This window comes from Dipodomys spectabilis, unplaced genomic scaffold (assembly GCF_019054845.1).
Source record: "Dipodomys spectabilis isolate Male_0828 unplaced genomic scaffold, ASM1905484v1 ptg000010l, whole genome shotgun sequence".
NCBI classification, from domain to species: domain Eukaryota; kingdom Metazoa; phylum Chordata; class Mammalia; order Rodentia; family Heteromyidae; genus Dipodomys; species Dipodomys spectabilis.
The window spans coordinates 4,320,587-4,444,715 of NW_024870687.1; the positions used below are offsets into that span (position 1 = coordinate 4,320,587).

Consider the following 124,129-nt stretch of genomic DNA (forward strand, 5'->3'; position numbering starts at 1 on the left):
GAATAGTATTGGTTTCATGCTTTATAAACCATTCATTAAAATCAATCAACATCCTAGGATCATTGCATATAATTTTAGACTAGAATGATGCCCGCAGAAACTTCTCATTTAATCATAAGTTTGCTCACATCCCATAGTTATTTCCATGCATAGGAACGACTCTCTTGGGAAGTTCCCCCATTGGTAGGTATCAGGACCAGGATTCAAAATCAGGGCTTATGATGACATACAGGCCTGTGGCTTCCCCAATAGTCTGCTAGCCGCGGCCAATGCAAAGTGAAGTACCCTTTGTAGCCATGTAATTTGGATCCAAGTTGGTCATCATGCAATGGAAGAAAATGTAAAAAATCCATCCTGTAGCTATTTTTCTGTGTGGGTTTTTTTTTACTCCTGCAAGGCTTCAGGGCCTAGGATCACAGGGTCGACTATGGGCCTGTAGCAGCTCACCAGCCTAAAGTGATCAAAGCTGAGGCAGGGTTGCCATGAAGTGAGTTCAAATCCTTTGATTAGCAAAAAAAAAAAAAAAAAAAAAAAAAAAACCTAAAAACTAATAAAGCACCCTAGTTCAGAATTTGCACCATTTTTCTGCCACAGCTCAGATTCCAACCCAGGTCTAGGTAACACTATAGCACTGTGGGGAAGGGGAAGCTTACCATCCTTGAAGACTACAAGGTCAGGCCTGCTCCCAGGGACTAAATTGAAGCCCCAGCACTGGCAAAAATCATATGCCTATCTATTTTAAACATAGGATCTCTAGTCACATACATTTGTTCAGTACAATTATTCTTTTTATTGTGTGTCTTAGTCATGGATGCATTTTTTTTATTGAGCATGATGACAGATATAACTGTGCTAGCATGGATGACAATCTATTCCCATGTCTATAGAGTTGCTTAAGCCTTCTCCATCCTAGCTGAGACCCAGAACTCTCACAGACAGGAAACAGGTGGACGGATTGGATTCTCACACCTGCATTCCTATTTTGGCAGTGTTGGGATTTGAACTCAGAGCCTAGCAGGCTCAATTGGAGAAAGGGTCAAGGTGAGGACACCATGATGTGAGCATCTAAGGAACTAGGCTGTTCCCAGGACCTGAGATTGAGCCCTGGGGGTAGGGCAGGTGGAGAGCACAATAGTCATCCATTCATAAGCTGAAGATAGTGTGCATATTTGTTTAGAGTCGGAGAGATGGCGACCTGTGATGGAATCCACTCTACCTTGTGAGTATTGATTCTTGGATCTTTCCCGATGCCTCCATTTCATGACTGTGATGATTATGATCACGCTTCATCAATTCTTCATTAAAAATAATCGATACCTCAGGAATCTTGCCTATCATTTCCCACTCACATCCTGCAAGAACTACTCATTCAAGGATGAGATTGATCACATTCCACAACTCTTCCTAGATCTGGAAACAAGTATCTCAGGATCTCACGCCAATCCCTCAATGTAGGGGAGATGACCGGGATTCGACCTCTGGGCCTTTTTGCCTGGATGGCCTGGGGCTTCCCCAACAGCTGCAGGCCTTCAGCCACTCCAGGTAACCTTCACTCTATAGGTCGCCGGGTTCAGATGCACCATGGTCACCGTACAAAGGAAAATGAACGTAAAAGCACCAGGTGGAACTTCCCACCACATTTTTTGCCCTCACAGCTTTCTTTTTTCCTGCAAGCCCTGGGGTCCTAGGATTCGAGGATGGGCTGTAGGTCCAGAGGCCACAGCATAGGATGGTCAGAGGTAAGGCATATATATATATATATATATATATATATATATATATATATATATATACATATGTATATATATATATATATATATATATGAATTGTGTGTATATATACACACACACATACACACACACACACGAATGAAGCATCCTAGTGCAGAATTCGCACCATTTTACTGCCAGAGCTGAGATTTGAACTCAGGTCTGGGTAACTCTGTTGCACTGTTGGGGAAGGGGAAGCTAACCATCTTTGGAGACTACAAGGTCAGAACTGGTCCCAGGGCCTGAATTGAAGCCCTAGCACTGCCAAAAATCATATGCCCAACTATTTTACACATCGGGTCTCTATTTACATACATGTGTGGAATGCATCATAGTTTTTTTAATTGTGTATCTTAGCCAGGGATGCATTTTGTATTTTATTGAGTATGATGACAGATATAACTGTGCTGACATGGATGACAACCTATTCCCATGTCCATGGAGTTGCCTATGTCTTCTCCATGCCAGCTGAAACTAAGGACTTTCACAGGACAGGAAAACAGGTGGACCTATAGGTTTTCATATCAGGATTCTGCTTTTGGCAGTGTTGGGATTTGAACTGAGAGCCTAGCAGGCCCAATTGGTGAAAGAGTCAAGGTGAGGACACCAGCATGTGAGCAATTGAGGAGCTAGGCCATTCCTAGGACCTGACAATGAGCCCCAGGGAGGGCCAGGATAGGCATAAATTCATACTTGAAACATAGGATCTGTATTGACATATATGTGTGGGAAGCATCTTGCATTCGGTGCATTTCTTCTCCTTAATTTGTGTCTAATTCATGATGGTATTGTGAATTTTACTGAGTATGGTGACAGATACAACTGTACTGATATGGATGACAACCTGTTCCCATGGTTATAGGATTGCCTATGCTTTCATTCTCCATCCTAGCTGAGACCCAGGGCTTCCACATTAGAGGAAATCAGGCACAATAACTGGCTTCTGACATCAGGATGAATCTTTTGTCAGGTCTGGGATTTGAACTCAGATCTGGGTAACCCCGTTGCACTGTGGGGGAAGGGGAAGCTCATTATCCCTGAAGACTAGAATATCAGTCCTGGTCCAGGGGCTGATTTGAAGCCCCAGCACTGGACAAAATAACAAGCCTACCTCTTTTAAACATAGGATCTCTATTTACATACAGGTGTGGTATGCATCTTGCTTTTAATTTTGAGTCTGATTCATGGATGTATTTTGTATTTTATTGAGTATGGTGGCAGGTATATCTGTGCTGCTATGGATGACAACCTATTCCCATGGCTATAGAGCTGCCTATATAGCATTCTCCATCCTCGATGAGGCCCAGGACCTTCACAGGACAGAAAATCATGTGGATCCATTGGTTTCTCACATCAGGATGAATCTCTTGGCTCTGCTGGGGTTTGAACTCAGAGCTTAGCAAGCAGAATTGGGGAATGGGTCAAGGTGAGCACACCAGCCTGTGAGCCACTAAGGTGCTAGGCCGTTCACAGGACCTGAGCTCATGCCCCGCAGGCATCAATATACTCATGAATTCATAATTTAAAGACAGGAGCTATATTTCCATACATGGGTGGGCGGCATCTTGCATTCAGTGTACTCATTCTCTTGATTTCGTGTCTTATTCATGGATGCAATATGTATTTTACTAAGTGTGATAACAGTTATAACTATCCTGACATGGCTAGCAACCAATTCCCACGAGTATAGAGTTGCCTATATGACATACTCCATTCTAGTTGAGACCCAGGACTTTCATAGCATAGGAAAACAGGTGCAACCATTGGCTTCTCATATCAGGAAGAATCTTTTGGGAGTGCTGGGATTTGAACTCAAGGCCTAGCAGGCTCAAGTGGTGGATGAGTCATGGTGAGCACACCAGCACATGAGCCACTAAGCATCTAGGTCTTTCCTGGGACCTGAGATCAAGCCCCGTTGGGCACTATAGTAGTCATAAATTCAGAATTTAAACAGAGGATCTCTAGTTCCATACATGGGTGGGCGGCATCTTGGGTTTGGTGTAGTCATTGTCTTTATCTGGTGTCTTACTCATTGATGTATTGTGTATTTTCTTGAGTATAGGATGACAGATATAACTGTGGTGAACTGGATAACAAGCTATTCTCATTAGTATAGAGTTGCCTATGCATTTTCCATCCTAGCTGCGACCCAGAACTTGCACAGCACAGAAGAACAGGTGCACCGAATGGTTTCTCACATCAGGGTGAATTTTTGGAAGTGCTGTGATTCGAACTCGGGGCCTAGGAGGCCCAACTGCTCAATGGGTACACATGAACAAACCAGCTTGTGAGCCACTAAGGAGCTGGGCTGTTCCCAGGAGCTGAGATCAAGCCCCAGGGAGGCCACAAGAGTCCTCAATGCATCATTGAATCATGGGATGTATATTAACATCCGTGTGTGGACTGCCTCATGAATTGAGCGTAGTTATCCTCTCTATGTTGCATGCCATTCATGGATGTATTATGTATGTTCTTGAGTATATATGACAGGTGTAACTGGGCTGACATGGATGACAACCTTTTCCCATGGCCACAGGGTGGCCTATGCATTCTCCATCCTAGCTGAAACCCAGGACTCACACAGGAAAGGAAAACAGGTGCAACGTCTGGCTTCTGACAGGATGAATATTTTGGCACTGCTGGGATCTGAACTTAGCACCTAGCAGGCCCAATAGGCAAATGGGTAAGCACACCAGCCTGTGAGCCACTAAGGAGCTAAGCCATTCCCAGGACCTGAGATCGAGTCCCAGGGGTAAGGCAGGGGAAGCACAATAGTCATCCATTCATAAGCTGAAGGTAGTAAGCAAATAAGTACCTATCTGTATAGAGTAGGAGAGATGGTGACCTATGATGGAATCCAATCTACCCTGTGACTACAGATTCTTGGATCTTCCCCAATGCCTCTATTTAATGACTGTGATGATTATGGTCACACTTCATCAATTCTTCACTAAAAATAATCGATACCCCATGAGTCTTGACTATCATTTCCTACTCGAATCTTCAGGAACTACTCATTCAAGGAAGAGATTGATCACATTTCACGGCTCTTCCTAGGTCAGGAATTGAGTATCTCAGGAACTCCTGCCATTCCCTCAATGTAGGATGGCTGACCAGGATTCGACATCGGGGCCTCCGTTGCCTGGTCGTCCTGTGGCTCCCCCGATAGCCAGCAGGCCTTCAGCCACACCAGGTCACCTTCAATCTGCAGTCCACCGGGTTCGGTCTCACCATGGTCAACATTCAAATGAAAATAAACCTAAAAGCGCCAGGTGGAACTTCCCGCCGCTTTTTTCTCCTCCAGCTTTTTATTTTTTCCTACAAACCCTGGGGTCCTAGGATCCGAGACTGGGCTGTGGGTCCAGAGGCTGCAACCTAGGATGATCAGACTTGAGGCAGAGTTGCCACAACTTGAGTTCAAGCCCCAAGTCTGGCAAAAAAATATTAAAAAATTGAAAAATGATGAATGAAGCACCCTAGCTAAGAATTTTACTGCCAGAGCTGGGATGTGAATTCAGGTCTGGGGAATTCTGTTGCACTGTGGAGGAAGGAGAAGCTCATTATCGTTGAAGACTACAAAGTCAGGCCTGGTCCCAGGGCCTGAATTGAAGCCCAAGCTCAGGCAAAAATCATATGCCCACCTATGTTACACATAGGATCTCTATTCACATACATGTGTGGAATGCATCATGTTTTCAGTGTAGTTATTCTTTTTATTGTGTGCCTTATTCAGGGATGCATTTTGTATTTTATTGCATATGATGACAGATATAACTGTGCTGACATGGATGGCAACCTATTCCCATATTTATAGAGTTTCCTACACCTTCTCCATCCTAGCTGAGACTCAGGACATTCTCCGGACAGGAAAACAGGTGGATCAATGGGCTTCTCACATCAGGATTCATGTTTTGGCAGTGTTCGGATTTGAACTGAGAGCCTAGCAGGCCCAATTGGCAAAAGAGTCAAGGTGAGGGCACCGGCCTGTGAGTAACTAAGGAGCTAAGTAATAAACAGGCATAAATTCATAATTGAAACATAGGATATGTATTGACATATATGTGTGGATAGCATCTTACGTTCGGTGCAATCCTTCTCCTTATTTTGTGTCTAATACATGGAGGTATTGTGTTTTTTACTGAGTATGGTGACAGGTATAACTCTGCTGACATGTATGATGACCTGTTCCCATGGTTATAGGGTTGCCTATGCTTTCATTCTCCATCCTAGCTGAGACCCAGGACTTCCATAGGAGAGGAAAACAGGGGTAAAGACTGGCTTCTGACATCAGGATGAATCTTTTGTCAGGCTTGGGATTTGAACTCAGATCTGGGTAACCCCGTTGCACTGTGAGGGAAGGGGAAGCTCATCATCCCTGAAGACTAGAATGTGAGGCCTGGTCCAGGGCCTGATTTGAAGCCCCAGCAGTGGACAAAATATGAAGCCTACCTCTTTTAAACATACGATCTTTATTTATATACAGGTGTGGTATGCATCTTGCTTTCAATGTAGTTATTTTTTAATTTTGAGTTTTATTCATGGATGTATTTTGTATTTTATTGAGTATGGTGGCATGTATATCTGTGCTGCCATGGATGACAACCTATTCCCATGGCTATGGAATTGCTTATATAGCATTCTCCATCCTTGATGAGGCCCAGGACTTTCACAGTACAGGAAAACAGCTGTAAGGATTAGTTTCTCACATCAGGATGAACCTTTTGGCATTGCTGGGAGTTGAACTCCAGGCCTAGCAGGCCTATCTTTCTAATGGGTCCATGTGAGCATACCATCTTTTGAGCTATTAAGTATCTAGGCCCTACCCAGGACCTGATATTGAGCTCCGGGGTGGGGTTTGTGCACCATATTCATCCATTCAAAAGCTGAAGCTAATATGCTAATAAATACCTACTTGTATAGAGAAGATGTGGCAAGCTTTGTTGGAATTCTATCTGCCATGTGACTACCAATTCTTGGATCTTTCCCAATGCCTCGATTTCCTGAATGTAATTATTATTGTCACATTTCGTGAAGTCTTAATGAAAAATAATTGTTGTGCCAGAGGTCTTGCCTATCATTCCCTATGTGAATCATGCATGAACTTCTCAACTCTTTCCTAGGCCTGAATTCAAGCACCAGCCCGAAAAATGTAACATTTATAGACATTTTAAATATATGATTTATATTTACATCTATATATTCAGTCTGTATCGTGTTTGTTGGAGTGATATATTATTATTGATTGATTGAATTAACCTTTATTTTATGGACTGTGAGTACACCTATATCATTTATTACATTTATTCCAATCTATTCCGTAACATGTAGCTTTGCACACATATTATGTACACCATACCTGACACCCAGCATTTACACAGAAATGGAAAACAGGTGTCTCACTTGGAATCTTACTCCGAGATGAAATTTTTGGCAATGCTGGTACCTGAACTGAGGGCCAAGAAGTCCCAATTCATGAATGGGTGAGTGTCAGCATGGCAGCCTCTAGCCCATTCAGCTGCCAAATGGATCCCAGGACCTAGGATGGAGCCACAGGTTTGGCCAAAATAGCAGTACCTTTCTATGCAGATGAGGGTATACAGATAAATATATATCTAGATATTTTGATACTGCCAGTGATGTCTATGTGGAATTAAATGACATATACTATGTTCATACAGATTCTCAGGTCTTTAGTGAGGACTCCATTTAATGAATAGTATTCTTTTAATGCATAATAAACTGTGAATTAAAATCAATCTGTGTTCTGTGATTATTGGGTCTAAATTTATACTAGACTGATTGATGAACTACTCATCCAACCATGACAATGATCACATTTCTCTGGTGTTCCTACTGACAGTCAATAGTTTCTTAGGCTCTCCAGCCCTTTGTAAGTAGCATGACTGGGATTCAAACTCAGGGCCTAGGTGTGCAGGTTGGCCTATGGCTTAGCTGACAGCCTGCCAGCCTTCAGCAATGCCAGATGACCTACAGGTTGCAGCAGTGTTATTTGGACCCAGGATGGTCACCATGCAAGGAAGGAAAACCAAGAAACTGCCATCTGTGGGTGGTTCCTGTTTTTTTTGGTGCCATTTTTATTTTGTTTTCCTGTCAGCCCCCGAGGCCTAGTATCCCAGGATGGGCTGTGTGTCCAGAGGCTGCACCATCCCAGCCTAGGGTGATGTTAGCTGAGGCAGAGTTGCCATGATATCAGTTCAAGCCTCATGCTGAGCAAAAAATAAAAATAAAAAAATAAATAAATAATTTAAAAATATTTAAAATAGCCTGGCACCGGCTATGGTTCACGCCTGTAACCTTAGCAATTCAGGACGCTGAGATCTGAACATCACAGTTCAAAGCCCTCGGGCAGGAAAGTCTGTGAGACACTTATCTCCAATAAACCACTAGAAAACCAGAAGTGGTGCTGTGGCTCAAGCATTATAGCGCTTGCCTTGAGATGAAGAGCACAAGGACAGCTCTCAAGGCCAGAGTTCAAGTCCCATGATATATATATATATATACATACATACATACATACATACATACATACATACATATATGCATACATACAATACTAATGAAGCTCCCTGGCTTGGAATTCGTGCCCTTTTTTTCTGCCAGGCCTGGGAATTGAACTCAGAGTCTGGGTAACTCTAATTCACTGGGGGTGGTGGGGATGGGGAAACTCACCCTCTTGGAAGACAAGCAATTCAGGCCTGTTCCCTAAGCCTGAATTCAATCCCCAGCCCTGTTAATGTAATATTCATCCACATTTGAAATAATGATTAATATCTACATACTTATGTTTATTGTAATTTTCTTTGAGTGTATTTACTTTATTTTTTGTATTATTCATTCATTATTTTATTGACTATTATTACACTTATAACATGTATTAAATTGATTACATCTCAATAGAACTGTAGAGATTTGCATATGTATTATATATCTTACTTCAGACCCAAGACATTCATTGAAATACTATAGTAGATCATCCCATGCTTACAAAAACAGAAAGAATACATCAACCAAATTAATTTATCCCTAGGCATCCCAATGGCTCACATTTGTAATCCCAACTACTCAGGAGGTGAGAACTAGAAGACGAAGTTTCAAAGCCAATCCAGGCAGAAAAGCCTGAGAGATGACATCTCCAATTAACTGGCAAAAAGCCAGTATACAGGTATGGCTGAAGTGGTAGAAAATCAGCTACAAACAACCAAGCCAAGAAAGAGCAAGCTGAGTTCAAGTGCGGGGAGAGGGGGGTAGGGAGATAAAGGGGAGAGAAATCCTCCAAAAACAGAGAACAAAAAACAGTACACAAATCCCACCTAATTTATGGTACCAACAAACTGAAAAAAAATCAAGCTTGTGCATTTGTATGATTTTACATGAGCACATATGTTCTTAGGTACACTTCAAAGCTATGTTTTTAATAATGTGTATATATAAATTAATAATGTATATATATATAAATAAACTAAGAAACTAGCCAATGAAAAAATACTTCTGAATTAGTCCCTTAACCATGGCACTAATGGAGACTCTTACCTCCAATAAATTATTTGTACAAAAGTATGTTTGAAGTTTCTTTCTTTAGAATCAATCTTAAAATGTTTGTTCACGCACCAGGCGTCAGTGGCTCACACCTAAAATCCTAGTTACTCAGGAGACTGAGATCTGAGGATGGCGGTTCAAGGCAAGCCTGGGTAGGAAAGTCCAGGAGACTCTTACTTCCAATAAACCTCTAGAAAACCAGAAGTGGCAATGTGGCTCACGCTGTAAAGTTCTCGCAAAGAGCTGAAGAGCGCAGGGATAATGCCAATCCCAGAGTTCAAGCCCCACCACCGACAAAAAAAAAAAAAAAAAAAAAAAAAAGGAAAGAAGTTTGTTCATACAAAATTGTAACATTCTAAGCTTTAGGAAACTTTTCTTCCAGGGTCTTATGTTCTTTAGGCAACTATTCCACTGCTGAGCTACATCTTAGTACCAATGTTTTTGTTTTTCATTTTATAATCCAGTTTCTTCCCAAAATGCTTACAAGTACTTACTGTCCTCACAGAAGTGAGTGTTTATTCAGAAACTCAACCTTTGGTGGTATGAGGACTCCCCTAGTCTATTTCGTGGTAGGCACTGAGGAAAACTCACAGGACACAATTGCAGACATTTTATAATTATAAAAATAACTCTAAATAGAAATAACATCAACTGCCGGGCATGGGTGGCTCATGCCTATAATCCTAGCTACTCAGGAGGCTGAGATTTGAGGAAGGCGACTCAAGGCCAGCCAGGGAGGAAAGTCTGAGACTCTTACCTCCAATAAACCTCTGGAAAACTGGAAGTGGGTGCTGTGGCTCAAGTGCTTGAGATCTTGCCTTGAGCTGAAGAGCACAGGGACAGCACCCAAGCCCAGAGTTCAAGCCCCACGACCGACAAAAAAAAGAAAAAGAAAAAAGAAGAAATAACATCAACTGTCCCAACCTTCTAGGGAGAAATGATATCCTCATTTTCATTCTCACTCTTTATGGCAGATGGTCAAAAACACCAATGTGCTATGCTGAAATGTAAAAGTTTAAACTTCTTTTTTGAAAAACTCTCATTTTATAAAATCAAAATGTTTCAAATAAAGGCAAAGTGAACTTTAAAAAAATATTAAAAATGCTAATGAATCCCCTTGGCTTGGAATGTGCGATTTTTTGTCTGCAAGGCCTTGGATTTGAACTTAGGGACTGGGTAACTATGTTGCACTGTGGGGGAAGAGGAAGCTCAGTATGCTTGAAGACCAGAAATTCAGGCCTGTTTCCTAGGCCTGAATTCATGCCCCAGTCATACACCTTATATATATTTTAAAAATAGGATTGAACTTCCATAGAGATGTTCAGTCTATATCATGTTTGGTGTGGTTATTCATTGTATTTGTTGTTTTGTTCATTTATTTACCCTTTATTTTACCGACTGTGAGGACACCTAAACATACTATCACATAGCAGCGAGATTTGTAGACTTGTTCTCCATCACGCCTGACACCCAGAACTCTCCCAGAAAAGGAAAACAGGTGTCACACTTGGCTCTTCTTACTCCAGGATGAAATTCTTGGCAGGCACTGAGATCAAGCCCCAGAGGTGGCCAAAATAGCCATAAATGGATAGGCAGGTGGTAGTATGCCAATAAATGCGTATTAGTAGAGAGTGACAAAGCCATGTATCTAGTATTCAATGATATTTACTATGTTCCTATGAAGTTTTAGGCATTTAGAGAGCCTAGATATTATAGAGGAAGAACATACAAACATCCAAGAAAAGTCCAAGAAATATGATAGATCTATTCAACATTTGGAAGACACCATCAGAAGGCCTAATCTGAGAATAATGGGTGTAGAGGAGCACCTAGAAACAGAAGTTAATGTTCAAGGAAATTTATTTAACAGGATCCTAGCAGAGAACTTCCCAAACATGCAAAAGGATAATCCTATTCAGATACAAGAAGCTTTTAGAACTCCAAATAGACCAGACCAGAACAGGACAACCCAGCATCACATTATAATTCTCACAGGAACAATTCAGACCAAGGAAAAGAACTTAAAGCTGTCAAAGAGAAAAGATCAATCACCTATAAAGGGAAACCAGTTAGAATCACCTCAGATTTCTCAGCAGTGACAATCAAAACAAGAAGAGCCTGGAATGATGTATGCCATGCCATTAAGACAAACAACAATCAATCAAGAAAACTGTACACAGCTAAACTCTCCTTCATAAATGAAGGTCAAATAAAAACCTTCCATAGCAAAGAAAAACTGAAAAACTATATCTCCACCAAACAAGCCCTACAAAAGATTCTTAAAGATGTCTTACACATAGAAAACCAACAAGACCTCAAAAAAGGCCAAGAAACCGTATCCAAACTGAAAATGCAAGAACCATAGAAAGAATCCCACTGCCACAGCCCCCAAGAAGGTGGATAAAATAGCAGGAACTCCCAAATACTTCTCAGTTCTATCTCAACATTAACGGACTTAACTCTCCAAATAAGAGACATAGACTGTCTAGTTGGATTAAAAAGCAAGAACCTTCTATCTGCTGCCTTCAGTAGTCACATCTTGCCCATAAAAACAAACACAATTTCAATGTGAAAGGCTGGAACAAAATCTACCAAGCAAACGGTCCCCATAAACAGGCACGAGTTGCAATCCTAATATCAGATAAAATAGAACCTCAAACTAGCTGCAATGCTTGATAAGAAATGTACGCATTTTCCTGCCCATGAAATTGTAACCCCTCTGTACAGTATGTTCACAAAAATAAAATAAAATATAAAAAAATAAATAAATAAAAATATAAAAAAAATAGACCTCAAACTAAAATTATTTACAAAGGATAAAGATGGTCGCTACATACTAATTAAGGGAGCTCTCTTTCAGGAGGATATTACAATTCTAAATATCTATTCACCAAACAACGGAGCACTCAAATTTATCCAAGAAACCCAACTTTCCCTCAAATCCCACATAGATCCAAAGACATTAATTGTTGGGGACTTTAACACACCACTATTCCCACTAGATAGATCAACTTGGCAAAAACTCAACAAAGAACCTGCATATCTGAACAACTGCATAGATCAACTAGTTTTAACAGACATCTATCGAAGATTTCACCCAGCAGCATCAGAATACACGTTTTTCTCAGCAGCATATGGAATATTTTCCAAAATAGACCACATTTTAGGCCACAAAGCAAACTTGTCCAAATTCAGATACATTGAAGTTATACCTTGCATTCTCTCAGACCACAAGGGATTAAAAGTAGGAGTCAATACCAAAAGCCACTAAAGAAAGTCGTGTAACACATGGAGGCTGAACAACACACTGCTGAATCATGAGTGCATCATGGAAGAGATTAGAAATGAAATTCAAATGTTCATGATATTCAACAAAAATGAGCACACAAATTACCAGCTCCTCTGGGACACAGCAAAGGCAGTAGTCAGAGGCAGGTTTATAGCTCTGAGTTCCTACATCAACAAATTGGAGAGATCTTAAACCACCAATTTAATGAGACATCTGAGCCTCCTTGAAAAAGAGCAGTAGGATAAACCCCTACCCAATGGACAGAAAGAAATAATTAAAATTTAATCCGAAATAAATGAATTAGAATCCAAAAAAAGCCATAGAAAGAATCAACAAAACATTGGTTCTTCGAAAAAATTAACAAAATTGACAGACCCTTAGCAAATCTTATCAGAAAAAGAAAAGAACACACCCAAATAAATAAACTCAGAGATGAGAATGGAAACATCACCAGAGAAACAACCAAGATTCAGAATACTATAAGGAAATACTTCTCAAAACTTTATGCTAATAAGATTGAGAACTTGGCAGAAATGGACCTTTTCCTAGCAAATACTGACATTCCAAAACTAAACCAACGTAAGTTAAATCACCTTAACAGGCCCATATCAAGCATTGAAATATAAACAATAATAAGAGATCTCCCATCTAAGAAAAGTCCAGGTCCAGATGGTTTCACTGCGGAATTCTACAAGGTCTTCAAAGCAGAGCTCACACTAATAACCCTCCAACTCTTCAATAAATTGAAAGAGAAAGTTCACTACCGAACTCATTCTGTGAAGTCATCATAACTCTCATCCCAAAACCAGGCAGGGTCTTATCAAAGAAAGAGAACCATAGACCTATTTCTTGGATGAACATTCATGAAAAACTTCTCAACAAAATTTTGGCCAATCGACTTCAACAATTCATCCAAAAAATCATACACCAAGATCAAACAGGATTCATTTCAGGGATGCAAAGCTGGTTCAATATACGCAAATCAATTAGTATAATTCATCACATCAACAGGAGCAGGGATAAGAACCACATGGTTATCTCAATAGATGCAGAAAAAACATTTGACAAGATCCAACACCCCTTTATGATGAAGGTTCTGGAAAAATTAGGAATCCATGGAACATTCCTCAATACAATAAAGACTGTATATGACAAACCAACAGCCAGCATTCTAATTAATGGTGAAAAACTGAAACTATTTCCTCTTAACTCAGGAACGAGACAAGGACGTCCACTCTCTCCACTTCTCTTCAATCTAGTATTAGAATGCCTAGCTACAAATAAGACTAAATGCAAACATAAAGGGGATCCAAATAGGGAAAGAAGAAGTAAAACTCTCCCTGTTTGCACATGACATGATCTTGTATTTAAAGAATCCCACAGACCCCACTCTCAAATTACTCAAGCTGATTCAAAATTTTGGCAAAGTAGCAGGGTATAAAATTAACCCTCAAAAATGGCTTTTCTGTATGCCAACAATGAGAAAAGTGGGGCTGAAATTAGGAAAGCAACTCCATTCGTATTAGCCCCACAAAAAATAAAATACCTAGAAATTAACTTAACCAAAGAAGTGAAGGACATCTATGATGAAAACTTTGAAAACCTGAAAAAGGAAATCAAAACAGAACTTAGGAAGTGGCAAAAACTTCCATGCTCCTGGATTTGAAAGATCAAGATCGTGAAAATGGCCATACTTCCGAGAGCTATCTCCAAATGCAATGCCTATCAATATTCCAACCTCATTCTTCAAGGAATTAGAAGAGGCAATCCAAAAATATATATGGTACAGTAAAAGACCCCGAATAGCAAAAACAATCCTCAACAGAAAGAACAGGACTGGAGGAATATCAATACCAAATTTCAAACTCTACTACAAAGCCATATTAATCAAAACAGCATTGTACTGGCACAAGAACAGACCTCAGGACCAATGGAACTGAATTGAAAACCCAGAAATGAACATACAGACCTATAGCCAACTAATCTTCGATAACAGAGCTCAAAAAATAGAATGGAAGAAAGACAGCCTCTTCAGTATATGGTGCTGGCAAAATTGGTTAACTATTTGTAGAAAATGAAAGCTAGATTCTTATATATCATTTTGCACCAGAATAAACTCCAAATGGATCAAAGACCTCGGAGTCAAAGTAGACAATCTGAAAACATTACTGGATGGAATAGGAGAAACCCTAGGTCTCCTTGGCACAGGGCGAAATTTTCTTAATAGAGACCCAGAAACACCACAAATCAAAGAAAGGTTGAACAAATGGGATTGCACAAAATTGCAGAGCTTCTGCATGGCCAAGCACATAGCTAGCACGATTCATAAACCCCACAGATTGGCAAAAGATCTTCACTAGCCATACAATGGATAAGGGCCTCATATCTAAAATATACCTGGAACTCAAAAAATTAAATCCCCCAATAACAAATCTCCAAAGAAACAACTGCACAATAAATACGTGGGCTAAAGACTTACAGAGAAACTTCTCTGAAGAGAAAAGGATTGCCAATAGACACATGAAGAAATGCTCAACCTCTCTAGCCATAAAAGAAATGCAAATCAAAACAACATAGAGATACAACCTCACCCCAGTTAGAATGGCAATAATCAAGAACTCTAATAACAACAGATGCTCGAGGGGATGTGGAGAGAAGTGAACATTACTACATTGTTGGTGGGAGTGTAAACTTGTTCAGCCACTTTGGAAAGCAATATGGAGGTTCCTTAAAAGACTCCACAAAGAGCTCCCCTATTTCCCAGCAATCCCACTTTTGGGCATTTACCCAAATGATCACAAACAAGACCACACTAAAGCTACCAGCACGACTATGTTTATTATTGCAGCATTATTTACCATAATTAAGATATGGAACCAACCCAGATGCCTCTCAGTAGAGGACTGGATCAAGAAAATGTAGTATATATACACAATGGAATTCTATGCCTCCATCCGAAAGAATGACATTACTCCATTTGTTAGGAAATGGAAAGGCTTGGAAAAAATTATATTCAGTGTACTTGTTAGATTGTTAGTTAAATAAATGAAATTATTGTTAATATGAATTTTAATGCAATTTCAGGGAACTCTCCTGTCTCTGACCTCGTAACACTTGTATTTTGGGATTTGTCTCTGGACATCTAGGATTTAGCAGGACTCAAAATAAACCAAGATCTTGCCCATGTAGTTGTAATTCCTTTGTGTGGTATTCTCACAGTTATAAAAAAAAAATAAAATAAGCAGAGAGTATTTGAATTCTACTATTAAGGTTTAATGATAGATCTCTACTGATCTTTTTCTTAAGTGTGTTGGAGAAACCAAAGCAGAAATTAACTTGGACTTTTGTGGTGGATGTAAATGTCTTAACTACCATTTCTGGTAGTAGGTACCATTAAATTTCAATTAGCCATCACAGGCTCAAGCCTGTAATCCTAGTTACTCAGGAGGCTGAGATCTGAGGATCGTTATTCAAAGCCAGCTCGGATAAGAAAATCCATGGGACTTGAACTCCAGTTGACTGCCAAAAAGACTAGAAGTGGAGATGTGTCTCAAGTGGTAGAGTGCTAGCCTTGAGGGACAAAGCCCAGGTTCTGAGTTCAAGCCTAGATACTGACCACCAATTAACAAATTCAGAGGTTCCACTGTGAGTGCTATATTCTTTTAGAGACTGAAGTATTTTTTTTTTCGCATAGTCTTTCAAACATCAGCATCTCTAATGGAGAATCATTCTAGATCCTTCTTTTCCACTTGAATAATTGTTATTCTCCAGGAGTAGAGTGGCCAAGAGGCTTGCAGATCAAGAGCTCAGACATTAAATTGGCTAAAAAGAGATCAAATTAAAATGTATTCCTTGGTTGCAAATACCACATTTTTGGTATGTGTTTGCTAGCTCTGGCACTTGAACTGAGGACCTGGGTGCTGTTCCTGAGCTTTTGTGTCCAAGACTATTGCTCTACCACTTGAATCACAACTCTACTTTGGGCTTATTTGTGGTTAATTGGAGATAAAAGTCTCACAGACATTCTGGACCTGGGTGGCTTCAAACTAGAACACTGAGTAGCCAGGATTACAGGTATATGCCACCAGCATCTGGCTCAAATACCACCTATAATGTTAAAAGTCAAGGATATCTGTTAACATCTATCTCTGACAGATGTACAATGTTTTACTCCTCACTGAATGAATGTTCCTTTGAACAGTATTGCATCAAATGGAGCGGACTCAAGTTAGGTCTTGAAGACCAACAATCTGGTTTGTTGGAAGTGGCCTTGTTTATCTACACCTTTGTTTTATCATTGGAAGACAAAATAGGTACTGGTAACTTACTAGCATTTGCTTATGTGCCTTAAACAACTTTGGATTTAGTAAGTACTCTGTGTGTGTGTGTGTGTGTGTGTGTGTGTGTGTGTGTGTGTGTGTGTGTGTGTGTGGTATGTGCTGGGTACTGGGGCTTGAACTTATGGCTTTTGCATTCTTGCTTGGCTGATTTTTCCTACAGTAAGTAGTTTTTCTCAACAGATTTAAATTAACTTAAGTTATCAAGAAATGCTGACATACTGCTTTAGAATATTATTCTCATTTAGTCTTGAATTCCTGACAATGTCACAAGCTTGGTAAAGAAGAAAAATATACTGTTAGAATCAAAGATGACATATATCATATTGATAAACAAAAGCAAAAACAGACAATTGTCATATTTATTAGTATTTTAGTGAAAATAGTAGGATGGGATATTGTTCATTTTAGTATTTTTAATTTTCATGTGCCAGTACTGGGGCTAGAATGCATGGCCTGAGCACTATCTCTTAACTTTTGCCTTCAAGGCTGATACTCTACCACTTGTGCCATAGCTCCAATTCTGTTTTTGCTGGTTTATTGGAGATGAGTCTCACAGAGTTTTCAGGCTGGGCTGGATTTTAACCACAATCCTCAGATATCAATATTCCTAGTAGCCAGGATTACAGGTGTTTGACCATGTTATTATATTTTTTAACTCTGTACATGCTTAAAATTAGACTCAAAGACTATGGGTGGAAGAACTTAAAGCCATGAATTGATGGGAAGAAATAAAGTAGGTTGTTATATGCAAGGAAGAAAAATGGAGGAAAGAGGAAACAAAATTGATAAAAATCCTGTGCTGGATAGCACAAAGACAAATTTTCCTACTTCAATATTTTATAATAAGCAGGTTCCTGAAGCCATGAATATAATTATCTTGGCTGGAATTCCTGTGCTAGAGTAAACAGAAATTTGAGCACATCAACATATTATTTAATCAAACAGAGTGGGTGGCAGTGTGAAGGCGAAATTAAAATGTTCACTAAGATAATGTGAAACTGGCACTGGTGGCTCACACCTGTCATCCTAACTACTCAGGAGGCTGAGGTATGAGGAACCTAGTTTGAAGCCAGCACAGGCAGGAAAGGCCAAGAGACTCTATCCCTAATTAACCAGCGAAAAGCCAGACGTGTATATGTAGCTCAAGTGATGGAGCACTAGTTGGATCAAAAAGCCAAGCAAAAGAAGGAGGCCCTAAGTTCAAGCTTGAGTACTGGTAACAACAACAACAACAAAAGACAATGTGTGAAAAGCTTCAATAGGGATAGAGTAAAGAAAGACAAACACTCATATATACATAAGTATATACATATACACACAGATATGTATATATACATATATGCAAAATTGTTTTTTTGAGCACCAATTTAATCAGAAGAAAATGAAACAAAAATAAGCTTAGGAAAATGAAATTATATTACCGAAGAAAATATACACATTTGCATCAATCTGTTGAATTTTAACAATTTTTTGTGTATGCCACTACTGGGGCTTGAACTCCAAGCCTAAGCATTCTCCCTTAGCTTAGTGCTCAAGGCTAGCACTCTGCCACTTGAGCCACAGCTCCATTTTCAGATTTTTACTGATTAATTGGAGATAAAAGTCTCATGGACTTTCCTACCTGGTCTAGTTTTGAACCTTGATCTGCAGATCTCAGCCTGCTGAGTAGCTGGGATTAGAAGTCTAAATCACTGGTGTCCAGGTGAGTCTTCTTGCTAAGTTGGAGCCTGGGGTCATTGGAAATAGCATTAAGACCTTGGCGCAGGAAGAAGCCAGGATGAGGAGTCCCTGTGTCTCTACATGCCAGAAATAAGGGCACAGGTATCTGGGGGATATCAGGAAGGCAAGTTAGCAAGCTAAGTGCTACCAGTACAAAGTTAGGAAGTACCAAAAGAAAATAAATATACTGTACTCCAAATTCAGAGCTTCTTATTCTTGCTTGGCTTTTTCACTGAAGGCTGATGCTCTACCAATTGAACCACAGCTCTACTTCCCTTTTTCATTTTTTGCTGGTTCACTGGAGATAGGAATTTCACAGACTTTCTAGCCTTGGCTGGCTTTGAACAAGAGTCCTCAGACCTTAGCCTCCTGAGTAGTTAGTATTACAAGTATGAGAACTTGGTAGTTTTCTTTCTTTTCCTTCCTTCCTTCTTTCTTCTTTCTCCTTCCTTCTCCTTCCTTCCTTCCTTCACTCTCCTTCCTTCCTTCCTTCCCTCTCTCCCTCCCTTCCTCCTTCCCTTCTTTCTTTCTTTCTTCCCTCCTTCCTTACTTCCTTCCTTCCTTCCTTCCCCTTCCTTCCTTCCCCTTCCTCCCTCCCTCCCTTCCCCTCTCTCTTGCTTGCTTGCTTGCTTTTACCTATATCTTTTTAATATATTGCTCTTTCTGTCTCTCTCTGTCTCTCTGTCTCTGTCTCTCTCTTTATCCCTGTCATGAAGCTTGAACTCAGGGCCTGGGCACAGCCCCAAGCTCATTTCCTCAAGGCTAGTGCTCTACCACTTTGAGCCAGATAGCCACTTAAGTGATTAATTGAACATAAGATTTTATGGACTTTCTTGCCTGAGTTTGAACCACGATCCTCAGATCTCAAACCCTCTGAGTAGCTAGGGATTACAGTTGCTAGCCACTGGTGCCAGTTTTTTTCTCTAATTTTTTATTTCACTTTTCAAGCTTTCATAATGAACTAAGTTGTGTCATTCTCCTTTCTTTTAAAAAAATTATAAACATTTCTGTCCCTTGCAATATCTAATGATATCATTCTTTTCCACAATAATTGGACCTATATTCTTGCACAAGATGGTTCCTTATTTTTAACTCTTACACAAATAATTTTGTTTGTCTACCCCTTCCTATAGCATATAGGAACACTAGTTCCTTTCCCATAGTTATGACCAGTTGTACGAATAATGTATTCTATTACATATAGAATATGTACAATGTCAGATATGTATCTGGCATTGCAAAAAATGGTACTTGGTATTGAATTGGGGACTTTGTTATACCCAAGCCAGTGGTGAGAAATGACACATAAACCGTGCCCACAACCCAAACCTGCCAAGTCAGACAGAATAATTCCATGGAAAGTTGTTAGATAACTGAAACTCCAAACCAGAAATGACAACAAATTTCAGATGAGCAAAGTTCAGAACAAAGAGCACACAAATTATACAAATGAAAGGCAATTAGAGGCATCAAAAAGTAAGTGATATTATAACAAAGGCTCTGCATGATAGTAAGGGGATGGAACCTCACACACTGAGATCAACCAGGAGAATGATGATAAGAACATTTAATGAGAGAAAAAAGAAGGTATGTATAAACACTTCAGTGAAATCCAAGAGAAGATAAATAAATACCTAATTGAATCCAAAGGGAATATAAATGAATAACTAAATGAGCTGAAAAAAGGATACAAATGGGGGCTGGGAATGTGGCTTAGTGGTAGAGTGCTTGCCTAGCATGCATGAGGCCCTGGGTTCGATTCCTCAGCACTACATAAGTAGGAAAAGCTGGAAGTGGTGCTATGGCTCAAGTGGAAGAACACTAGTCTTGAGCTGAAGATCTGAGGGACAGCGCCCAGACCCAGAGTTCAAGCCCCACAACTGACAAAAAAAGGGGCAAATAAACCCATAAATAAATGCAAAGAAGATGCAAATTAAGAGCACAAGAAACAAGAAAGATATGACAAATAATTTTACTAAAGTTGGAATTATTGAAAAATCAAACTGAAATCCTGAATATGAAAACTCTACATGACAAATAAAAAGAAAGTTGAGCTGGGCACTGAGCATCATGCCTGTCATCCGAACTACTCAAGAGGTTGAGAACTGAGAATCACAGGACAGATGGCTGGCAGAGATTCTTATCTCCAATTAACCACCCAAAAGCTAGAAGTAGATGTGTGGTTCAAGGGGTAGAGCTCCAGCCTTTAGTGGAAAGCAAGATTTCAAGGCCCTAAGTTCAAGTTTCAGTACCATAGCAAGGGCTGGGAGAGACTGGGGGAACCCCTATTCCTGGGCTGCAAGGTCCCCACATAATCTCCTCTAGTTCTAGGTCCTAGAGTCTGAGCCTCAGGCCACAGTGGGGGTCTAAGGCCTCAGGGCACCCTCAGCACCCCCTCCCCCCAGCAGTCTCTGGCCCACTTCCTCCTGGACTATTTTTGAGCCTCAGATCCCCAGGCCAATACCCTGTTATGGAACCCCCTCATCTTCAAGCTTTTATGGTTCCAGACTGGAGTGCAAATACCCCAGGCCCCCCCTACCACCTGCTACCCACACAGCACCAGGTCCTGGGGGAGCCCCAGCTGAGGCCCCCACTTCTGTACCCACCAGCTGTCTAGCCAAGGCCTGCAAAGCTTTTCCCGTGAGCTCTTCTCACAGTGACTAAAACAGAGAAATGTGAAGACCATGGATTTTGAGAAGTGAAGAACATGCCTAAGTGTTTAATATGCAAATAATGTTTGTATGTTAATAGATGCAAACACATGTATTGGAAGACTACAATCTAAAAAACCACTGTAATTCACAACATGGTCAGAAGTACAGAGAGTACAGAGCAGAATCAGTGCCATCCTCAGTGAACAAAGCAGGGCCTCGAGTGTCAGCAGGGGTGAAAGAGAACACCTTGGGCATGAACACTTCACAACAGACCACAAGTGTGGATAAGAGTTGCAACTCATGACTGAAGACTGACTGAGTGTCATGGGTATTTGCATAAGGCCATGAGTTCACGATTGGCCTAAGGCTTTCCAGACCTCTGTGGCTGGCAGAGTCCCATCACATGACCTTTGCCACCACTGCACTGTTACCAGCCACTGAGGTATTTTACTTTAATGCATTTTTTACTGTTATTTTAAAGGTGATGTACAGGTGGGCTTACAGTCACATAAGTCCAGTAATGAGTCCATTTCTTTTTGGACAATGTCCCCCCTTCCCTCACTCTCTCTCAGTTTTTCCTCCCATGCCCAACCACAAGCTGTAGAGTTTATTTTCCACAGTGTCCAGTGAACACCACGGCTGCGTTTGTTTCTCCTTTGTCCCTCCATTTCTATGTCCCTGCATGCCCTCCAAAAGACAGATACATGGACAAGAAAAAATAAAACCAAAACAGCAATGAGAAAAAACCTCTTGTTTCATTTTTCTGGAGTTCCTTTGGATAAATATCATTTTGTATGATCAGAGGTGCATAGGCATAGTGCCTTTGTGTTCCTCTCCTAAGATATCCTCCTTTGGTCTTACTGTGTGTGATTGCCTAGAGATGTGTCTAATTTATCATGTCCTAGTGAATTGTGTTTTTTTTTAAAACATCCAGTGTGTTTACTTACAGATTTATAGGCACATTCTAGCTCCCACAAATGAGGGTAACCACACAGCCTATGTTTCTTTGTATTAGTTTCTCTTCAGATGTATAAATCTTTTGCCTTTCACTTCATTTGATTTTTTTGTGAGAATCTTGAGGTGACTGAATAACTCTCCTTGGTGGCAGGATCTCCACTGGAATATGGCTTCCTTGTTGTGGATTGAGACAAACCAAGCATCCTCGTGCTAGGCAGGTTTCTTAAGTGCAGCTGCACAGGGTGGCAGTGACCTCAGAATCTGTCACTCTATGCGGTATCAGGTAGGGTCAGGTCATTAGGCAGTGAGACCATGTCACGGATGCCTTTGACACAAATCTCTGTGCTTCAGCCATGCATCAGTTAACGTGACTTGAAACATGGCCCAGAATCTCCAAGACCTGCTTGTGTCAGAAATCCCCGTTGTTGAACTTGGGTCATTTCAGATCACACAAATGCCACGCCTTGGTCCTCCTGAAACTGGCTACCACTGCAGGACTGTGCACAGATGGCACCTTGAATGTGTGGGTCCTATTCCTGCCACTGCAAGTATAATCGAGTTCTTTCCTCTGCTGTAGTTGCTTTCTGGACTTCCAGGACCACCCCTCTTAAGTGAGGCCAACACTGGCCTTTCTCCTTTGTCAGCCCCATGTTCCACTGTGTGAACTCAGGCCCCAAATGGCAGCAGTAGGGTGCTGATTCTTGAGCACTGTTCTTTTGGAAGCCAGGAGGAAAAAAAAGAATTATGACACATTAAGATTTTATCATTTTTAAGCGCAGACAGAATGTTTATTTCCTGTTTAAATTAGTCTTCACTTACTATATTTTCACTTATTAGGAACAGAAAATATATCGTAACTTGTACATAGCAAAAGCAAAATGGGTGCAATCATTCAAATATTAAAATTGTAATCAAATATGTACAACAGATAAATAAACGTATATCTCTAAGAGTTATCTTATACAAAAAAAGCTAGCACAAAAATGCACACATTTATTGCCCAAAGTCACAAGTTCACTTCCAATTCTACTGTGGCCAATCCATCTCAGTCACAACTTGAAGCTTCATGACACTGCACAGGCTTAGATAGACAAATATTTTTTAAAATAGGCAAGGTTCATAGGAAATAGCCAAATGGATATGAAGAACTTTCTAAACATTGGAAATAATATGCAAGAAATTAATTAATAGGAAGAAAACATATCAAATGGGTCCTAAAGAGTATCTGACATTATACTGATGTAGTCTAAGGAAAACAGACAGGTGAGTATTTGACCTTTTTATAAAAAGAAGCAATGACAGTAACCAACAATGCAAAACCTGTCATAACTGCTCATAACAACTCTGGAGAAACTAAGTGAACAAAGATTTGGGCTTTAATAGGTACAATATTTCTATTTTCCAGTTGGTATTTTATACAATTTTGAATTTAAATTTAAAGCATAAGAGGACACCTCTTATGCTTTAAATTTAAATTCAAAATTGTATTCAGACTTATTTGCAATAACTAGTATATGTCTGAATGATGATTTTAAATATTCACATTTCTCTCCCCATTCAATGATAGATTTATCTCTTCTTTCAATCAGAATATTTTGGATGATTATTGAAGTAATTATTGGCTTGATAAGAAATGTACTCATTATCTTGCCCAAGTAATTGTAACCCCTCTATATGGTATTTTCACAATAGAAAAAGAAAAAGAAAAGTTAAGAAAAGAAAATCATTATTCATAGAATTATACAAATGCTTGAGGAAAAATTATGTCAATATCATTTTTTTGAATCTTAAATGTAAGAAAGGTTCCAAATCTGGATATATCATTAGAACATAAATATGTACCATTCTAAAAGCAATGCTGAAAGTGGTAAAATATTTTTCCCAGCATAAACACTATTTAATGAAAATAGTAAATATTTTCAAAGTAACCTAATTGCTATAGCAGTTCCAACTTCAGCTCCAACTACTTCAGTCAAAAATAAACAGATATTTAGGTGCAGAAAGCACCTGAGTTATGAGCTTTTTGGTGGGGAGTGGGGGAGTGCTGGTACTGGGGCTTGAACTTAGGGTCTCATATTCTCACTTAGCTGTTATATTCATGATGAAGCTCTGCCACTTGAGCTACACCTGGATAATCTGAGATAAGAGTCTCAAGGACTTTCCTGCCCAGGCTGGCTTTGAACCTCCCTCCTCAAATCTCAGCCTCCTGAGTAGCTGATAGTACAGGTATGAACATCAGCACCCAGCTTTTTAATTCATTCTTTAAGGATCAGATATTCCAATGATAAGAAACATTTTTAAATAAACAAGTCCTAGAATAAAGAATGAAGTGTATTTTCTAGAATATTGTACAAATATAAATTTCTTTTGCTCACTTGGCCAGTTTTTCCTCTCATCATCATTATGGGCACAGAGTCTTAGAATACAGCTAGACACAGCACCCCCCCCCCCCCAGGACAATTCAAGGGACCGCGTCTCTAAGGTGTCACGTAGTTACGAATGCTAGAAACTTGAGACAAATTTTGTGGAAGATAAATAACTAAAACATCGTGTTCACTTAACATGTTCCAAATGTTGTAAGGCAGAGTTTTAATCCTGCCAATCTGGGTGGCAATTGCTCACCTGTCATCTCTCTTAACTATTCAGGGGGTTGACATGTGAGGATTTAGATTTGAAGCCAGCCTGAACAAGAAAGTCTGTGAAACTATCAAAATCCCAGAAGTGGAGGTGTGGCTCAACTGGTAGAGCACCAGTCTTGAGGGAAAAAGCTAAGAAGAGATAGTGGCTAGGCCCTGAGTTCAAGCCCTAGTACACAGAAACACACAGACACACAGACACACATGAGTCTCAACTGGCCTCTCCCACACACACCATTTTTAATCTTTCCAAAGTTCTATGAGAAATCACAATGAGTGTCTTCATGTTGAGAATGAAGGAGTCTAGATACAGAATAATTCATGCTTCAGGCTGAGGAATTAAAAAGTGGCAGATCAAGGTTAGACTTAAGCATTACTTTGCATTGTCAACTATCTTTAAACCAACCAATAGAACCAATAACTCAGAGTGATTAATTTTATTTCAAGAAGCCAGAGAACTGTAAAATAACCTGCTCAAGGTTATTTAGAAGATTAAGTGTCAGTGCAAGGGTTTAAACCTGAGTCAGGTTGACTACAAAGCCACCTTCCTCCTGCTTTGCTGCTTTATATCAGAGTTGAGACCAAATTCCGTACCATACATTGGCATCTGGAACTTTGTAGAGTCTTGACATGTGGTCATGGGTCCTTTGAAGGTGCTGATTCAGTCACTGGAGTTGGGGAAAAGAAAAATCCACAGAAACTCACACGAAGCAGGAACTGATGGTTCACATCTGTAATCCCAGCTACTCAGGAAGCTGAGATCTGAGGTTTGTGGTTCAAAGTCAGCTCAGTTAGGAAAGTCCATGAGACTCTTATTTTCAATTAACCAGCAGAAAGCTAGAAGTAGAGCTGTGGCTCAAATGGTAGAGTACTAGTCTTAAGCTGAAGAGCTGAGGGACAGCTCCCAGGACCAGAGTTCAGGGTCCATGACCACCACCACCAACAACAACAAAGTCAAACTAGATATATCAATGGTAATAAAAAACGTATATAATATTAGAATCTTTAAGAACTAGTAATATAACTTATGTAACATAATAATATATAATATAAAATGTAATATTAGAGTTTCTAAGAATTACATGAATTTTAAGAAATACATTTGAATACATACATACAACTAGAATATTGTCACATAGAAACAGGCTTTTAATCAATTTACCATTATAGGATTAGCAACCAGCAGAAAAGCCAGAAGTGGAGCTGTGGCTCAAGTGGTAGAGCACCAGACATGAGGGAAAAAAATCTTAGGGACAGTGCACAGGCCCTAATACTAGCACATTCAAAAATAGCAGCAACAACAAAAACCAAAGAAAAAGCATAATGTGAATAATGTTATACATATACACTATATTAAAAGGTTATATACACTATAATATATACTATTATATGTATATATATAATATATATATACTATTATTAAATATATATACTATTATTAAAATATATATATATTTTATATATATACTATTATTAAAATAAGGTTATGTATACTATATTATTTTAAAAAGTAGCCAAGTTTGGTAATGCATGTCTATAATCCCTGCACTCTGGACGCAGGAGGATTAAGAGATCAAGGCAGTCTGGGCTGTATTACAAGACCCTGTCACGAAAAGAAAACCCAAAACTAAAAGCACTAAAACTAAGCCAAAACCAAAACAAGATATCATTCTTCCATTATTATTATTATTATTATTATTATTCCTGAATGCTATTACATATAGAAGTCTGCTTCCTTTTTTTGCCAATCCTTGGGCTTGAACTCGGTCTGGACATTTTGTTTCTTTCCTTCTTTTAAATACATTTTTTGTAAAAATACTGTACAGAGGGGTTACAGTTTCAGAAGCAAGGTATTGAGCATTGTTACCTCCTCCTTTGATTTTCTTCTACCATCCCTTCCCTCCCCATCTCCCCAACTACACTCTCTCCCTCCCCCCTTCCCCGCCTAAATTGTAAACTTCATTTTTCAACATAGTGTTTTGTACATCTCATTGTTACAATGGGTCAAACTGTATACCTATTTAAGAATTTTGCTTTTTCCCTTCCCCTCCCCAAGCTAGAGAAGTGTATATATAAGATGCAGGGAACCACGTCAAGTACAGTGAAAATGGGTTATACCATGGGGGAGGAACATACAAAGAAACAAAAAAAATCACATGTTTCTTTGGGCCTGGCTTACTTCACTTAATATAATTTTTCCAAGTCTTTTCATTTCCTAACAAATGTGGCAATGTCATTCTTTCTGATGGAGGCATAGAATTCCATTGTGTATATATACCACATTTTCTTGATTCATTCATCTACTGAGGGGAATCTGGGTTGGTTCCATATCTTAGCTATGGTAAATAATGCTGCAATAATAAATATAGTCGTGCTGATAGCTTTAGTGTGGTCTTGTTTGTGAATATTTGTGTAAATGCCCCAAAGTGGGATGGCTGGGTCTTAGTGGAACACTATGTGGAGTCTTTTGAGGAATCTCCATATTGTTTTCCAAAGTGGTTGAACACTCCCACCAACAATGAAGTAAGGTTCCCTTCTGTCCTTATTTGCAATAACTAGTATATTTCTGAGTCAAGCAGAAAAGGTCAGGTAAGTTGATGTTAGGGAAATGAACCCTAAAATATGTATTCAAATGTATTATTCTTACATGTGATTATCTCTAACACATTTACAAGATTATTTCTTTGTTGCTTTGTATGTCCCTCCCCCACAGTATAACCCCTGCTTTCACTGTATTTGATGCTGGTATAATTTGTGGAGGGGAAGGGAAAAAACAAATTGGTTAAATAGGGATACAGGTGGACCCATTGCAACAATGAGATGTATAAGTCGTTATGTCGAAAACGAGCTTTACAACTTTTGGAGGGGGAGAGGAGGATTTGGTGGGGGGGGCGGGGGAAGGATGGGAAGGGATGGGGAGGGGAAACAAAGGAGGAGGCTACAATGCTTGATAAGAAAGGTACTCATTATCTCACCCATGTAATTGTAACCCCTCTGTACAGTATCTTTACAATAAAATAAAAAATGGAAAAAAATCACATAGTACATTATAAATTCGTTAGGAACAATAGCAAGAAAGAAAGAAAAAACGTGTCCCTATCTTGGGGTTCATTTCGCTTAGACTCCACATACAGCTTCCCTATGACCTGGCAATCCCACTTTTGGGTATTTACCCAAATGATCACAAACAAGACCATTCTAATGCTACCAGAACAAATATGTTTATTGCAGCTAAGATATGGAACCAACCCAGATGCCCCTCAGTAGATGAATGGATCAAGAAAATGTGGTATAAATATATAATGAAATTCTATGCCTCAATCAGAAAGTTATGAAATGGAAACTCTTGGAAAAAACTATATTAAGTGAATTCAGCCAGGCCCAAAGAAACATAATAGGTCCCATGGTTTCCCTTATTTGCAATAACTAGTACATGTATAGGATAAGCAGAAAAGGTCAAAAGCTCTGTACATAGGACAGATAAGATGATGTCAAGCAAAATGGACACTTTCTGAGCTTCTTTTGCTCAAGGTGATCACTCTATCACTTGAGCCACAGTGCCATTTTTGACTTTTTTGAGTAGTTAATTGGAGATAAGAGTCTCAAAGAGTTAACTGCCTAGACAGGCTGTAAATCATGATTCCCAGATCTCAGCCTCCTGAGTAGCTAGGATTACAGGCATGAGTCATCTGCACCCAGCTGATTATTCCTTTAAAACGATACCTGAGAGAGTGTGGATACTCCACATGCACATGCAAGTTTTAGAATTGTTTAATTGGGAATGTGGAATGGGAATGGGAAGAAAATTTTTGGAATTATTAGAAATGTGTTTCTTCCAATGGATCTTTCTCCCCCCTCCTCTCCTCTTTCTCTCTTTCTCTCTCCCTCCCTCCCTCCCTTCCTTCCTCCTCCCTCTCTCTCATTCCTTCCTTCCTTCTTCCTTCCTTCCCTCCTTCCTTCATCCCTGCCTTCCTTTCTTTTTTTCTTCCTTCCTTCCTTTCTTTCTTCCTTCCTTTCTTTCTTTCTTTCTTTCTTTCTTTCTTTCCTTCTTTCTTTCTTTCTTTCTTTCTTTCTTTCTTTCTTTCTTTCTTTCTTTCTTTCTTTCTTTCTTTCTTTCTTTCTTTCTTTCTTTCTTTCTTTCTTCCTTCCTTCCTTCCTTTCTTTCTTTCTTTCTTTCTTTCCTTCTTTCTTTCCTTCTTTCTTTCTTTCTTTCTTTCTTTCTTTCTTTCTCTCTCTCTTTCTTTCTTCCTTTCTTTCTTTCGTTCTTTCTCTCTCTCTGTGCCTCTGCCTCTGTCTCTCTGTCCCTCTCTCTCCTCTCTCTCTCTCTCTTTCTCTTTCTTTTTGCAAGTCCTGAGGCTTGAACTCAGGGTCTGAGCACTGCCCCTGAGCATCTTTTGCTCAAGGCTCTACCACGTGAGCCACAGTGTTACTTCCAGCTTTTTCTGTGTATGTGGTACTGAGCCATTGAACCGAGGGTTTCACGCATGCTAGGCAAGCACACTACCACTGAGCCACATTCCCAGCCCTCTTTGCTTTCTTTTTTTTTTTTTTGGTGAGTGGACAGCCCTTTTTCACTTTTTCAAAAAGGCCACAGAGATGAAATGCTGGAAGTATTAGAGAAATTATTAGAGAAAATGCTGGGTAGAAAGAGTGCTCCAAATGGGAAGTGCTTTGATGAACCCCATGACCTTTCTGGGTTACTAAGGAAATTCTTGTAGCAGGTTTTTTTTTTTGCTTCCCCACCCCCGCCCATCAGTGAAATAGTCAGCAAATGAAGCAATGTATCTGAGCATGCTCAAGTGCTAGGAAAACAAATCTGCTGTTTAAAGGACTTCTCTAATAAGAAGCAGAAGACAGGTGACAGAGCTGGGTTGTGTTCTGTTCCCTTGGGGAAAATTCTTTGGTGATGAACTTTTCCAAGAGCCCAGGGCTGATAAACTTCTCACCTCAGGAGCTCCTGCCAAGCCTGTGGACATTAAAAACCAGACACAGAGCAGAGACCAATCCCACTGGCTCAGCCAGGTCTACCCTCCTTTAGCGATGGGGAAAAGACTGCAGGGCAACAAATACAGATCCAGTGTGATTTAGGGACTTTTTAAACACTTTTAAGTCTAAAGAACTGGTGACTATTCCTGAAGAAATAACCCCAACTTCTTTCATGATATGAAATTACTATAATTTAAAAAACCGCACCATTTTCCCTACTGAGGAATCAATATTATTTCAATTAGTTTAAATATGTCTTTATTCTGGCAAAAAAAAAAAAACCCTCAATGTCAATAAAATGTGACATGCTAGGTGGGAAAGTTGAAATATAGAAATAAAAATGTAAGTAAAACTACTACAGTCTGACTACAGGGTACATGAATGCAGGGCTTCCAAGATGTATTAATTTACCATTCCCTTGTAAGTCTCTACTCTACTAAAATTGCTGCCATCTGTTTTTATGGGTACAGTTAGTGCTAGAGTTTGGGTTTGGAGTCATTTAGTTTGCTTTTTTTTCTCCCACTACCCTCCTAGCTTTGCATATCAAGAAAATCCAATTAGGTTAATGTAGAGAGTTGCCTGTTTGAGAAAGTTTATGATGCTCAACCATTAAGGAGTATGTCTTATATGAGATTCATCTAACCACAGCCCAAGTTCTCTAAGCAACAAAAGAAACGACTGATGAAATTCAAGGAAGATTCTGGAAGGATGACTCAATGGATTGTTAAAGCTATTAAGTGATTCACTATTGTAGTTAGGAGGTAACTCTTCCCTTCAAAGTTCATGGATACCATGGAACAAGTTCAGGTTTTATACAAACAAGAGGTTCTATTTGCTCTGGAATAAAAGATCTTATATCTCAAGTCCTAGAAAAGAATGGTGTGAAACATGCTTTCAGGAAAAACAACAACAAAAAAGACACCATGCTTCTGTTTAGCCATGCTGTGAATAAATTAAAGGTTTTATACCATTGGTAAAAAGAGTTTTAACCAAGTTGTTTATTTTAGAGACTGGAAATTTGATGATGCGGGAGGTGGAGAGCATGATGTGACTCATCCTGTCTGGCGTTTATTTCTTCCTCTGATTCTTTTTACTCTCTCTCCTACTCAGCATCTTATAAATTGAAAAAATTCTTATTTGTATTGCAGTGGTTCTTATTTTTTAATCTCTGTATAAAAATTTGAGCATCTTTCTTGCTTTGACCATTGAAAGAAATAAGAGTTCCATTTCTGTCTGCTTTGCTTAACTTTTCTTTTCTACTTTTGTGTAGGACTTTTGTTTGCAAGAGAGCTATAGCTTTGGGTCATTTTAACTACTTTATACCTACAAGTGATCCCTAGATACCTATGTATCTTAATGCTCAGACATTTACTTATAGTTTGATAGTTTTAAAATATGTAATTATATTAAGGAGAGAAATATCAAGTACTAAATTTTTGTTTTTGCTTTAGTTTTTTTTAAATAGTAGCCAAAGTTAAATGTATTGAAAAGGGATGGGGGTAGAAAAGTAGTGTCATGGCTTGTTTATCTAGAAATATTATTTACATTAAACTCCCTTTCCTGTGAATAAAACAAGAAAAGAAAATGCAGGAGAGGTCAAGTTCAAAGTGAAGTTGGGTTGCTTTCATATTTGTCTTTTGTTTTTGTTATTATTTCTTAATTAGAGAAGTAACATAATTGCAGCAACACCTTGACAAGCGTTCCCTTAAGTCACACAATTCCTAAGACCCACGAACCTCTCTTTCTTCCCTCTGCCCCACCAGTCCCTCCCTCTCTCCTCCTTCCTCCCTCTCTCTTTGTCTCTCCTGGTACAATGGCTTGGGTATAGTCTCTTCGCTTTTTCACTCATGGCTGGCACTCTAACACTTGAATCACAGTTCTACTCCCTGTTTTTTGTGGTTAATTATCAAGAATGTCATAGACTTTGATGCCTGGGCTAACTTTGAACTTTGATTTTCACAATCTCAAACTCCTGAGTAGCTAGGATGATTGGCTTGAGTCACCAGGGTCCAGCTAGATTTATATATTTATGTATTTATGTATGTATTTATTTATTGGAATTCCATACAATTTTATCTGAACCCTAGTTATGGAACTCAAATATTAGGATTGTGGTAAATTGGGTCTGAGGTAGTGCTTTCTCCCCTTATATCCACAGAATTTATGTCTGTATTATGCGTTTTGAATATTTGATGTCCTGAATGCTAAGATGGTCATTCCTATAGTTCTAAGATCTCGGTCTTCAGGCTCTGTCTCAGAATCCAGGCTACCATCTCTAGTTTAGGCTTTAGAATTTTATATAAATATAATTTTAATCAAGAATAGTTAATACTGTATCTTTTTCCATTTATTGTTTTATTTTTTGTGCTGGTACTGTAGCATGAACTCAGAGTTTTATCACTCAAGCCTAGCACTCTATCACTTGAGGCACATCTTTACTTCCAAATATTTTGGTAGGGAATTAGAGATAAGAGTCTCATGGACTTTCCTATCAGGGATGGCTTTGAAATGGGATCCTTGGATTTCAGTCTCTTGAGTAGCTAGGATTACAGGCATGAGTCACCGAGGCCTGGCCTTATTATTTATTTTTATTATGAGGGGACCTTTTTTAAAAAAGTTACAAAAAAGTTTCAATTCAACATGGCTGTTCATTAGTTCAATGCATCTAGATCAACATCATCTAGTACTGTATTCTTTTGTCCTCAATTATTTAATTTGCAGAATATGACATTGCAAAGGAAAGTCGACTGAAACTGGACATGCAATTCATGGAGGCACTTCCTGTGGCTGAGATATAAATAGGAGAACATCTTTTGTGAACCACTGTGATAGCTTGCACACTTCAAAGCCACTTTCTTTGAGAAAGCTTGGTGATGAAAGTTCTAAACAAAACTGAGGCCAAACGGCCTGGGGCAAGCTGAATTAGGGAACAAGGATTTTAGGGGTTTCATTAAAAGTAAAATTGCAAGCCGGGCGCTGGTGGCTCATGCCTGTAATCCTAGCTACTCAGGAGGCTGAGATCTGAGGATCACGGTTCAAAGCCATCCCGGGCAGGAAAGACTGTAGGACTCTTATCTCCAATAAACCACCAGAAAACCAGAAGTGGCGCTGTAGCTCAAGTGGTAGAGTGCTCACCTTGAGCTGAAGAGCTGAAGGACAGCACCCAGGCCCAAAGTTCAAGCCCCACAATGGACAAAAAAAAAAGTAAAATTGCAGTTGCAGTGCTTGCCCTAATGAAGGTGTTAAAGAAAGCTTAGCCATTATCACTATATTTTTATATTTTATTTATTGCTTCTGTTTTATATTATAGACATTTATATTTTGCTTTACATATAATCAGAGGCTTACTATTGTTCAATTTTTCATGATCGGCTCTAATGTCATATTGACAGGAATCATTTTATCTAAAGGAAAGGGAAGAGAATGCATGTCTTTTCTACCCCCCACTCTGTCCTGCTGCCTGCCAGTCCTGGTGTGTGGTCCCTGAGCATTTTTCCTTCTTCTTATTTCTCTCCTCTCCTCTCCCCCTGCTCTCTCTTTCTTTTTGTTTCTTTCTTCCTTGCCAGTCCTGGGGCTTAATGCTGGACACTATCCCTGAGCTTCTTTTGCTCAAGGATAGTGCTCCACCACTTGAGCCACAGCGCCACTTCCAGCTTTTTCTGTGTATGTGGTACTGAGGAATCAAACCCAGAGCTTCCTGCAGGCTAAGCGAGCACTCTACCACTTAAGCACCAGCTCCACTTCTGGATATTTAGTGGTTAATTGGACATAAGTTTCTCTGACTTGTCTGCCTAGGTGGACCTGTGATCCTCAGATCTCAGCCTTCTGAGTAGCAAGGATTACAAGCATGAGCCATAAGTACCCAGCTAACGTAAAGAATTTAAACCATTAATTAATTATGAAGAACAAATCATAAGGTTATCTCTATATGATAATAGTGCGACCGTGACACTTCCCTTCCCTTCCCTTCTTTATTTTCTCTTCATTTCCCCTCCTTTCTTTTCCCTTCTTCTTTTCCCGCCTCTCCCTGACTCTGATCTCCACAGTAAAACAACATGACCACCTAGTGCCTTCTCATACAAGCAGCATATTTACAGTGAACCACAGACTGCATCTTTCTAAAAGATTTATTTTAGCCAAGCATCCACGGTTCAACCCTGTAATCTGACTACTCAGGAAGCTGAGATCTAAGGATTAAGTTTCCAATGCCAACCCTGGTGGGAAAAATCCATGAGACTCATATCCAACAAGCCACCAAAATGGTGAAAATAGATGTGTAACTTAAATGATAGAGTGCCAGACTTGAGCACAAATCTAAGAACATGAAGCCCTGATTTCAAGCCCCAGTACTGAAACAAAAGTATCTTTCAGTTAAGACTGATTTATTTCTATATATATATATAATAGATTATTATATTTCTTTATAATTACAAAATATTTATAGTTTATTTTGCAGTATATTTATCATAGATTATATCTATATTATATTAAATATTATATCTGTAGTAATTATATTCTTATGTATCTATATTATATTATTAATTACATTATGGATTGTATCTATAATATCAATATTATATCTATATATGTCATAGGTTATATCTATGATATATAATAGTATATAACATATACTATATATTATACATGATAAATAACATTATATAATCTATATCAGATTATATCTATAATATATAATTTATATCATAGCTTATATATGGCATAAAATAATATAGATTTTATCTATGATATTTAATATATTATAGATTATCATAGATTATATCTATGATATATTATAGTATAATTGTGTATACATAGTATATACTATAATATATATAATATATAACATGAGAGAGCTTTTTTGCAAAGATAATACTTTTTGTTATTTAAAGCTTCAGTGTTTCAAAAAATCATGTGTTTCTTGGGGCTGGGAAGGTGGCTCAGTGGTAGAGTGCTTGCCTTGCCTGCCTGAGGCCCTGGGTTCGATTCTTCAGTACCACATAAGCAAAAAGAAAAAAAAACAGAAGTGGTGCTGTGGCTCAAGTGGTAGAGCGCTAGCCTTGAACTGAAGAGCTGAGGGACAGCGCCCAGGCCCAGAATTCAGGCCCATTACAGGACCCCAAAAAAAAGAAAAATCATGTGCTTCTTTAACTACAGGCATATAGTAATAATAATAATATTTAATTTTGTAATGAAAACCTGGTGAGGTGAGAATTGGGAGTCAGTGGAATGCTTTACATTGTTCTTAGGAATGGAAGTTGCAACATCATTAAGTTCTAGAAACATGGTTCTCACTATTGGCCAAAGGGAAAATGCGTGTAAGATGTTCACTAAAAATATCTACAAGAATGTTTATAGAGCACTATTCAGAACAGCTAGGAATTAAGTACCACCCAAATATCAATTACATTACAATGGATGAGTAGAACAATTACATAAATGAATAGTACACTGCAATCAGATTATATAAACCACCACAACACACAGCAATATAGGTGATCTCAGAAATTTAACTTTGAACAAAACAAGGGCTGATGATGTAGTGATGTTTATATATGACTAAAAAACTGACCAAGCTCTTTTATTGGGACCTTATGCCTATAATCCTACCAACTCAAGAGGCTGAGGTCTGAGGATGTGTGTGAAGCCAGTCTGGGAAGAAAAGTCCATGAAACTTTTTTTTCTGATTGTTTGCTTTTTTTCTGCCTAGTCCTGGGGCTTAAACTCTAGTCACTTCACATTTTTTTTCTGTGATTAATTGGAACTAAGGGTCTCACAGACTTTGCTGCCTGGGGCTGGCTTTGAACCATGAGCCTCAAAGCCTCCTGAGTACCTACCATGTACTTGGCTCCGTAAAACTTATCTTAAGTACTATAAAAGTCAGAAATGGAGCTATGACATGGCAATCAATGAAAAGAAAACAATAAAGAAGGAGAATTTTCTTACAATGAGACTTTAGCCAGAAGCTGGTGGTTTATACCTGTAATCCTAGCTAATTAGGAGGCTGAGCTCAGGATGGCAGTTCAAAGCCTGGACAGTGTTAGGCCCTGAGTTCAAGCCACATGAATGACAAAAAGAAAGAAAGGAAGAAAGACAGAAAGAAAGAAAAAGAAAGAAAGAAAGCGAAAGGAAGAAAGAAAGAAAGAAAGAAAGAGGTCAACTATAATAATATAATTATAATCTTTTCCAGTTGAATATGTTATGAAGGTGTTTAAATAGTTAATAACCATGTAAAGATGGGAGCACTATTCTAAGTAGAAATTGTTTACTTTTCTGTGTCTTAACCAGTTTGTGTTTTAAAGATCTACACCACTGACATAATCTACTGTGTGTCACAAGAAGTTATCTTACATGCAATTAACAAGGTTGAATGGTATAAAGGAGAGAAAATCATACTGCAATGAGAGTGGGTTCCTTAAGTATACACCACGACACTGGGCCTGGCTGGAAATGCCTTGGGTAGGAAAGTAAAGTGGTAAGTGATCACAGATGAAAGAGACCTTAGAAACTGACAAATTGGATGGATACCCTGTGCAAAACTACCTAAAGATTAAATAAGATGAAAATAAAACAATAAGAAAGGAATACCAACCATCCTTTTGGCAAGTGAGAATGCCAAGACTGAATAATATTAGGGTTATGTTTGCTAGTAAAACAATGGAGTTTCAAGTTTAGTTTCTTGTGATGTATTAATGTGAATATATTTCTGGACCTGGATTGTTTGTTTTGGCCCTATATAGAAGCACATATTTATTTAGAGAGGTATCAAATAAAACACTTAGGGTGATCAGAGCTCATTAGCAATAAGCTCTCAAATGGACTCAGGAAAATTAAAACGTCTGCATCATTTCTATCAATTTTCTCAAATTGTTTAAAATAACCAATTTAAAAAAGATAATATATTGTAAGAAGCAAAATGAATATAATAAAGATCAACTGTGTGTGTGTGTGTGTATATGTGTGTGGGGGTGTAGGGGGTGGGTGGGTGCGCGCACGCGTGCGTGCATGCCTGGGGCTTGAACCTCAGAGGTCTAGGTGCTGTCCTTGAGCTTTCCACCCCATCTTAAGTCTACTGCACCATCACTTGAGCCTGAACTCCATTTCTGGCTTTTTGTTGATTAATTAGAGATGAGTCTCCTGGACTTTTCCCGCCTAAGCTATATGTGAACTACAATTCTTAGATTTCAACCTCCTAGTTAGAATTATAGGTGTGAACCACCTGCACCTAGCTAAAATCAATTATTTTAATTAAACTTGTGCTTTCCATTTGAAACTAATGTACAGCAAGTATATATATATATTTCAGACAAATGAAATAAATAGCATCAGAAAATAGGAGAATGGGAGAACCAGCTGAACATTCAATAAGGGTCTAATATCCAGAAATGAAGGGTTTATGAAATTATAAGTCAAAGAATTGATAACCCAATAAATAAATGGGCAAAAGAACTAAATACAGATTTCTTAAGAAGAGAAGTAAAAAAGGTCAACATCAGGAAATGCTCAACATCTCTGGTCATGAAGTAAATGCAAATCAGAAAAAGTGAGACTCCATTTCACCCCAGTGAGAATGGTCATCATCAAAATTACAAACAACAAATGCTGGTGAGGATGCATTATTTGTGAGAATATAAACTGGTGTAGAAATTATGGAAGGCAGTTTAGGGATTTTGTTTTTTTGGGGGATCCAGTAGTGGGGCCTGAACTCTGGGCCTGGATGCTATCCCTCAGCTCTTCAGCTCAAGGCTAATGCTCTACCACTTGAGCCACAGCGCCACTTCCGGTTTTTTTCTTTTTGCTTATGTGGTGCTGAGGAATCGAACCCAGGGCCTCAGGCTTGTAAGGCAAGTGTTCTAACACTGAGCCACCTTCCCAGCCCCAGTTTAGGGATTCTTAAAACAACCAACATAGGATTATCCAGCCATACCATTCTTGGGAATCTATTCAAATGTTTACAAGTCATGATATGGTAAAGATATTTGCACACCCATGTTCATTGTTGCACTTTTCACTGTAGCCAAGTTAGAAATCAGCCTAGATGCCTTCAAATGGATCAAGAAAATGTGGTATAGATCCACAATGGAATTTAACTCATCCATCAGGAAGAATATTATTGTATCATTTTAAGGAAATGGACGGACAAAATCATGTTAAGAGAAGTAGGTCTAGACCAGAGATACAAGGAACATGTTTTCTTTCACATATGGACGTTAGATTTAAAGTATACACATTTGTGAAAACACATACAGGGTCATATGCATTTCTATACAAGCTGAATAATTACAGTATAGCATATACATGGGAGGATTGCAGTGGTGTAACTCATTTGAGTAATTTTTACAATTTAAGAAAATAAATATCAGGAAGATGGAACATGTGTTGTTGGTGAGGAGTGGTGGCAGGATGAAGTCAAGGGAAAGGAGCAAAGGCATGGAGAAAGGAAGAGTGGATAAATACAATCATTATACTCAATGTACATATTTTAAAAGGAGCAAGGTAGATTGAGGTGATATATGAGATTGAAAGAAATGTGATCCCAGCAGTGGCAGAAGCTGGGCAATAAAAATTAAAATGCTTGCTACAGTAAATTTCAAATCTTGCCTGGTAATTAATGTCTGATAGGAAAATATAGCATATGCCTAGAGACTGAATTTACATTTCAATCTTCCATGCCTAACTAGTTAACATATGTGTGTCTGGGCATGTAAACACACGTGTGTGTGTGTGTGTGTGTGTGTGTGTGTGTGGTGTGCGTGCGCGCATGCTAGTACTGATGCTGAAATGGAGGCTCTGTGTACTATCCCTAAGCTCAAAGCCAGAGATCTACCAATTGCAGATTTTTCATGGTTAGTTGTACTTATGAGTTTTACAGGAATTTTCTGGACAGTCTGGTTTCATACTCTGAGCCTAACATCTCAACCTCCTGATGAGGTAGGATTATAGGTATGTGTAACCAGTGTGGAGCTTTAGTAGTCCTTGATATTGACTTATTGACCAAATTTGTTGTGCTTGTTGCTAGTTACCAAACCATAATCTAAATCCACATGGATCCAATGGATGATACTACTTTCCCCTGTTCCCTTTAGACAATTATTAACACACTATCACAGAAATCAGCTTTCACTGACATGAGCATGTGCCATAGGGAGGTCATATCTGGAAAAGATCCTCTGATTTAGAACAGAGAGAATCTGCATAGTCTTAAGTGCTCATAGTGTGGACCAGCCCAGATGCCACAAGAGAGTATACATTGACCTTCTGCGTTGTCAGGCGTGGATGCTGAGGAGAGTACATTGGTGAAGCTGGTGGAGTGAGGGGTGAGTCTGAGGCCTAGCTTCCACTTAGATATGATAAGCCATTGCTACCATGTCTAGAGGACATAAAGGGTCCACTCAATGGCCCAAAGATGTTGGATACTCCCAGGTATGGCTCTGCCACCAGCATAGGGTACAACTTGACTTTGCACTTGCTAGCTATAGTCCCAACAAGTCCTCATACATTCATATATGCAAGGAGAGCCTTTAGGCTGGATCTTCCCTTTCTTAGACAAAATGAATCCTTTGTTTTCTTCATCTTGGCTCCAAAGATTTCTTCCATTTCTCCCTCCTCAGTTGGTCTTCCTTCCAGCCCAAGGATGTCATTCCAGTCCCAGTGCTTCCACTTCAGCATGTATAGGTGTGTAGGGTTGCACAGTTAGAGCCTGGTAGTCCAGCCTCTAGTCTAGTCCTGGGGGCATGGGATCATATCCAGGCAGCCACAGATTCCAGTAGGACTACCTGCTAAGTGGAAAGTGACAATTTTCTGTGGTGGCCAAGGGGGTACCCACCTAGCAACCAGCACAGGGCTGCATAGCAGGTAATCATTCACAAGCAGCTTGAATTAGAGGACAATCTGGTTCAGGATGTCACAATATCAACACAGGACGGTGAGGTATTGGACACAACTTTTCCCTTTATGCTGTAAGAAAAACAATTCATCTTATAACTCTCTAGTAAAAAAAAAAAAAGAAGAAGAAGTACTTTCTTCCATATTATTCTCCACGCTTCCCAGGTAACCCTGGGGACTATCAGGTGATTGCCACCATGTAAGAGCAGTGTTTAAGGGCTGCAAACTTAGACTTCTTCCATCATCCAGCTAGCCTCTCCTCTTCCCACATTCAGAAAGGATTCTACCCATGTCCGCTCTCATTGCTGAAGTTAGGCACACTTCATTTATAGGCAAAGTAAGAGTCGCTATCAAAACACAGTCTCCAAGGGTAGTTTGGAACATCCACATCCTAAATTGTCCTGAAATCTCCACAGTAGACATGTTTTTGCTGCTAACATTTTTGTGCCTGAGCTAGGGATTAAACTCAGGCCCTGAATGCTCCTGAGCTTTTTTTTGTTCAGGGATTACACCCTATCTCTTAAGTCACAGCTCCAGAATTCTGGTGGTTAATTTGAGATAGGAGTGTGGTGGACATTACTGCATAGGCTGGTTTCCAACTGTAGTCTGTATAGCCTAAGTAGCTAGGATTAGAGGCATAAGCTACCAGTGCCTGGCTGTTGCTACTGTTTTTATGTTACCCATAGTGAGGTCTCAAATAACAATTAACAACTGAGTCCACCATCACTTTTCTTGGTTTCCAAACCCTTGAGAGAGATGACCTCTAATGGAACTTCTTCCTCCATCCCATTTAAGTTTGAAGCTAACCTGTTAAGGCCACAATTCTGACATAAGACCATTTCTCTCATGTGTTCCTAGCCTGCTGTCAGAATGGCTTCTCCCAGAACAAACCTATGCAGACTAGAGAAGCCTCCTGTGATATTGTTTGGGGACATTTATTCATACAATTCTAAGGATTCATGATTCCAGTCACAGAAAAAGTAAAAAAAATCCAAAAGAAGGTGACATTATAATGAATCTTGATAAATAAATACCACCAGGGTATTGAGTACTGCCTCAAAAAATGGCATGAGAATTTCATCCTTTTGGTATTAGAACAGGGTTTGAAGTCTTTGGAGTTGCAAATTTCTAACACCTTTTGGTTCATGTGTTATGTATTACATAACTCTGATAATAGAAAGGGTGTTAGAGTGGAGTGTTTGTCATTATCTATTATATCACACACACACACACACACACACACACACACACATCTTTCAGTTCCTTTGGTTATCAAAAGATATTCATTCCATTCCTTTATGTTCTTTGTATTTTCTCAGAAATTTCAGGTAAGTGTTCTTTAGAGCTGAGACTCTACATGATTTATATTGTTCTTGGCATCCTGAATAGCTTCCGGGTTTCAGGAAGGACCAAGTGGGCTCAGAAAGACCAGGGGTTGGAAGATGAGAGATGACAGGAGCTGTTATATGTTCATGTGTGCTGATATTTTCAGAGAAGGTGAATGAAGAACCAGCCCATTGCTGATAGGAAGTGCTGCCATCAGAGTTTTTTTTTTCTTTTACTCAATGGAAAAGTTGAGAAATCATCTCTCAAATGAGGGAAGTGTCTCATGAGTCAGCTAAATGTGGACAGGTGGTGGCCAGATTCAGAGGGTTTGTGATCTGGTGAGGTAATAAGACCTCTCTCTACACAGCATCTGAAATCACTACCTGTGAATTTAAATCCACTACAAAAGTCACGAGAGCCTCAGTCTCTAGCTCACCTGCTCAGCAAGCTGCAGTGAATGGAAACCCTTCAACTGTGAGAACAGTGCTCTGCCCCTAATAGCCCCACCTAGACAACTCCTGCTACTTTCCTTAGCCCTGTCCCTCTCTGACTTGCCTAACCAACAGGAGCCACTTTAATGAGGCTCTGTTCCCTTCCTTCCAGAATGCTTCGTTTTTACCAGGGCTTTACTCCTCTCAATGTCCACCCCCTGTGTGACTTTAGCAAGGCTTCACTCTTTTTCCTATCTTGTAAAATTCAAGATGTACTCATATCATGCTACTCAACTGTTTTGTGGTTAATGTTAATTTCTTTCTTTTTCCCTTCTTTTTTAAAAAAAATATAATGTCATAACTCGTAGACACATTTGTTTACACCAAAATTGATGAGCTTCTCTGTGGTTTGAATTTAAAACCATTTCCTTTTTTTAACTTTGGCCTGTAGAGCCAGTTATCTCAGAACTGCCTCAAAACAATTTACTTTGGACCTTCCTAGTCAGGCAGTAGGGTCAGATCAGTTTGGTAGATTTTAGGCTCACATCACCACTACTGTTGATAAAAGTTTTTCCTTTTAACAAACAGCAAAATTAATAATTATGTCCTTTAACACAGGTTTACATTAGTTACATTAAATGAAAAAGCAAATAATTTTAGACCATGATAACAATTTTTATCCATTACAATGAAAGTACTTTAAACATGTTTACACACACACACACACACTTTTGCACAAAAATTTTAAGGCATAATTATTTTTTAAAAAATGAAAATCGGGCATAAGTTCTTCAGAATTCTAGTGGCAAAATACATTTTGCCCATTTTATGATCAAACCATGGGCTAGAAAAATGGGCAACACCAAACAAAGTAAAAGTCAAACCTTTAAAACAATTTTAATGATAAGACACACTATCATATTAATTGACCTTTAAGTACTTGTTAAAAGTGTGGGGTTGTATAAAAACCAACCACATGGCCAAGATGGCAAAAAACATGTCAGGATGGTAAGAAAACTTGGTGGAACATTAAGTAAGTAAGCAAAGAGGAAGCAGGCAAACAGGAAGCAGACAAATAGGAATCAGACAAATATATAAACAAAAAGGCAGACAGATCACACAGTAACACAATGTGGATGTACTTGAGGAGAGAGAGAAAGTTATAGATAAGAGAATTTAAGCCAGGATGGCTTGCTTTGAGAAGGAATCTAGAGGAGGTTCCCTGAGACCCCGTCTGCACTTCACCTCTCAAGGACACAAGCAGAGAGGCAAGCAGAAAGAGAGAGAGAGAGAGAGAGAGAGAGAGAGAGAGAGAGAGAGAGAGAGAGAGGGAGGGAGGGAGGGAGAGAGGGAGAGGGAGAGGGAGAGGGAGAGGGACGGAGGGAGGGAGGGAGAGAGGGAGAGGGAGAGGGAGAGGGAGAGGGAGAGGGAGAGGGAGAGGGAGAGGGAGAGGGAAAAGAAGAGAACACATAGTGGATTTCCTTCCATTTTCTCATGCACTCATGGAAATTACATACAGAGAGAGAAACACAAAATCCCGAACATTAAATATACAGGATGGAACTCTGTAATTCCCAATTACCTATTGTAAAGAAAGGGAAATTACAATTTAATCGAAAATTAGATCATTTTGCAAGGATTCCAAAAAAATTAGTTCTTACACATTCCTTGTTTGTTATCTTGATGTGTTTGTGACTAGTTGGGTCATCTGGTTTGCATTAGGATGAAAACACTATATTGTTCTTAAAATCCAAGGGAAAATTACAAGTGTGCAAATGAAAGAGGTATATGTATATTTAGATTAACCTTTATTTTCTTAGTTTTCAAACAATGTCATGGTCCCAAATAATAATGGATTTTGCACATATAAAAAATTGTGTTGATATATTTCTTTTTTAAAATGTATTTCTTATGAACAGATAAGACGTGTTAAGTGAAATGAACCCCAAGATAGGGACACAGGTTATTTTCCCCCTTACTATTGTTTCTAACATATTTATAATGTACCATGTGATTTTTTTGTTTCTTTGTATGTTCCTTTCCTATGGTATTACCCCTATTTTCACTGTATTTGATGTCAGTGCCCTGTATCTTGTATATACACTTCTCTAATTTGGGGAGGGGAAGGGAAAAAGCAAAATGCTTAAATAGTGATTCAGGTTGACCCATTGTAACAATGAGATGTACAAGACACTATGTAGAAAAACGAACTTAACAATTTAGGGGGGGAGGGAGGAGGAGTGTAGTTGTAGAGGTGGGAGGGAATGGATGGTAGGGGAAAAACAAAGGAGGAGGCAACAATGCTTGATAAGAAATGTACTCATTACTTTGCTTATGTATCTGTAACACCTATATACAGTATTTTTACAGTAGAAATGTATTAAAATGTATTTCTTAAAAATAGAAATATTTTTAAGTTCTTATGCACATTTCCAATTAGGCAGTTCAGATGATGTAGATATGAAATTTTGTTAGTTAGAATTTTGTGTATATGTGTGGTGGTCATTGGGTTTGAAGTTTGGCCCTGGGTGGTGTCCTCTGTCCCCACCCCCAATTTTTGCTTTTCAAGGTTAGCACCTTCCCACTTGAGTTACATCTTCCAGCTTTTTGGTTTTCAGTTGGAGATAAGAGTCTCTCTCTTTCCTGCCTGAGCTGGTTTTAAACCATGATCCTCAGATCTCAGCCACTTGAGTAAGTTACCACTTAAATTTATTGTTTTCCTTTTATTAACATATATTTTTATTGTAAAGATACAGTACAGAGGGATTACAGATACATGAGTAAGGTAATGACTACATTTCCTATGGAGCATTTTTACCCCTTCCATTGTTTTTCCCCTACCATCCCTTCCCTCAGACCTTCCTAACTCTTCCATCCCCTCCCCCACCTCCAAAGTTGTAAAGTTCGTTTTCAACATAGTGTCTTGTACATCTCATTGTTACAATGGGTTAACCTGTATCCTTATTTAAGCATTTTGTTTTTTTTCCCTTCCCCTACCCAAATTAGAAAAATGTATATATAAGATGCAGGACACCAGAATCAATAGAGTGAAAACAGGGGTTATACCATGGGGGAAGAACATACAAAAGAAATAAAAAAAATCATAAAGTACATTATAAATATGTTTAAAACCATGGCAAGAAAGAAAACACCACGTGTGTACTCTCGGGGTTCATTTTGCTTAACATCATCTTATATGGTCATATGTACATAGCTTTGGACTTCTTCTGCTTGTCCTAGATATATACCAGCTATTGCAAATAACAGAAAACATAGGACCTATGTTCCTTAGCGCCTGGCTTACTTCACTTAATACATTTTTTCCAAGTCTTTCTATTTCCTAACAAATGGGGCAATATCAGTATTTCTGATGGAGGCATAGAATTCCATTATATGTAGATTTATATATGCATGTATATCACATTGTCTTAATCGATTCATCTACTGAGGGGAAACTGGGTTGGTTCCATATCTTAGCTATGGTGAATAATGCTGCAATAAGCATAGTTGTGCTGGTAGCTTTAGCCACTTACATTTAAATCAGGTGATCTACTGAGTTTTCCCTTTTCTCTTTTGTGAAAATACACCTACCCAACAGCAAAGGTAAAAGAACAAGTTAAAAGTTGTTCTGATACCCCCAACCCAAAGAAGATACATGATATAATTATTTAAATGCTAAGATAAAAAATTTGGCGTTGTTGAAAGACTGAGTTTCTTTAGTCACATTTTGGGAAAAGTGAATCAAATATTCAAAGTATTCCTAAAGAGAATAAAGTAGACCTGTTTTTTAAATAAGGAGTAATGAGAAGGAGAATAGTTTTTGTGTCATTACTGTAGCCTATTTGAAAGAGTTGGAAGGTACAGATGATCAGGTATATTTTCTGCGTAGCAATCACTTAATTCTAAAATTCTTAGTTTTCCACTGCATTTTCAGTTTGTTCTCAACAGGTGGTTTATTTGAAACATACACCTTGGTACTAGGTGTTTCTGTACTTATTTTACTTTTATGAAAGTAATTTTAGGTTTTCTAAAGCCAGAAAAGCTAATAATGATGTCATTCTCTGATATCCTTCACCAAGATCTCTACATTTCATTATATTTGTTTAATATGCTATCAGTATATTTATATGCTATAAAGTTTGGTTTTGCTTTTGGTTTTTGTGCTGGAATTGGGGTTTGAAGTCAATACATTGGTCTGTCACAAATGACAGTCATTAATGGATCATGCCTGTAATTCTGGCTACTAGGAGGCTGAGATCTAAGGATCAAGGTTCAAAGCCAGCCTGGGTAGGAAACATTATGATACTCTTGTCTTCATGACTAAAAGGTGAAGTGTTGTTCAAGTGTCAGAGCACTGGCCTTGAGCAAAGAAGCTAAAGGGTAGCACCTAAAGGATAGTTCCCAAGTCCTGGGTTTAAGTACCTCTACAAACACACAAACCACACACACACACACACACACACACACACACACACACACACACACACACACAATTTTCTTTCTCCCCAAAGCATGTGGTTCTTTGTGTGTGGGGAGGGGTTCTTTTTTATGTGACCCTGAAATACACTTTGTTTTCTTTTTCATTTAGTTGGTGATTTTTGCACAGGGAGAGCAGATTATTGGTGTTACTTAAGTCCTGGGTGCCAGTGATTCCGCTGGATGACTGAGGTCTGACTTAGTGAGCAATGGGGCACCAGGAAAACTCTACGAAGCAAATGGATGGAAACATGGGAAGATATGCATTCAGGTAATTCTTAAGTCTATCTTCTTCCTCCCAATTGTCTTTCTCTCTCTGTGGGGTGAGTTCTTTTTCTTACCAGGTAAACCTGAACATTGTATGGTTTTGTGTGTATACCCATATGCGAATAAGGGTTTTGTAAAATGTCAGCCATCACAAACTTGCTCTTTTTTCTTCTCTTACTATTAGTGAGTTTGTTGACAGCTTTCATTGTTCTGAGAAAAATGGAATGTTCTAGATATTTTCATGGGATATTTATAGAATTAGGTCCGAATTTATTGTGTTTTTGCTCTAGTGAATTGAGAAACATCTATGTGAATTTATAGGTAGCCTATAGTTAACTTATTTCTACAGTATGGATGAATTTTTGGATACGATATCTTTATGGAAAACCAAAGACATCTTTAAGTACTTTATCTAAATGAGGCAGAAATTGAGAGCACTTCAAATTTTTCAGTTTTAATCAGAATCTTGTACTTATTTGGCATAAAATATTTTTTAAGTGCTGCAATCAATTAATTTCATTTGTAGGAAAAATGACAAAAAGGAATGTCCCTTAGATATAGTGTAAGTTTTTCCTTTTGATTAATTAAGAACATTATGTTTAATTTCAACTAAGGTATTCATACCAAGATATGAGATTCACTTTCTGCCAATAATTAGATTAAATTAGTAGGAAAACTCCTCTGTTTGCAGTAAAAATTGCAATATGATATATAAAAAGTGTGTGGTCAACACATTTGTGTCGTTATGTAGTTATAGAATTTTAATAAATTTCTTCAAGCACAAGGAAAAGTTTAAGACATGTTAGAGTTTTACACACAGCAAAGAAAATACCAGGTTGTTTTCAACAAATGTTTTCATTTTTCAATTTGTGTGTGTGTGTGTGTGTGTGTGTGTGTGTGTGTGTGTGTGTGTGTTGGTACTTGGTCTTCAATTTAGGGTATTGTGCCATACCAATTTCCAGGGTTTTTTTCTATATGAGTATCATAGACATTGCTGCTTGAAATCCCTTTGAATCTAGAGCCTCAGATCTCAGACTCCTATGTAGCTGGGATTACAGGTGTAAGCCACCAGCATTCTGAGTGATGTTTTTGTCATGTTGTGTGGCAAGTTACCAGAAATTTAATGTTTGCTCACTGAATACCAACTATTGTAGGCTACAAGTTTGAGCTAGTAGTTTGGGTGTGGCTTTTTTGTAGCAGTTGCTCAGTTTCTAGCAGGAGGCCACCAGGCTATAGTCTCTCATAAAATGTGTGGACCTCTTCCAAACTTAAAGGATGCCTGGTAGGTTTTAGATCCTCTAGCTGTAAGATTATGGTTTCTGCTGTCTGGACACCTATCATACAGCCACTGTTGTCAGCTCCCAGGTACCCCCATACTTCCTTGACAAACATACCCTCCTTACTGTTTCATTCACTCTGTGTTACTGACTTCTAGAAAGGCCTTAATTTGCACTCACTCCTTGGAAGTAACTCATAAGCACCTCTTGTGGGAACTAATTACATCTGTAGACTTTAAATTTGTTATCTACCAGAGCATATTGTGGGGTTAGCAGAAAATAAAAGACTTCCCAAGCATCTGGGTTTTTGTGCATTGACTTCGGTAGATTATTAGCTATTCATTATTAACTATTTATTAATCTAAGTGTCCTCAATTTCAAACACTGGAAATATTGAGTTGTTGTTTGATTTTAGCTTATCAAGTGTGCAGTTTAAGAAAATGAAAGATAATTCTTTCGGTGGAGTAGAAAATAATTTGCGCTACAGTGAATGAAAGGTAGTTAGGAGTGAAACAAATAGATTCAAGAGCATTGGCAGTGGCTTCAGAGATGGGACAGAAATAAACAGGTTAGACATATTTTTTAAAGAGAACATGTGGGAATGTAGCTTAGTGGTACAGTGCTTGCCTAGCATGCATGAAGCCCAGGGTTCGATTACTCAGTACCATATAAAGAGAAAAAGCCGGAAGTGGTGTTGTGGCTTAAATGGGAGGGTGCTAGCCTTGAGAAAAAAGAAGCTCAGTGATAGTGCCCAGGCCCTTAGTTTATGCCCCAGGACTGCCAAAAAATAAAAAGAGAGAACATGTCAATAATAGATGAGGGAGGGATACAGAGGCCAAATTCATCACTGAATTTTTCTCCTCTATTTCAAAATCAAGACATCATTCTCAGAGAAACAATGGGGCAAAAAGATGATCCAGAAAGAACATACCTTATGAAGTAATACTAGAATTTTTTAGTGCAACTGTCCTGTAGAGATAATTCATTAAGTATAATTGTGTCATTTTTTCTTTTTTTTATTGTGAAAATACTGTACAGAGGGGTTACAATTACATGGTAAAGATAATGAGTACATTTCTTATCAAGCATTGTAGCCTCCTCCTTTCCCTTCCTATCCCTTCCCATCCTCCCCCCTGCCCCCTCCACCGGTTCCTCCACCCCCCTCTTCCCCACCAAAGTTGTAAAATTCATTTTTCTACATAACGACTTATACATCTCATTGTGTCTTGCAATAGCACAAGAGCTCATTGTAATAGCCCATTGTTATCTAGAGATTTTGTTTGGGTGCCGGTCCTGAAACTTGATCAGAACTCAGTTGTTATTCCTATTTTTCTTCCTCAAGGCTACTACTCTATTACTTAAGCCAAGGTTCCACTTGTGACTTTTTGGTGTTTAAATGAAGATAAGAGTGTCATGGACTTTTCCTGGTTCACCTGGCTTCAAAATATGATCCTCAAATATCAGCATTCTGAGGAGCTAGGATTACAACTGTGACTCACTAGACCCAGAGAAGCAATTTTTTTGAGTGAACGGAATTAAGAATACAGATCATCCAGGAAGATTCACTCTCAGTACTAAATAAATCATCATGACCAATTTCCATGAATACACACACATACACCACACACACACACACACACACACACACACACACACACACACACACACTCACACACACACACACACACACACACACACACACACACGGAACTCAGTGGTCTGTATCATCTTTCCCCAAAAGAATAGTGCCTTCTTAAGTGGCAAAGTATGGTGTCACAGGCCCATAATCCCAGCTACTGAGAGGCAGAGGTATAGGAGGATTGGGTTCTGAGGCTGGCTTGAGTGAAGCTAGCACAAGACTCTATCTGAAAAGCAAACTGTAAAAAAAAAAAAAGGTTGGAGCCTTAGAGGGCTCCAGTGGTAAAATATCGCCCTAGTAAGTGAACGGCCCTCAGTTTTATCCTCAGTTCTATGGAAAAGACAATAAAGTATAGCATCTCAGTCCATTTTGTCATGATTTAACAAAATCCTGAAGCTGTATACTTCATACGGAAAAAGAGGTCTATTTCACTCACAGTAGTGGTGGCTGGAAATTTTAAATAGCATAGTAGTGCATGGGACAAGGCCTCTAGGTGCATCACATCATAAACGATTTTGGAATCATGGCATGTTCTAGAATGAGAGTGAGTAAGGGCTTCTAGAATGAGAGTGAGTAAGGGCTTAGGGTGTTTTTTTTAATGTTTATTTTATTTTATTTTATTTGTGAACATACTGTACAGAGGGGTTACAATTACATGGGCAGGATAATGCATACATTTCTTACCAAGCATTGCAGCCTCCTCCTTTGTTTACCCTTCACATCCCTTCCCAGCCTCCCCCCGACCTAATCCTCCCCCCCCACCCCCCCACCCCCACACCGACCTTGTAAAGCTCGTTTTCAACATGACAACTTGTACTTCTCATTGTTGCAACAGGTCCACCTGTATCCTTAAATGACTTGTTTTTCCCCATCTCCTCCACAAGTTATAGTGACATCAAATATAGTGAAAGCAGGGGTTATACTGTGGGGGAGGGACATACAAAGCAACAAAGAAATAATCTTATAAATGCGTTAGAAACACATGCATGAAAGAAAAAAACATTAAAATATATATCTAAGGGTTCATTTTCCTAACATCACATTGTCTGACCTTTTCCGCTTGACTCATACACATACTAGATATTGCAAATAAGGGAAACCAAGGGACCTATGTTTCTTTGGGCCTGGCTTACTTCACTTAATATAATTTTTTCCAAGTTTTTCCATTTCTTAGGGTGTTTTTTTACAACTGCGAACAGTGATCATGTTAGTCCCTTGAGAGTTAATGAGATAGCATTAATCCATTTATGACAGAATCCTCTATTAAAGGTTCCACCTCCTGACACTGCTACATTGAGAAGTTAAACTTCAGTGTGAGCTTTGATGGTGACAGGCCATTAACAGGCTTCTGGCAGAGACAGGTGAGACCATTGGAAGCCGAGGACATTCATACAACTAGGAACCTTGGACTGCTGCTTGGATCTCATTGATTCTGGTATTTGCTATATTTGGGACCATATCACAGCCAGGATCCATCGAGTCCATGTCTGTTCCATGTGCCAGCTTCAGTTATGCTGACTGACACAAACTGCTGGACAATAGGGAGGACAAGATGGAGATGGGCACGAAAATGGAGGTTTGGCATTCTTCGTGACACTTAATTAACATTACTTGATTTATGTAGAAAAAAATCATTAGAAAGCTGAATGTCTACATAGAGCCATGTAATAACTACTGTATGACCCAGAAAGATACCTTGTAGAGCAGTCTGTTTACACATAATGCAGACATACCTCTGAACACAAAAGATAAAAAAAAAAACAAGTTCTGGCCTACAAAATTAATTTTCATTAAATATATGGTTATGGACCAGTACTAGGTCTTAAACTTATGGGCCATCGTCTTACTTCCACACTTCCAACTGGGATCTATACCTGTCTTTAATATTTTATTAATTTTGTCAAGGATAGATCTAAACACTGACCCTAATTTTTGTCTAAAATAAATTTTGAAAGTTTTCCAGTGAGTGAAGTGTTCTATTTCACTTCGTCATTCTATTATCTTCAAGTTTCTAGTGTTTCTTGGAAATTAAAGACAGGCTCTCGGTAGCATTTAAAAGGAAATCTTTTTTGCCTAGTCCCGGTCTATAATCCTAGATTCTTAGGAAGCTGAGATGAGGAGAATGTTGCCTTAAAGCAAAGGCAGAGAATTCCATGACATATCATCTCCAAAATTGTGTATTTTTTACATATATAATATTATATGATATATTTAATATGTAATATATTTGTGAAATATATACATACCATGTATGTATATATATACTGTGTGTGTGTGTGTGTGTGTGTGTGTAGAGCACGTGGGCAGCAAAGATGGCGCTGAGAGGGAGGAGAGTGGGCAGAGCCCGATTTACTGTAGAGCACATGGGCAGCAAAGATGGTGCTGAGAGGGAGGTGAATAGGCAGAGCCCAATTTGCTTTATGTTCAGTGTGTAAACAGACCATGGAAGCTTAGGTGCATGATAGGGTGTGGCCTTGACAATGATTGGTTTCTCTTCCTTTCCTGCCATGCCACCCACTCTTTTTTGCTTTAAAAATGGCTTGCTCTGTGTTAATAAACGAGTTTTCCTGCTTGACGACTCCCCGCTGCGTCTGATTGTCTCCCCGGCTGAGGGAGGCTGGGGAATGGGTCTGTGGCCGGCCGCACTTACCTTTCCTCGGACCCTGTCCATCTTTCGTGGGATGGACGGACGAAGACCCGACATCTGGTGCCCAACGTGGGGCACGAAAGGAAAAGATACCGGCCGAGGCTAAGTGGTCTCTCAGGGTAAGTGAAAACCTTAGTATGGGTAATACTATCTCACAGAAGAAGGAGGAGGAGGCAACATTAGGCTTAGAAGGAGTAAAGGAGGATTAGGACTTGGGAAGTGAGAAAGAAAAGGAATGGGTCAAATTCAACAGAGAACGCACTGAAACATACACAGTGGAAGTCAAAACAAGGGTGAAGGTTACCCCCTCTGATTCAGGTGCCCCTGATGGTCCTAGGCCCCCTCCCTATTCCCCTGATTGGAGAGGAGGTACGTGACCTGCAAGAGGGACCTGCAAGACTCGGACCCCTACCGACCTTCCATGGAGGGGCCGAGGGCTGGGGAAGTAACCTACTCGGAGGCCGACCCTGGAAGTAAAGGGCCACCGGAAAGCCTGGACCCTAGGCCACAGAATTCACTTCTCTAAGCGTATCCGGTCACTCTGGCACCAGGAGCTTATAGGTCCTTGGAATGGTATCCATGGGAAGCTAAGGATCTTAAAGAGCTCTGTAAGGCGGTGGCGGAGTACTGCCCAAATTCTCCTTGGGCTCAAACCCTATTACAGGACATTGCTTTTCACCCATGTGTCCCTAGGCTGGATGTGGCCAAAGCTGTCCTTACTAGTTCTCAGTTTATTAAATGGTGTGCTTTCTTTAAGGGGGAATGCAGAGTGAAAGCAGAGAATAACCCGTGATACCTATTATTTATGCCATGTTAACAGAAACGGGGGAAGGGTACTACACTGGTTGTCCAACAGGCCACAATACCTGGCCCATACTGTGACCAGGTGAGGCAGGCAGGACTTGCTGCTTGGTACAAACTGGATGATTGGACTACTGAGTCCCCCATAGCAGGAGTGAGACAAAAACCGGGTGAGCCTCTAGCTGAGTTTGTAGACCAACTCTAACAGAGTATTAACCACAAGCTGCCAGCAGGAAACCTCCGAGATCAGTTTATAAAGCTGCTAGTCTGGGAAGGGATGAATGCAGACCACCACATGGCCTGCAAGGGATTGAGAGAGAGTTCCCTGAGCAGGTGGGTGGTGGCCTCACAGGATGTGGTAATGCAACAGGACCAGTCCCAATCATTAGCTTTAGCTTTACAGGTTCAGACATCTGCTATGACTGAGGCTATTACCCAGGCACTGGAAGCCCAGGGCCGAGGAACTCTAGGACCAATGGGGAGAGGGACTTGTTTTAAATGTGGGCAGGAGAGGCACTTTAAGAGGGACTATTCACAACAATCCCTCCGACAACCGGCCTGGGTGGTCCAAACCGCTCCCTACACCCTCCCCCAGGTGCAGGAAGGGGTACCATTGGAAAAAGGATTATTGATCCAAATTTTTTGTAAATGGGAAGCGTTTAAACTAGGGGAGGGGCATCCTCCAGCCCCGTTAACTCAAGGAGGAACCCCCTCTGCTGTGAGGCCCAGGCAGCCTCGTGGCTGGGTGACTGAGGTCCATTGGACCGTCCCCCTGGTAGAAGGAATCCACCCTAAAATGAGTATTCTCATAGGCAGAAAGAGGTTTCACTGTTTAATTGACACGGGGGCAGATCAAACCATACTCAGGGAGGAGGAAGTACCCTTGGACTTTAAGCTTGCACATGGGCCCCCGATATTGGGGGGTAGGGGGCAACTCCCAGTCCAAAGAGACAGTCGCCCTTATGAAATGGACTAGCCCAGATGGAGAACAGGGAAAAATATGCCCTTTAGTGGCAAAAAACCTCACTGCCAATTTACTAGGGCAAGACACGCTAAGACAAATGGAAGTCGTGGTCACTACAGACCATTGAGCAGCCTATGATGATATCCTGGATGGAGAAGAAGCACAAAGGCTTAAACAGGATCTAGAGGGAGTTAAGGAAAAGGATTTTTTAAACTTTCATAATTACAGAGAAGAACATTGGGGACCCGCTCGGTGCACCCCCAATCCTAAAGGCCACTGTCCCCAGAAGCCCAGAAGCCCTATCTGGGTGGAGCAGTGGCCATTGACCAAACCTAAACTTGTAGCCCTCCATGTTTTTACTGATGGAGGTAAAGCAGGCTCTGCATATGCAGCATTTGAGGAGCAACAAAAGACCCCGAGCCAACAAAGATTTCAACCTTGTCAAGGGTCAGCACAATATAAAAAAATGCAGGCCATAATTATGGCTCTTCAGGACATTCAAAAACCCTTTAATTTGTATTTTGATAGCCTATATATGATTAACTTGCTTCCTCATATTCCCCAGGCACATAGTAAGCTGGATGAAAACAATATTTCCCCTCTTATGGTTATCCTTAAAGGCCTATTAGAAGGGCGGGAGCCCCTATTCATATTCAGCACTTGAGAGGGCATTCAAAACTTCCTGGGTTTTTATCCCTAGGCAATAATTGGGCAGACCAGTTAGCGACTTGCATGCAAGTATTAATGTTACAAGAGGCTACCTGTTTGCATGATTTAACCCACATTAATTGGAGAGGTGTTCAGCATAGATCTCCTCAGATTCCTGTAAAGGACCTCAAAAGGATATTACATACCTGTAAAACATGCCAGCCCTTCTTAAAAGTACCCCCATTACAACCACCAGGGGTAAATCCCAGAGGCCTTAAACCTAACATCCTCTGGCAAATGGATGTTACTCATCTCCAAGCTTTAGGCAAGTTTAAATATATCTTTGTCTCTATAGATTCTACTCAGGAGCATGGTGGGCGACATCATATACAGGAGAAAGAACCAAACATTCATAAGCACATTTTCTTCAATGCTTTGCCACCTTGGGTCTACCAGCACAAGTTAAAACCCATAATGGACCCTGTTTTGTTAGTAAAGCAATGTCAGAGTTTTTTGACAAATGGCACATTAAATATTACAGGAATTCCTTATAATCCCCAAGGCCAAGCAATTATAGAAAGAAATCACCAATGTCTTAAGGAGCAATTATTAAAACAAAAAGGGGGAGTTAGCCCCCATATACAGTTACAGATAGTTTTGCTTACCGTTAACATTTTAAATTTTTCAAAAGGGGCAACTGAATCCAGATTACGGAAGCAATGGGGACAACTAAACTCTAAGCCCCAAGTGAAAGTCAGGTGGAAGGACCCCCTGACACAAAAATGGAGAAGACCTGACCCCCTAGTTACTATGGGCAGGGGATTTGGATTCATTTTTCCCATAGGGGAGACAGCCCCATTTGGATCCCTGCCAGGAACCTTAAGTTTTTACCAATCTCCTCTATACAGTAGGATGCCTAAGGATAAGCTAACCAACAAGGAAAGAAAAATGGCTATGGTGGCCGAGGCTTGTGTTTAAAAGAGAAAAGCCAGAAAGATAACTACTAACCATCCCCAAGGGCAACCAGCCCTTGAGAAGCTCTTGTGTTCTCTAACAATTGCAGTTGTTGATACTCCAGCTGTTGGTTGTCCTGACCCTCCCAGTCTTGGCAGTGGCCCTATGGAATCTGCATCAACCTCAATGGGTGACCTGGGCAATGATCAGCACTGGCAATGCAGAAATCATCAATAGCACCACAAGAGAAGCTGTCCCTTCGACCTGGTGGCCTGACCTTCATTTTGATCACCACCCTATGTCATTATGTATTGACTGTTTAATATTTCTGTAGGAGCCAATTATTTTAATGTTACCTGCTGTAATTGTTCTTTTACTAATTGCTCGTATAGCAGCATTATTGAATCCATACTTATTGCTAAACAACCACTTTTTGTTATGCTTCCAGTTTAGGTCTTTTTCAACCCCACAGGCAAATAGCTGGATTAGAACAAGCCCCCCCTCTGGACTCTGAAGTGGCAAAGACTGCTATCCCATCCTTGACTAATGTAAAAGGACTGCTAATGACATTTTTTGGCCTGGTAATGCTTTTGCTGATGGTTTTTCTATGACTTCCTTGCAAAACTCTTATGAGCTTAGCCAGCCAGTTACATAAGATCAAGCTCCAAGTGAATAAATTTCCCCGAGAGGAATCGCAGCCAGAGATGGATAAGAGGGGGTGTCAGTCTGACCAACCTAAGACAGGGCCTTCAGCTTCGCTTTGAAGAAGTTCCCAATGATGGGTAAGGCAGACAAGGTGGTCCACCCAACCTAAGACAGGTGGGTTCGCTTCTTTAAACAAAGACTGGGGAGATGTTGGGAGCCTTTGGGAGCTGACAGTAAAGCTCAAAGGTCATTTTGACCCCTGTGCTGGCTTAAAGGTACGTACAAGGAACTGTCTTACTTAAAAGACACCAGTTGCCCAGGATTGCTTTGCTATGTCTGCAGAATTTGTTTTAAATTTTCCTTGTTTTTCTGGACTATAGTAGAATGGCCTGAGTGTGGGGTCCCACGAGGATGCACCATGCCGCATGTGTGGAACTCCCAATACCCAAGCTGCTCCCATATTCTGAAGAGGATGACCTTACGAGATACTGACTTTTATATATGCCCAGGAATTAATTGAACTGCTTCGGACATTTCTGTGGTGGGACTGTTTATTACTGTGCTAGGTGGGGATGTGAGGTAACTGGGATGGGCCCTTAGATCATGCACAAGGGCCCTCCCTATCCTTATCTGGCAAATCTCGCCCCCCAGACTTGCCTTGAACCCCCTGCATAGCCAATGCTATCCTTACCAATGTAATCCTGTTAAAATAACCTTTACAGTGGAGGGGAAAGGATAACTAACTGGGAGGTGGGTCTGCATTAAAACAAAAAAGGGGGAATCTGTAGAGCACATGGGCAGCAAAGATGGCGCTTGAGAGGGAGTTGAGTGGGCAGAGTCCTATTTGCTTTATGTTCAGTGTGTAAACAGCCCGTGGAAGCTTAGGTGCATGATAGGGTGTGACCTTGACAGTGACTTGTTCCTCTTCCTCCCCTGCCATGCCACCCACTCTTTTTCTGCTTTAAAATGGCTTGCTCTGTGTTAATAAATGAGTTTTCCTGCTTGACAACTCCCTGCTGCATCTGATTGTCTCCAGGGCTGAGGGAGGATGAGGAACGGGTGAGAGGCCGCACTTACCTTTCCTCGGACTCCGTCCCTCTTTCGCGGGACAGATGAAGATCCGACATATATATATGTGCATGTGTGTGTGTTTGTGTGTATGTGTGTGTATACCTCACAAATTAAGCCAGGTTCAGTAACTGAAAGATTCAATAAGTAAACTTGAAAAAAACGAAGAACTGAAAGATTTCCTCCCATATCCATCCTTTCTTTAAATATTATGTGGGTTGTAGTCTAAAAAGGTAAATCTTCCACCAAAAAGGAAAACCTTATTTTTGATACATCCTAGACCTTTTTTCTCCAATATTTAAAGTACTAAAACACCTACCTGGACAATGGGTATTGTCCATGTCATCCAAAATGATGAATGATTGTTAGATGAACTGTCCAAGTCTGTAGATAAGGATTCAAGCTGGAATTCCCCAGTGTGAAATTGAATTGAAGACCTGGGTACTGTTGTTTTATTATGGAAGGGCTCTGAACCCTTTCTCTTGAAAAAACTTTCTTTGTAATCTGTGAATGTTATTTTTATTCCTGCACACAGCATCATATTCTGCAAATAGTGGTAGGTATACTGCTAGCAACTCTCCTCCAATCCTGTCTCTTATTTGAGATAGAATTTGTGATCTTATTGTCCAACTATCCAAAGGGAAGGACTTTGTCCTCTTACCAGCATCTCCCATTGTTCCTCAGGAAGAAAGAGGAACTAAACTAAACCATAGATTCATGGTGTGTGATCATACTGGAACAGGAGTTCTTCTGCAGGAAGCAGAGGAGAATGGAAGGAAGAGTGGCACTTCTCTTCAGTATTGTTGGTTTGTCATCATAGGACAATTGAAATTCCAATGACAAGCAGGAAGTCAGGTTTTCCATTGTAGAGGAACAGGAAAGGTGTAACTTTCTACATGAGATGGGCGTACTGGAACAATTGTAGGCATTGACTTAATTTTGCTGCTGGCATTCTAGTTTAAGTCATTTTTAATAAAAAAAAAAATAGATGGCCATGATTTCATTGAATGTCCTGTCCACTATTGATTTGTGGGTATCAAGCAGGCTGTAACTCATGTCACACATGAGTGCAAGAATAATAGGGTTCAGCTCATTACATAGTGGTTCATCAGGATATAAGAAATATTCCTCGACTTGGTTGAGCTAGACTCCATTATTTGTTCTATACTCTGCCTATGCTTTGAGTCTGCAGTTTACAGTTTCAAGATGATATTTTGTCCTTTTGGAGACAGGTGAAGGGAGCAATATACGTGACCTCCAAGACAATTATCTGTATCTGGCTAAAATTCATATATTCAAATGGGAAATTTGCCATCTCCATAAAATACAAAAGATGACTCCCAAGCACCAGATGTCTACTTTGCAGCCATTGTGGTTTTCATGCAGGAATATTTTGGGGGGGGGGGTCCAATCGTGGGGTCTGAACTCTGGACCTGGGCTCTGTTCCTCAACTCTTCAGCTAAAGGCTAGCACTCTACCACTTGAGTCACAGTGCCACTTCCGGCTTTTTTTTCTGCTTATGTGGTGATGAGAATTGAACCCAGGGCCTCATGCATGCAAAGCAAGCGCTCTACCACTGAGCCACATTCCCAGCCCTGCAGGAATATTTTATAGGGACAAAATCAAGGTACCAAATATGTCCTTAAGCAACCACCCTTGGGTAATCCTTGTGCTTATGCCAAAGTCATTGACCTTCACATTTCATTTGTCATCCAACAGGATGCTATTGGGTTTAAGGTCTCAGTGTGCATGTCTATTTTTGTTAAAGTAATGCACAGTACACACAGTCTGTTTGAACAACCTAATTATTGAATAGGAGGTATAATTTTCACATTTATCTCAGGAGGTCTCTGGGTGGCCAGTTCCATTACCAAGTATTGGTGCTCATCCTTCTCCCTCACCTGGTACGACCTGATCATGTGTCTGTGATGGAAAGTCTTAATAATATCCACCTCAATTTTGATCTGACAATTGTTGAACTCTCCCTTCACTACCATCTTGAGGTTTATGAGGTGGTGCTAGGTCAAATTTACATTTGGATAGCTACATAGCAAATGATCTCCTTCATACTGCATTGTTCAGTGAAAACCTCTTCCGTCCATAGCCAATGATTGCATTCACACTGTATTAGTCAATGAAAATCTCATCCTGCCATAGCCAATGATCTTCTTCATAATGTATTGCTCAATTAAGGTCTCCTCCTCTAAAGAGTTTGAGGATAATTCACTGTGTTCTCTCATCTTTCTGCTAGGATGGCAAAGAGTAAATCTACCTAAACTTGGCTAAGAAAATAAAAACCCCAGAGCAATAACCAAAAGGAAATACCCAAACCCAAACAACACAAAGTTCCCACTGCCCCCAAAAATACGCGTGCGCGCGCACACACACACACACACACACAAACACACACAATTGTCAACGTAGCACTGAGTCAAGCAGGTCACCAGGAACTTCCAGCACTGTAATAGATTGCAGAGACTGTTCACAATGGCTGCAATAGATCAATCACAGCTTGGCATGAGCCAACTGGCTCTTTTGGTCTTGAGCCTGGAGGACTACTGCCAAGGTTTCCACAGGGATGCGAGGGTAGAATAGGATGCCACTGCTGCTGCCATGGCAGTGTTGCAAGAAGTACAAGGGAATCAGCCAATGCCTTCTGTCCTTGGTGGCTGCCAGGTCCTAGTGTTTGCTCCCAGGGGGACATCAGCCAGTCGACTTTGTCCTTGAGTACAACCCATTTTCTTAGGCCTGATCCTGCTAGATCCCTGGCCATATGCAAGAACCAAACATATACCCACCAGTGGCTTCCATTCACCACATGTGTAGGTTTTGGAGCTTGCTCCAACACTCAAATAACAAAGTAGATTCCTATGTATTTCTAGGAGAAAGGGGTGCATGACAGTGTCCAACTGGGAAACTTTCACTAAAGTGGATCCAGATATTTTTGAAGGTAGGTAGTATTAGCCTCCTATAAAATGACTATTGCCAAGATGAATCCTCTGTAGAAATAAGTTTTTCCTTTTCAGTATTTACTAATACAATACATCCATGTATTAATGACAACACATTACAACTTTAATATAAATTAAGCATGTTTTCTATTCAACTCAGTGAATTTTGACAACTATTTAAATATGTAATGCTAAGAATCCTCTTATACATCAATAAACTGGCACTTTTTTCATTTACATTAAAATGCAAAGAAACTAAGACCAAGAACGTTTTTGGCTTAGGTGGGTCATGGAAGCTGCTGTTTTCTTACTTATAAATTAAATCCAGTAGGATGCTACATGGCATTCATAATCTGAAAAGCTGCTCTAACTTTTGGCTTTTAAAAACCTCTTCAATTTACTCAAGATATTCAAGGACTTTTTTTTATACCTGGAGTGACTGGTATAAAAAAAAATAGTGGTATCGTTTCAGAATCTTCTGATAATGTAGCAAAATTCCCTATTCCATACAGCACCATGGAGTGGGTTACTAACATCTATAGGAGTGAGAGAAAAGAGAGCATCATCATACCCCATGATAGTTTCTTATCAGATAGTTTACAGCAGAAACCTTGAAATCCATAAGTTATTGTGTTGATATGTTCAAAGTGAAGGACAAGGGATGGAGTAGGGGCTTATGTGGTTGAACCCCTTCCTAGCAAATTGGGGGTCCTCAGCTTGAATTCTCCGACTGCCAAATCCATCAGTCTTTCCTACAGCTAGAGAAAGAGTACATCCTTTAGAGAAAGAGATATATCTGGGTGTTTCAATGCCATTGTGATGCTATAACAAAACTCCAGGTCCCAATAGCTTAGAGCAAGGTATTTGTAGTAAACAGACATTCTGAAGGACAAGATCTAGAACCTAGAAAATTCAAGATACAGAGAGGTCAGCTTCACCAGGTTTAATGTGCTCACTTTTTGCTGCGTACTCATATGGTAGAAAGGCTAGAAACTTATTTTAAAGAAAACAATATAGTTGACAGACTTCTTTCCACCATCCAGATGAAGTTTAATTTGTTTCAGATCTCTATTTTTTTCTTCTCTCATGGTCCTCCTCCTCCTCCTGTTTATTTGTTGTGCTTTTTTTAGCTGACTGGTCTTGAACATTTGAACCACCAAAGAAATGGAAGTTTGGATTCCAAGAACGTACCAACAAAATCATCTGCTGCTACTTCTATTTTGGAAGTAAACCGCTTACCTGCCCCAAACCCTGTGCTTTATTGTCCTTCGTGTATTATGTTTTTAAATTTTTGGTCTGTTTCCAATTTTGCAGGAGATTTATCAAGGACCCTTCACAGATAATAGGCAAATATTCTACCACTCAGTTACAAATTCCTTGCATAGATTTTATTTCTTCATTGGTTGACTTCATGTTAAACCAACTTACTGAATAGTTCTTGGTGTATACCTGTAAACATGTTTGAATTTTTATGTAGACTACAATGTCATCTTGCTCACAAATTACAGTGTTTTCTTTCCATTGTGATCTTCTTCTTCTTCTTCTTCTTCTTCTTCTTCTTCTTCTTCTTCTTCTTCTTCTTCTTCTTCTTCTTCTTCTTCTTCTTCTTCTTCTTCTTCTTCTTCTTCTTCTTCTTCTTCTTCTTCGTTAAAACATCAAATGTGTCTTCGAATTCCATCACTGAAAACAAATTTATCTCTTGATTGCATCAGAAATACCTCAGCTAATTTTTAAAAAACAGTGTGTTTGTTTGATAGATATTCTACATAAGCTAAAGCTATTTTCCTTCAGTTTCAGAGTTTTCAGAAATATTAAAATATTAAATACTTTTGTGTCATCATCTGTTCAGATGAATATATGGGATTTCTTTGTTACTCAGTATGATAAATTGCATTAGGTTTTCTAAATTTTAACTATGTAAGTAGGGTTGCAGCTTGGTGTTAGAATAACATGATTACCATGTGTAAATCCAGTGTTAAATCTTCAGGAAAACACACGCATAGGAAAGAGGGAAAAAGGATAAATGTAAACGGTCCTTCATTTCTGATACATATTTTCTTTTGTTTAGGATTTTTTGCCTTTCTCTTCATGAATAAAATTACTATAAATACATTCTCATTTTGTCATGGGGATTATAAAGTTAATTAGGAGGTGTTTCTTCTTTTTAAAAATTTCTGCAGTAGTCAAATAAGAGATATATAGTATATGTATGAGTCAAGCGGAAAAGGTCAGATAATGTGATGTTAGGAAAACGAACCCTTAAATATGTATTTTAATGTTTTTTTTCTCTCATGCATGTGTTTCTAATGCATTTATAAGATTATTTCTTTGTTGCTTGTATGTCCCTCCCCCACAGTATAACCCCCGCTTTCACTATATTTGATGTCACTATAACTTGTGGAGGAGATGGGGACAAACAAGTCGTTTAAGGATTCAGGTGGACCTGTTGCAACAATGAGAAGTACAAAATGTCATGTCAAAAATGAGCTTTACAATGTCGGTGTGGTGGGGAAAGGGGAGAAGGATTGGGTAGGGGGGAGGGGGGAGGCTGGGAAGGGAGGTGAAGGGTAAACAAAGGAGTAGGCTGCAATGCTTGGTAAGAAATGTATGCATTATCTTGCCCATGTAATTGTAACCCCTCTGTACAGTATGTTCTCAAATAAAATAAAATTAAATTAAAAAAAATAAAAAATAAAAATTTCTGCAGTAGTCAAATAAGAGATATATTGGGTGAGGTGGCATATACCAATTATTCCAGCTATTCAGGAGGTAAAAACAGGAGGATCACAAGTAGAAGACTAACCTGAGCTAAGCATGGCCTATCCTCACAAAAAATAAATAAAAAGAAAAAAAAACAAAAAAGAAATGAAAACTACCAACCAAACAAATTAAAAAACACCATATGAATAAAAAGGCTCGAGACATACTCAAGTAGTAAAAAACTTGTTTACAATGGGCAATTTTCCGGGTTTGACACCTAACAATAAGGAAAAAAAGAAGGTATTTTCTTTGACACAATTGCCCATGAAATATTTGGTTGGAGTTGTTTATTCTCCCTTTCATCTTTTTCCTTTCCCTTTCTTTTATTTTTGAGACATACTTTTGGTATAACCTATATAACAACTTTCAATCCTCCAATTTAGCCTCCTAAGAGTTGAGATTACATGCATATGTTATCACACCTGGCCTTTTTGGTATTTTTTACAATAAATTGTGTTGGCATAAGTTTAGTATACAGAAAAGTTCAAATGTAGTAAACATTTTGTATGTCCCCTCATTCTCCTACTGTTAATGGAATGTACCAGCAGTATGTAACCACTGGATGTTTATAAAATAAAAAAGCAACATTGGTCTTCTGTTGTTAAATAAATTGCAACCTTTACTTCATTTTGCCAATTTTTGTAACACTTTTTTGTCCTTTTCTAGTATCCACTACTTTGCTTTTGCCTCTGGCTTTCTCCTTTCTTCATGTTACCTAATCAGCAATTCCATTAATGAGGAAAATTAAAAGTAGGTTAAAAATCACCACTTGCCAGGCACCAGTGGCTCATTGTTTGTAATCATAGGCATTTAGGAAGCTGAGATCTGAGGATCACTGTACAAAGCCAGAATGAGCAAGACAGTGGAAAACTCATGATAAAAAATGGCATTTAAAAGATAACCCAAAGGCTTGGAATGTGGCTTAGAGGTAGTGTGCTTGCCTAACATTTATGAAGGCTTGAGTTTGATTCCACAGTGCCACTTAAACAGAAAAAGCTGGAAGTAATGCCGTGGCTTAAGTGGTTGTCACAGATGTGCAGGCAAAGGAACATAAAACAGGGCTGGTGGGAATGTGAACTTGTTGAACCACACTAAAAAACAAACAAACAAACAAACAAACTAGGACTACCCTGTGGTCCAGAATACCAGTTTGGGGCATTTACCCAAAGGACTACAAATCAGGATAAAGGAAGGCCACCCATATAACAGTTTATTGTCAAGGTATAGATATAGCACAAATGCCTTCAATAAATGAATGGATCAAGAAAATACGGTATATATACACAGAGGATTTTTACTCTTAGATTAGATTTTTACATCATTTGTAAAGTAGTGGATAGACCTGGAAAAATTTTTGTGAAGTCAGGATGCATGTTTTCTCTCACATGTGGAAGATAGGTCCACTTTTTAAATATACAAGTAAACACATAAATGTTTTGTGCACATGTACATAAACATATTGCACAAAGTACAGTAAATGTAAGAAAGACTTTAAATGTTGTAATTAATTGGAAAAACTAACAGTACAATAAAATGAGTATGAAGAAACTGAAAATTCAAAAGTGGGGAGCAGGTGAATGAAGTCATATTTTTCAATGCATATCCAATGAAACTAGGAAAATTGAAGGGAAGGAATTGAGTTTCAGGGATGGGGATGATGAGAAAAGTGTCATTGATCGGGATTCAATGCACTTATAAATAAATATGTAATTACTATAATAATGCCTGAGCTTCCCACTTATGATTTCCATATTCACACTTCTGGGAAGCCATCCTCCTTCCAAACCACCAGGAACCACCTCATCTTACTTAGAAAGGGTACCACTTTACAGTCTCTGTGAACCAAGGAATTGTAAGAAGATCAAATTAATGCTGTCCATATATCCCAAGCCATCAATATAAGGCCAGACACCATGAAACAATTACAAGAAGTGGCAGGGGAAACACCATGGCTCCTAGAACACAGGTCCAAACTTTCTAAGTAAAGATCCAGAATTACAACAAATCAAAGAAAGACTAGATAAATAGTATTGGATGAAACTTAAACGTTTCTGCCTGGTAAAGGACATAACAAGCTAAATAGAAAACCCACTGAATGGGAGAAGAATTTTATGAGCTTTGCATCAGACAAAGGCCTAATAGAAAAAAAATACATAGAGCACAAAAAATTAGCCCCCAAGAAACCCTCAAATAACACCCCAATTACACCCCATTACTAAATGAAGTAATGCCCTAAAGAGAGACTTCTCAGAAGAAGTAAGAATGGCCAATTGATACATGAAGAAATGTTCAACAAATCTGAACATATAAGTAATGTAAACCAAAACAACACTGTAATTCCACTTCACCCCAGTAAGGAAGGCCAATAAAAATGTTTTTTAAAGTGATTAGCAACAAATGATGTCATGGATGTGGCCAAAGGGAGCTCTATCACTGTTAGTGAGAATATAAATTGTTCAACCAGTCTGGAGGCTGAGATGTGAGTATTGTGGTTTGAAGCCAACTTGGGCAGAAAAGTCAGTGTGTTTCTTATATCCAATTGGCCATCAAAAAGCCAAAGTAGAGCTGTGATTCAAATGGGTAAAGTGGCAGCTTTCATTACAAAATCTCAGGGACATTACACATATCCTGTGTTCAAGCTCCAGTGTGTGTGTGGGGGGGGGTATGTGTGTGTATGAGAGAGTGTGTGCTCGCGCGTGCACACAGGTGTACACCCACCCTAGTGATTTCCTACCTGAATCACATATTTTTGTCTATTTAAATTATTAAGAGAACAAGGTTTATATGTCCTGTGGGGTATTTTTGTGTCTCTGTGTATGTATGTGTCTATCTGCTGTAGGTGTGTGTGTCGGTGTATGCATCTGTTTGTGCATTTACTTTTTATCTTGCTTATTCTCCAGCTGGGTTAACAATATTGGCAGACTTGAAAGGTGGACACTACTATTTAACGTTAAGACAATTTTCCAAGATTCTTTTTCAACAAGTTACATTTGAATTGTCCACTGAAGGACAGAGAGTGTGGGGAAAGAGAGAGGGATAGAAAGTGGACTTGTAAATCTAAGACTGCAACAGTCATATTCCAGAACAAGTATGTAGAAAGAGGTATAAACTAGATCCAGTGTTGTATCTTCTGTCAGCTATCTGTAAGAAAGCCCCCAGTTGGCCACAGTTGTGGATCGTAGGAAAAAAGACAATTCTGTAAAAAAAAAAAAATTCAAATGTTCTGAGACATTTACACAAGTTCTGGACATCACTTCCACTTGAGCTGCTGCTGTTGTGCAGGCCCAGTATTTGATCTGAAGCAAAACTTGCCATTACAAAAGTTAAGCCCCAATGTCTAGTAATCTCTGAAAATCCTGTGTAACTCCTTAGTCCTCATAGCTGATACTGTGACCTACTGGGAAAGGCAGAGAGCGGACTTCCAGCTATTGAAGATTTCTTCCTTGGTGAATTAGGAGCTATCACCTTCAGTCATGTGGTTCCAGCACAGACTTGGCTCAGGGCTATGAACCTGAGTGTAGAAGTTTCAATCTCTATAGTGTGAAAGGAAATTTGGCCTTGTTCTAAGCTAGCAGTTTGGTGGACCTCTAGTAGCTGTGGACAATAAGTCTCCTTTTGTGAACATTTACTTTAGATGTAGGAATTCCTAACTAACTAGTAGCAGTGGTCACCCCAGGTTGGAACAAGAGAGCCACAGTAGAGGGACAGGGGTAAAGCTCACACTATCTGCCATTTTGTGCTTCTTGAATTGACAGGTTCTGCATGCATTTTAGTAATTCAAGAATAAAAATTAACATTACATATAGATTTTTTAAATTGCCTCTTTGTTTTCCAATCTACAAGATTATTTTTCTAAGGGAGCATTGTGAGAATCAAGGAGTCAAAAACCCCCACTATTAACCAAATGTGAGACCTACAGTAAGTCTTTGCCCTTTTGACCTCAGTTAATGTATCTTCTAAATATCTTCCTGCTGTCCTCTGGAAATTCTATGGAGCCAACCTTATGTGTCAGATGAACGTATGGCCAAAAGGACAAAACTGTCCTTCCTGTGCCAAAGATTAGGTGGGGTTGGGGTGAGGCCAGGCCAGGCCAGGCCAGGCCATGGGGGACAGTGCTAGGATAGCAAAACCTGCATCCCTCCAGATCAGGCCAGTAGCCAACAATGGCATGTGATCCACATCATCTTTTCTCCAACTTGTTGGTCAAACTCCTGTGAGTCCCTGCTCCAAAGTGCTGACTGTAGGATCTGGTCCCTGAGAGGCATTCATTGAACTTCTCTACAGTTCATGTTCCACTTTACATAATGAAGACTGCTGCCAAGTATGTGTGTTTGTATGTATACAGAATGTTATACTTAACACTATGTCCTGATATTCTTATGAGAATTTTTTGCTTAATCCATGTAAAAAAAACTAGTGCCAAAATACACAAAAAGTGTCAGCTAATATTCCCAGGCATGGGTTAGTATTAACACTAGCATTAGTATAAATCAGAGCACATAGAAGGACCCATCTGATCTACCAGTTGAGAATTTGGGTATCATTTCCTCCTCTGCTGCATTTCAGGCAGTGAAAGACAAATCTTTTCAGTAGACTTGGGGAAGAAGGAGTAAACACCTGTGAGACCAAAAGAAGCCCCATGCTGGCATATGAGTACTGTCACACACACACACACACACACACACACACACACACACACACACACACACACACACATACACACACACTTGTGGGTCCATCAGTATTCTCAAGCATCTCCCCTGATCTGTGAACTCTATACAGCAAAGGCTAGAATTGGGTGGAAACAGGATTAGAGCAGCTTGTCCACACTTCAACAGCTGTTTGAATGATCTTCCACTGCCCAGTAATTGATAGATGTTATCTTAGATGCTCTGCTCTGAGCTGGAGGGACAATATCTTCCCTTGGGAAGACAGTGAAGGTATTAGACAATCTACATAGGTAATATGAGCAGTCCTGCATCATAAAAATACTTCCTTTAAATGCTAGTTTATTAGAAAGCTTTGAGCACACTTGTCCAGTACTGACATATATTCATGTCGTCTCCCTATTTTGTTTAAATAAAAATCTGTATTTATGAACTCTCATTTCTCCTTGCCCCTTCTGGTATATTCGTGTAGTATCTAATGCCTCACTTTAAAGCTTCATTCCCCCCTCTCTCTGGTGAACTTTGGTGAGAGTTATCAAGTAATTTTCTTATTTAATGCAACCAAGACAAAGCTGATGAAGAAAACAATGTTACCTTCAGGTTAGCATAGATATCTGCTCTGATAAAGGAAGATGATGGTCTTACAACCATCATACCAAAGGTCCCTCTGGAGATAGGAGATTGCATTTCCTCTGCCTTCCTAGCTTCCAGGGTAACCTCTGGCCTCCCAGTAAAGGAATTCCTTTCTAAGAAAAAAAGCATGCCACCAAATTGCACAAGGCCAGCACATCCACATTATTTCTGCTTAAGAACACTTCTCCTACCATATACTGCTGATTCACACCCATAACCCTAGCCATTAAGGAGTTTGAGAGCAGAGGATCTCCGTTCAAAGCTTGCCGGGGCAAGAACAGTCCACAAAACTTTTTATCACCTTCACCACAAAAAGCCAGTAGGAGAGTTGTGGGCCAAGTGGTACAGTACTGCCCTTGAACAAAAGCGCTCAAGGACAGTGCCCAGTCCTGGAGTTCAAGCCTAATACTGGCATACAGACACACAGACACAGACACACACACACACAGACACACACACACACACACACACACACACACACACACACGAAAAGCTAGAAGTGGAGCTGTGGCTCAATAGTATAAGATTAGTCTCTTTTTGTACATTTTTATTGTAAAAATGCTGGACAGAGGGGTTACATTTACATGAGCAAGGTACTGAGTACATTTCCTATTGATCATTGTTACCTCCTCCTTTGTTTTCTCCCTACCCTACCTTCCCTCCCACCTCCACAAAATACCCTTCCCATCCCACCCCCACCAAAGTTGTAAAGTTCATTTTCAACTTAGTGTTTTGTACATCTTATTGTTACACTGGGTCAACTGTATCCCAAAAAAACAAAGTTCAGTCTTATGTGAAAATTTTCACTAAGGTAAAATGTCAATGCCCAGAGTTCAAACCCAATATCAAAATACATTTTTTTAAAAAGACTACTTTTAATAAGCTTTCCAAACATAACTGGTTGTCTTCCTTTTATGATACTGAGGTTTGAACTCAGGGCCTCATGTTTTCCAGATACACACTGTAGTATTGAGCCACACTTGTATAATTTTTGCTGTTTTTGAGACAGGGTCTCATTACCTGCTCAGGTGTGCAACTGGATTTCAGTCCTCCCACTTTCCTCTCCCATCACTGCTGGGATGAGAGGTGCACACCCCTGTGCACAGCTTCTTCTGTTCAGATGAGGTCTCAAAGAATTCTGCCTGGGTTGATCTGAAAACACAACTTTTGCAGTCTCAGCCTCCCCAAAAGCTAAGCTTTTAGATTCACATCACTATGCTTGGCTTATTGAAGCCCTAAACTCAATCACCAATACAAAAATTGAAAATGAAAATAAATTTAAATGGAAAGGCAGTATGGTAAGAGCAGGGAAAAAGGATGGAGCAATGATCTTGGGCAGCTCCTGAAGCCCAATCTGATGGCTTTATTTACCAACATTGGAGAATAAAATGAAACTATGTAACAAGACAGCCCTGTCTGTTTTTCCTTAGCAACAAGACAGCCCTGCCTGTCTTTTCTCATTTATGCCAGAGTCAAAGGGCTCAGTAGACCACGACTAAAGGAGGAAGTTAGAGCTGTGTAAGATGAAAAAGAACAAGCCCGGGACATGTCTGGAAATCAAGAAAGCTTCTGGAGCCTTATAACTCTTAGGCATTTCAGAGACTACTATTCCAAAAAAAAAAAAAAAACAAATGTTCAGAGAGAAAGTCAAGATGTGCTCTGAGGTGTGTAGATTCCCTTACTCAAAGAACATACAGACCTCCCAATGGCACAATCCTCCCTGCCAACTATAGTTCTTCACAGTGAGTGTCAGGGGGTAAACACACTGCCCTTTTCTACCCGCCAGACACCAGCCCACATCCTGAGAGCACCAGGACAGGAGGGAGGGAGGGCTCAGCCCTATAACAGCCCAAAGATGAAGCTCAGAGGACCACACCTAATCACATAATGTTCTCAGACCTCATAAAGTTCTAACCGCTGCCAGAAGGAGTCCTCAGCCTTTCAAAAAGAACAAGCTGTAATACCCAGTTTTACAGCCTATCCCCACCCGCAGGACTTCAAGGAGGGCAATGAACCTAAGCAAGAAGGAATGAAGGGACAAGAGACACGAAGAATGACAGCAAGACAAGGATTCTGATCAAGATGTAAATTTTTATTTTTCACACAGGGGTATTTATATGCTTAGAATAAGGAAGCTTTTTCATTGGCGGTAGCAGCTGCAGGATGTTTGCTTAGGGCAGTGTGAAAAGGTGGTCGTTAGCAGCTACCTGGTGTTTGTTTGGGGCAGGATGAAAAGACCAGATTCTGTAAACAGCCTCGAGATGTTCCAGTGAGATAGTCAAGCCTATCATGCAGAAAGACTCCCTTTAGGGCTCCCGACAACAGCCCAAACTCCCCACCCAGTATTAGTCCTGCTGAGTGACATGCAAGCTAAGTAGGGCTCTCTGATAATTTTCCTAAAATTATCAGGCTCCATGCCAGTGTCCTCTGGTGACAAAGCCTCAGGGTCCTTCAAGACAGAAGCAGCCATGACCTCAACCCCACCTTCTGTGGGCAGTTTAGCAGTCCTTACTCTTTTGCTCCCTCAGGGGTTTGTTTCATTTGGGGATAATCTCACAAACACTGTCTCCTAATATCACTGTCCCCGAGGGGCGACTCCCTACCCAAGCAAACAGCCAAACAAGCTGGAGGTGCTCTCTTTGGGAAAGACAGTGGACACACTAGAAGATCACAGCACACACTAGAAGAACTTGGTAAGCCATGGTCCTGTGCTCAGAGACCTGACAGGCAGGAAATCAGAGAGAGAGAGAAAGAGAGAGAGAGGCTAGCTCTGATTTGTACCAGTTTAAATATCCTTGCCGAGAAAATTTTCACCAAGAAATAAAATGGAAAACTTCTAACTCTAACTCTGATGGAGTAGCTGGGATCAATCTAGACTTCCTCCATAAACAATCACAAAAGAGGATGTCATGTGAAAAAAAAATATGTACATAAATGTATATATAATATAAATATGTAGGCATATATATGTGTATTCACATACGCAATGTGAATATGTATTGTATGTATAATGTGTGTGTGTGTGTGTGTGTATATATATATATATATATATATATATATATATATATATATATATATATATAACATACAGGGAGAAAAAAATACATAGTATTTGAAGGAATAATTACCAAAACCATCCCAAATTTGATTGAAAGCATGAACCCTTCTATGCAGGAATCTAGCAGCTTAAAGAAGTCAATTAACATAATTACACAGGTCCACACTAAGACCTATTCTAATTAAACAGTCAAAGACAGAATATCTCCCAAAGCACAGAGACACAACTCATCACACACAAGTGATCTTCAATGATATTATGACAAATTTCTCATCCGACACTAGATTAACTATTAGACAGCAAGGGCAACAAATTTAAGGTGCTAAAGGACATATCTAATACCAACCTTTCTAACAAATATATATACTTCCTCCAAATGTGAGCGATGAGCTAAGTACCTAACGATGGCTCAGGCATATAATCCTAACTACTCAGGAAGGTGAATTGTGAGGATTGTGGCTCAGATATTCTGGACCTTGTCCCCTCAGGAGCAAGTTGTAGGACAGCTGTCCTTGAGAAGGCAGAGGCCTTTTTGCCATTTCATTGGTGGAACAAGATATAGGATAAGGTGGGCATCAAGAATGGAGGCTATTGGTTAGTGTCTCCACAGAAGCAATTTATGAGATTCAGGAGTCTTCTATAAGGTCAGAGGACTTTGAGTACTGTCCTAGTGGTTTCAGGAATGGCATAATATGACCAGAGCAACCTCAAGCCCACATGGAGTCCTTAGCCACAGTCTTTGAAGCCTATGAGCTACAGTAGCAATGCTGGCAAGCTATGATTGGTCCACTTTTTCTCTGACCTCACTGGCCCAGACTCTGATTGGTCCATTTCCTCTATGATGTCACTATGCTGGGCTGTGATAGCTCCATTTTGAGAGGTCATGCAGGATATAGAGGAAGCCACTATACTCCAACCTATGTCAGTTAACACCTTTAGGAGCTCTTGATTGGTGACCCACTGGACTGTCTCAAAGCTAAATCCATGATATTTTTGGCTGGGGGGTGAGTTGTTATTTGGATTTTAGTATTTATTTTTACTTTTTCTGGGTTTTTCATTATTTTATTCAGTTAATTTTAGGTAGACTTGCTGCCTGCCACCATAGCAGAAGCATGGAAGAATACAAAAAATCATCCTCCAGATCTTTGAAGGAGGAGATCATCAAACAATACCAGATGAAAGAGCTCATTGACCATGGTACTAATGGACAAGTGAAGCTGGCCCATCTTCACCTCACACACATGGCAGTGGCAGTTAAAATACTCCTGAAAGGAGAGTTCTCCAGTCATCAGTTATAGAATGAGGTGGACATTTTTAAGATGGTATGGCACAAACACATCATGAGGTTGTACCAGGTGATGGAGAAGGAAGAGTATGTGTATTTCATCATGGAACTGGTCAGTAGAGGATACCACCTGGGTTGGATCTGAAAATTCTGCAACCTATATGAGGATGAAACCAAGAGGCTCTTCACACAAATTATAAGTGCTGTTCACTACCCACACTAGAATAGAATCACACACCAAGACCTTAAGTCCAATAACATCTTGTTGGATACCAAAGGTAATATCAAGGTCAGCGGTTTGGTCTGAGCATCTGGTTCACCCTGGGGCAGTTGCTATCAAATATATGTGCTGCTGTGCTATTCAATCCCCCTAAATTTTCCTGGAAAAAAGAAATGATGGCTGGGTGCCAGTGGCTCACACCTAGCTATTCAGGAGGCTGAGATCTGAGGATCACGGTTCAAAGCCAGCCCAGACTGGCTCTACCCTCTGAGCAGACTCATACTGATACCAAAGACTAATTTGAGGAGGAAATGGCAGTGGATAGAGGAAGCTAGCAAAATAACTACCACTCTTCTCAGAACAAGCTATTGAATGTGGGCCTAAGAACAGAGCAGTTCCAGACAAAGGGGAGGAGAGCCCTAAGAGATATCAAAGATAACTTCACTTGAAACACAGAAGACCCTGTTACTGAGATGGGAGAGATTTGTAGGTGGTCTACTAAAAAAGAATTGTAAGTGGGATTCAAGAATGGAGATCAAAACATTTTGCCCAGCAACACCCTCAGTCCAGCCAAGAAGACAGATGCATCAACTGCCTTAGGTTTCCTCAGGAGAGATTCCAGCCAAGGGGCACCTTATACTGCAGTGTAACTGAACGTTGTAGTTATCAAAGCATGTAATTTTTGTGCATTGTATCAGTTCCTTGCACATTCAAAACTACTTGAATTACACTTGAAATACACCCTAGTCTTTAAAAATATAGTTTGATTTATTTTATTCTTTGCAGTCTCATTATATAGCCAAGTCTGATCTTAACTTCATAATTCTCCTGCCTAGTATCCCAAGTGTTGGGATTACAGGTGTGTACATCTATGTTATCCATCATACTATTATTTGCATGTTTCCTTAAGTTTAATACTTTATTTTATCCCTTGGCAGTACTGTGGTTTTGATTCAGAGGCTGGTGCTGGGCAAGCAAGTGCTCTACCCTTTGACCCCTGTCCCCAGCCCCTGTACTTCATTTTACTTTAGATGAGTTCTTATTGTATTATTTTGCTTGGGTCAGAATCAGACTGTGATTGTAATGTATTTTCCTGCTGGGAAGCTTATTTTGTCCTTTTATATTTTTTGTAAATATAATTTTTCTTCTTATTAAAAAGAAGGTACACAGAGATGTTACATTTATATAAGTCATTTTAAAATTCAAAATCTTATTTTAAAAGAGTAAAAAATGCAAATAATCACTAAAATTTATCTCTAGAAAAAAATGACTACCAGATTAAATTTTTTTGAAGGCTAGGTAAGTGGCATTTGGTATTGTTCTCACTTCAGCTCTAGACAATGCTTCACAGTTCCAGGCCTGCATGACCTAAATAAAAACAAGTAAAAAGTAAGAAAAATGATCCTTTAGGGCACAGCTGTGGAAGATTTGAAATACTCTTGTGTATTGTATTGACCATTTTTACATTTCTGTGGTAATGAAAAGTGATATAACAATTATGGTAGAATTTGACACATTCTTCTAACAAAACATAGCATGACCACATTACCCAGCAATCCCATTGCTCATTGCATAACCAAAAGAACTAAAAAGAAAAAACTAATAGCTCATATACCAATGATAACAGCAACATTTACAATAGTCAGAAGTTGGAAATACCTAGAGTGTCTATCAGATGAACAGGTTTATAAAATATGAGGTATGCATAAATGGATTATGACATCCACAGAAAAGCTGCAATTTAATATATGTCTGTCATGGATGGACACCAAAAATAATCTACTATTTATGTGAAACATATTGACTAAACCATTTCATAAGAGAAACTGGAAGATTAAAATTTCTGGGGCAGGTCATTGGGGTGATTATTACTCAATGATTGTGTGGATTCCATCAGTATCGAAAAGATAGTTCACAAATAGAGGTAATGGTTACAAAGCAGTGTGGATATAATTAATGTCACTGAATTTTATACCTGCCTAGCAAGCATGAAGCCCTGCGTTCAACCCCCAGCACATCCAAAAAAAACGCTAAATCTTCCTTCTGTTACCTACCTTGAGTGGTAGGTGCTTTTCTCCTGTTTTGATTGTATTCCTCAGAGGATCTCTGGTGGATCTCTGATGTTTAGTCATTCATTACAGAAAATCCATTATTTGAATATTAATTCTGAGTTTTAAAGGAAACCTCATATATTAAAATGAGAGCAATGCTTGCAGTATTAACTCAAGAGGCTAAAGCAGGAAGATCCTTACACAGTTAAGGCTTCATAGAGAGGTCATGTCTAAATCACTGTGGTATCTGCTGAAACTGGAGGGATAATTATTTGTAAGCAATTACAAGTGAGAGATAAGAGAGAGATAAGCTTTTGATCACATTATATTTTGGTCATGTCAGCTTGTATTTAATATTTACATGATTTTTAAAAATTTTCCTTTTTCCCTTACTCTCAGTATGTCATTTTGAAACTTTGTACTATGTTCTCATTTGCCACATTAAAAAAAACATAGCTTTTCTTTATATCATATTAAACATTTTTTTTACTTTTTCTATATTACAGCTACTTTTATTTATTTTTGAAAGCTTTTAGCATTTTTTTTTCTGCATATAGGGAGTGGCCACTGTCTCAGAGATTTTTCTCAGTTCTGCCAATTGAACCACAGATCAACTTCCAGATTCATTCTTTTGAAAAGTCTCATGCAAAGCCCAGCACAACTAAGGAGGATGAAATCTGAGGATCTTGGTTTGAAGTCAGTCTGAGCAGCAAAGTCTGAGATTCTTATCTCCAATTAATCACCAAAAAGCGGTGGGTAGTAGAACTCTAGCCTTGAGTAAAACAGGGCAAGTTCAAGCCCTAATACTGGTAATTACACAAACAAGTCTCATGGACTTTCTTGCTTGGGCTGGCTTTGAACTACAGCCCTTAGATTTCAGCCTCCTGGGTAGTTAGAATTAACAGGCATGAGAAACCAACTGCTGGCTTATATTAATTTTTTTTGGTTGTTCATGGGGCTTAAACTCTGGGCTTAGGTGCTATCCCAGCGCACTTCAGCTCAAGGCCAGCACTCTACCGCTTGAGCCATAGAACCACTTCCAGTTTTCTGGTGGTTTATTGGAGTTGAGAGTCTCACGGACTTTCCTGCCCGGGGTGGCTTGGAACTGTTCCTCAAATATCAACCTCCTGAGTAACTAGGATTACAGGCGTGTGCCACTGGTACCCGGCTTATTTTACTATTTTTAACCATCTCTTTCTTGCCTTCAACCTCAATACTTTTTAAAATTTTGTCCAGTAGACTTGATCTTTGGGCCACATTGCTGTTTCTTAGTTATTTTGAAGGGGGGTAGGGGTTGAACTCTCAGCTTGGCTGCTGTCTTTGTGCTCTTCAACTTAAGGCAAATGCTCTACCAGTTTACCCACAGAGTCACTTCAGGTTTTCTGGTGTTTAATTGCAGATAAGAGTCTCATGAACTTTCCTGACCAGGCTGGCTTTGACCCATGATCTTCATATCTCAGCCTCCTGTGTAGTAGGATTACAGGCTAGAACCAGCAGTGCTCTTCTGTTTCTTAGCTTTCTGACTCAAGGATGATGTTTTACAACTTCAACTACAGCTCCACTTCTAGCTTTTTTTGGTTTATTGGACATAAGTTTCAAATGTACTTTTCTGGGTAGTCTGGCTTCAAACCATGATCCTCAGATTTCAGCTTCCTGAGGTGCTCTGATTATACATATGAACCACAAACCCATTGATCATTTAAAAATATTAATATGTTTTAATCACTTTTATTTTTAAATTTTTCCTTGCTTTTATTGTTGTATATGTTCTAGTCCTGGGACTACAAATCAGGGCCTGATACAATGCCAGAGATTTATTTCAAGACTAGTAGCTTACCACATGGGCCAAACTATAATTTGTGGCTATACTTGTTTTGTCTTCGTGCTTGACCTAAAGCCCTGGGTGCTGTACTAGAAAGTGATTGCCCAGTTTGCATCTTTGGTCACAGCTCAACTCCAGGTTTTTGTTTTTTTTACTTCTTGGTAGTTAATAGGAGATGAGTTTTATGCAAAGCCTAGCATGAATCAGTGGGCTGAATTCTGAGGATCATGGTTCAAAGCCAACCAGGGCAGGAAAGCCCATGAGACTCTTAGCTCCAATTAATCAATGAAAACCTGAGAGTGGTAGAGCTCTGTCCTTGAACAAAACAACATAAGTTCAAGCCACAAGATAGCACACAAATGCACATACAGAGAAAGCTTCATGGACTTTCTTGCATGGGCCAGCTTTGACCCATGCTCTCAGATTTCAGCCTCTCTTCATCCTCTCTGCTTTGAAAATTTTATTGGTCCTGTAGCTTGACCTCTGACTCTAAGGCCTATATGTTAGCTTTTAAACTCAAGGCTGGTGCTTTACCACCTCAGCCACAGCTCAAGGCTTTGTGCCATGTGGCTAGAGATAAGAATGTCAAGCACGTTCCTTCCTAAGCTGACTTGACTCTGCAATGCTCAGTTGTCAGCCTCTTGTGTAGTAAGGATTACACACATGGCCATCAACATTTGGGTCATTTTAAAACTTTAATATGTGCTTACTTCCACCTTTTTTTCTTTTTCTTTTTCCATTTTTGCTTATCCTGGGAGTAGAAATTGAAGCTCAGATGTTGTCTCATGGCATACATGGGACCAACCATAACATTTGGCTTTTGAGGGGAGGTTAATTGGAGAGAAAAGAATCATATAGAGCTAGGCCAATTTCAGGAGGCTGAAAATTTAGGAGAGTTCATGACACTCCTATCTCCAACTAAACACTAAAGTCTGAGAGTTGTAGACCATTGAGCAAAATAGTGCAAGTTCAAGCACCAGGACTGGCAAACACACACACACACACACACACACACACACACACACACACACACATATCTTATGAACACCTATACTTGAGCTGCGCTTTAAAGAGTACCCTCATATGTCAGCCTGAGTATATAGAATTACAGACATGAGCCACCAATGATTGTCTGATCAAAACCTCTGTTACTTGGTCTTTCTTTTCTTCTACCCTTCTTTTCATTTATTTCACTCCTTTTGTGTGTGTTGGTGCTGGAGCTCGAACTCAAGCAAGGCCTGGCCTAGTTCAGAAGGCTGAAATCTGTCCATCATGGTTTGAAAGCAGCCTGAGCAGGAAAGTCCATGAAGCTCTTATCTCCCTTCAATCAACAAAAACTTATCCCCAGTGTGGCCACCACACACAAAACAGTTTACTGTAATTTCTTGATTGGGTTTGCCTTTACACAGGATCTTATATTTCAGTCACCTGCATTTCTAGAATTACAGACATGAGCCAACAGTTCTTGGTTCTCTACTTCCAAGCATTTAATTTTCTTATTGTGATCCTGAGGCTGGATCTCTGAGCCAGGGCACTGTTTCAATAAGTTATTCTTTCAAGGCTGGTGCTTTACAACTACAACCACAGCTTTATTTCTGGCGTTTTTTGCTGGTTAGTTGGAGACTTATGCACTTCCCTGTCCAGGCTGGCTATGAACAACAACCTTCAGATTTCATTCTTATGAGTCAGTAGGATTACACATATTGACCAAACATTCATACATGGATCATTTTGAAAATTTAATTGGATTTTCTCACAGAGGGGCGGTTCTTTTTCCTAATCCTGGGGCTTGAACTCAGGCCTTGGGCACTGTCCTTGAACTTCTGTTACTCAAGGTAAGAACTCTACTACTTGAGCCACTGTGCCACTGCTAGCCTTTTTTATTTATGAGGTACTGAGGATACAAATCCAGGGATTAAAACATGGTAGGCAAGCACTCTGTCACTAAGCCACATTCCCAGCCATTCTTACACCTTTTATTTGTATTTTTATTTTCTTGTGTATGCTGGTCCTGGGTCTAAAAATCAACCCAGTTGCAGTCCCAGAAGTTTTTATTCAAGACTAGCACACTAAGACATGAACCACAGCATAACTTGTGGCTATTAGTTTTTGTTTTGTTTTAAGTAGCTACTTAGATTTGAGTCAATGAATTCTCCTACCGGGGCTGGCTTTCAACTGTGATCCTCAGATTTGAGCCTCCCGTGTGGCTACCATCACAGATGTGTGCCACCTATGCTTGGCTCATTTTAAGCTCTGGAATTGGTCATTTACTCTCCTAACTTTTCTGCAATTATTTATTTTATTGTTTGTGTGTATGTTGGTCCTGAAGTTAATATCAAGATCTGGGTGCTGTCCCAGAAATTATTTTCTCATTTCTGCCATTGAAGCCACAGCTCAATCACCAGGTTTTATTTTTCTTCCTTTTGGTGGTTAATTGGAGATAAGAGTCTCATGTAAAGCCCAGCAAGACACAGGAGGCAGAAATCTGAGGATTGAAGTTGAAGCTATCCTGGATAGGAAAGTCCATGAGACTATTTGCATCAACTAAATACTCAAATTCAAGCCCTAGGCACACAGTAAAAAAGCCCCATGGACTTTCCTGTTTGGACTGGTCTTAAAATGTATCTTCAGACTTCAGCTCCATGAATAGCTAAAATAATAAGCAGGAACCACCAGTCCCAGGCTTATTTTCAAATCTCAAATGGTCATTTCTCCTCTTCTTTCAGTTTTGTTTTTGGTCGACTTTGGGCTGAATTATGGACCAGGGAACTGTTTCTCAGTTTTTTTTCATGAAATTTCAGTACTTTACAACTACTATCACACCTTCATTTCCAGCTTTTACTGGGTAGTGGGAGAAAAGAATTTCAATCACTTTCCTGCCCAGGCTGGCTTTTAGCGGTGATCCTCATATTTCATCTTTCTGAGTAGCTAGGAATACACACATAAACCAATAACTCATGACTCATTTTGAAACTATAATTTTCTCATTCTCCCATCTTTTTTAATTTGTGCTTTTTTTTTTCTTTGTAAGTGTCTGTGCTAGGGCATCAGCACCAGGGTCTGTGTGCTGTCCCAGAGCTTTCTGTTTAAGACTAGCACTCTACCACATGTGCTAGAGCACAGCTAGTGGCATATTTTTGGTGACAAGTGAGACATAAGAATCTCAGGGATTCTCCTACCTGGGCTAGCCTTCAACTGTGATCCTAAGCTTTCATTCTCCTGAGTAGCTGATAGAACATCAGTGAGCTACCAATGTCATTGGATCTGTCATTGAACTCTGTCATTGGATCTTCCTTCTGCACTTCTACCCTCCTTTAATTCTTCTGTGATTGTCCTGGGGCTTGAACTCAGTGCTTGGTTGCTGTCCTAGAAACTGATTGCCCAATTCTGCCACTTGAGCCATAACTCAATTCCCAGGTTTTTTTTCTTTTATTTTTGACAATTAATTGGAGATAAGAGTCTGAGACAAAGCCTAGCATAAATCAAGCTAGCCTGGGAAGGAAAGTCCATGAGACTATGACCTCCAATTAACCACTGAATAGTTGGGAGTGGTAGAACTTTATCCTTGAACAAACCAGCACAAGTTCAAGGATGGCACATACAAGCTGCAGGATGGCACCGAGATGCACACACACAAAGTCTCATGGATTTTCTTGCTTGTGTTAGCTTTGAACTCTGATCCTCAGATTTCAGTCTCTCTTCTTCCACTGTCCTTTTTATTTATTGTTTTTATTTGTAATTTTTAGTGGTCCTACAGCTTGACCTCTGGCTCTGGGGACTATTTCTTAGCTTTTTAAACAAAGGCTGCTACTTTATCACCTCAGCTTCAGCTCAGGGCTTTGTGCTAGGTAGCTTGGATAAGCATCTCAAGCACGTTTATGCCCAGGCTGACTTGATATCACAATCCTCAGATGTCAGCCTCTTGTGGAGTTAGGATTATACACAGGACCAACAACCCTTGTGTCATTTTAAAACTTTAATATGTGCTTTCCACTATCTACTGTTGTTTACTCTTTTTTTGCATGTGTGTGTTGTTACTGGGTCTACAAATTTGGGCTCATATTCTGTCCCAGAAGTTTTTATTCAAGGCTATCCTCTATTACATGAGACACACTATAACTTTTTGTCCCTTTTTTGGGGAGGGTGATTAATTACAGACAAGATTTTCATGGACTCTCCTGCCAGGGCTGGACATAAACCATCATCCTCAGATTTTAGCCACTTGTATAGCTAGTAGAACATGTATGAGCCACCAATGCTTGATTCATTTAAGCCTTTGTCACTCACTCTTCCTTGGTTATTTCTACTCTTCTTTATTTCTTCTGTGCATGTCCTGGGGCTTCAACTCAGGGTTTAGGTGGAGTCCCAGAAAATATTTTCCCAGTTCTGCCACTTACGTCATAGCTCAAATTCCAGCTGAATTAGGTGGCTGAAATCTGAGGACCATGTTTCAAAGCTAGCCTGGGCAGAAAATCGATGACACTCTTATCTCCAATTCACCACCCAAAATCTGGTAATGCTAGGGTACTAGCAAAGTATGGTACACAAACACACACATCACAAATACAAACACACACACACACACACACACACACAAACATACACACACACACACACATACACCCAAAGTTTCCTGGATTTTGCTTCTTGACCTGGGCTTGAAAGTTGATCCTCAGGGGTTGGGAAGATGGCTCAGAGGTAGAGCGCTTGCCTTGCATGCATGAAGCCCTGGGTTCAATTCCTCAGCACCACATAAGCAAAAAGAAAAAAGCCAGAAGTGGCGCTGTGGCTCAAGTGGTAGAGCACTAGCCTTGAGCTGAAGAGCTAAGGGACAGTGCCCAGGCCCAGAGTTCAGGCCCCACGTCTGGACCCAAAAAAAAAAGAAAAAGAAAAAAAGAAAGTTGATCCTCAGATTTCTGCCCCTACGATCAACAAGCACCAGGCTTATGTTTCAATTTACAATTGGCCTTTCTTCTCTTCTCCTACATTTTTTTAGCACCAGGAATTGATCTCTGGATCAATAAACAATTTTTTTTTTAGCTTTTTCAACAAATACAATGTTTTACAAGTACAATGATATCTACACTGGGTAGTTGGGTATAAGAGTCTCATGTACTTTCTTGCCCAGTCTAGCTTTGAACCTTGAATAGCTAGGAATACACATATGAACCAAAACCAATGCTCATTTTGAAACTGGCTTTCTCTTTTCCCATCATTTTTAGTTTGTGTTTTTTTTTTTTTTGTTTTTTGAAATATGTGTCTAGGATTTCAACTTAGTGCTTAGGTGCTGTTCCAAGCTTACTGTTTAAGACTACCACTCAACCGCATGAGCCAAAGTACAGCTTGTAGCTTATTTTTGGTGGCAAATTAGATAGATGAGTCTCATGAGTCTCATGGACTCTCCTGTCTTGGCTGGTCATGAACTGTGATCCTTAGATTTCATCCTCCTGAGTACCTAGTATAACATGTGTGAGCAACCAATGTTTGATTCATTTCAACCTCTATCACTGATAGAGGTTTTGTACTTCTATCCTCCTTTTCTTTTATTTCTTCTGTGTTTGTCCTGCAGCTTGAACTCAGGGTCTGAGTGCTGTACCAGATACTATTGCCCAGTTCTGCCAGTTGACCACAGCTCAATTCCAGGGTTTTTTTTTTTTTCTGTTTTGGTGGTTAATTAGAAATGAGTAGAGCCAGTCCACATTCATGAGGCTGAAATCTGAGGATCAACGTTTGTACCAGCCTGGGCAGGAAAGTCCATGATATCTCCAATTATAACAACTAAAAAGCTGAGAATAGTAGAGCCTTGAGAAAAATGTACAAGTTCAAGCAACAGGACTCTCACACAGACATACAGACACACACACACACACACACACACACACACACACACACACACACACACACACACACGTGTCTTATGGACTTTCCTAATTGGTCTGGTCTTTAAATATTATCCTCATTTTTTAGCCTCCTGAGTAACTAGAATTACAGTTATGAGCCACCAATGATTGGCTGATTGGCTCATTGAAGCCTCGGTTATTGGTTCTTCTTCTACCCTTCTTTACATTTATTCATTTCATTGTTTTGTGGGTGATGGTCCTGGAGCTAGAACTCATGCAAGGCTTGGCCTGTTTCAGGAGGCTGAAGTCTGACCATCATGGTTCAAAGCCACGCTGAGCAGAAAGTCTAAGATCCTTACCTCCAATTAACTGCCACAAATCTGGGAGTAGTACAGTTCCAGCCCTAGGATGTGCCACAAAGAACTGTCTTCTGGGCTTTCTTGCTAAGTTTGGTCTTTACACTGGATCCCCATATTTCTGCCTCCTGAGGTTCTAGAATTACAGGCATGAGTCACCAGCCCTGGGTTCTATTTTTCTTATCTTTTTTTTTTGTGATCCAGAGGCTGGATCTCTGAGGCACTCAGGGCACTGTTTTGTAGCTTTCTCACTCAAGGCTGGTGCCTTACAACTCCAATCACAGCCTCACTTCTGTTTTCTTGTTTGTTTGTTTTGTTGGTGATTTGATGATGAGACACCATAATCCTCAGATTTCATCTATCTTAGTTTCTAGGATTACACACATGAAACAAAAACTCATGGCTCATTTGGAAAATTTAATTGGATTTTCCAATACATTTTTTAATTTCTGTTTTTTATTTCTATATGTATGCTGGGCTTAGGGCTATAAATCAGAGCCTGGGTATTGTCCCAGTACTTTTTATTTTTGCCGGTCATGGGGCCTGAACTCTGGGCTTGGGCACTGTCTCTCAACTCTTCAGCTTGAGGCTAGAGCCCTACCACTTGTTCCACAGTGCCACTTCTGGCTTTTTTTCTTATTTTTTGCTGAGGAATTGAACCCAGGGCCTCATGCATGCAAGGCAGCACTCTACTACTGAGGCAACTTCCCAGCCCCGTCCCAGTACATTTTTAATACTAGCATGCTAATACGTGAGCCACAGCACAATTTGTGGATTTTTTTTAAAAACTGTAGTTGACTAATTAGAGATGAGTCCATGGACTCACCTGCCTTGGCTGGCCTTGAACACTGAGTCTCAGATGTGTGACCCTTGAGTAACTTTAATAACAAGTGTAAGCTACCTCAGTTTTTATTTTATCCTCTGAAATTTGCTCTCCCTTTTCTTCTTCTACCTTTCTTTTCATTTATTTATTTTATTCTTGTTTGTACTGGTCCTGAAGCTTATCTCAAGATGTGGGTGCTGTCCCAGAAATCAGTCTCATTTCTGCCATTGGAGCCACAGCTCTACCTCCAGCTGTTTTTTTTGTTCTTTTCTTTATTTTTTTGGTGGTTCATTGGAGATAAGAGTCTCATGCAATGCACAGAATACCTCAGGAAGCTGAAATCTGAGGATCACAGTTTTTAAGCCAGCCTGCAAAGGAAATTCCATGATTCTCTTTATCTCCAGTTAGCTGTTAGTGATCCCACCAAAAAGCTGAGATTGATAGAACTCCAGCCTTGAATAAAGTAGAACAAATTCAACTCTCATGACTGGCACACACAGAAAAATGGCCAATGGGTTTCCCTGCTTGGGCTTGCCTTTTAAATGGTATTTTCTGACTTTAGTCCCCTATGTAGTTAATATAACATGTGTAAGCCACCTGTGATTGATTAATTTAAAACTCTGTCACTGGCTATTACTTTTCTTCTACACTTCTTTATTTCTTTTGTGGTGGTCCTTAGGCTTTAACTTGGGGCTTTGGTGTTGGTCTTTTTATGTCTTCTATATAACTTGTTCCAGTTTTGTTCTAATGTTTCATTTGTTTATATTGCTTTTTATATCTTACATAAGTAAATTTTTATATCTCACAAAAGTAACTTTTAGCTGATGGCTCATGCCTGTTATCTTACTCAGGAGGCTGACATCGAGGATCACAGTTTGAAGCCAGCACAGGCAGAAAAATCTTGGAAATTCTTATCTCCACTACACTACCAAATGTACTAGAAGTGAAGATATTACTGAAGTAGTAAATTGCTAGACTTGAGCAAAAAACTCAGAGCCCAGGTCTCAAGTTCAAACCCTTGGACTGGCACAAAAAGAAAACTTTCATTAACTTATATTATACTAGGATTACTGGTGTGAGACACCAGTTGGTTTTAAGAACCAACTTTTGTAGCAGCTGCCACTTTTGATGTTTTCCCTAGGAACTTTTATGTTGTTTTTTTTCCATGCCTTACATTTACATTCCATTAAATGGCATTCTTATTTCTTTTGTTTGGAGGGACATATCAATAATTCAATGACAAATCAAAAAAGGCATGTCTTGAATTTTTCTTTAATTTAAATAGGAAAGGGAAACGCTGAGTCTAAACCTAGCAGAGAGTGAATGACGGTTTGTTTAATGTATTCGTGAATGTGGGAGCCTGCCATTTTGGGTGCTTTCATGGTGGGGTCATCCTGCAGCTTCACAATAACTTCTATGATGTCACAACCTCTTTTTCCATCACAACGGATAGGTGTCAGCCACTGATCTCACCCTTATGTGGACTTAGATACACAAGGAGGAAAAAAATAATGAGAAGAAATGACTATTAACTACAAGACCACAGCTTGATGAGTTTTCCTGACTGAATTCTGATATTACATGAGCAGAGCAGGCTCACCTCTATACAAGGGTACTAAGCACTAAGGACCAGGCACTGCCGTAGGCAACTGGAGAAACATGTGAATACAGCTATGAATGGCCTTCTCCATGCAAATTTCATGCTGAAGGAGAAAACCAGAAATCCCAATGATAATATCAATGAATCAGAAAGATGGTAATCTGGGGAGACAACTTCACATTGAGGATGGGAGGAAGAGACATATGATCTAACAGCAGGGGACTTCATCCATGCTGGCACCAATCTCAATCCCAGATCTCATCCTTCTGAGTAGACAATTATAGGTATGAAGTACCTGCAGTAGGCTCTTTGATATCAATATCTAACCAATGTGTGCTAAGTTTCTTGGAAGTTTCTTGAGAGGAAGGTTCAAAATTAAGCATATTATGTATCCTAAACATTCATTTCATTATCTTCTAATTATTTGAATATGAGCTGTATTCCTCACTTTTTGGAAAAACCAAGACAATTTTTTTTTCATTGTTCAAATCCTGGGGAGGGAAGGAAAATCACAGCTTCTTTGCCAAACTAGAAAGTAATAGTCATTTCAACTTACCAGTTTTTCCAAATAGTATGTCTTGTCCTTGATGGATTTTTCATCTTCAACAATGTTAGATGGATGAAATTATAAATGGGAGAAAAGCAACCACATAGTAGCAAGTTTATCACAATGACATATAATCTGTCCACTTTCTATCCAATGAAAACATTTGCCACAAGAATTAAAAAACTTGAATAAAAACTTGGAGATTCTACTCTTTATACAAAGTTGTTTTTTTGTTGTTTTTTGTCAGTCGTGGGGCTTGAACTCTGGGCCGAGGGGCAGTCCCTTAGCTATTCAGCTCAAGGAAAGCACTCTAGCACTCGAGCCACAGCACAACTTCTAGTTTTCTGGTGGTTATTTGTAGATAAGCTTCATGGAATTTCCTGCACAGGCTGGCTTTGAACTGCAATCTTCATGTCCCAGCCTCCTGAGTAGATAGGAATACAGACATGAGACATCAGCACCTAGCCAAACTTGTATTTTCTTCAGTTTTGCTGGCTTGAATGATTACCAAGGAAAAAATAGAACCTAAAATTATTATTTTGTGCTAAAATTTGCAATAGTTTTACCACGAAGAATAGTGAAATATTTAGAATTACATATTTTGAGAAAATGTAGCGTATTAGCTTTTATTGTTCTAAAATAATAGAATCTCTTTTTTTGTAGACACTGTACTCTGAGTTCAGAACTTGTACATGTTGACACTCTATTCTGTGAGCCACATCCTTCTCATTTTTAAATCAATCATCATTTAAATAATTTGAAGCTCACAGGCATCTTTTATTAAGATTAAGTAAAATAAGCCTAAACTCCTGCCTTTTGAGTAACAGAAGGAATCCTAATATTTAGAATATATAGACAAAAAATGAAACACCCTAAGAACAAATAATCTAATCAATAAATAGGCAAGTGAATTGACTAGATAGTTCCCCAAAACTGATGTAGGTGTCTAAGGAATACATGAAAATATTCAACACCGTTAGTAATCAAGGAAATGCAAATCAAATCTATGTTGAAGTTCATGTCTGCCTCATCAGAATGCCTATTAAAAAAGAAAACAGAAATACTTGCAAGGAGGTGGGGAAAGATACCCTACACAATGATGGCAATTAAGTGAATCATTGCAGCCCCAACAGAAATCAGTGTGGAAGTTCCACACAAGAAATCCTACATATACACCTGAAGAAATGTAAGTCAGCCTTATAGTACAGCTATTTGCACACATATTTTTTACAGCATGATTCAAAATAATCACATTCCAGAATTGGCCACCACAGGCAGAAAAGTGTGTAAAACTGTTATCTCCAATTAACAATTAAAAATCTGGGAGTAGGACTGTGTACCAAGTCGCAGAGTACCAGCCTTGATGGAAGGAAGCCAATCAAGAGATTAATGTCCTAGGTTCAAGCCTCAGGACTGGCAAACACACACACACACACACACACACACACACACACACACACACACACACACACACACACACACAATGCTTACTATATTTTTTAGCCAAGTTTCTTATTCCCCTAAGATTCATACATCTATGACAGGTCTAAATGTAATGGGAAAGAGATATTTATAATGATAAACTTCTACTGAAGAACCCAATTTTTTCTTGTTTTTTTTTTTTGTGGTCTTTGGACTTGAACTCATGGCCTGAGTGCTGTCTGTGTGCATTTTCCCTCAAGGTTGGTGCTCTACCACTTAGATACAGTGCCACTTCCAGGTTTGTGATAGTTTGTTGGAGATAAAGAGTCTCAAGAACTCTGTCCTCCACACACTGATTTCTAACTGCAATTCTCAGATTTCACATTCCTGAATTGGTAGAATTAGAGGCCTGATCCACCAATGCCAGGCTAGAACCTGAGTATTTTCACCTTTGCTCATTGGAAGAGTTCAATTCTTTTTCCTCCAGAACACTTACCAAGCACAGTTCTCTCTCGATGGTAATCAAGCAAATACAGAGGCACCAGTAGCTCACACCTGTAAATCCTAGCTACTGAAAAGTCTGAGATATGAGGATAGTGGTTCAAGGCCAGCCCAGACAGGAAAATCTGGGAGACTTTTAGTCCCAATTAACCACAAAAAAATGCCATATGTTGAGTTGTGGCTCAAGAAGTAGAGCTCTACCTTGATCAAATACCTCAGGGATAGACCTCAGGCCCTGAGTTCAAGGCCCAAGACCAGTGCACATGCAAACACACACAATTTAATAACATGGTTCTCAAACCTAGCAAGGTGCCATCCTAATCCATTAATGTCATGCTTTATTATGAGAACTGGAAAAGTCTAACGTCTGGCGTGGGCTGGTAAAAAGCATCTGGACATAGTAATTAGCTCACAGCCAGTCAGACCAACCCAGACCGGAAGCAAGATTGAGTTGGTACAGGCACATGGCCCCTACTCCCTTATTCACCCAGACTGGAATCAGGAGTGAGGTGACACAGGCAAGCAGCCCCCACTCACCAAGACCGGAAGACAGAGTAAGGTGACAAGGGCACCAAGCCCAGACTTATCCAGCCAGGAAGCAGTAGTGAGGTGATGCAGGGACATGGCCCCTACCCACCCAGACCGGAGGCTGTCGTGCGGTGACATAGGCAGCATGGCCCTTACTCCCCCACTCATGCAGACCAGAAGCAGGAGTGAGGCGAAACAGGCACGTGGCCCCCACTCACCTAGAGTGGAAGCAGGAGTGAGGTGAAACAGGCATGCAGCCCACACTCACCCAGACTGGAAGTGGGAGTGAGGTGGTGCAGGCACACGGCTCCTACCCACCCAGACCAGAAGCAGGAGTGAGGTGACACAGGCATGCGGCCCCTATTCATCTAGCAGGAAGCAGAAGTGAGGTGATGGTCGCATGCCACACCAGAGGCATGATCCTAGCATTCCATGGCAGCTCTCTTCTCTCCCAGCCTTTGTGAAGGGCTGCTAGGTTCCATGATGCACTCCGGAGGTCAAGGGGCTGGAGCCAAGGTTGCTGCTGCCTCCCCCAACTGTTACTCCACCTGCTGCAGCTATGGTAGCAAATTTAATAAGTTCTAATTCACAGACCATATACTATGAACTATTAGTGTCTTCAGGTAACATGTTCCACTTGCTAGTCACTTAATTGTATAGTTGCCAATTTCTTAAGTGTTCACTGACTTGTAAATATGCTGGAATGGAAATCCTAATATCACTGATGTCTTTTAATTTCTAGGAATCATGATTTTGAAATGACCCTTTCTGAAGAGAAGAGGAGGGGACATAGACTCAACTGTTCAAGAGTGCCTTTGGTTGGCACTCTATTGGCCCAAGAATGAGTCGACACAGCTGGTATCCAGTTGTTTTGTGTTAGTCTTTGGGTCAGGTTTTCTGTTTGGCCTTGGAGTCTTAGGCTTCTCTTTGTAGACACAGAAGATGGGAAAGTAATTGCCAAGGCTTATATAATCAGGAGCCATTTACTTCCTGCCCTTCTGAAATGGCATCTCACTACATAGCCAAGATGGCCTTGAACTTATTTTGCTTCTGCTTCAGCTTCCCAAGTGATGGAATAACAGGCTTACCATACCATGCAGAGCTATCTCTCATGGACCATTTGAAATAGAAAAATCATGACATGTGCGCTGTATCTACTAAGAGACTTGTGCAAAGACCAAATAATTTACAACCCTGTTGTTAAGAATATAGACTCATATTCAACTGAATTTCAAATTCAATTTTGGTTTCTTACCTGCTTTGGGTTAAAGAGGTAGACACTACATCACTGAGTTTTATTCACTTGTACAGAAATGTGCATGGTGCCAGGGACAGGTGGCTCATGCCTATAATCTTACTCAAGAGGCTGAGATGTAAGGATTGTGGTTTGAATCCAGCCCGGGCAGAAAAGTCACCATTAGAATAGGAGGACAAGAGCCAAACTGATGAGCCAGATACTCTTCTGAAAAATGGTTTAATATGGTACAATGTTTCCCATATGTCAGTTTGTCATTCTGCTTCTAGTCAGAAAATTTATAAGGCTCAGAAAAGGATTCAAGCTCTCTGTTAAACCATACTGTAGCCATTTTGATTTTTATTAAAGGAATAATCAATTTAGACATTGGTAGCTCATGCCTATAATCCTTGCTGCTTAGGAGGCTGAGATCTGAGGAACATGATTTCAGGCCAGCCCAAGCAGAAAGTCCATGAGACTTGTCTCCAATTAAGCAGTGATAAACCCAGAAGAAGAGGTATGCCTTAATACAGTATTATTCCTAAGGAAAAAGCTTTATTTAAGCTGCCCTAAAACTTCGGGTCATATGTTGGGACATTGCCACGTACAATGCTGCTGGACCCTGCCTTCCTTTGGTGTGTTTGCCTAGAGCCTGGCTTTCACTCCTGTGGATATAGGCTGTTTAGCCCACAACCTTGGGGGTGGCATGATCCGTGTATGGAATATACTGCCCAGACAAAAACCTATGATGGAAGCAATGATTGACAAGGTGTTAGTTACAATGTTACAATGGTAAGGATGTATTCTGTTTAGCTTTCTTCTTTAGTTAATTGCTTTTTAAAGTTTATCTGCTTATTTAATGTACTCTAGGAAATCAAAAGTTAATATTTGGAATTTTTGGTGCAATTTGGAACTAGGCAAGTAAGAGCACCCATTGCCCCCAAATTCAACATTTAAAATTATTAAAACTCTGTTCAGATGTTTTAGTCATCAGAAATTTGAGCCAGGGATGGGAGCTCACACTTGTAATGCTAGCTGCTGGGTCTTGACAGATACAGAGAGGATTATGATTTGATGTTAGCCCAGGAAAAACATTCAAAATATTGGATCTCAATCAATATTGAACCCAATGCATTGTGCTTCTTATTTCATCTACTCAGAAAGGGTAAAAAGAAGGATTATGGTCCATGCTGGTCTGGTCATAGACATAAAACCCTACCACAAAAATAGCTAAAGCCAAGCCAGGCGCAGGTGGATCATGCCTGTAATCTTAGCCACGCAGGAGGCTGAAATCTGAAGATCACAGATCAAAGCCAGGCCAGGCAGCCCAGTGAGACTCATATCTCCAATAAACCACTAGAAAACCAGAAGTGGTACTGTGGCTCAAACAGTAGAGCCTTCACCTTGGGCTGAAGAACTCAGGGACAACACCCAGGCACAGAGTTCAAGTTACATAACCAACAAAAGAAAAATGAGGACTGGGAAGGTGGTCAGTGGTAGAGCGCTTGCCTTGCATGCCTGAGGCCCTGGGTTCGATTCCTCAGCACCACATAAGCAAAAAGAAAAAAGCCAGAAGTGGCGCTGTGGCTCAAGTGAAGAGTTGAGGGACAGTGCCCAGGCCTAGAGTTCAGGCCCCACGACTGGACCCCCCCCCCAAAAAAAAGAAAGAAAGAAAGAAAAATAACTAAAGCCAAAAAAAGCAGGTGTATGGCTCATCTGGTAAAGTACCTACCTAAAATGCATGAGGCCCTGAGTTTAAGTTCTAGGATAGAAAGGGGGAAATGATGTGAAGGAATAGAAGGAAGAAAAGAAGGAAGGGAGGAGTTATTCTGTATATTGTACTTGCCTAGCTATTTCATTAAGGTGGCTTCTCATTCCTTCTTTTTTTTTTTTTGGTCGGTTGTGGGGCTTGAACTCAGGTCCTGGATCCTGTCCCTGATCTTTTGTGCTCAAGGATAGTGCTCTAACACTTTGAGTTACATTGTCACTTACGGTTTTCAGTGGTTAATTGGAAATAAGAATCTCATAGATTTTCCTTCCTAGGCTGGTGTTGAACCTTGATCCTCAGATCTCAGCCTTCTAACTAGCTAGAATTACAGGTATGAGCCATTGGCTCTGGTCACTCATTTGTTTTCTTTCTTTTTATTTGTAAGTCATGGGACTTGAACTCTGGGTACTGTCCCTGAGCTCTTCAGCTCAAGTGAAGTGCTCTACCACTTGAGCCAGAGCCCACTTCTGGTTTTCTGGTGGTTAATTGAGGATAAGAATCTCATGAGCTTTCCTATATGGGCTGGCTTTGAACTGCAATCCTCAGATCTCACGATTACATGTGTAAGCCACCTGCACCCAACTTCCTCATTTATTTTCTCATGGTGAGTTCAAGCTGATTTCTCTACTCCTTGTAGTTCCTAGCAACTACAAAGTAGTCCTAGAGGTACCTCATCGTTTATAGTAGTCCTTAGGACCAAGTGACTGCTGAGTGCAGGAAAGCAGATGAGGCCAATATAAAATACAATGCTATCTATCTATCTATCTATCTATCTATCTATCTATCTATCTATCTATCTATCTATCTATCTATCTATCTATCTATCTATCTATCTATCCAGTGGAGAGAACTAACACAGTCCCCCACTACCACAAATTATACAGTCGAATTTCCCACATTTGGGGAAATGTCAGGGGTCAGCACATCTGAAGTGCAATAGATAAGCCTGGCCCTGGAAAACCATCTTCATGATCATAGTATCTCCCCTGCCAGGTAAGTAACAAGTGCCAGGTAAGTAACAAGGCTGACTTGGTATTTAAAAAACCAACAAACACATGAGAGTAGTTCACATTTGTAATCCTAGCTACTCAGAATGCTGAAATCTGAGGATTAAGCTTTAAATACTAGATAAATTTTGCTGAATTTTTATTAAAGCTCCTTTGGTGTTTTTAATTGAAGGTTTTATTTATTTTCTTATTTTACTGTTTCTTACTGTGACTACCAAAAAGCTGAGTGACTTCCGTGGCTTGTATTCCTGGATTACTTTGGAGGTGCTCTAAGACTTCATCAGAGGCCAGACTTGTTCTACTCAGTGGAGTAGCCAGCCACAAAGTTGTAAGTGACAATACTTACAGTAAGCAAAATTACATAAAATTAAAAATTCAGACACACATTTACACTAGCCATATTTCAAATAAAAATAGAATTCAAGTTTCAGTGTATGTTAGTAAAGTTATAATGCATTCATTTTATCTGTGTCCCCTGTCACACTGCCACAGAAGAATGGAATACTTAGGGCATATCATGTGACTCCCAAGGCCTGGATGTACTTACTCTGTTCCTTTACAGAAAATGTTTGCCTGACCATGTACCCTAGTGAATATCATTTATTATGCAGAGCTACCCTCTTTTCTATATGCTGTTATTTCTCCCTATCCTTTTCTCCCTCCCTCTCTCTTCCCTCACCCAATCCCTCCCTTTCCTTGTTTTAGGGATCAAAACTCATGCATGGTAAGTTGCTAAGCTGAATCTCAGCCCTGTGCATGATTTTGTGTTTGGTGAGAGGGTACTTTTTCAGGGCTTGAACTTTGGCCCTGGACACTATCTCAACTTTCTTCCTCCCTCCCTCCCTCCCTTCCTTCCTCCCTTCCTTTCTTCCTTCCTTCCTTCCTTCCTTTCTTTCTTTCTTTCTTTCTTTCTTTCTTTCTTTCTTTCTTTCTTTCTTTCTTTCTTTCTTTCTTTCTTTCTTTCTTTCTTTTTTCTCTCTTTCATTTTGTCAGTAATGGGGCCTGAACTCTGAAATCTGGGCCTGGTCACTGTCCCTCAGCTCTTTAGATGAAGGATAGTGCTTTACCATTTGAGCCACAGCACCACTTCTGGCTTTTTCCGACTTATGTGGTGATGAGTAATGGAACTCAGGGCCTTATGCATGCAAGACAATCACTCTACCCCTAAGCAACCTTCCCAGCCCTCATTTTATTTTAAAAATAAAATTCAAAACATGCCTTTTATGAATCCTCATTCAATTTATTGAAACATAGTATATATTCTTTAAGCTGTTTTTAAAATATTTTTAGTGTAAAAATATTGTACAGAAGGTTTACAGTTACATGAGTAAAGTAGTGGGCACATTTCCTAGTGAGCATTGTCACCTCCTCCTTTCTTTTTCCCCAAACATCCCTTCCCTCCCCACCTTCCCAACACCTCCCATCCACCACAAATGTTGTAAAGTTTGTTTTCAACATAGTGTTTTGTACATCTCATTGTTACAATGGGTTAAACTGTATCCTTATTTAAGCATCTTGTTATGTACATATAAGACGCAGGTCACCAGAAACAAATACAGTGAATACAGAGTAATACCCTGGAGGAAGAACATACCAGAGAAACAAAAAAAATCACATAGTACATTATAAATATGTTAAAAACAATAGCAAGGAAGAAAAAAGCACTTGAGTTACTATCTTGAGGTTTATTTCACTTAACATCATCCTATATGGTCATATGTACATAGCTTTTGATATTTTCTTCTTGTCCTAGACATATACTAGATATTGAAAAAAAGGGAAACTATAAGACCTACGTTTTGAGGGGGCCTGGCCTACTTCACTTAATATAATTGTTTCCAAGTCTTTCTATTTCCTAACAAGTGGGGTGATGTAATTCTAATGGAGGCATAGAATTCCATTGTGTACATGTGTATGTGTGTGTGTGTGTGTGTGTGTGTGTGTGTGTGTGTATAATATATATATATATGTATATATACATATATGTATATATATATATGTATATATACATATATATGTCACATTTTCTTGATCCATTTATCTACTGAGGGACACTTGGGTTGGTTCCATATCCTAGCTATGGTAAATAATGCTGCAATAAACAATTGTGCTGGTAGCTTTAATATAGCCTTGTTTGCGATCATTTGGGTAAATGCTCAAAAGTGGGATTTCTGGGTCATAGGGAAGCTCTATGTGGAGTCTATTGAAGAATATCCATACTGCTTTCCAAAGTGGATGAACAAGTTTACACTCCCACCAACAATGCAGTAAGGTTCCTTTTTGACCACATCCCCTCCATCATCTGTTATTATTAGAGTTCTTGATTATAGCCATTCTAACTGGGGTGAGGTGGAATCTCAACATTGTCTTGATTTTCATTTTTATTCTTCATGTGTCTATTGGCCATTCCTATTTCCTCTTCAGAGACCTTTCTCTTTAAGTCTTTAGCCCACTTATTCATGGGGCAGTTGTTTCTTTGAGGATTGGTTTTTGGGGAATTTAATTTTTTGAGTTCTAAATATATTTTAGATATGAGACCCTTGTCCATTGTATGGCTAGTGAAGATCTTCTCCCAGTACTTGGGCTTTCTATTGATCTTGCTAGCTATGTCCTTTGCCATGCAGAAGCTCTGCAGTTTCACGCAATCCCATTTGTCCAACCTTTCTATGATTTTATGTGTTTCTGGGCCTTTATTAAGAAATTTTCGGCATGTGCCAAGGAGACCTAGAGGTTTTCCTTTTCCTTCCTGAAATGTTTTCAGGCTATCTGCTTTGACTCCAAGGTCTTTGATCCATTTGGAGTTGATTCTGTTGCAGGGTGCTATATAAGGATCTAGTTTTAGTTTTCTACAGGTGTGAAATATAGTATATATTTTATAAGTCTTTGTCCATCTCTCTAGAGGCCTCCACAAGTTTATATGTATTTGTAGCTTGGGAAGGGAAATAAGATTTAAATCAGGACAGTAGGAGGCTATGGTTTATAAGACTCATTTGAGACCCTTTTGGAAGGAATGTTGACTTTTTCCATCTGATATCCTACAGATGACAATCTTGGTACAGGTATTGAGTAGTCACAGGATAGGAAGCTTGTACTGATTTCTCCTGACTTTCCCCTGGGGACAAAGAAGGTGAAGTAGCCATAGGCATGAATCTGTAGGGGGATTGCAATTTATTTGTACTGACTGTATATTTCTAATTACTGTTGCCACAGGCCAGTGGGTGAAAGGTTTTTTTTTCCTTTCCTACTTTAGCTGTAACTAGTTATTTTTCATTTTTTAAATTTTATTTTATTGTAAAGAGTCTATAGAGGGGTTAGAGTTACATAAATAAGGCAATGAGTACATTTCTGGTCAAGCATTGTTACCCCTTCCCTTGTTTATCTTCCACTATCCCTTACCTCCCCCACCTCCCACACTCCTCCCCTCCCCACCCGAAGTTGTAAAGTTCATTTCCAACATACTGTCTTATGGGTGTCATTGTTGCAACGGGTCATCCTGTGTCCTTGTTTTAGCATTTTGTTATTTCCCTTCCCCTCCCCAAATTAGAAAAATGTATCTACAAGATGCAGGGTATCAAAGTCAAGCACAGTGACAACAGGGGATATACCACAGGGGGAAGAATATACAAAGGAAACCAAACACTTACATAATAAATCTAAAACAACAACAACAAATGAACCCCAAGATATAGTAATTTGTTTTTATAGGATATTTATTCTAAAACTCCCTAGACATCTTAAGTTTGGACTATTTCTTTTTTTTCTGCCAGTCCTGTGGTTTGAACATAGGGCACTCTACCGCTTGAGTCCCAGAGCACCACTTTGAGCTTTTTCTGAGTAGTATATCTTATATAGAGTGTCATAACTTTCCAGCTTAGGCAGGTTTCAAATAATGATCCTTAGTTCTCAGCTTCCTGAGCATCTAGGAGTACAAGTATGAGCCACTAGGACCTGGCTTGAATAATCCCATAGTTTTAACTAGCTGTTTTCATATCCCCTACCAACAATGCTTTCTCATACTTTTTAAAGTTATCTCTAAATAGCTTAGGAAGGAGTTTGAGCATTGCTTAATCATTTTTTCACTTTCATTAGTATATACTAGTTGCACACACTGAGAGGTTTGATGGAGTTACTTCCACACACGGATATGATATACTTGCTCACATTCATCCTGACATCCCAGTGCCCAGCCCTTGAATTCAAGGCCCAGAACTACTGTGTACATGCAAACATTCACGGAGACACACACACACACACACACAGCAGAACAATTAGCAAAGGTTATACTATTGATCAGGAACTGCAAGGAAACATGGGAAGGTAGATTGTCTTTTCCCAGTTTCTCTGTCTTCCTCCATTCTCTGCTTTTCCTCAGAACAACTCAAGCCCTCCACACCTCGCTTCTGTCTGTTTGAACACCCTGAGCATGGCTTCCAGTATGCCATTCATAGGGAGCTGCCCTTGCCTGGATAGATGGTCCTCAAAGTAAGCAGACGGTCTCAGGTTATATTTTATTTTTCCATTTGGAGTGTGAATGCAGGCCCTGGGACCATAAGCAGCATCTTGAAGTGTATGGACAGCTGTTTTGAGTTACAAAACTCACCTCAGAAAACAAGCAGAGGAAGTGGGATGCAAAATACACAACCTGAACCAATAGATCTATAGGTGACTGAGAGCCAATTTCCACATTAATGTGAATACAAGGGTGAGTCCATTTGAAGACAGGTCTCCAACGATTTAATGGGACCCCATGTACAAGCCTGGCAGGAAGACACGTGTGTGTGTGTGTGTGTGTGTGTGTGTGTGTGTGTGTGTGTGTATGTGTGTGTGTGTGTGTGCCTGAAGGCTGGGCTGGGGCTCAGGCTGAGGCTGAGTGCAACCTGCCCTTATGCCTTTTTTGCTGCTCTACCACTTCATCCACAGCTCCACTTCTGGCTTTTTTGTTAATTGATTGGAGATGAGATTCTGATGGACTCTCCTACCATGGCAGGCTTCAACTCTGATCTTCAAATCCCAGCCTCATGAGTAGCTAGTATTAAAGAAGTGAGGCACTGGAACCTGTCAGGAAGCCTCTTAAATAACAGAGCTATTTTTAGGGAGACAGGAAACACCTCAGTCCAAAAGAAGGTGTTGAGTTTTCATGTTTTAAAAGAAAAAATGTACTCAATATTGAAGTGTGAAGTAATATTGAAGGAAAGAAGACAGCAAACTTTCATAAATCTGGTGTTGTGAAAGCCCATCAGACATGAGTGTTTCATATAGGAATCAAAATAATATCTATGTGGCAACATTGAGACTCACCCATGTGGTCACGTGAACTGGTTGAAGACCTATTCTCAGACTGACTAACCTTCAAAAGTCTGGGATTCTGCTCTGTGGAAGATGTTTCCCAGTCACACTTGTAAGTCTCTTAGTTCTGTTTTTCACACTTCTCATCCCTCATTCTTAGTATTCACCAAATATCTTTTCCATTGCTGCTCCAGAAGATGCTTTCAATGTCACTGTAAGAAGTGGCGCTGTAGCTCAAGTGGTAGAGCACTCGCCTTGAGCTGAAGAGCTGAGGGACAGCGCCCAGGCCCAGAGTTCAAGCCCCATGGCCAACCAAAAAAAAAAAAAAAGAATCTTTGGGGCTGGGAAGGTGGCTCAGTGGTAGAGCACTTGCCTTGCATGCTCGCGGCCCTGGGTTCGATTCCTCAGCACCACATAAGAAAAAAGCTGGAAGTGGCGCTATGGCTCAAGTGGTAGAGCACTAACCCTGAGCTGAAGAGCTGAGGGACAGCGCCCAGTCCCAGAGTTCAGGCCCCACGACTGGACCCCCCCCCCTAAAAAAAAGAAAGTAATATCAATGTCACTGTAAGGATTCATCTAATAAGAGAAACTTGTTTGAAGAACTTTAATACTTATATTAATAATATCATTACTAATAAAGAGTATTATTCAAGAACTACTTTAAGATAAATAAAACATGATTCAGAGAAGTTATGTAGTTTGGATATTAAATCTGATAACACACATATATTCCTAGGCCATTACAAATCTGTAGTTACTTCAATCTTACAATACAAATGTTCTTAAGAAAGAAAGTGTTGATAATATAAGCAACCCAGTAGTTGTTGAATGAGATAAATATAGTGAGGACTTCTGTTGAGCTAGTACACACTGGTTCTTGCTCTGAAAGCATCACCTATCTGTTCTGAGAGCCAGTCAGGCTTAAGTAGGACACATGCTTCCGGATGACAGACCTGCCTGGCATTCACTGCCTAAGTCCATCCAGGCCCACAGTCCATAGGCAATATAGAACAATCTTCAGAACAGTCATCCTGACTTTAAAGTTCAAGCCTCTAATCCTAGCTCATCAGCAGACTGATGTCTGAGGATTGTGGTTCAAAGTCACCCTGGGCAGCAAAGTCTGGAAGACTCTTATCTCCAGTTAACCACAAAAAAGCCACAGTGGAAGGGATAAACTGAGAGCAAGGGAGGGGTGTAATTGTCCCCAAAAAATGTATTCATTACCTGACAACTGTTTAATTTAACTGACTTAACTGTTACCCCTCTGAACGTCATATTCCTAATAATATTTTTTTAAGAAAAGGAAACATGAGTCTGGGAAGGTGGCTCAATGGTAGAGTGCTTTCCTTGCATTCATGAGGCCCTGAATTCAATTCTTCAGTACCATATAAGCAGAAAGAAAGCTGGAAGGCACACTGTGGCTCAAGTGGTAGAGCACTAGCCTTGATCTGAAGAGATGAGGGACAGTGCCCAAGCCCAGAATTCAGGCCCATAACTTACAAAAAAAAATAAAGAAAAGGAAATAAAAAAGGAAGAGTATTGCTGCCAGGCTCAGTGGCCAAGCCTGTAATCCTAGCTATTCATGAGGCTGAGGATCAGTGATTGAAGCCAACTTGGGTAGGAAAGCCTATACGACTTTTATCTCCAATTATGTACAAAAAACCTAGAAGTAAAGTTGTGGCTCCAGTGGTAAAGCAGTAGCCTTGAGGGGAAAAACATAAACTACAGCGATAGTATCCATTTCCTGAGTGCAAGCCCCAGAAAGGCACAGAATAAAAGAAGGAAAGACACTATGAACTTGGTTTATCTGTACCTGAGATGTCCTTGTTAGAGACGATTATGGAATGAAACTCTGAACAGGGCATACAAGGTCTGGCATTTTTTCTGCACAAACTGTGTGCACAACCATCTTAACTCCTTCGCTATTCTATAGTTGCAGGTTGCATTATCTTCTCACCAAGGAAGAGGTCCAGTATTTACTTTCCCTAGGGTACCTGCTTCCTTGTCTTCTGCTCTTTATTCATGGACAGCAGTATTTTAACTGAGAATGCAAGGAGGAGGATTGGCAAGGCCTTGAAAAAGAGAATTTGCTAGAAGTTGGTGAGACGGTGGTGATAATGCCCAGGACCAGGTGAGCATTTTGGTGATGATTGGGCATGGTGTGTCATTCTTTATCAATATGCTGAGGGGCCATGGGCATGAAGAGGAGGCCTCAATGCCTCCTGGGGTCATTCAGATTACACAGATATAAGCCAGCTAATCTTCCTCTCACTTTCCCAGCATGGAGTTATGGGTCCTGCCTGGAAGGGGACTCATGCCCAAGTATGGACAGCTATCCACACAACATCCAGTTGTGTCCTCTACATTGTTACTACATTGAGAGCAGTGCAGCACAAATCACATGGAGCATGTCTAAATCATTAAAGGGATGGGAAAGTGGTTCTATGTTATATGGACCAAGACAGACAGAGAACACCATATAAGTTCCCTTTCAGAGACCCCACTTCTGTTCAATGGCCAAGAGAACATACAGGAAAACCTCCAGAAGGAGGAGCTATGTTCCTAACCTGGACCCTTCACTGCATGATTTCCCAAAGCTTATGGATACAATAAAACTAAATCTCTCCAAGATCAGGCACGAAGTCTCTCAGAGACCATTGCCCACATCTGTGAGGAGAGCATAGGAGGTAAAATGGACTGTCAGGGAGGGGAATAGCCACAGAGTGTCTCCGTGACATCTCTGGCATCCAGTATTCAGATAATTAGGGAAAGGTTATGAAAGCCTATTTGGTGTGGATAATGAATCATTGCAGCAGGTAGCACAGAGGATGGGAAAGCTAGTTGAAGAATACATGGGTCCCATCAAGTCCCAAGATGTGCAGATCTACCATCAAGAGAGCTGGACTATATGTTGGATATGTTACATGATAGCCTTTGCTAATGCCAGGTCTTAGACATGTGTTATACTACAGTGACTCTGCTGTCTACTACCACAAATGCATGTAAGAGAGAGAAACTTGATACAGTTGCTGCTGTCACCAAGATCATCCTAAGGAAGAACTTCGTAGACATTATCATCTGATTGTGTGTGGGGTCTGGGGTGGGGGGGGGTGTATGTGTGGACACTAGAGATTCAACTTTGGGTCTGGACAGTGCCCCTGAGCCTCTTTTGCTCAAGGCTTGTACTATAGCTCTTAAGCCACAGCTCCACTTTCAGCTTTTTTGATATTTTATTGAAGTCTCACAAGTATTTACTTACAAGATAAACTTTAATTATGAGGTGATACGATTTTAAGGATGATATACTACTATGCAAATGCAATAAATAAAAATGGGAGGTAAAAAGACACTCTAAGGACTATATAGGAAGTTTTATGAAAGCCATGAAAGTATATCTTAAAAAAGTGTTATTAGTGACTTAAACAGCAGTGCTAAATTTTTTGTCCTGTATAAATGAATGAAGTCAGTTATTTCTGTTTAAATGTATAATGTTATTTTTCTCTTTTTACTGTTTGTAATCCATACTATTAATATTAATAGGTGTAGGAGACTCAAGCTGAGCTGTTGAACCTGGAAAAGGTTTGAGAGGTTGGAACATCACCTGAATAGTACTCAGAAAGCTGAGAGCTGACTATGCAAAGGTTAAAACACAGCTCTGTGAAGTAAGCCAGGCCCAAAGAAATATAAGTCCCATGGTTTCCCTTATTTGAAATAACTAGTATATGTCTGAGACAAACAGAAACTGTCAGACAAGTTGATGTTACGTGAAATGAACCCCAAGATAAGGATTCAAATGTTTTTTTTTCTTTCTTGAGATTGTTTCCAACATATTTATAAAATGATTTCTTTGTTGTTTTGTATGTACCTCCCCATGGTATTAGCCCTGCTTTCACTGTAGTTGATGTTGGTATAATTTGTGGAAAGGAAGGAAAAAAAAAACAAATTGTTTAAATAGGGATACTGGTGGACCCATTGCAAGAATGAGATGTACAACACGTTATGTCGAAATGCGAACTTTACAACTTTGGGGGGATGTAGGAAGACCTGGAGGGAGGGGTGGGGGGCGCTACGTGGGGAGGGATGGGAGATGGGAAGGGATAGGAAGGGAAAACAAAGGAGGAGGCAGCAATGCTTGATAAGAAATGTACTCATTATCTTGCCCATGCAATTGTAACTCCTCTGTATGGTATTTTCACAATAAAAAAAAAAAATATATATATATATATAAATAGGGTTACAGGTGACCCCATTAAAACAATGAAATGTATAAGATGTTATGTTGAAAAATGAACTTTACAACTTTGGTAAGGGGTGGGGGGAAGGAAGGGGGGTTGAGAGGGGAAGGGATGGTAAGGGGAAACAAAGGAGGAGGCAACAATGCTTGATAAGAAATGTACTCACTATTTTGTCAATGTAATTGTAACTCCTCTGTATGGTATTTTCACAATTTAAAAAAAAAGCACAGCTGTGGAGAGTGTTAAGCTATTGCCCCCTTCCATAGTGCTTTAAAGGCCTTGAAGCCTGGGAGGTAAAAGAATTGACAACTTAACCTAGGAAGCTAGATAAAGTAGACCAAATGTCTGGATTTTCTCTAGGTTGCATTCTCCTTTCTCAAAACAAAAAGGGAACCAGTGTTTCTCACTCACTGTGGTGGCTCTGATTGCCATATAGAAGCTTCATTTTTGCATGTATCCATGGTAACCTTCCCAGTGTGAATCCAAATAAATATGATTGCTTGTATGACCTGGGGCCCAAGTGCCAGTAAGCCTTGGGACCCCAGGTCCTCATTGATTTTTTTTTCTTTTTCTCTATACCTGTCCGTGTATTTTCTAATTTTCTTCAGCTTGGTATCCTATTGCACTGCCTTGGGTTGCAATTAGCAACAAATATGAATATTCTTGAGTTGTAAAACATAAAGGACTTACAAACTTTCTTATCCCAGATGGCTTCAAACCACAATCCTCAGATCTAAGCCTTCTGAGTAGGATTACAGGCATAAGCCACTGGCAACCAGCATGCATCTGAAGACTTGATGTCAGTGAGATCTTTCTTGGGGAATGTCTGCATATCTCAGTCCTCCTCACCTCTGTTCCTTCCTGTTACCCAAACAGAGTCAACACTTTCACTCCTTTATGTTCAAAATCCTTGAGGTTAGTGAACTGACTTGCCTGCCATGTACCTCCTTTCTATAAATACAACAGTGGGTTTTACTCCTTACCATCGATTAACTAAATTAACTGGGATCCACACAGAGGTGACATGTCCTTTTCTGGATTGCACACCGTACACCTATGTTTTACTTTATCTAATAAAGTTAACATAACTTACCTTGTTTGAGGGTTCTTAGTTCCCATATTTCTTCCTTCTCATCCCTCTTTCCCTTGCACAGTGGGAAGAACCATTTGGAATTGTGAAGAGTGAGTTTTTAGTCATTTTCTGAAAAGCTTTGCCAATGGATCCTGATTTCCAAGTCCTGAGTAACTGGCCTGTAAAGCTTTGTTCTTTAATCTCTCCTCAGCTGACACAAATGACCATATATATCTAAAAAAGGCTTTAGGAAATGAGTTCAGGTTATCAGTTAGGAATCCTTATTACCTGGTCACTGTGCATAAGTTGTTTTTGTTTTTTTGTTTTGTTTTGTTTGAATAGTGTACAATTAGTACCAGAATTAGAATTCCAAGTATTTTTTTTAATTCAAAGCTAGCAGGCTCTCTTATTTGAACCACAGATCAACTTCTGCCCCACACTCTTTATCTTCTGGTGGTAAATAGGACAGAAGTTTCCCACAGGAAGCCAAGGGCACTACACAGTATCCTCAAACCTGAGGACTGTGGTTCACAGCCAGCCTGGGCAGGAAAATCAATGAGCCTCCTATTCCCAACTAATCAGCAAAAAGAAGTGGAACTGTGGCTGAAGTGGTAGAGCAGCAACCTTGAGCATAAAAAAAGCTAAGAAAAAGCTAAGAAAAAAAGTTTTAAAAAAGGTAAGTGAAAAACAGATCTAGCACTAAGACAACCACAAAATAAATTTTTTTAAAAAGTGCAAGAGAGCACAAAGAGTCTTAAAAATGATAAAAATTAACAAGAAACTGGTGGCTCACACTTGAAATTCTAGCTACTCAAAACACTGAAATTGAGCATTACTATTCCACGCCAACCAGGACAGGAAAGCCCATTTTGTGTGTGTGTGTGTGTGTGTGTGTGTGTGTGTGTGTGTGTGTGTGTGTATGAGTGTGTGTGTGTGTTCCTTTCTGGGATATGATCTACAAGTTTTTGCTTGACCATTTCCAATCTTTTGGAGGTTAATTTGAGATAAGAGTCTCATGAACTTTCCTTGTCTCCTGACAATGAACCGCAATCAGTATAAGTCAGGACCTTGTGGGAGTGTCTATACTTACCTCCTACTAACCACCAAAACCAAAAAATGAACCAAATTGCAACTGTTACTAAAGTTTTAGAGCATTCTATCCTTCAGCAGGATTGGTGAGGCCCTAAAAACAAGACAGAGAACCAACAAATAAATAAATGTATTTGAAGAAGAAAAGAGCCAGGAGTTCCGGGAAGATGGCGGAGGAGAAGCTGGAATCTGAACAAGCTCTTGCATAGAAAACAGTTTCAGAGTTCCAGTGAACAGTCCCAAGCCAGAGAATCACACCAAGTGTGCCATCACAGGACAGAGAGTTAGTCAAGAGAGGGGAAGCCAAGCAGACACATCTGAGCAGCTGCCGCTGCGGCGGCAGGGTCGCAGCAGCGACCACCGCCGCGGAGGCATACCTGAGACGCAGTCCGGGACAAAGGAGCCAGACGCAGCGGATGAGCGGATTCTACTCAACACCAGCAAGAACCGACAAGGAGCGGACAACTTCATCCTGCACTTTGCAGACCAGAGACGACCCGGGATCCAAGACTCCCCGTGAGTAGAAGCCCCGCTTCCTCACTCCTTCTCTGGGAGCAGAGGAGGGAAGGCCACCCCTCCCCCCCCCAGCACCGGTGATCTCCATCTTGGATACCGACAAAGCTCGGAGGAGCGGCTAGCTCCAGCTCAGGCCTTGGAATAGAGCTAGTCATTTGGCAGTTCACGGGAACTTGGCGGCGAGGTGACCTCACAGACTCAGTTCCCTCCAGGGAGGGGTCGCCCAGCTCAGGCACCAGCCATTGGAGTGGCTCTCCTCGCTGGGTGGCCAGAGCCAGAGGCTGCCCCTCCCTCTAGCAGCCACCACAATCAATTGAAAAACAGAAACCCTGAGAATGGCTCCAGGCTGGGTGCTGTGAGTTTTTTTTTTCACAAAATAGCCCCAGGGAAAAGCTACTGTTCCTTGAAAGACCTCAACTCTACCCAGAACCTAGCCTCATCACTGCATCCCCCTCTTTTGTGATTCTCAAAGCAGATCACCCTCCCAGTAAACTAACCTGGGAGGGGGATCTCAAAATCTTGGGTAAAGCAGAGCATTTTTCTGCCTGTTCCAACAAACTGACTTAAGAAACCAATCAAGCCACAGGACCTCAAGCTGACCAGAGACTCCAACCAGACTCTGGTTACAGACAAAAGGGAGATACAGGACTCTTCCCACCCCTCCCAAAAAAAAAAAAAAAAAAAATCAAAGAACTTTTTTTTTCTTCTTCTTCTTCTTTTCTTTTTTTCTTTTTCTTGTTTTGTTTTTTTTTCGTTTTTTGTTACCTTATATATATAAAAAAATTTTTTTTTGCTTTTCTAAAACTTTTATTAATCTTTAATTTTTGCCTCTTCTGAAAAAATAATTGTTTTCCATTAATTTTTTTTTCTCCTCTTATAATTTTTATTTTAGGAATACGTGAATGTGTGTTTTCTTTTCTTTTCTTGTCTTCTTTCTCTTTTTCATTCATTCTTAATTATCTTTTTGTTTTTGTTTTTTTTCTAGCTCTACTGAACTTCTGATCTTTTCTTCTCACTTTCCTATCCTTTCCAACTTTTCCTCTTTGTTCACCTTTATGTGACTTAACTCTTGTCCTGCACATCCTCAGATAAACCCGTAGTTAACCAGTAGACCCTATCCCCCATTGTGTACACACTTAATCCACAAACTTATTACTCAATTCAAAACCTCTGAGACTTAAATTCATTAATAACAGTACTACCTCTTTATACCTATATAATATTTTAAGCATTTTTTAAAAGTTTTTCTCATCTCCTCTATGTCCCTCCCTTTCTCTCAACATATTCATATCCCTCTATAAATAGATGGTCTTTTAATCTCTAAAATAACATTAATTTTTACGTCTCTATTTTTTTTCTGGTCTCTTTTCATTCCCCTTTCCCTTTCTTCCCTTTTCTCTCTCTCTCTACTTACATCCTACCCAACCTATTTCCTGCATTGTGATTAGGACATAGTTAACTCTCCCTGTGCCTTCCCACACCAATCTATTCCTATTTTTTACCCACATCTCTCCCTAACCCTAATAATTTCTGGTTTTCCAAATTCTTCTCTGCGGTTCAAAGTCCTTTAACATATAGTTGTTTGATGTCGAATAGATGTATCTGTTGAACTAGATTGTATCTGTAGACTATTGACTGTACAAATGCAAACTTTGGTTGATGGTTGCCTTAAGATAGTGTTCTAGCACAAAACTGGTGCTATCTTCATCTCAAATGGGCAGAGTAAGCCGGAAAAACACAAGAAAAATGGCAAATTCGGGTATCTCAATTCCCAATCCTGATAATCAGGGGTTAGAACAGATAATGAATAATCCAGAGGAGAGTTCCCAAACAGCTCTACAAACACTGCTGGCAAACATGATAAATGAAAAGTTTGACAACGTACAAAGGACTCTGTATGAGCGTGATAGGGAGAGAGAGGAGGCATCCCAGAAGTTTATACAGGAATATCATAAGCGTGAGGAAGCTACTCAAAAACTGATACAGGATTTGCGTGAACAACTTGAGAATACTCAAAGAGAAAGGGAGGAATGGCGTGAGCAGGCTGAGAACACTCAAAGAGATCTGCAGGAATCCCGCGAACGGGAGGAAGCTAATCAAAGAGTAATACAGGAATTGAGAGACCAGGTAGAGAACACACAAAGATCACTAAAGGCATTCATGGAATCCATTAACAAAGAGATGAAGGAAGTCAGGGAGACCACAAAGGGAATGCTGAAGGGAACCCAACAGAAGGAATGGGAGCCCAAAGAAACCATAACCAATCAACTAAGTGATTTGAGGACAAACACTGAACACCAAATTAAGGAAGTAAAGAAATTCATACAAGACCTAAAACAGAGCTTCAACAAAGAACTTGAAGCCATCAAAGCTGACCAACTAGAAGGAAAAGAGATAAAAAACAAAGTAGAGAGTCTTGACAGCAGGTTAGAACATGCAGAAGATCGAATCTCAGGGATTGAAGACAGCCTAGATATTATCGAGAAAGAACATACAACCATCCAAGACAAGTCCAAGAAATATGATAGATCTATCCAACACCTGGAAGACACCATCAGAAGGCCTAATCTAAGGATAATGGGTGTAGAGGAGCACCTAGAAACAGAAGTTAATGGTCTAGGAAATCTGTTTAACAGGATCCTAGCAGAGAACTTCCCAAACATGCAAAAAGATAGGCCTGTCCAGATACAAGAAGCCTTTAGAACCCCAAATAGACCAGACCAGAATAGGACATCCCACCGTCACATTATAATCCACACAGGATCAACTCAGAACAAGGAAAAGATCCTTAAAGCTGTCAGAGAGAAAAGGGTAATCACTTATAAAGGGAAACCAATTAGAATCACCTCAGATTTCTCAGCAGAGACAATCAAAGCAAGAAGAGCCTGGAATGATGTATGCCATGCCCTAAAAACAAACAACTATCAACCAAGAATACTGTACCCAGCTAAACTCTCCTTCATAACTGAAGGCCAAATAAAAACCTTCCATAGCAAAGAAAAATTGAAACAATACATCTCCACCAAACCAGCCCTACAAAAGATTCTTAAAGATGTCCTACACATAGAAAACCAACAAGACCGCAATAAAGGCCAAGAAACTGCACCCAAACTGAGAATCCAAGAACCATAGGAAGAACCCAGTTTTCGGAGCCCCCAAGAAGGTAGATAACATGGCAGGAACTCCCAAATACCTCTCAGTCCTATCTCTTAATGTTAACGGACTGAACTCTCCAATTAAGCGACATAGACTGTCTAGTTGGATTAAAAAACAAGACCCTTCTATCTGCTGCCTGCAGGAGTCACATCTTGCCCGTAAAAACAAACACATTTTCAATGTTAAAGGCTGGAACAAAATCTACCAAGCAAACGGACCGCATAAACAGGCGGGAGTTGCAATCCTAATATCAGATAAAATAGACTTCAAATTAAAATTCGTGAAAAGAGATAAAGAAGGTCGCTACATACTAATTAAAGGATCTCTCCTTCAGGAGGATATTACAATTCTAAATATCTATTCGCCAAACAATGGAGCACCCAAATTTATCAAAGAAACACTACTTTCCCTCAAATCCCATATAGATCCAAAGACATTAATCGTTGGGGATTTTAACACACCACTCTCCCCACTAGATAGATCAACTCGGCAAAAACTCAACAGAGAAACCGCAGATCTAAACAGCTGCATAGATCAACTAGACTTAACAGACATTTACCGAACATTTCACCCAGCAGCATCAGAATACACGTTTTTCTCAGCAGCACATGGAACGTTTTCTAAAATAGACCACATTTTAGGCCACAAAGCAAACTTGTCTAAATTCAGAAACATTGAAGTTATACCTTGCATTCTCTCTGACCACAAGGGAACAAAGTTAGAACTCAACACCAAAAGCCACCAAAGAAAGTCCGGTATCACATGGAGGCTGAACAACACACTGCTGAATCATGAGTGGGTCATGGAAGAGATTAGAAAGGAAATTCAAATGTTCATGCTATTCAACAAAAATGAACACACAAAATACCAGCTCCTCTGGGACACAGCAAAGGCAGTACTCAGAGGCAAGTTTATAGCTCTGAGCTCCTACATCAACAAATTGGAAAGATCTGAAACTAACAATTTAATGACACATCTAAACCTCCTTGAAAAAGAGCAGCAAGATAAACCCCAATCCAGTAGACGGAAAGAAATAATCAAAATTAAATCAGAATTAAATGAATTAGAATCCAAAAAAACTATAGAAAGAATCAACAAAACAAAGAGTTGGTTCTTCGAAAAACTCAACAAAATTGACAGACCCTTAGCAAATCTTATCAGAAAAAGAAGAGAACACACCCAAATTAATAAACTCAGAGATGAGAATGGAAACATCACCACGGAAACAAGCAAGATTCAGAACATTATAAGGGAATACTTCTCAAAACTTTATGCTAATAAGTTTGAGAACTTGACAGAAATGGACCTCTTCCTAGCAAATATTGACATGCCAAAACTAAACCAAGATGAGGTAAACTATCTTAACAGGCCCATATCAAGCATTGAAATAGAAACAGCAATAAGAGACCTCCCAGCTAAGAAAAGTCCAGGACCAGATGGTTTTACAGCGGAATTTTACAAGGCCTTCAAAGCAGAGCTCACACCAATTCTCCTCCAACTCTTCAATGAAATTGAAAGAGAAAGCTCACTACCGAACACATTCTATGAAGCCATCATAACCCTCATCCCAAAACCTGGCAGGGACTCATCAAAGAAAGAGAACTATAGACCCATTTCTTTGATGAACATTGATGCAAAACTTCTCAACAAAATTTTGGCCAACCGACTTCAACAATTCATCCAAAAAATCATACACCACGATCAAACAGGATTCATTTCAGGGATGCAAAGCTGGTTCAATATACGCAAATCAATTAATATTATTCATCACATCAACAGGAGCAAGAATAAGAACCACATGGTTATCTCAATAGACGCAGAAAAAGCATTCGACAAGATCCAACACCCCTTTATGATGAAGGTTTTGAAAAAATTAGGAATCCATGGAACATTCCTCAATACAATAAAGGCTGTATATGACAAACCTACAGCCAGCATTATACTCAATGGTGAAAAACTAAAGCCATTTCCTCTTAACTCAGGAACAAGACAAGGATGCCCACTCTCTCCACTTCTCTTCAATCTAGTATTAGAATGCCTAGCTACAGCAATAAGACAAGATGTAGACATAAAGGGGATCCAAATAGGGAAAGAAGAAATAAAACTCTCCCTCTTTGCAGATGACATGATCTTGTATTTAAAGAATCCCATAGACTCCACTCCCAAATTACTCAAGCTGATTCAAAACTTTGGCAAAGTAGCAGGTTATAAAATTAACCCCCAAAAATCAATGGCTTTTCTGTATGCCAACAATGAGAAAAGTGTGGCTGAAATTAGGAAAGCAACTCCATTTGTAATAGCCCCACAAAAAATAAAATACCTAGGAATTAACTTAACTAAAGAAGTGAAGGACCTCTATGATGAAAACTTTAAAATCTTGAAAAAGGAAATCAACACAGAACTTAAAAAATGGCAAAACCTCCCATGCTCCTGGATTGGAAAGATTAACATCGTGAAAATGGCAATACTCCCCAAGGCTATCTACAAATTCAACGCAATACCTATCAAAATTCCACCCTCATTCTTCAAGGAAATAGAAGAGGCAATCCAAAAATTCATATGGAACAATAAAAGACCCCGAATAGCAAAAACGCTCCTCAACGGAAAGAACACTGCTGGAGGAATATCAGTACCAAATTTCAAACTCTACTATAAAGCCATAGTAATCAAAACAGCTTGGTATTGGCATAAGAACAGACCTCAGGACCAATGGAATAGAATTGAAAACCCAGAAATGAACCTACAGACCTATAGCCATCTAATCTTCGATAAGGGAGCTAAAACAATAGAATGGAAGACAGACAGCCTCTTCAGTAAATGGTGCTGGCAAAACTGGTTAACTACATGTAGAAAACTAAAGCTAGATCCTTATATATCACCCTGCACCAGAATCAACTCCAAATGGATCAAAGACCTTGAACTCAAAGCAGACACTCTGAAAACATTACAGGATGGAATAGGAGAAACCCTGGGTCTCCTTGGCACAGGCCGAAATTTTCTGAATAAAGACCCGGAAACACAACAAATCAAAGAAAGGCTGGACAAATGGGATTGTATAAGGTTGCAGAGCTTCTGCAGGGCAAATGACATAGCTAGCAAGATCAATAGAAAGCCCACGGACTGGGAGAAGGTCTTTACTAGCCATACAACGGACAAGGGTCTCATATCTAAAATATACTTGGAACTCAAAAAATTAAACCACCCAACAACAAATCCTCAAAGAAACAACTGCCCAATAAGTAAGTGGGCGAAAGACTTAAAGAGAAGCTTCTCTGAAGAAGAAAGAAGGATGGCCAATAGACACATGAAGAAATGTTCAACATCCCTAGCCATAAAAGAAATGCAAATCAAAACAACATTGAGATATCACCTCACTCCAGTTAGAACAGCAAAAATCAAGAACTCTAACAACAACAGATGCTGGAGGGGATGTGGACAGAAAGGAACCTTACTTCATTGTTGGTGGGAATGTAAACTTGTTCAACCACTTTGGAAAGCAGTATGGAGGTTCCTCAAAAGACTCCACATAGAGCTCCCCAATGACCCAGCAATCCCACTTTTGGGCATTTACCCAAATGATCACAAACAAGGCCACACTAAAGCTACCAGCACAACTATGTTTATTGCAGCATTATTTACCATAGCTAAGACATGGAACCAACCCAGATGCCCCTCAGTAGATGAATGGATCAAGAAGATGTGGTATATATACACAATGGAATTCTATGCCTCCATCAGAAAGAATGACATTTCCCCATTTGTTAGGAAATGGAAAGGCTTGGAAAAAATTATATTAAGTGAAGTAAGCCAGGCCCAAAGAAACATAGGTCCCATGGTTTCCCTTATTTGCAATATCTAGTATAGGTATGAGTCAAGCGGAAAAAGTCAAATAATGTGATGTTAGGAAAACGAAACCTCAAATATGTATTTTAATGTTTTTGTTTCTTTCATGCATGTGTTTCTAACACATTTATAATATTATCTCTTTGTTGCTTTGTATGTCCCTCCCCCACAGTGTAACCCCCGCTTTCACTATATTTGATGTCAGTATAACATGTGGAGGAGATGGGGACAAACAAGTCGTTTAAGGATTCAGGTGGACCTGTTGCAACAATGAGAAGTACAAAATGTCATGTCAAAACCAGCTTTACAATGTCGGGGGGGGGGAGGGGTGGTATGATTGGGTGGGAGGGAGGGGGGAGGCTGGGAAGGGAGGTGAAGGGTAAACAAAGGAGGAGGCTGCAATGCTTGGTAAGAAATGTATGCATTATCCTGCCCATGTAATTGTAACCCCTCTGTACAGTATGTTCTCAAATAAAATAAAATAAAATTAAAAAAAAAAAAAAAAAAAAAAAAAAAAAGAAGAAAAGAGCCAATTAGTTTTTTATAATATAGACTCATATCTTTAATCCAAGCTGAAATGTAAAGATCACAGTTCGAATCCAGCCTGGGCAGGAAAGTCCAACTGACTTCTTTTTGAGTGTGCTAGACATGGGCTTGAACTTGAGGATTTTTACTCAAGTTTAAAAATACTACTTCCTGTATCATGTGCTGAATTGGAGATGAGACTGATGGACTTTCTAGCCCAGGCTGGCTTTAATCTGTAATCCTTAGATTTTAGGATACTGTGTAGTGCCTTGGTTCCCATGGGACTCTTATTTACTATTAACCACTAAAAGAAAAATAGAGGCGGAAGTTGAGCTGAGGCTCAAGTAGTAGAGCCTGCTAGCTTTGAAATGAAAAACAAAATACCCAAAACAAAACAAAACAACCCTCAGCGAGAGTCACTAGGCCTTGAATTCAAGCCTCCTACCCCCCCCAAAAAAAGACCTCAGGAGTTGAGTTTTTGTTCCTGCTAGCTTTGAGCAAAAAACAAAAGGCCAAAAATCTCATGGACAGTGAAGTAGTGTGGCCTAAATATAGAGCCTGCTAGTTTTGATCTAAAAAAACAAGCCAGGTGCCTCTGGCTCATGCCTATAATCCTTGCTACTCAGGAAGCTTAGATCTGAGAATCACATTTGGAAGCCAGCCTAGGCTAAAAGGTCCCCTGGTGACTGTTTTTTCCAACTAAGTAGAAGTGGCACTATGTCTGAAAATAGTAGTGTGCCTGCTGTGTCCCTGATGGACAGTTCCTAGGCATTGAGTTCAAGCCCCACAACTGACAATATCAATAAATTAATTAATTAAATACTGAGCATAAATGAGTAGGCCCTAATAATAAAGGACATGAACTTTGAAAAAGGGGGAAGGGACAATCAAATAAATGAAAAGGTGGAAAGGGAGCATATTAAGGCCTTCTAAATCAAAACTGTAATTCTACCTGCTCAGATTACTGAAAACTGAGGACTTTGGTTCAAGCCAGCCCAGGCAGGAAAGTACAGGAGACATATTTTACTGTGTTCAGTATGGGGGCTTGAACTTGCTATGTTTTGCTCATGGCTACAGGTCTACTTCTTCCAACCTCTAGGTGGTTATTAGAGATAATTGTCTCATTGACTTTCTTGCCCAAGACTGGCATTGAAACATGATTCTCAGATTTCAGTCCTTTCTGTAATGCTCTTGACTTTCTATTGATATTCTAATCTCCTACTAACCACAAAAAAATGCAAAAGTTGAGCTGTGGCTCAAGTAGTGAAACCAGCTACTATTAAGGTAAAAATAAATAAACCTCAAGGAAAGTCATCATGACTTAATTTCAAGACCTAAGAACCACCACTCAATTAAAAAAAAATAGAACCTCAGTCACTGTGACCTGAGTTTAAGCCCTAGAAAAAGAGCTGCAAAAAAGAAAAACAGCCTGTAGTTTACCTGTGGTCAAAGTTGTAGGTCATGGTAGTTTCAAGGGAAACAAAAAATCAGCATAATAGCTAGTGCCTAATAACAAATGCCAAAAAGAAAGAAATAATAAATAACTGAAAAGGTGAAAGAAGAGGTAATTAAAGATTTGTAAATGTTGACTCACACTTATAATTCTGAATGCTAAGGAAACAGAAATCTGTAGGTCATGGTTCAAAGCCATACTGGACAGGAAAGTCTATGAAACTTGCTTCAGTGTGTTCAGTCGAGGGACTTAAAATTGAAGTGTTTTGCTCAAGGCTACAGCTCTACTATCTTCCACCTATTAGGTTGAATGGAGATAAGAGGCTCATTGACTTTCCTGCCCAGGCTGACTTTGAACTCTGATCCTCAGATTTCAAGCCTCTCTGTACTGCCCTGGACTACCCATGGAATTCTTGCCTCATATTAATCACTTAAAAAAGGCAGAAGTTTAGCTGTGGCTCAAGTAGTAGAGCCATCTACCCTTCAGTTAACTAAGTAAATCAATAAAACCTCAGAAAGAGAGGAGAGGAATGAGAGTGAAAGACAGAACGTCTTACAATAAGCAAAAGGAAAGAAATGTATATATCACCTGGAAGAAATAATTGTATTGTCAAAGCTTATAGAATTGTATTGTCAAAGCTTATAGAATTCACAAACTTTATCGACCATAATAATGACAATTTGCATTGTGAAAGTTAAAATATGTTTGTGACTTCAACTAAATATCACTATTCCACAATATTCTGAAATAAGAGAAATTTAGGTAATCACCTAATCTCAATAATAGTAAAAATCTCAGAAAGAGTCACCAGGCCTTAATTTCAAGCCCTAACACCAACGTGCCTAACTCTGGCCAAACACACACACACACACACACACACACACACACACACACACACACACACACACACACAGAGCAGGAGCTGAGTTCTCACGCTTGGAGCAGAAGCCAAATGAAACAAAAAGTTGACTGTAGTAGACCTATGGCTTAAGTAATAAAGCAAGCTGCTTTTAAGAGAAAAGAAAAGAAAACTTGAGTATGAAGGCAAGGCCCTAAGCCCCTGACTCTTCCCAGAATGGAAATCAGTCATGGAATCCAACAGAACGTGCCCCTTCAGTTCTAGGCCCTCCTATCAAAAATAGATGGTAGGCTTGTTCTTGGCTTCTGGCACAAGTACCTTGTGTAGAGGAAGCCCCTCCTCTTGCATCCTGGATCCCAGGGTTCAGCCTCTCTTGTGAGTCAGGGTGGGAGGTGGATGGCAGTGTGGCAAGAGGTTCCAAATAGAGTGGCAGCTGTGCTAATTGACTTGAGGCTGACAGCTGGATGCCAGGGCTAAGTGATAACAGGTAGCTATCTCTGATTACCCAGCAGTAGGCAGACTGAGTTGGAGCACCTGCTGGCTCTGCCTATCAAGTCCACCCCATCTCGTCTGCCCCATAACAACCAGAGGTTTAAATGGGGATCTGAGTTGGCTGTGTCAGATTCCTGCTCCCCAGCCCTACCTGTTTTCCTCTGTGTACACCACTGCTGAGGACACGCATCCAACTGCTTTGCAGCCCTACACTGTGAGGGAGATTGTGTACATACAGGCAAGCCACTGTGGCAACCAGATTGGCGCAAAGGGGAGCATGACACTGGCCTAGGATCCTAGTCTCAAATTTAGGGGGATGAGGAGGAAGAGGACGGGGTTGGAGGGTGCAGGTGGTGGTGGTCATGTCTAGGCTGAGGTAGGTGGGGCTCCATAGTAGTCCCTAACCTCCTAGAAATCAAGTCCCCCAGATAGTTTCCCCAATTTCCCTAATTTGTGTGGCCCAGGTGGGTGTGGTTTTTTTAAGCAAGGCTGGGGTGGTTTCAAATCCCTTGCATGTCTTAGTCTTACCTGAGACTCAAGTCATTGTACTTAGTTTCCTGGGAATAGACTAATGCATTTTTGGTCTGATTTGAAAGAAAGGAGTGCAGTGTCTTTGAGCTGACAGATACAGAGGATTCCCTTTTTGTCAACTGATGAGTATTAGATAATTGAGAACAGTTCATCCACCTTAATGCAAATTTCTCTGAGTTTTCATGCCCTATCTCAGTTCCCTTAAGTTGGGTGTTTTCTAAATCCGTGGTTGTCGGTGTATGCTCTGAGGACCCTTGGGGTTCTGGAGACCCTTCTAGCTGAGTCTTCAAGTTACTGCTTTGGCAATTTCATGTCCATATAAGGCCAGGTTCTCATCATAGAATCCAAACAGAATATGGTATCCCGTAAGATGGAATAAACATAGGAGAACCCAGATGTCTTCTATTCAGCCAGATAGCAAAGAGATTAACAAAACTAAAATACCATCAATTTTTGTGCTTTTTTTAATTTAAAAAATTAATTTTTTTACAAAAATATTTGTGTCAACAGGACTTGGGTTTCTTATAGTTATTTTAAAATCCATTGTTTGGACAGTTAACATTCTAGGCCATAATACACTTCTAGTTCCATCTCAGTTTTGGGAAATGCTAAGCGATGAGCACAACATTGACTGCACTGGCAACTATTTTGTAGACAGCAGCTTACAGCTGCAGAGAATCGAGGTGTATTACAACGAGGCAGCTAGTGAGTGTCTCCTGTCTGGCTTCCAATACTGTGGCAGAATAGGTCCCTGGGGAATACTAATGACAAGGAAGGAGTTCCTGCCTTTCTTAGGGTGGTATTGTAGTTCGAATTTGGGGCCTCAATCTTGTAAGTCAAGTGCTGTATCCACCTGAGCCACTCCACCATATATTTTGTTTTAATTTTTGAGTATACACTTGTGAATTTCCTCAGGAAAGCCTTTTACTGAATTCCCCCTACCTGTACTTGCTGACTAGCCACACCTGGATTTTTTTTTTTTGTCATGGGGCTTCAACTCTTTTGTCCTTCATTGTCCTTCATCTCTTCAATCTTTCTTTTCCTTTTATTACCAGGGGTTCCTTTTTTTAGAACTCTCTGGGCTTCTGGGATAACTCCTTCTAGCTTAGTTTAATTCATTAATTCTGCTTGTTGTAACATATTTGGAAATTTTAAGTTTTTATGTTTACTATGCGTGAGCCGCAAAACCGCTTGTGAAGTTGTAGGAGTTTTTGGAGGCAGCGTCACATCAGATGATTGATTGGGGCATCGCCCACATTTAATCTTTGGTCCTAGTCTTTATTATTTAGAGAAGTCATCTCTATTGGACTGGAAAGAAACAACATGCTCTGTTCACGGATCAATAGAAAAATAGCCAAAACGAGAATAAAAGCAATGAATGTACAGCCAAGAAGACTATAGTAAGAAAAAAGGTAGAGGCTATAAAGGTGCAGCCAAGTGTATGGGAAGCCTTGAACCAACACCCCCTTCCTGCAGGCATGCTTCTTTAAAGCTCTTTGTCTAAGGCGATCTCATGCAGACTCCGCAGGAGGTGGCATGACACCAACTATTTCAGGTAGTTTCTTGGAAATGAGAGTCTCCCAGAATTTCCTGCCCCAGCTGGCTTCAATCTGCGATCCTAAGATCTCAGACTTTTGAGTAGCTAGAATTTCACCCTTCAGCAACCAGAGCCCAGTTGCATTTGCCCTCTTTAAAATACAGATTAAGTTTCTAAAAAAAAATTTTGAAATTGAAAATTTTAAAATTTTAAAGAGGGATGTTCAGTCACTAATATATATGTGAATAGTCCAAATCATAAAGCATAAATAAAGTGTCTCACCCTGAAATCTATAACACTTCTGGACTTCAGCATTTTGAATATGAATACTTAGCCAACAATAAATTCTTTTTAAGGTTTTTAAAGTAAAAAACATTGTTGTGATGTAGAAAAACCCAATAATAATGTGTAAACACTGCTTTTAAGTGATATATATTGTCTTTCCTAATACAAACAACCTTACTGAAGTCTACAGAGTAGATTGTCAGTTTTTGTAACTGTCAATGTGAAATTCATTTAATTTTATATAAAGAGTTTCCATTCTACATCATTGTATACAAACAGAATCGTAGATAATTGGTTTTCCTGTGTAATAAACCAATGAAAAAGTGCAAACAAGAGGACAGAGCTATTTAATGTATTTGAGTTTTCTAGATCTACATTTGGGGATGTCCTCACCTTCGTATTTTGTGGTGATATTGCTTAAGTAAGATATAAGACTTTAATCTTGTGGTTCCTTGGTTGAGAGTCGTTGTGTGGAATTGTGTCACTGCTATGAACAGTATTTTATGTTGTGTCTTTATTAGATCCTGTATATCAGGCAGGATGGCCAGTTTTCTTCATGTCATTGTTTAGGAAGGGGGCAGTCTCAAACTCATGTTTATATCATTTTAACTGATATCCCTTTTGAAAAATCAGGTTAAATGGCAAATTGCAAGTAATTGCCCAAGGTTGCTCTGAGTATTTGAACACAGGGAAATGTGCTATTTGATAACAATTATTGAAAAATTATAACACAAGAAATATGAATTTTATGTATTTTCCCCAGGAAAGCATTATACTTGAATTTCCCCTATATCTACTTGCTGAAGAGCCACACCTGGCTCTTTTGTTTTATTTGTTTGTTTTTTTGTCGGCAGTGGCACTTAAACTCTGGGCCTATGCACTGTGCCCCAACTCTTCTGTTCAAGACAAGCAGCCCTACCACTTAAGCCACAGTGCCATTTCTGGTTTTCTATCAGTTTATTGGAGATAAGAGTCTCACAGACTTTCCTGCCCAGGCTGGCTTTGAACAGTGATGATCTCCAACTCCACAGTTGCTAAGATTATAGGCATGAGCCACTGGTGCTCTGCACCTAGCTACTTTTAATTGGGGAAGGGAAGGGATAGTGGGAGAACAACAAAGGAGTGGGTAAAAATGTTCGACAATAAATGTTCTCATTTCCTTACTCATGTAACTGTAACTCCTCTAACAGCACCTTTACAATAAAAATAAAATTAACAAAAAAGAGAAAGCTTCTTGCTGATAGGCAATGATGACTCACACCAATAATCCTAGCTACTCAGGAGGCTGAGAAATGAGAATCATCGTTCAAATCCAGCCTGGGCAGGAAAGTCCCTGAGATCCTTATCTACAATAAACAACTCAGAAAACTGAAAGTTGGAGTGTGGCTCAAGTGATAGAGTGCTAGCCTTGAGCTGAAGAGCTGAGGGACAGTGCCCAGGCCCAGAGTTCAAGCCCCACCATGAACAACAACAACAAAAAAAAGGTGTTGTCATCTTTCTTTTGCCCCACTAGACTCAAAGCCTGATGCTCATCTTTGCCTCCTGAGTAGCTGAGATTTCAGCCACCATGCCCAAAGCAAAGGAATAAAATGCATGGAAATAGACAAATGCAAACGTCCTTAAAGTTGCTGAAGCCTCTTGCATGGTGATTCATTCTCAAGATATCTTTTCTGTTTCCATGTCTGAAATGCTGTAATTTATATAATGAATGCTGAGAGCCACTTAGAATCATAAGCTCTGCTCCTAAGTTCCTTGTCAAGTATAGGCCCAAGTCAACTCTTGTTCCCACAGGCAACAAATATGTTCCTCGGGCCATCATGGTGGACCTAGAGCCTGGCACCTTAGACTTAGTAGGATCAGAACCATAGAGTTTCAGATCAGACACTTCATATTTAGTACGTCAGCATGGTCCATAGAAGATGGCTAACAGGCACCCCTCCTTTGTAACATCCAGACACTCCAGTTCCCAGAGCTGAGCTGAGCCTTTATTCATCTAGATATCATCCTCACCTAACCCACCTATTTCAGTCCACGGGAGTCATGTCCCTGTCCACTCAATCAGCACAGATAAATACCAGTCTGCAAACAGCCTCTGAAGGGAATGAACAGCGAGCAGGAAAAGCCTCCAACAAGGTTTCAGCGTTGCTGGCCCTTTCAAATACCTGGCAATAACAGGGAACCATTTCAGGACACCAGAAATCAAAGCACAGCTATGTGTGAGCAAGGTGCACACAAGTGCCTGCAGTTTAGCTTCCCTCTGACCATTCTGTTCTCCTGTTCCTCCTGTGAAAGTAAGTACTTTTCCAGTATTGAGGCAGGCTCTGTTCATTTTTTTTGGTCAGTCGTGGGGCTTGAACTCTGGGCCTGAGCACTGTACCTCAGCTCTTCAGCTCAAGGCAAGCACTCTACCGCTTGAACCACAGCATCCCTTCTGGCTTTTTCTGTTTATGTGGTGTTGAGGAATCGATCCCAGGGCCTTGTGCATGTGAGGCAAGCACTCTACCACTAAGACCCCTTCCCATCACCAGGCTCTGTTCATTTTTAGAAGTACGTGGTTTGGGTTAAAATGTATCATCCTCCACATTGTCTTTACTTTCTTTAGAACCTGGTTGATTTGTAGGGTCCCAGATACATTGAAAACATTTCCTGGGGGCTAGGAAGGTGGCTCAGCAGTACCGTGCTTGCCTTGCATGCATGAGGCCCTGGGTTCGATTCCTCAGCACCATATAATCAGGAAAAAAACCAGAAGTGGTGCTGTGGCTTAAGTGGTAGAGCACTAGCCTTGAGCTGAAGAGCTGAGGGACAGCGCCCAGGCCCAGAGTTCAGGCCCACGACTGGACCCCAAAAAAGAAAACATTTCCTTTATTTCACCAGTGTATCTAAAATAATAGCCAAAGTTGCTCAGAGGAGCCTATAGTCTTCACAATACATATAGCAAAGTCATTATTCCTGGAGTATGTGTCTCATCATGTCTTTGTGTCTGATAGGCCAGAACAGAGCAGGCAATAACTGGGCCAAGGGCCACTACACAGAGGGAAGCGAGCTGGTGGAGTCAGTGCTGGAAGTGGTGAGCAGAAAGGTGTGTCTGTCTCCAGGGTTTCTAGCTGGCCTACTCCCTGGGAGGTGGCACCAGGTCAGGCATGGGCACCCTGATTCTCAACAAGATCCGAGAGGAGTTCCCAGACAGCATCATGAACACCTTCAGTGTCATGCCCTTGCCCAAGATGTTGGACACTGGCACCTTAGACTCAGTGAGATTGGAACCATTTGGCCAGAGTTTCAGACCAGACAACTTCATATTTGATATGTCATCATAGTCCATGGGAGATGGCTAACGGGCACCCCTCCTCCCTAACATCCAGACACTCTAGTTCCCAGTGCTGGGCTGAGCCTTTATCCACCTAACCCTATCATCCTCACCTAACCCTACAACACCATCTTGTCTGTCCACCAGTTGGTGGAAAATGCAGATGAAACGTTCTGCATTGACAACAAGACCCTGTATGACATCTGCTTTTGCACCCTGAAGCTGCCCATGCCCACCTATGGAGACCTGAACCACCTGGTGTTGGCTACCATGATCAAGGTCACCACCTGCCTGCGCTTCCCTGCCCAGCTGAATGCAGACCTGCGCAAGCTGGCTGTGAACACGGTGTCATTGCCCTGCCTGCGCTTCTTCATGCCTGGCCTTGCACCCCTGACTAGCCGTGCCAGCCAGTAGTACAATGCTCTCTCAGTGCCCAAGCTCACCCAGCAGATGTTTACACCAGGAACACGATGGTCACCTGTGATCCCTGCCATGGCTTCTACCTGACAGCGGCTGCCATCTTCCGAGGCCGCATGTCCATGAAGGAGGTGGATGAGCAGATGGTCAACTTGCAGAACAAGAACAGCAGCTACTTTGCAGAATGGATCCCCAACAACGTGAAGACACTTGTGTGTGACATCCCCACACATGGCCTCACGATGTTGGCCACATTCATTGGCAACAACACGGCCATCCAGGAACCCTTCAAGCACACCTCAGAGCAGTTCAGTGCCATGTTGCAGCACAAGGCATTCTTGCACTGGTATACAGGTGAGGGCATGGATGAGATGGAGTTCACTGAGGTTGAAAGCAACTTCAATGACCCGGTGTCCAAGTACCAGCAAATCAAAGATGCCACTGCTGATGAACAGGGGAAATTTGAAGAAGTCTTGTGGAAGAAGAGGTTTAAGACTTCCCATTGCTAGCAGTGCAACAGGAATGCCAGAGCCTGCCTACTGCTTCTCAAATAAATGGTGCTTTCCTGAGCTACTGTTGTCCTGCAGTGGGACCTTGCTATGTATCATCATGCTCAGCCTTCTCTGTCAGGAACTCACTGACAGTGAATGTAAAAATGCAGATTTCTTTTAAATATGATTGTTTTAAAACCCTATTTGTATAAATAAAGAAGTATACATTTTATACCCTGAGCCCTTATTCTTCTTTAGAATCCTTTTTATTCTTTCAGTGTATTTGAAATATAAATTTGGCCAGAAGGATTTAATCTTAGCAATATAGGACTGGTGCTCAAGAGGAGTATTAAATTCATGGTTTTTCTGCTATTTTGAAGAGGAGGATGACAAGTGCCAATGTTGTTGTTTTTCCCCCTGGCCCAGTTTTATAGTTTTCAATCTCTCAAAAGCATGCAAGTAGCAAAAAAGCAGTTTGAAGAGAAAGAAAACTAGATCCAGATGCTACTTCTCCTTCAGACAACCACAGGTTCTTGTCTCATGTCCCATCAGAGGGATTTCAGTCACATTCCCCAGAAACAGTATCAGGAACACTGATCCCTGTGTTTAGAGTTCAGTTGGCAATGAAGCAGCACTCACAGGATGAGTGCAAGTTCCTGGTTGCCAGGGTAGTTTCTCAAGGTGTCTGGCAGCTTTAAGTACATAAGTGATTCTAGCTGTTTGAGGGAGTGAGAGGCTGAGAAGCTGACCAGTCCCATAGTGTATCAAGAACTGCTTGACACAGTACTTCCAAGTCAAACAGAGGAGGGGAGACATGGCCTCTCCCAATGACCCATTCTCATGTTCATTTTTCCAGCAGTCAAAGCTGTCTGAGGCCCACAGGGTGTTGTAAGGATATAAGGGATGGATGGATCTAGCCTGTTGGGTATGTTTACTTTACATGAGTGAAACAGAAATCTCAATTGCTTAGAACCTACAATGGCCAGGAAGAGGGTGAACACTTCTGTTTTCACTGGAAGCCAAATCAATCACTGGTTCTTTTTGCCAGAATCTTTCACTCTTCTTTCAGTGAGGCTCCAGGCAGGTTGTCTGTGCCAAGCATTCCTCCATGGCCACCAATAACCTGTAAGAGTACGTTTTTCTTCAGAAACAGGGCTATGGGAATACTGCAACATATAGAAAGCTCTAAGGAAAAGGTACTTCTGGGTGAGGTGCAAGTACCTTGTTGCTAGTAAAGTTGGGAGATGGTAAGTTCCATAAGTTTTCCTCTACCAGCCCTGAGGTTGGGGTAGGGTGGGGAGGGGTGGGATAGAGATCTTTAAGCCAAGCTGGTCTCACTCATTAGAAAGTAAACTGTCCCAGAGAGTGATCTGTGACTAGAAGCAGGTTATTTTGTGTCCTTGCCCCAGGGAGATCAAAGTGCAAATAGCTTCCATTGTGGGAGTCCTAGGAGTAAGTGTTGATACCCCTGGGTCTCTTGTCCTAGAACTTACCAGGTTGGATGAACCCAAATCTTCTAAGGCTGCTGGGTCAGAACTGAAGGCAGGCCTGGCCAAGGCACTCTCATTCCTCAGTGGGTTAAGGATTGAGGCCAAGCTGTGATGGAGGCACCACCCATCCTATCTACCAGTGTTTGACTAAGAACATTTTTGTTTTCTCTTAAGTACCCATTTATGAGTCTTTTCATGAGTCTTTTCTGGTGGCTTTGGCTTATTTCTTTACACTTTTGAAGAAGTAGTTCTTGGTTCATAATTAATGACTCATGCCTCACTCCTTAGAAAACTCCTGTTGATAATTTTACCAGTAGACCACCATGTATTTCTCAGGCATGACTTTTGTTTTCTCCTAGCCAGAGCTCTGCATTCATTGCCACACAAGCTAATGTGGAGGTGATTCCTATAGATCGGTGATTTTTTTGTCCAATTAAGTGCAGCATCTTCCTTATTCTCATGTACCTTAGTAATTGTATCAAATACTTAATAGAGTTCTTGACAAGTTTGTTAAACAAAGTTCAGAGGTGAAGATGCAGCTCAGTAGTAGAGTACATCCCTGGCATGCACATGACTCTCACTTCAGTCCCCAGCACCAAAAGGAGGAAAGGCAACAAATGTTAGGCTCAGGAGAGGATACATTAGGACTCATAGAACAGCAGCACCTAGATTGGCAATGAGGAGTTGTGAAATGAGGGAACATTGGTAGAATATTTGTAGGGGGAAAGAAGAGAGCCCCTTGATGTGTGTACCCTTTTAGAAAGCAGAGGTAAAAACAGGGAATAAACCTCTGGTAGTCAGCCTAGGCCATGGAAGGAAGAAGCCATGACATGTATGTTACTCTATTGGGACCAGAGTGTAAAGTGGCACCACCATACCAGGCCATGGCCCAACAAGAACAGGTTTGTCAGAAACACATTCTTGCATTGGAGAGATGTCTTTTGACCACTTTGGCCATGTTAATATTTCCTTATGCTGTTTCTTTTTCCTTCTAACTTGTCATACCTATAGCAGATCCTGTCCAGGAGACCCATTCTCTCTAATCTTATTCTCTAAGTCTCCCAGTTTATAGCTCCATATATCCTAGACCAAAAAAGTAGGGGGTAGATACTCTGTCAGACATAGATTGAAACTGAAAGCTATTTTTGAAGTAGACTTTGACAAGGTTCAGGTATTGACAGTCTTGTGTTGATATGTGCTGTGATTGCAACCAGCTTCTGGTCTAATTCTGAGATGACAGTGGGAGAGAAATGGTGATAGGACATCATGGACCACTATGGTTTCAAAACCTTCGCAGGTACATCTCCATTCATGGATGTGCTATCAGCCAACATACAGATGTCTGTTAAAGGGATGATGGCTGGGAAAAGGAAATTTATTGGCCACAGATGAGACCAGCCTTTGGACAAGTGGTTGCCTTTCAGTGTGAGGCAAATAATGCCTACCTATACAGAGATATTTTTCAGGAAGCAAGATGATTCACTCACATCTTCTTATCCACAAAATAATCTGAGAATAACTCTGGAAGACCAGAGGTGA

At 40.0% G+C, this 124,129-nt stretch overlaps 1 non-coding gene and 1 pseudogene across 1 annotated transcript; one reads left to right on the forward strand and one right to left on the reverse strand.

Moving 5' to 3' along the window:
• The first annotated feature begins 39,271 nt into the window (after positions 1 to 39,271).
• Positions 39,272 to 121,118, forward strand: LOC122127993 (annotated as a pseudogene).
• On the reverse strand, positions 91,838 to 92,000 carry LOC122128209. The gene has a single exon (XR_006151386.1). It is a non-coding gene; the product is annotated as a U1 spliceosomal RNA (small nuclear RNA).
• Positions 121,119 to 124,129: the final 3,011 nt, after the last annotated feature.